The 142,700-nt window shown below is 49.0% G+C and overlaps 3 protein-coding genes, 1 long non-coding RNA gene and 1 pseudogene across 8 annotated transcripts; all 5 read right to left on the bottom strand.

The window, feature by feature from the left end:
• Nucleotides 1-13,732: 13,732 nt before the first annotated feature.
• PNMA8A (PNMA family member 8A) lies at nt 13,733-17,537 on the bottom strand. The gene is made up of 3 exons (XM_036885911.2): nt 17,405-17,537; nt 15,901-17,264; nt 13,733-15,408 (listed from the first exon to the last, which is right to left on the bottom strand). The coding sequence occupies exons 2-3, from the start codon at nt 17,180-17,182 to the stop codon at nt 15,392-15,394; spliced, it is 1,299 nt and encodes a 432-aa protein (XP_036741806.2). The 5' UTR covers nt 17,183-17,264; nt 17,405-17,537; the 3' UTR covers nt 13,733-15,391.
• Nucleotides 17,538-46,790: 29,253 nt separating this feature from the next.
• Nucleotides 46,791-69,071, bottom strand: PPP5C (protein phosphatase 5 catalytic subunit). Its single transcript, XM_036885602.2, has 13 exons — nt 68,861-69,071; nt 62,754-62,995; nt 55,484-55,631; nt 54,603-54,724; nt 52,551-52,616; nt 52,131-52,229; nt 51,209-51,314; nt 49,696-49,838; nt 49,489-49,576; nt 48,562-48,602; nt 48,289-48,467; nt 47,510-47,591; nt 46,791-47,310 (listed from the first exon to the last, which is right to left on the bottom strand). The coding sequence occupies exons 1-13, from the start codon at nt 68,979-68,981 to the stop codon at nt 47,248-47,250; spliced, it is 1,500 nt and encodes a 499-aa protein (XP_036741497.1). The 5' UTR covers nt 68,982-69,071; the 3' UTR covers nt 46,791-47,247.
• Nucleotides 69,072-70,747: 1,676 nt separating this feature from the next.
• Nucleotides 70,748-98,765, bottom strand: HIF3A (hypoxia inducible factor 3 subunit alpha). Of its 5 annotated transcripts, none has more exons than XM_036885383.2 (15): nt 98,665-98,765; nt 93,471-93,661; nt 92,387-92,532; nt 90,665-90,749; nt 90,300-90,412; nt 89,610-89,818; nt 88,249-88,355; nt 87,829-87,976; nt 84,751-84,869; nt 83,563-83,753; nt 82,517-82,621; nt 78,845-79,116; nt 77,755-77,872; nt 76,167-76,248; nt 70,748-73,461 (listed from the first exon to the last, which is right to left on the bottom strand). In XM_036885383.2, exons 1-15 carry the CDS (start codon nt 98,688-98,690, stop codon nt 73,364-73,366), a joined length of 2,010 nt encoding a protein of 669 aa, XP_036741278.1. In that variant the 5' UTR covers nt 98,691-98,765; the 3' UTR covers nt 70,748-73,363. The 5 variants fall into 5 exon arrangements, with proteins under 5 accessions (XP_036741278.1, XP_057349268.1, XP_057349267.1 ...); XM_057493285.1 differs by lacking the exon at nt 98,665-98,765 and adding an exon at nt 97,233-98,177 and having other exon boundaries at nt 92,387-92,527; XM_057493284.1 differs by lacking the exon at nt 98,665-98,765 and adding an exon at nt 97,233-98,177.
• A 20,851-nt stretch (nt 98,766-119,616) lies between these two features.
• On the bottom strand, nt 119,617-121,860 carry LOC118935882 (uncharacterized). Its single transcript, XR_005034028.2, has 3 exons — nt 121,770-121,860; nt 120,902-121,348; nt 119,617-120,246 (listed from the first exon to the last, which is right to left on the bottom strand). It is a non-coding gene; the product is annotated as an uncharacterized LOC118935882 (long non-coding RNA).
• A 17,756-nt stretch (nt 121,861-139,616) lies between these two features.
• LOC118912398 (zinc finger protein 541-like) overlaps nt 139,617-142,700 on the bottom strand; it is a 9,745-nt pseudogene continuing 6,661 nt past the window's right edge.

The following is a 142,700-nucleotide window of genomic DNA, read 5'->3' on the forward strand; positions in this document are numbered from 1 at the left end:
ATCTGTGTGACCAAGATTAGACCAGCAGCTGTTCAAAAACTGTTACCAGGCCACACGAGCCAGGACATTGTTGAAAAGAAAGGAGACCAGTGCATTTAATAACCATTAAAATGTTCAAGAAAAATGCAAGCACCGAAAGCTTTCAGGAAGAGATGAAAAAAAAAAAGAGAACACAGCGACTGAATGATGTCAAATACAAGCATTCTCAGTTTGTCCGTTTTTTAAACTTTATGATCCTTCAGTCACATACAAACTTTAACATTCAAGTGCGTTACTCCTCACAGCTTCTGAGTTTTGTTTTTCTGCTTAGAAAAATATCTCCTCCACTTCTAAGAGTATATATTAAATCACCAACTTTTCCTGATCTTGTGATGGCTTCACGGTGTGCATTTCAATTTTTGATCCATCTGGAATTTATTTTGATGACAGGAACATAGGCACCCAGCTCCCCCTCCCTCATTCTCCAAAGCAAGCTCTGGCCACTTGATCCCGCCTTGCCTGCAGAGTCTCAACACTGCCTTCAGCAAAACCGGAAAAATCTTGTCTTTGACAGCACCAAACTGTCAGGAGGATTGTATGTTTAGAATGCATTTTACAGCCCGTGGGGCTCACTCGTGCCCCAACCAGGCTTTACACTTCTTTTCCAGAATTTTCTTGGTAAAATGTTTCAACAGCTTGTAGGCCCGTGGGTTAATCTCTAGGAACTGGACCAAGAGGTAGGGGGAATTTTCATTTTGTAGTTAAGTTGTGAAGACTGTTGCCAACTGTTCACACTGTGTAACCTGAATGTCAAAAAGTCATGGGGAGGCAGCCAGCCCGCATCCCCCTCGACACATGACCGTACCCCCTGTTGTTACACATTAGCTTGCTTTTCTAGAACTATCTGGCAGGGAATTGGAGTTCTTCCATGGCAGCCAAGTCCAAGGTTTACTTGTCTTTGAGTTGAGCTTGACAAGGTATGTGCTTTGCAGAAATACTTGGTAGAGCTCTCAGGCTTGGACATGCCCATACCGACAATTTTTAAAAACTAATCAGCATCCACAGAGATCCACCTTCCAAAACAAAGACGCTTTGGAAGAAGTGCAAGTATTTGTTCAGTGATGGCAGGAAACGCTTTCAAGAACTACAGAAAAATCTGGTTAACTTAGCAATATCCGTGAATGTGCTTTGGGGTAATTTAACTTTTTTGGGAAGTACGGTGTCATTTTGCAATACAAAGAGAGGAATGAAATTCAGAGAAAATGAAGAATGCCCCACTATCTCGCCATGTCGGTGTTCTAAAAAATAACGTGTTAACAAATGTGAGAGTTACAAATAGGGACAGTAATAAAGCCCCCTGCCCCGCAACCCTAGTTTCTCAATTTAGAAGTAATCAGTTCTCATGGCTTGTTGTTTTTCCTTCTAGGAACAAAAAAGAATTGATGCGTATACTACCATTTGTAACCTATGACATTTTTTCATTGTACAAAAATGATCAACCCCATGTGCCCCACTGCACTTGGCATTTTTCACCTAAAATATTTTCCAAGTTATTCCCCATCAGCAAGAGACACTGAAACCTTTCTTTTTAAAAAAAACAATTTTACTGAAATATGGTTGACATGATACTATGTTAGTTTCAGGCGTACAACATAGTGATTTGACATTTATATACATGACAAAATGCTCACCACTGTAAGTGTAGTAACCATCTGTTATTACAATGGAATTGACTATATTTCCTATCCTGTACTTTCATCCTAGTGACTTACTTTACAATTGGAAGTTTCTACCTCTTGATTCCCTTTACCTGTTTTGCCCACCCCTCAACCCCCACTCCTCTGGCAACCACTAGTGTGTTCTTCTGTCTTTCTGAGTCTGTTTCTGTTTTTTGGATTTTTTTCCTGTGGACACTTTTTTTTTTTAGTGGCTTTAGAGCATTCCATCCTCCCATGGATGTAACCACCGTTCATTTAATCAGTTCCATATAGATGGACCCTTAGATCGCTTTCAATCTTCTAACAAACACTCCCCTTTAGCATTTCTCTAACATGTACCCCTGAGAGTATAGAGTCAGAGCAATGTACTAGCAGCAGGTTCCCTGGAACCAAAAACTAAAGTCATTTTGAAAATGTGACAGCAATGGCCAAATTGCGCTCGGACCACTTCACACTCCCAAAAGCAGTGAGGTTGTTTCATTATCCCCTTACCAGCGCTGATGTTGAGACAGGGATGGTGGGATTAGGCAGAGTAAGGTGAGGGCCTCCAGAGAAAAAGCAGAGCAAGATAATTACAGTCAGAACAATGTAGCAATGTGCAAAAAAGTCCCTATTGAAACTCTGTGATAAGCATTAAGCAAAGTCAGAGTCACACTAATTCTCTAGGGTAAAGATACCAAACTAGGAATATAGACATCTTCAGTGAGATCACTTAAAGCTCAAAAGGCCAGCAGCGACTTGGCCTGGAATGTTTGAGTGTTCTGCAGATAAAGAAAAAGTGTCTCAGCATTACCCATGACTTCACTGTATCAATTTAAATCATGACACTGTAAAATTTACCTTAGCCTGCTAAAAGGCCCAGCTTTTTTTAACCGTACCTACGTGCTCTATTTCCTTCTCTGATCCTAACCACGTAATTTGCAACCTAGGAAAAAGACTAATTTACTGAGCAAGTCCAACTATAAACAGCCCAAGAAGTTAAGAAGTAAGATTCTTAACTTACTTCAGCAAACAGGCAACAACCCAGCCCACCTTGGGGGCCAGGTAGGCAGTCTTAATTTGACATGCTCCCAGAGGGAAACTGCTATCTTGAGAAAGAATCAGAGCAGAACATTTCTTCTATTATTCATCAAAAATGAGCATCCTGGGACCACTCAACAAATCTGCACCCCTACCCCTTTACCCTCATTCCTGAAAATCCTCAACTGCGCGTAAAACCCCTAGACAATGAGCCAACCACGGACTCTCTTGTCCCCTCCTGGCGTGAACCGGGAGCTCTGTCCTCTCACTTTCTCTCTAAACAAAAGCCTGTACCTTGCTCTGTACCTTGACTGTGAAGTTCATTCTTTGGCTCCATGAACAAGAACCCTGGCATCAATATTACACAGCTTTTAGAATTTTTGTCAGTTAAGAGATGGGGAAAACAGTATCTCCTGAGTTGTTTTCTAGAATCTCAACTCTATTCCATGGATCTGTATCTCATGACTGCTTTTGCTGTGCATTTCTTTTAAGTGTGGGGATGAGTATCTTTTTTCGTGTGCACTGGCCTTTGCTATTTGTTTTCCTGTAAACTTCCCATCCGTGTTCCTTAACCATTTTTCTCAGGACTTGTTCTTCTTTCCCTTGATCACTTTCACGAACTCTTTAGAAAGGAAGGTAGAAAACCTCGGTCTATTTTCCCCCCCATTTGCGCTATCTCTTGGCTTTATATTTTTTCATATTAAAAATGTGACTAAGAATTTAACTTTTCTCTGGTCACAGGAGCTAAGCAGCCAGTTTTCTTGGGTGCTTTCGGTTACGGAAGACTGGAACTCCCCAGCTGGTCCCAGCTCTGACCCACCGTTGTGTGGAGGTGACCACACACGCCTTTGCACGCCTCAAGTCCACTCAGCTTTGAAAAGCTTCCGCCCTCCAAGATGATCGGTTGTCCACCCACCGTTCCCTCTGCAACTGATGACTTCATTTTATACATTTTTGCTCTCCCTAGAATTTATTTTAACATAAGGAGTGACTTCTGTTTCCCCAAATAGTTAGCTAGGCTGCTGTCCCAACACCATTTTCTGAATAATTCATCTTTCCCACGCTGATTTGAGACCCCCACCTGTGTCATAAATGCAGCTCTGTTTCTAAACTCAATATCCTCCCATTTTTCTGTCTGTATTTAAACTCTTTCAATGGTAGTAGGTTCAAAATGCATTTCAGTATTTATCGGAGCAAATCCCCCTGTGCTACGGACATGCCTCTCTTTTCTGGTTGTTTATTTCAGCTTTTTTCCTCCCTATTCTCACATGTTGACCATTTTTAGGGCAGCTCATCTTCTTGCACTCAGCAAATGCTTCAGTTAAGCATGTACAGAATTTAAAAAGAGCAGAGGTAGGAAATTTTTCGTTCAGAGTTTTGATCTTGAACGTTCATTAAGTGCTGTTGCTCATCTAAGTGTGAAAGTCATGGGAGAAACACACAGAACATGCCTGAGAATGCAAGTGGACTATAATTGTGGACATTAGGTACAGATTTCCTGCTGTTCCAGAACATTCCCACAGTTTTGCTTTACTTGAGTGACCAGACTTAGACGATTTGCAAGTCTACTTGCTTTTCCAGTTTTGCAAGAATGGGTGAGCCCAGGCTGGGATTTTAAATCCCAGAAAACTTTCCTACCCAAAAACATGGTGATTAGAAACCTCAAATACATCTAAAAGTGACAGGAAGAACTTTCTTCTAAGATCTGCAGCAGAACTAATTACCTAGCAGAGAGACATAATGTGGTTTCTGCATCTAACACATGTGTTTGGCTTGGTAGCTTTTTTAATGTAAGAAAAATATAAGGAATCCCTTCTCTGCTCCCCTCAGAACAGGTCCATGATCCAGCTGCCAGATTTTTCCTACTACTTTCGAAAAATTTGAATTGAATTTCAGGTAACATAAAATTGACCATTCTGAAGTGCACAGTTCAGTGGCATTTAGTACATTCACAATCTGGGGCAACTACCACTTCTACCTAGTTCCAGAACGTGTTCATCACCCCAAAGGGAAGCCACTCCCCATGCTCCCCTCTCCCCCAGCCCCTGGCAACCACTCATCTACTTTCTGTCTCTATAGATTTCCCGTTTCTGGCCAGTTCAGATAAATAGAATTCAAGCACGTGTCGCCTTTGTGCATGGCTTCTTATACTTAGCTTGGTGTTTTTGAGATTCACCCCCATCATAGCGTGTATCAGTACTGCATTCCTTTTTATGGCTGAATATTTACTACTTAAAACAACAACAATAGGAGTGCCTGGTTAGAAATTGACAAAGTATAGGAAACCAAAATAAACCCTGAAGGCACCCCTTGTACCTTTCCTCTTGCCCTCTCCTCCCCCCCCCCCACTTCAAGAGCAATCACTGTAAACAAGTACCTGTACCTTCCTGAAAGGAATATATCTGTATGCATTTATTAACAGGTGTCATGTATGCTGTTCCTTTTAAAGCTATTCAACAAAGAGATTATAATGCATCTCATCTGCAATGTGATCTATTCACTAAAAGGTACAGCTTAGAACTTGGCCCTCCCTGCAGGATCTGGCAGTGGTGGGACGGGACGTGGGAGGGAATAGAGGTTGGCAAAGGAGGGTCAGGGGTGCTCTGATTCTTCATCCGGGTTGATTACACAGGTGTGTTTTGTTAATGAAAATGCATCCAATTGAACATTTAGGGTATGTTTATGGCCTGGAAATCAGCACAGATCGGTTTCATTCTGACAACTGCATGGTATATCTAGTGTCCCACAAATCATTTAACCAGATTGTCCCCCATTTCTTCCTCCCTTTTACAAAAATGCTTTAACGAGCATCTCAACCCATTTGAGTGTATTTCAAACCGTGATGGAAGCCCCACATTGCCCCCGGAAGGATGTACTGATTCTCTTGTCTACTAAGAACAGCCCGGTGTCTGAGTTTCCAGACCCCACCTAGCCGCAGGTGTCCCTAAAGTTTTCCACTTTTGCCACGTTGATATGTAAATAATGACATCTCATGGTTGTTTGGCTTTGCACTCATTTTAATCGTGAGAGAGGTGGGAAAGTAGTGTGGCAGCCTGGTTAAGAGCCTAGTTTGCAGCCAGGGGGTCCAAATCTGGCCTCTACCATTTGCCAACAGAGTGACCTTGATCTTATTGACCTCTTAGGGCAATGAGTTTAAGATGAGTTTCATCATCTATAAAAATGAGGAGCAAAATAGCGTCTCCCTTCCCATATTATTTTAGGCTTAAAAGTAGATATTAAAAGTGTGCTTGGCACATCATATTCCATAATGTTACATAATAAATAAGTAAACCCTTTGTCAACTTTTTTTGTTCACTGTATTTGTTGGTGCATTCCCTATTGAGATCCTTTCCAGACTATTCTTTTTTCTTTGACATGGAGGAGCTCTTTGTAAATCAAGAAAACTCATCTTGACTCGCTATACTTGAAAATGTGTTCCCCAGTTTGTCATGTATCTTTTGACCTTGAGGACTTTTTTTTTTTCCTGAGGATTTAAATGTTTATTTTACTCAGGTCGATTAATCTTTTCCTTTCTGACTTCTGGGCTTTTTGGGTCCTTCTCAGAAATGCCTTCTGCAGTGAGGCAAATTAAATACTTTTTAGTAAATACCTTTTAAGTATTTTTGATTAAGGTATAATAGACATAAACATGTTGATTGCAGGAGTACAGTTTGTGTACACTGCAGTATGATCATCACAAAAAGTCTAGCTACCATCCACCACCACACACAGTTGCATTTTTTTTTCTCGTGATGAGGACTCCGGAGATTTACTCTCTTAGAATTTTCAAATATGCAATACAGTATTTTTAATTACAGTCCGCCAGGCTGTACTGACACTCCTGTTTTTATGTAAATGTATGTTTCTTGATGTCGTTTTTACATTTTTGTCTTTGATCCCCCCGAGAAAGTATTTGGGAATACAAAGGAGGAGGTGGAGAGCCCATTTTCAGTCCTTTTTCCCAAATGGATGATCAGTTTTCTAAGTACCAGCTGTTTAGAAAACCCCTTTTCTTCCCTACTAATTTGAAATGAATCGCACCATAGTCGGAGTCTAAATTCCCAGGTGTATGAAGTTCTACTTCTGGCCTCAAGTCCCTGCCCCACTGTTTTGCTGGCCCATTTCTCTATTACGACGGTGACGCTGCAGCTTCATAATCCACGTCACTACCCACGAGGACTAACCCGCTCTGTTCACTTCTCTTGTCCTGAGCGTTCTGGCCATTCTCAGAGGGTAGCAGATTCTAAATAGCTTGCTTTATGTGTCAAGATCGGTTCAGTTAAACCAATCCAGATGTTTGCAAGTCAAATATGGAGGGTTTGATTCACTTGAATCATTAACATCCTCTAGTAACCAAGCACCTTCCCCTCAGAAAGGTCAAAATCACAGGTTGCAACATGAAAACCCTCTCCGGTAGCTCCCCTGGGGTGGAGATCTGTTACACCCTCACCATGGACCAAGCATTCTCCCCGCTAATACTGAGCCCCTGACCTTGAACTGAATGTGACATCCACACATTTGATGTGAATTACATGCACAGTTTTCCAAGAATGGACAGCTCAGGCCTGAACCTTAAACACAGACTTCAACAATCTTCATCCACAATTGCTGAGCTGCAACAATTTTCATCCACAGCACGTTGCATCAGAAGCGTCAGTTTACTGCAAGATCTGTGATTGCGCACAAAATGCATCCAGCCTGCCACACCAGTGATGCGGCTTTCGTGTTCAACATAGTACGGTTTGGACTGTTAATTATTCAGTGCACAGAACTCCAAAGATGAACATAAACCTGCCCCTTGGTTACTTTTTAAAAAATTAAGGTATCATTGATATACAATCTTATGAAGGTTTTACATGAGCAACATTCTGGTTACTACATTCACCCATACCCTTGGTTACTTTTAAAAATTGTTTTTATTGGGGTATAAGTTATGTGCAGAGAAATGCACATGTCCTAAGTGCATAATTCCAAGAGTCTGGACAGAAGCGACCACCTGTGCAGTCACCATCCCAGACACAGGATGTATGCAAGTCATGTATGGAGGGTCTGATTCACTTGAATCATTAACATCCTCTAATAACCAAGCACCTTCCCCTCAGAAAGGTCAAAGTCACAGGTTGCAAAAGGAACCACCACTCCATGAAGTCCCCTTGTGCCCCCTCGCAGCCAATCCTGTCCGTCCCACAGAAGTAAGCACAGTTCTGATTTTTTTCACTATAGTTTTCCTGTTGTAAAACTTCTTATAAATGGAATCCCAGTAGTGTTATGGGTTGAATGTTTGTGCCCTGCTCCCCAAAAACGCTTAATTCCTAACCCTCAACGTGCTGACAGCAGGAGGTGGGGGCCTCTGGGAGGTGGTTAGTTAGGTCATGAGGGCGGGGCTCTCCCGAATACGATTAGTGCCCTGATAAAAGAGACCCCAGAGAGCTCCCTAGCTTTTTACATCACGTGAGGATACAAAAAGAAGTCACTACCTGCAACCTGAGAGAGGACCTTCCCCAGAACCGGGCTGTCACCCTGATCACACAACTTCCAGCCCGCAAAACTGTGAGAAACAATTTTCTGCTGTTTACAAGCCACCAGTCTATGTTATTTCCTATCACCACCTAAGACAAGTGTGTATGTGTATTTTGTGCCTGGTTTCTTCCCCTTAGCATAAAGCCTTTGAGATTCGTCCATATTGTTGTAGGTATTCCTTTTTCTTATTGAGAAATAGTCCATTAAACGGATGTACCCGTCTTAGGCATCTACCCAAAGGGACGTGAGAATCAGCATCCACGTGCACGTGAGCATTCAATGCAGCATTATTCCTTAGAGCCCCTAAGTGGAGACAACTCTCACTTGTCCATCAACTGGTGGCTGGATAAACAAAAGGTGGCACAACATTTGGGTTATTTTCAGATTTGGGATCTTCTGAGCAAGGATGCTGCTAGGAACATTCATGTGCATGTCTTTGGTGAACATGTTTTCACTTCTCTTGGGTGATCATTTAGGTGCGGAATGCTCAGATCATATGGCAGAGGTGTGTCTTAACTTTAAAGAAACTTCCAAATGGTTCTCCAACGTGGTTACTAACCCTGGTTAGTTTTCATTAATCAGTTGTTCCCAGATGGAATAGTCAAAGAGTATTTAAAGGCACAACAGGAAGACTGAGACTCTCCTTATCAACACACCCCCATAGTCTCTCTCCCCAAAATAACAACAGTGACAGTTTATTCTTGTTTACTTTTTACTTCAGAGAAAATAGATCATTTTTAGACCAGCATTTCTATATACACTTTTTCATCTTTAAATGTGATCTTAACATGCATTTTTCTCTATTTCTTCTTAATGAGATAGCTTAGAAATCCTTTCACATCTGCATGTGGTAATTCATCATAAGGATGTCCAATAATTGATTTACCAAGTCCTGAAATCACAGGCATTTAAATAATTTCTAGATTGGACAAATTCATCTTTTTCCCAATAGCAGATGAGATTGCCCACTTCTCCACAGCCTCACCAGCAGTGGGGTGTCACTTAACTTTAAGATTTCTGATTGATGAGAAACTATAATTCATTGCTTTAGATTTTAATTCTTAAATTAGGAATGGGGTTCAGCATCATTCTTTTCACACACTTACTATCCATTTTTCTTTCTCTAAACTGCCTATTCGTGGCCTTTGTATATATTTTCTGCCAGGCTTTTTTCTTATTTTGTATTAGCTTTTGGTAAATTAAAGAATTTGCCCATGTCTGTTTTATATGCTGTTAATATCTTTCCCAGGTTGCAGCTTATCTTTTTTTCCCACTTTCAGTGGCTAGAAGCACAAACTCTATACCTCTAAATGAATTAAAATATGTAAAGTATATTTACCTTTTTATGTGTGTGTGCATTTTGGGAGGATTATGCAGTAACCCCTACCCGGTACATTTTTTTTCCAGAAATTTCCTTATCTTCTCATATGGTAACAATTTTTTCCACAGTTCGCTGTGCAAACCCAGGAGGTACATCCACGACATGGAGCCAGAGGCTTGAAAGTGAAGTCGCAGGAAATGTGGTCTTACAATGAAACCATTGTCTAAAGTTTATCTAACCACCCTTTACTTTCCTTATCAAAATTGCAGACGTCACAGAGAAACGCCCAATCTTAACAGCGAACACTAGGATGATGGATACCATGTTGCCAGGCTGAGACCTGCCCCGGATTCTCTTGCTACTGCAAGGCCACTAGGCCTGGACAAGAGCGGGGACTCAACGCATCTGCAAGCTGTGCCTCACGTTCAACTGAGCAGGGCAACCCGGGACTCCTGGGGGCAATTCCACAGGCCTAGACATGCCTGTGGTGAGCTTCAGTACAGTCAGTCTCTGATCTTCCCCATCACCCCTTCTCTGTCCCCTTCTTTCGCAAAGTGCACACCTAAAAGCAGAGATGGAGAGAAAAATCACTGCATTATCGGTGGGGGGATGAGTTAACCCAACCACACCGGCTAATGTTTGGATGACAGCATGCATTTGTTTGGGTGCTTATAAATGTCTGCTGTGTTGTGTTTTCTTCACGTGGGGAAATATAAAAAAGGAAATCAAAAAAATATGTGGCTCACAAGTCCACCACCAAATTGATATTTTGTAAAAAGGATACAGGCTCACCAGTGTTCTTTGAAACTAGTAGTTGTAATTATCAAACACCAATGGAAATTCCAGAAGGCTGACATCAATTTAAGCGAATCCGAAGCTGCCTTTTCCTGATACTTGTACCAGCAGGGAGGCTGTACAATGTAAAAAGATTTGCCCACCAGGTGCCAAATGCTATCTTGTTCTGATCTGCTCTGCAGTAGGAGGGCGGTAAGCTTGCTTTTCACATGATTTCTCAGTCATTGGTGCTATTTTTGTCCCCAGCAAATTGTCTATTCGGAATACTCCACCCACTTCTCTGTTACCTTGTTCATCATTTGCTTATTAATTTGAATCATCTCTTAAAGTTAAAATATTGCTCTTCGCTATGATGTGTCTTAGAAATGTTTTGCAAGCATATTATTTGTCTTTTTAGTTAAAGTAATTGCCGCATGGTCGTTCTTAATTTTTATGTTTACAAATGAATCAATTTCTTCCTTGGGTTGGCCCCTTGATTTTGTATCCTGTGTAGGAAGGCCTTTCTCACATGAGAATGATGGATGAATTCACCTGTACTTTTTTCTAAAATTTAGGATTATATTTTTATACTGTGTCTTTGGTCTATCTGGAATTAATCTTTCACAAGAAAAACTAGTCCCTCATTACCTAACTGCCACAGCATGATCTGTTCAATAATTTTTTTTCCAGTGATTTGCAAAATCCCCAAATGAAATTCTCCAAATCTACGTGCCTATTTCCAGATTTGCTCTTCTGTTCTGCTGTTATTATGGATTCAAACTTTTGTAATGGTTTGTAATAACCCACAAGGCCCATCCCTCTTCTTGTCTCTTGTACATGTAAGAAAGTTAAACCATTCGCCCTGCAGTCACAGGAATTAAACAGTCACAGGCTCCAATTAAAATGATCCTAATGTTTGGAAAAACAGTGGTAGATTTTTGTTTCAGCACTGAATTTTTAACACTAACAACTGCTCACATTCTTTCCCACAAAGAGGTGTTAAGAGAACACCCCAACTTACAATAAGCACAAAAGTTATCTACCACATGCCAGATTATGCCGGCAAAATTTCTTGCAGGTTCAGTCTTTTATGACAGTGAAACCGGAGCGGACGGGCGGCAGATGGGCTGGGGAAGTTTCTGCCATGGGGTCGAGCTCCCCTGCCTCTACAGTTTTGCATTGCGGAGAGAACACTCCGGGCTGGGATTTTAATCAAGGCAGTGTGATGAAAAACCAGTATGGCATTTCCTCAAAAAGTTAAGGAGTACCCAGCAATTCCCTACCTGGGTATATACCCAAAAGAACTGAGAGCAGAGACTCAGAGAGTTACAAAGGCGCACCCGTGTTCATAGCACCACTACTTGAAATAGCCGAAAAGTGAAAGCAACCCAAACGCCCATCGCTGGACGGATGGAGGAACGAAACGTAGTGTATTTCTATACAATGGGATGTTATTCAACCTTAAAAAGGAAAGGGGTCCCGACACATGCTGCACAGAAGAACCTTGAAGACAGTATCTGAGTGAAACAAGCCAGTCCCCAGAAGACAATCAATGTATGATCGCAGTTATAGGAGGTCCCTGGGGTAGTCAGGTTGACAGAGAGCAGGATGGTGGCTGCCGGGGGCTGGGAGGAACGGAGAGGGAAGTTACTGTTATTGTTTACTAGTTTCAGTTTTACAAGATGAGGAACTCTGTGGATAGATGGTGGTGACGGTTGCACAACAATGTGAATGTACTTATCATACCACTGAATTGTACACCTAGAAATGGTTAAAATGATATATTTTATGTGTATTTTATACCACAGTTCTTAAAAAAATCAAGGTAGAACAAAGATACCCATTTATTGTGTTAATTCATGGCATTTAACACAATACGTGACATGTGGTGCAAGGAAGATGAGCAGCCTTCTCTGGGACTGGGGACCATCAGAAAGCCCACCCGTGTTGGCATCCTCTTGCCTCCCTTTGCCTGGAATGCGGCTCCACCAGCCCCCTGCTTGTCTGTCCCTAGTCTGCGTCAGGTCTGTGCACAGGTCACCTCCGCAGAGAGGCCCTCCCTGGCCGCTATGTAACGCAGCCCACTCTCCCCCACACACTCACTCACCTGGCCCCTCTCCCGCTTGGTATTTCACCTCTGCACTCCCACCCCTTACACAGACTCTCAGATCTCACTAGAATGTCAGCCTCAGGAGGGCAGGGATCTGTCTCGTGCCTGGCTGCCACACGCAGCTGCTCAATGAACCCGGGCTGAGTGAAAGCAGGGATGAATGGGGGGCTTTACCTTCAGGCCCTCCCGGAGGGGCACACGGTTGCTGCTCAGCATCACCCCCGGCTCCCAGAGGCACCTCTGGCCGGTCTCACTCCTAGGCCCAGCCCTGAACAGCAGGCTGCCACCGTCCTAGAGGTGGTCTCCGCGGAGGCTTGGCTGGACACCGCCGACTCCCCGCGCCCCACCTAGCCCCAGCCCTGATCTCCGCCCCCTCCATCACGGGCCATGTGAGCCTTTCAGACTTTAACGATGGACCAGAGGGTAACCAGAGAGGTCGCATCCTGGGAGGCACTTAAGAGTCTCGGTTAAACACGGCTTCTCGCCAGAGGGGGCAGGGGAAGGGCCCTTTCAGCAGGGTCTTTATGCACATGTAACCCAGGGCCTCATTTGCTCCCATCCCCAAAGTTCATCTTCCCCTTCCTTCCCTCCCTGACAATCTCCATTCACCTTTCACAAAGCCCAACCTTGGCCCCCGAGGGCCCTAGGTCCCTTTCCTCGAGGGTGGACCATCCCATCTAGAGCTGTCCCAACTACACGTGCCTTAGCATTCTCCAGAGAAATGTTTAAGACACAGATTCCCAGTACAGACACAAACCCCAAGGATGCAACCCACCAACTCAGCAGGTGGGGCCAAGAAATGGCCTTTCTCATTAAGACCCTAGGCGACGCTGATGCAGGGCCCACCGTGGTTCAGGAGTCCCTGGCAGCGGAGGGGCTTGGGCAGGAGAAAACTCAGACTTTCAGCTGAAAGACCTCAGCTTCAGTCTGAGGGGAGGGAAGGCAAGGAAACGGTTTCACCTTCCAGCTTTTAAAAATAAACGCATTTTCACCTTTCCAGCTGCTTTTAAAAATAAACTAGCATTTTCAGATAGATCACATCACCAGTTGGTACCTGTTCTAGAGGACTCCTAGAAACCCCAAGATCAGTGGGAGATCCTTTCACACTGGTGGAAGGCCATATATGAATGGCAAAGAGGACAGACGTCTAATAGCTTCTTCTCTCATGGAAAACTGATAACAGCTCCCGCCACGCTGGGAGTCTAGGACGGTGTGGACTGTCCATCAAGGGAACCCTCCTCTCAAGTTAAATAGTCCATGCCATCACCACCTGTAAGACTCAACAGATACTGAGTTTGCTAAGCTTTATTTGGTAACACATACATTTACATTTACTGATCCTGGTGTCCATCTGTTAACACAACAAAGCCCTAATGGATCTGATTTTGAAATCAGGTTTCAGAGCGTTGCAGGCTCGAGGATCCAGTTCATTCCTGCATTTTGTTTTGCACACATTCTGGGAAAACCTTGATGCACACAGATGAATAGATGCAAAAGGAAACCTTTTTATGTTTTTTTCTCCTGCATCTTCAGTTAGACTCATCTGGGACTTTGAACTGAAGTGTCACAAGAAATTTGTTTTCAAAGTTGAATCTAACAACAGTGCACATTTTTTTTTTTATCACAAAAACTGAAGTCGTAAGAGACCCTAAAAATGTAAAGGGCTAAAACTCGGACAGAATATTATCACTGTGTGCCACGTTAATATATTTATTTACTTGCTGTCACACGCCTGAAAATCACAGCCTATCAAGAGCCTGTGAATTACAAACAGAGGGAAACGGCTTTCAGAGTGTTGTATTACAGGGCATGCGCAGGAAGGGATTCTCCCACTTGTCACCCTTCTCGTCAGTCACATTTATAAGAAATTCAATTATATGCACATACACGGCAGAAACAGCTCCTGGAGACCTGTACAAAAACAAGCTAACTAATGAACACAAGGTAATGTTTTGATAGTCTCCTCTGCGACTGGTTTGGCCGACAGTGTATTCAAGTAGACATTTTTCACAGTTTTTTTCCTTAAAACACATGAAAAACAGACTCAGACTGCAGCTTTGAGCACGCCCTGGGCCTCCCTGGGCTGGGCTGGCAGGCACTGATCTTCAGGCACCCTGCCCCCACCTACACACACAGGAGGCATGGTATTCTGGTCTACTCAGAGCACAGAATTAACAACCAATTCTTTTCAGATTTTTTTTTTCCCCTTTCTTACTACAATGTGAGAAAGGTCTTCATTGTCAGCCTCAACGATGTTCAAAGTGAAGGTTTGGTGGCACTGGAGGGGATGACCGCATCATTCCCCGCCAATCATCCCCCTTTCCTGCAGGCTTTCCGAGAGGCCTTTACCCCAGGTGGGAATCCAACCTAAATGTCAAATACTTCAAGGTCTAAGTGGGCATTCTTTTCCCCCCAAACTAACTCTTGGGACCCTTCCACCCTCTAGTTAGACAGCTGGAGGGGCAAGGAAGCTCGGTCTGCATCAAAGATCTGGGCTTAACTTAGCCGGGGGTCGAAGCACAGAGAGGGTGGGAGGGGAAAACCGCCGCCCTGCTCTTCAGCACACAGGCCCTGCCGAGGTCAGCTGACCATCCAGGAGAGGGAGCAAGGGATGGGCAAGAAGGGCTCAACAGTGGCCCTGGCCCATGTGTAAAGGTAAAAGTTCCAGAATTCTCCCAATCTGCTTAGTGACCCCCAACCTCTGAAGGTGAATCTACGAGGAGGTGAAAAACAGGCCTGGCAGAAAAGAAACATAGAGATACACCTGTCTCCCTCAACCCCACCCACCTCAGATCTCACACAATTTACCTCTGAGAGCCCCATCTCCACAAACTGGGTCCCCCAAAGACTCAAAAGTCTTGGTTCAATCAAGGACAAGAGAAAACGTTGTCCCCCACTTGGAGCTTCTTCCTGCACCTTCGACTCCGCAGGTATGGGGGGTCCTCCAAATCAAAGCTTCCTGGCTTCTGTGGATAAATCAGAACAGCTCAAGAGGGGAAGCAGGGGGACGCAGCGTTTGGAAATTTTCTTGACTTCCTTGGACTGTGTGAACATTTCTATCCCCCAACCAGGCCTCCTCAAAGCTCCCTCTCCTGACAAACACAGTAACCCCAAACCATTCAATTCTTTCTGGGCGAGCAGGGTCAGACGGAGTGACAGAAGGCCTTGGGGATGCCACAGCGACACTCATCAACAAAGCGCAGGCCAGTGGGTCTGCTTTCCTGCCTCCTGCCCCACGTGCCCCCATGATTGGCCTTCAGGGGCTCCTAGGGGGCTGGGGCTCTCACCCTCTAAAACCTCTCCGTGTGTCATATGCCCCCTCCACTGCCCTGAAGTCCTTCTCATCAACCATTTGACAAGCTACACCCTGGGCTCCTTTGCGCCCCCACCTGCCACTCCTGCTCCTCCCCCCATCCACCCGCTGACATGACCCGGATGACCTCTTTTCTCACTCTCACCTTTGGAGGCATGAGGAGAGCCTTCTGGCTTGGCCTTGGGACCCCGTGACGTTGACGCTGGCGACCCCATGCACTGTGGGCCTCGAAGCGCCTTCTGAAGTGGTGCATCCCTTCTCGCGCCTGGCCCTTTCCTTAGGATCGTCTTCCTGGAATCTTCTGCATCAACAAGGACGTAAGACACAGGGCCCAAGCTCACTTTCTTTTTCTTCCTCAGCGGGGCAGGGCTCCTTGCCAAGGCCCAGCCCACGGCCTTCTTCGTTGGCGGGCCCTCCTGAGCACCATCTTGGTCTGACCCAGAAGCAACCCCAGGGCTCTGAGCTGCTGACTGGGCATCGAGGGATGGGCTGCTGGGAGGTGTCCAGGCACATTCTGCCCTGGGCTTCTGCAAAGCGGGCTCCTCCTGCTTCACACGGGTCTTTCTGTTTCCCCTGATATATTCTGAGATTTCCGTATTTTCAGCATCTTCTGCCTCAGGATCTTCCAAGGAGGCCAAGGTGTCAGAAAGGTGGCCTTTGGGTTTCTTCCGGGCCACTGGCTCCTGCTTGGAGTTTTTCCTCTGCTTCTTTCTCCTACAGCGAGTTGTAGCTCCGGCCTTGTGAACCAAAGGTTTGGGGGGCTCCCCCTCGTCTTCCGTGGCATCCCAGCTGTCAGAATTCTCCATCTTCAAGACAGAGCCCCCGTCTGCGGCCTGCCCTGGCCCCTCCCTGACCTTCCTCCCTGAGGCTGAGGCTGCTACCGCCTGGGCCTCAGCAGCGTCCTGAGCCCTCGCTTCCTCCCGGCCGCGGATTTCTGCATCCACGTGGAAGATGATTTGCACCACTGCCCCCAGGAGCACCCCAAAAGCTTCTGCCCAGTTCTCTCGGGACCGAGTCTGGTTCCGGGGCTGTGGGGAGTGGTTGAGCTGCAGCAGGCGGACCACGTCCTCCCAGGTGCGCCCCTCAGCATCCAGGAATTCATTCAGATTTTTTAAAAATTCTGCATCCTGGGTGGGGTCTCTACAGACCACTCTCCAAATGCCCCCCTTTCCTGGGAATTCCTGGGGTATGGCCCTCAGATTCACACCCTCGCCAACCTCAGTGAGCACAGCTTTGGCATTCTCTTCCCTCAAAAAAATCTTGTTAAGCACGAGGTATGGGCCCAGCGGGGCGAGGACCCCATTCAAGGTCTCCTCAATTTCCGCTTGGCCACAATCCTCCGGGATGCCCGTGACCAACAGGGACCTGTGGATGTCCACGTCCATCCCCCGACACCAGTCCTCCAGAAGGTTAATCGCCATAGTCATGGACACCTGGTGGCGCTAATCTCTTGTGTGGTGAATAGTCTACGAGGTGGCCGAGGGCTGCAGTGGTCCCCAGATACTAATCCTGTAAGGTGACAGGAGAGGGTGGTCAGACTCCCCGGAAGACGGCCAAGGTCAGAGCCTTTAGCGGTCCCCTCTGCGGCCGGCCAGGAGGCCCGGCGCTCTCCCAGGCCCCTCCTCCCCAAGCCGGCCCCGGGCGCTCACACGTGTCCTGGAACAGCCGACGACCGCTCTCCGCCCCTGCCGGGGTCTGGCTGGCCGCCCGGCCGGCAGGGATCTGACAACCCCGCCCCCGACCGCCCCAGCCAGGCCGAGCAGAGGCCGCCGGGGTGCCGCGGCGCTGGCTTGCAGCCCCTGGCGCGGCTGCTCGGACGGAAAGGCTCCAGGAGGCGGCCGGGCACCCCCGCGGCGGCCCGGGCGGGTGGAGCGGCGCCTCGCCTCGATCCTGCCGGCTGCGCGGAGCCGAGGCCGGCGTCGCAGCGCGCGCTTGCGCATTCGCTCCCTCCGCGCCCCGCCTCGCCGCGCCCGCGGTCTCCATGGCAACGGGCCCTGGCTTGCTAGCGGGTGGGCCGGGGAAGTCGGCGTGCCGTTGTTCACCAGGCAAGGGGTCTGCGATTCTTCGACGCCCCTCCAGACCCGCTCCATCTCCCCTTCTCTACTCAACGTGGGCCTCGGGGACGAGGGTGGCGTGCCCTGACTTCTATGGCTGCGCCACTGGCGCCTCCCTCCATCATCTGCCTTTTTGTTGGGTTCGACCAACAGAACTCCTGGGAGACACCAGAAGTCTAAGGACGAAAGAAAAGAGCAATTTTAATCCCTCTGGGTTTCTCTAACAACGCCACTGTCGGGAGCCTTCTCCTTCAGCTGCACTTCCCTGGTTCCAAAAATTTCCAGAAGCTTCTAAAAACTTCCTCCCGAACTGCAGCTCTCCAAGCCCCAGTTTAGTTTTTTCCTTGCTGGTTTCCTCAGCTTGCTGCCCAAGGCAACTCACTCCCCAAGCGTTCACGTCTTCCCCGTTGAGGCCCAGCCATAGCGTAGCAAAAACCATTGCTGCCCTACGCTGTGTGAATTCCTGATCCCTTGAATCAATGAGTACAACAGAGATGGGTAAGGTTCTACGCCACTGAGTTTTAGGGTGGCTTTTCATGCGGCAATAGATAACTGGAAGATACTGCAAAGGGAGAATGCCACAAGGATTGATGATTGACAGAGCATTACTGCCAGAGAAAACTGAGACCGACAACCTTCCATCTACCCTGGAAAGTATTCCCCAAAGCGGCTTTTCCAAGCAGCGCACAAAGTTTCAGTTCCTGCGATTGTTTCCATGAGAGAGCATCATTACCATCAATCAGACCCTCCAGCTTGTGAGGTGAAGAGGAGACAAATCTTGTGCTTTAGTCAATTACTTTCAGTGAGGAAGGAAAGCTTGATATGCCGCCATCAGCAGAGTTGGTCAAAAAATGTGTTGGTCCTTCATCAGCCGTTTAGTATCATATACGGGCAGTGGGGTCGCCGAGGAGCAAGCTTGTAGCTGATTGCGCTATGAAATTTTCCCAGCTACCCAAGTTTTTAACAATAAAATTGTGATACACATCTAAAGGTTTTGATAGAATTTCAGGCTTATTTTTATATTCCCTGAAGTTCGTTCTATGATGGTGATTTTGCCTATGACCAAATACTCACCCATTTGAAGATGTGTCAAAATGTATATTGGGTTCTGACGCATTGTCAGCTGTTATTATTATTTCAGAGGCAAGAGGGCCTTCCCACTGCTGAGCAGCATTCCGCTTTTTACCATCTTCCCAGTGACCTGGAGTTTGTCCTGGAATGGTTGAACCATTGGGCTGCTGAAAGTAACAAGAGGGTATGGCATAACTGCTACCAAATTGGATGTTCCCGGTAGAAGATTCTGACAATTTGTATTCAACTCGAGTGTGAGCACAGGATGCTATTGTAAATTTGCTGATTGAGAATGGATAAAATGAAAAAGTAAAAAGGAACACCAGGGGTTGATGAAAAGAGCAAATAGAACTCTCATACATGCACACGACTGGTGGCACTGTAAATTAGTACCACCATCTTGGAAAAGTCTGGCTGTATCTACTACAGCAAAACATACAATCCCTACCACTTAGGAACTCCACTCCTGGATAAATAGCCCTAACAGAAACGTGTTCACTAAAAGCCACAGGCAAGAATATTCATTGCAGCACTATTCACAATAGCCCAAATCTAGAAGCTACCCAAATCCACTCAGCAGAAGAGAGAATAGATTTTGGTATGTTCACACAATAAAAAATGAAACAATTAGAATGATGTACAACCACACACGATAGAGATGAATCTTGTAACTATAATGTTAAGCAAAAGAAACCAGACACAAGCATATGTATGGTGTGATCCCATTTATATGAAGTATGAAAACAGGCAAAATTAATCTATGCTGTTGGGAATGGGGACAGTGGGGTCCCATGGAATGTCTAGGGCCTTGAAGCCTGGGACATCCAGTGGGTGGGAGAGCTGGTAAAGTTTTTCTTGTGGGTGTTGGCTACACGTGTGTTGAGTTTATGAAAACTCAGCATGCTTTATGCCCATGATATGTGCACTTTTCTGTAAATATTTCATACTGCAATAATAGGCTTTACTGTTTTGCTGAGGAATTGAATGTGAGGTGCAAGGGAATTGAAGCAAGTGTGACTCCTGGATTTCTAGAATGAACAACTAGAAGGAGGGTGATGCCACTTATTTTTACATGCGGAAGGTTTGATGAGAACAGATCTGGGGAGGAGAGAGAGGGGACGAATCAGAAGTTTAGTTTGGGCCATACTGAGTTTAAAAGATGCTGTGTTGAGATTCCCAGGACCGTCCTCAGGTTCAGTGACTTCCCAGAAGGATTCATGGACCTCAGAAAAACTAGTGTACTCACAGTTGTAATTTATTACTCAAAAGGATACAGATTAAAAATCAGCCAAGGAAAAAAAGTGCAAAGGACAGAGTCCAGGAGAGACCAAGTATAAACTTCCAGTTGTCTCTGCTGGTGGAGTCATATGGACAGCACGTACTTCTCCCAGCAGCAGTGTGTGACAACACAGACAGAGCACTGCCAGCCAGGGAAGCTCACCTGAGCCTTGGTGTGCAGGAATTTTATTCTGGGTCAGTCATGTAGGCATGGAGCACCTGCGCAGCTGACCAGCCCCTCCAGAGGCCACAGTGATACTGTGTGGGCCCAAAGCCCCCTCCATAAATGCATTTTTAGTATAGGATATTCCAAGGGCTTAGAGGTAATCTAGGATCCAGATGAGGGTCAGTCATTTCTTGGGAATATGCAGGATTTGGACAACCCAGGCCTGTTTTTACTGCACAGATGCTCATGACCATATCAGTCAGATTGTTGAGTTAATTAAGCAACCCCAAATACTTAAGAGATAAGCAGATATTCAAAAGAGATAAAAATTTTCTTATTTATATATATGTATATATATAAAATAAGGCATATATAAATATATATTTATTAATGTACAATTACCTGTGTATATGTACATCTATATGCATGTGCGTATATATGTGTGTGTGTGTGTGCGTGTGTGTGTGTGCATTTGTGTGTGTGTGTGTGTGTGTTAAGCGGAGTCAGCTGCCTGCTCCTTCTCCTATCAGGGACCACACTGCTCACCACTGGATCTAAAAATAGTTTTGATGCACCCTGGATGGGATTGCTGCGCTGGTTGCCATGACAACACTTCAGCACCAGGGTTTCCATGACAACCCTTCTCTGCTGCCTCAACCCTTCCATCCATCTCTGCACTTTTGGGTCTGGGGTTACCTTTCCACCCTTTTCCTCTCTGTTTCACCTTTGGGTTTTTATTTTGTCTTCCTGTGTTTTTTGAGAACCCACAGTCTCTCCATAAAAACTAAACACGAAGACCATCCAGGGGGCTCTGGGCTCCCACCTAAGACCCCCTCCTCAGTAAGTTGTAATAATGCGCCATGGTCCTGTGTGGGTCACCTGGTTGTTCTATCTGGTTTGTGCTGTGGGAACCCCTTCTCACTCTGGAGTTTCTTAAGTTTGTACTTCTCCCTCCCCCTCACTCCCCAATTACACCTCTTTCCCCCACTTCTAATCCCCAGGTTGCCAGCCTCAGCATCTGGTATGAGTTGACACATACATCTCCCCATCTCATAGAATATAAAAAAATACATAGACTACTTTCAAGTAGTCATAATTTCTCTCTCTCTCTCTTTTTTTTTTTAATTTTAATAAAATGACTGTTAAACTACTCCAGAGTTAAAAAGAAGGTAGCAGGGATAGATGAAGCAACATTGGCCTTGAGTTGATCATTGTTTTAGCTGGAGGCTCATTAGACTATTCCCTCTACTATTGTATACATTTTTTAACTTTGCATAATTAAAATTTTTAAAAAGGAGAGGAAGAAAATGCGTTTTGTCTTTGGCATTTTATTTTATTTTTTTTGCTAGCATGGTTTACAGGAAGAGACAAATGCATCCCTACAGGATTTTATTGTTCTCATAAAATGTATCCCATTCTATAACTTTTTAAAGGTAAAATGCACACCATTAACTGGGAAGAAAGAGGCATCCAATCCCTCTTTATTTTAATTATTTATTTTTGTTTTTTTAAATTTTTTATTAAGATATGATTGATATACACTCTTATGATGGTTTCACATGAAAAAACAATGTGGTTACTGCATTCACCCACATTATCAAGTCCCCACCCATACCCCAGTGCAGTCACTGTCCATCAGTGCAGCAAGATGCAACAGATCCTCTATGTACCTTCTCTGTGCTACACTGTTCTCCCCGTGACCCCCCACACCATGTGTACTAAACATAATACCCTCAGTCCCCTTCTCCCTCCCTCCCCACCCGCCCTCCCTCACCCCTCCCCTTTGGTAACCACTAGTTCATTCTTGGAGTCTCTGAGTCTGCTGCCATTTTGTTCCTTCAGTTTTGCTTCATAATCCCTCTTTATTTTATTGAAATTTATCCAAATGAGTATGTACTATATTCTTGATTTAAGTAATTACTCTCATAAGTTTTGAAAACTGTCATCATTAAATATGTAGACATAGGAACAAAGGTATAAAGAATAATGGAATGAGCACCTTCGTGCCAGTCTGCCCATCCCTCTCCCTCCCTCCCCCACGCTTAAGAAGTGAAACATTTCCATGCTCATTTAGGTCTTTCTCAGCCGTGCCCTTCCAGGATTCTTACCTTAGGATGTTTGCGTTTGCTGTTCTCTGTGCCCCTCATGTGGTTCCTCCTTGTCATTCAGGCCTTGGTCCAAACGTCACCTCCCCTAAGAAGTTGTACCCAACTCCATCTATCTAAAGTAGTTTTTCCCTCCCACACACTTACAAAAATCACTATCACATCACATTGGTTTATTATTGTACCAGTTGGCATTCACTGCATAACAAACAACCCTCAAAGGGGTTTAAAGATAGGACTTCCACTATCTCAAACTGTGTTCCCTGTGACAGCGTAAGTCCCCAAGCGCAGGCACCTTCTCTGTCTTGTTCACCATCATATCCCCAGAACCTAGACGGTGTTCCCCACAGAGAGACATTTAGTAATTATTTGTTAATACTTGAATAAGTGAACGTGTGCATTGACTGTCCTGGGTTGGAAATGGAGCCCGCCACTTGGACAGCCACTGTAACTCTAATGAAAGCCAGAGAGTGCGACTCTTTCTAAAAAAAAAATAAGAAGAAGGGAGAAAGAAGGTTGCATCAGTCTGCAGTGCTGGGAAGGAAGTGAGAACAAAGAAGTCTTATTCACCAGTGTAGACAGGTAAATAGTAAACTCCGGAGGAGAGAATCCTGCCCTCGCCAGGTCTTGGAGGGAGGTTTCTCCCAGTGATAATCAATGAGGCCAGTCACTCCTGGTGCCCATAAATTCTGTGGGTTCCCACTTTTGGGAAGCTTTCCAACCTGACCTCTCTCTGCTTTCTCTCTCGAAGTTTGGGCCCCTCATCAAATCAAGACTACAGTATTCCCAGCTCAAATCCTCTTCATACCACCCCCTCACACATACGTTTTCAAAAAAGCTCCCTTGCTTGCATCAGGCCTTTTAGCCTGGTGAGCTTTCCCAGCAGATTTCTTGAATTTCCTCTCTGTAATCCAGCTAAAATACTCACCAGATTCTAAGAGCCTATGAGAACCATCTTCTCGGATAACCCACGTTGGCCCAGGGGCGGTGCATGCTGGGATCCAGAGAAAGGGAGGGCCAGAGTTAGGGGGTGACCTCAGGGCTGGGGCTGAGTGCTTGAATGTGCCTCCAGGCTCTTGTAATAATTATAATAATCATTATCATCATCATCCTTATGATATTAGTATATTAATATAATGTAACAAAAAATCACTATTGTTATTATTAAGCATGGTTCTAGCACTGTGGATACAGCAGTGAGCAAAACAGAAAAAATCCATGACCTGTAGGGGAGAAGACAAACAGTGAACAAATAAATAGAACACGACGTTGGGAATAAGAGGTTGCCAGGCAGGAAGATGAGGCAGGGGAGAGGGACAAGAGAGCATTTTCCATAGAGGGGTCAGAAAAAACTGCTCTGAGGAGGTGACGATTAAGTAAGGACCTGAATGAAGTGAGGCACCGGGCCTTGCAGATGTGTAAAGGCTTTCCAGATGGGGAAACAGCCTGTGCAAAGGCCCTGAGGCCAGAGATTATGAGATGTTTGAGGTACATCGAGGAGCCCTGCGTGGCTAGAGCAGTCGGGTAGGAGATGTGGTCAGAGAGGGAACAGAGATGGATTTTGCAGGCTGTGGGAGTGCTTGGCTTTTTCTCAGAACACGGGAGCCACTGTGGGGTTATGAGCAGTGGTGATGTCACAGAACGCTCACAGCAGGCATGTGGAATAGGGACGATCAATCCATTCTACAGATGAGGACACTGAAGCTCAGAGACCATCCAGGTAGGGGAGCCAGGATCTGAACCTGCACCTGCCTGGCTTCCTGTGTCCCTGGCTGGGGACAAGGACCCAGGGAAGAGGACAAGGCCAGCCTGGTGACCTTGGCCTGGAGCAGAGCGGAGTAGAGCAGGGAGGACTAAGATCTGCAGAGCTCCCCGAGCAGGACTGGGCCTGGTAAAGACTGACAGCTGCTCTCACCAGAAACCCTCCTCTGCTCCATCACCCACCACCCTGTGACCAATCCTCACGGCCAGTCTGAAATAGCTGAGTATCTGATAGCAGCTCTGGAGAGGATCTGGAATTTACCTTTATTGTTTAGCCTGGATACCTCCAGTCAGTAAGGTTTTCTGGACTTTCTTAGCCCCTTGGGCTTCTCTCTGAAAACTTGGCCACTCTAAGCATGTATCACACCTCCTCAGTATTCAGATTTTAGCTTATTTGCCTCCTCCTCCAGGGAGCCCTCCCTGACCCCCCAAGCTGGGTCCAGTGCCCCCTCTAGGTCCCACTTCTGCCCACTCTGGGTCATCACTGTTTGGAGATGTGTCTGTCTCCCCCACCATCACTGGTCACCCCCTGTGTCCCCAACACAGGTCAGACACTGAGAAAGGGCTTGGGGAATATTTTTATTGGATAAAATTGCCAAAAATTCTCCAAAGACACTAATGCAAGAGGGGAGGAGGTTTAAGGTGATGGTTAAGACAATGTGGGTCATGCTCAGAGGTTCATGTCCAGGGCTGCGGAGCTGTGAAAACTTCATTGAGCACATGACCCCATCTCTCTGAGCCTCAGTTCCTCTGCCTGTAAAGTGGAGGGTTGGGGGGTTTCTGGAGATGATGCACATGGATCATGGGGTCTGGCACGTGAAACACGCTCAGCTCACATCAGTTTTTATTGTTACTATCCACGATGGGGAAGTGAATGACACAAGTGATTTTCCCAGCAAGCACTTATTTTTGTCTTTTCCTGATTTTTGGGGGGGCAATAGGCATGAATAAGTATTTTTATCTGATTATGGAATACCGAGAAAAGAGCAACCTATACCTATTATGAAGAGTTGAGAAAATACTGAAAAGAGGAAGATAAAATTCCTCCACAAATTCATGTTGCAAAGAAAACATTGTTACTGCCTTTTTAAACATAAAACCATGACTCTTATATAACTATAAAATGGACACACATCAAGTATTTTATTTAACTCATTAAATATCTTGGTCAGACAATACAATCAGTTCTTAAAAAATACCAGTGGCAGACACATATGTAGGCATTCATTTAGGAGTGTTAAAATGAATTGCTTTAGTATAGAGAAAACTGTCTTTTTCCCCCAGTACAAGAGAAATCCACTGAATCTCCATCAGACAAAATTTGTGTCCGTTACTGTGGACAAGGGTCATTTACGTTGCTTTATCTACAGCTTACAAAGATTTGTAAAGGGCTCAAAGACTCCGAGGCCCCAGAGAATCAGAAAACCCAGAAATGTGTGCTGGACAATGTGTGATCTTCCAGCAAAGACACCAGCCATCTTTTCGGTATATTTCAAGACTTTTCACAGTTTTATCTAAAGTATCAACAGAATATAAAATATCTGAATTCATCTCGCATATGTTTTATCAACCTTTAGTTTTGTGTGTGTGTGTGTGTCCTAGGTCACAGTAAAATGTCTTAACATGGATCACGGTCAATAATGTGAGAGCCACTTGTCGTGGGTTCCATTAGCTGTTCCTCTGTGGATGGGTATGTGGGTTGTTGATGATTTTTTGCTCTTTCCAATGAAAGAGCTGAGAATTGTTGGTGGGTGGTGCCCTAGAGATTTCTATATTAGTTGGATCCAGATGTTACTTCTCACCTTGTTTGAAATGATGATGATTTTTTTTTGAGAGGGCATCTCATATTTATTGATCAAATGGTTGTTAACAACAATAAAATTCTGTATAGGGGACTCAATGCACAATCATTAATCAACCCCAAGCCTATTTCTCAACAGTCTCCAATCTTCTGACGCATAACGAACAAGTTCTTACATGGTGAACAAGTTCTTACATAGTGAATAAGTTCTTACATGGTGAACAGTGCAAGGGCAGTCATATCACAGAAACTTTCGGTTTTGATCACGCAGAAATGATGATGATTTTTTAAAGATATAGTGTCTGGTTTGTATATTTTCCTTGCACAGGCGTCTAAAATACAGCGTCATGTTTCAATGCCATATGGCAACTCTATCCCCTCGCAAGGCCATTTTGAGCTCCTTCTCTCTCCCTCTCTGGAAATAAGCGACAAAAGCTTGGGATGATGTGGAGGGAGAAAGACGTGTTCTCATCCGAGCTGGGGCTCAGGTTACAGCCGCCAGCTGCAGCCCTGAATTTCCTCCTGCCAGAAAATGCAGCAGCTGTCTCTACTCTGCATCCAGGGAACAGGCTCCAAATGAGGAATCGTGGCCAGGAAAGTGAGAGGCCCCACGTTCTTTTCCTTTGCATAAATCTCTTTTTCCTAAAAAATAGCCAGGCAGCAAAATAACTTATATGGGACGATTGCACTAATATAACATTCAAGAGGAATCAAATCCACAGTGTTGACAGTTACAAAGTTTGGTAACAAACATGCATATCTATAGAAAAGCAGGGAAGTGTTTATCACAAAACAGGTTATTTACTCTGGAGGAGAGAGGAGTCTGTGATGGGCGGGACAGTGAGGGGCTTCCGGGCCAACTATTTCTTGATGGGTCGTACATAGTACCAAGGAGTTCACGCTATACTTATTTGTTATGCCGTGTGTTTGTGTTGGGGGCACATCTCTCTGTGTGTGTTACCTATTCCATGATTATTTTAAATGTTTTCAAAATACGGTCACACGGTCAGGGTACAGCAGTGAAATAAATGTTATACCTATTTTCTAGGGTGTTCTGCAGATGAAAAGCTGAACCCAGCAGTCCACGTGCGCGCTTTTAAAAGGTTCCCAAATGAAATGCACAGAACAGTCAGGTGAAGCTTCTCTAGTTTATGTTAAGGAAGCCGATCGTATTTCTTCCAGGTGGCTGGAAAATGCCATGGGGTCAGGACAGTCTTGAGTGGTGACTAATCCCGCTTTTGGTCTGAAGCCCTTAACCAAGGAGAAAAGAAAGGAGAATGAACTCTTTTATTTATTTTTTTTAAAAGAACACGTGTGTTACAGTTTTGAATCCTAGATGTGTATTTACGTGAGGTTGGCAATATGGCAGAAAACAATTGGTAGACCAAATGTAATAAATATAATGAAGAGCGGTCTCTCTGCCATTTGTTTAGAGGGGAGCTCATATTCTCTTGGGTGCCTGGAAGATGTCGTGTAGGCGGAAAAAATATCATATATTTAAGCCCTAAATATAAGGAAATGCATATGCAGGACGTTAGGACAGAGAATCATCCTAGTGAGGAACGTGCATATGACCCAGGAGCAGAGGATTTTATTCCAACGGAAATAAGATTTATTTAGAAATAAGGCTTCCCTCCGGGCCACCCACTCACACACCAGGAAGGTTTTTAGCTTAGAGGTTGAAGGGAAGAATGAATCATTTGTACTTTTTTTTTTTCCTGGCGAGAGCTAGTGTCTCCATTAAAATGCTCCATGTCTCTCCCACCCTCGTCAGTGTGTGTGGTTTTGTTTTCTTCCTCAAGTGCCATTTATATAGACATTCTTTATCTGACTTTAAAAATAGTGTGTGATTACTACAGAAAACCTTGGCAAAACTGGAAAACTCCCCCCTCATTTTGCCACACATACACAGCTCACATTTTACCATAGAACATTTTGCTTCTTAAAGTTAGACTATTGGTTTTAACTCAAAAATTATGGAAGCCTTTAAAGTAAGCCATATCAGCCCTCCATGACGTATGGTAGTAAAAATAACACCACGGCCCAGGGCCACCATATGTATTGGAAAAGAAGTTTTGAATGGGGTCAAGACCACTTGGGTCTAGTCGCACTCTGTCACCAACTTGCCCTGTGACCTTAGCAAGTCCCTTCCCCAAACTGCCTTCAGCTTCTTGCCTACGGAATGGGAGGATTGGTGTAGAAGGGACTTGCCACTTACGATGCCTATGCTTCAAACTCTGAAGGTGTGGTCAGGGCACCCCAATTTTTTAAATGCTCCCCAGGGGATTCAGATACATAGCCACCATCCTTTTCTGGGGCTGTGAGTCAGTAGCTTCTGGGGAAGGGGTCCCAGTCTGATAGGGCTGCTCCCTTCGCTGCTGTGACTTCCTATAAGTTCAAGAGTGTCCCGTTAATACAAACAAGACCGGATTCCTAGAAGAGGAATTAGGAATGATGCATTTTTAGTGGTGAGGTATTTTGTGTGGGTGGATCAACTGCTCACCGAAAACCGGTTGGGATGTCAAGACTGATGAGACCGTACGCCAAGAGGCTAGCAAAAGGTTTATTACTCACATGCTAGGATTTTCCTGGATGAGGGCAGGTACAACCTAGTTTCAGTGGCTGAAACAAAATCAGAGGGAAGGGTTGGGGGTCTTTATAGAGCCTGGGGGCTGAGCCTGGAGGCTTGTAAGGCCTGACTTTCACACCAAGGGTGGGAGCACGCACGCTTTTCTATCAGCTTTTCCAGACGCAGGGCGGGTGATCTAAAAGCTGTCAATGTCCAAGCCTCAAAAAGCCAGCCAGCCTCTTTATTACAGAGGCTTTACTTTCCGGAGTACCATCTACACATGACTATAAAATTAAATGGCACAAGGAATGCGGAGCTGCATTTATGCCGACCTCGCTGTATGCTTGCTACTAAGTTCTTGATACCTCACCGAAACCTCCAGCATGGCCCCATTTCCAGACGTGCAAGAAACTGAGGTCCACAGAGCCAGCGAGGCGCCTGAGGTCCCACAGCCAGGAGTGGGGGGAGGTTAGGGCTTGAACCCAGGTCAGGCCTCCAGAGATTAGATTCTTGGCAGCATGCCTTTCTCTCTTCCTGTAAGAACAGTTTTGTTCCTAGACACATATATTTCCTTTTTTGGTAACTCAAACGGTAATGGGCTTCCAAATTACCTAGGCACCTTGTTAATATGCAGAACCTGACACAGTAGGTCTAGGGTGGCACCTGAGAGTCAGCTGGTTAACCAGCTCCTGGGCGATGCATATCCCATTGTTGTAAAGGGTTACAGCATAATATGCTGTTCTTTGCAATTAATAACATATTTTGTTCTATCATCTGTCCATGTGTCCATCTGTATATTTTAAGGTGGTGCAGCATAGTAATTAAGAGTATCATCTCTACCGTTAGAGTCCCTGGACATCAGCGCTTCCTGGATGGGTGATTTTGTACAAGTAATTAACTTCTCTGTGCCTCAGTTTCCTCATCTGTAAAATACGAATTATAAGACAAGTACCCAGCTCATAGGTAGTGAGGATTAGAAGAGTTAATCAAGTAAAGCTCTTAGAAAGGTCCAATGTAAGTGCTCAATAAATGTGCACTACAATTATTCACATAAGGAGAGTCTAACAGTGAAATGAGTGAATTGATATGAAGTGCTAGAACAGTCCCCTATAGAACGGGACACCTTGTTGGTTCTCTGTAAAGGTAGCTATTTAAATTGTTAAGGAAAATGTTTTGATTTGGGGATGCAAGAGCCTCCCATTGTTTTCTTTATTTTTTATAATTAAGAACTAAGGCGAGATTAAAAATGTATCTATTCATTCAAAGCACATGAAAAGATCCTCAACATTATTCATCACCAGGGAAATGAACACTAAAACCATGAGGACATGTCAGCCCACTGGCCTCCTCCCTTTTCTTAAAGCACACCGAACTCATTCCTGCCTCAGGGCCTTTGTGCTTGCTGTCCCTTCTGCCCAGAGTTCTCTTCCCCAGGAATCCACTCTCTCTGCTCAAGTGTTATCTCCTCAGCCAGGCCCTCACTGACTGTCTCACGTAGCTCCAGTATGCTCTGTTCTCTCAGCCTGCTGTGCTCTTCTTAGCACTTTATTTTATAGGATGTGTCTGTTCATTGACTGGACACTTGCAACAGGAAGAGCAGCTCCCCAGGGCAGGGGTGTCCGTCTGCTTGTCACTCCTGTCTTCCCAGGGCTTATCCCATCTCCTAGGACAGGGCTGTGGCATGTGGAATAATGTTCCCCTCCATGTCCACCCAGAGCCTTGGTTAAGATGGACCAGAGTGGACCCTAATTTCAAGGCTGTGTGCTGATAAGAGGAGCGACACAGGCGCACAAGGCGGAAGGCCGTGCGATGACAGGCAGAGACGGGACTGCTGCAGCTGTGAACTAAGGAGCTTAGCCATGAGCTGGTAGCTGGCCAGCGCTGGAAGCTCAAAGAGGCAAGGAAGGATCTCCTCTGGAGCCCTCCTCGAGAGCATGGCCCTGCCGGCACCTTGATTGCAGGCTTCCAGCCTCCAAACTGAGAAAATACATTTCGGTTGTTCCAAGCCACCCAGTTTTGACAGGTGGCCAGAGTCCTTTCCTGTGATTGGCTGAGACCAGCTTGTCAGCTTCTGGTGGCCCCAGGCGTTCCAGGCTTGGGGCCATCTCGCCAACCCCTGCCCCCTGCCTGCATCCTCACGGGCCTCTCCTCCCTGTGCCTCCCTGAGCCCAAACCTCCTCTCCTTTCTTTACCCAGACACAGTCATATTGGGGTTCGGGCCCAGCCTAACCGGCGATGATTTCCCCTGGAGATTCATAACAAATTACATCGCAAACACCCTGTTTCCAAACAGCCTCCTACTCTGAGGTCCCAGTAGACGTGAAGCTCTGAAGGATACTATTCAACCCACTGTTCTGCCTTAAGCAGAAAAGGCCCAGAGAGACTCTGGTGGCTTGAAAACAAGATGCTCAGCTTACAATTTTCCTTATAAAATGTATTTGTACTTAGTTTCTTTCTCCAGACAACAACTTCACGTGATTGGTTACACACAATCACGTAGGTAGAGATCTCCTGGGGTCTTGGGGGTTGGGATCCACCCCACACCCACACCCCTTTATCACCCCCTCTCCCTACATAACCAGGTTAAGTACACATACCTTGTACGTACTGAGCACTTACTGTGTGCCAGGACTGTAAGAAGCCTTTTACGTATATCCCAGTCACCCTGCCAGGCAGATACTATTATCCCCATTTTACAGATGAGGGAACTGAGGCCCAGGGAGCTCACCCGGGGGCACGCAGCTCAAAGTGACACAGCCAAGATCTGGCCAAGCTCCTAATCTCACCTCTCTAGCCCAACACAGCCCTCCACGATTTCTCTGTGCTCAGTCAAGTCTAATACAGACACATACAGACAGAGGTTATCTGAGCTATTTCATTTATTTATTTATTTTTACCAAAAAGGGAAATAATGTTACATACAGCCTCTCTTACCTTTCATTGTGTTTACTACAAAGGACCCCGTGGAAACCCTCCAGTCTGCCTGATCATGGCTGCATGAGCCCCCCCAGTGCTGTGCCTCTCTGGTCGTTGGGCATTTACAGTGTCTCTGAGTCCCCGCCCACTTGCTGATGCCCGCAACCTGAGGCGGGGCCAGCCTGCGGTGCACTAGAAATCCTTACCCTCTTCCCAGCCCACTGATTGTCTCTTGCACAGCCGTGGCTGTGTTACTATGTGTTGTGTATACTCCAGCCTTCATTTGTTGAACGTTAACTGATCACATTATACCACCTCCGAGTGGTGGGTTTGCAATGTTTTGACTTCTCTTCATTTTTTAATGATCTAGGAGACTTTTTAAAAAAGAGTAAGTGATTGTGACTTTTCTAGGGGGTTAAGAGGGAGGCTGGCAAGTTCTCCCAAGCCTGGGTGTCCAGGTAAAAACTACTGCGAGTCGGTCACAAGGCCATGGAGCGCCTGTGGGGCTGACCTTGTTACTCAGTCTACTCAGTGTTCAGCCCCTCTGGACGTCAAACTGCTTGGCCCAGAGCCCCCAGGGGAACAGAACACAGGTGCTCAACTCAAAATCACACTGTTAGTGCAGCTGAAGGCCCCAGGTAAACAAAGACACTCTTACCAGGCAGGACATTCCCAGGCCTTAGAGGTTACCTCCCAGGAGGCCAGTCTTATTTTTGGGGGGAACATGCAGGGGCCCAAGCCCACCTAGTTAACCCTTTACTGCCCAGGGGACATCTCTGGAGCTGTCTGCAGTGGTGGCTTCGGTGCCAGGATGGGTAGTGAGGCGCTGGCCACAGCCTAAGGGGGCCTCACCTCTTTAGGAATCTGCAAGGTGTGAGGATGAGGGAGAAGCAGGGATCCTGAGAGACACTGGGAGGAGTTCGGAGAGCGGGGACGGGACCCCCCTGGGGCTCAGTGAGGGGTTTAAACTGTTCTCATAGAGGAGACTGTTCACTGTCTCCCTCATTCACACACACATTATGGCAACATACCCACAATCACACAGTCATATGCACCAACACACAGACTCATTTACAAACTCACACACTGTTAACCTACATTTTAAACACCATGCACCAACACACGCACACGTGCTGACATATAAACACAGATCAGTACCTACACCCACATGATAACTGTGGGCAGGTACGCACACAGTCATATAGACACACACACAGCATACACCTAATGGCTGAGACACAAACGTGCACCTGCACACATATTAGGGCACATGTACACATACAGTCACCGACCACCACCATGTGCTAACACACACATACATGCAAAGAAACACTTGTCAACTCACACACAGGACTTCTACTCTCACAACCTCTCTGAGTCACCGAGACTTTGGACAAATTTGTCCTCTACTGACTCTCAGTCTGTCCCTCCTGTCCCCAGAGTCCCGGGCGTGAGCATCCAGCACGGCCCAGGAGGCGGGAGGCCCCTGGGACAATCTGAGATGGCACAAGACTTCCAGTATTCTGTTCAGTCCAAGAGGGTTTCCGAGGGGGCTTGCAGGGCCCAGTCCTCAAGTGCAGCCATTGGTGTCTCTGCACTGTGATTTCAAGCATGCCAGGGTTTTCAGGGAGGAAGCCCAGAAAAACCCGACTTTTGTCTCCAAAGCAGCCTTTGTCTGGACAGGCCCAGCTGCCCCTAACTGTCACCAAGGAAAAACAGTGGAACACAGACTTAGAAGGGCCACAATGCAACCGGTGGGGACTTTCTGGGTCCACCATCCCAGGCCCCATGGTGGTGTGACAGGAAGAGGAGGCTCTTAGGGGAACAAGGTGAGGAGGTATTTGGAGTTGGGTAGCCTGGCTCACCCCAGCACCACCTCTCTTACTCCTTACATATCCGAGGAGGCCAACCCTTTAAAAGACATCTCAGCCCCGATGGGGACCCTAGGGCAGCAGTTCCCAATCCTGGCTGCCGGGTGGAATGCCCTGGGAGTTCTCACGCGCCCGTGCCCAGCCTGCGCTCTCAGATTCTCATGGATCCACAGCCCTGAAATTCCGAGGGGGTTCCAGGGTGTACCCAGGGCTGAGAACCGCCACCCCAGAGCTCCAGGAGGTGGTTCAGGCCCTACAGGAGGAGTTTTTAAACTGGTGGTGCATTAGAATCATTTGGGGGCCTTTCAAAACAGATCTCTGCGTCCCCAAGCCACCCACCCCCGCCCCCAAATGATTCCCTAGGTCTGGGGTAGGCCAAGAATATGCATTTCTATCACGGTCCCAGGGGATAATAATGCTGCTGATCCCAGGACCTCACTGGACTAACCGCTGCCCTGCAGGAAGGTCCAGTTGCGGCAGCCTGGCTTCAAGGGCAGGTGGAGCTTCGGCGTCTGGGGGCGCTGGGCCAGGTTCTGTGCGCCCTGAGCTCTAGGGAAGAGCCGGTCGCTACCGGTCTTTCACGCGCGGTCCTGGGCGCCCCCTGGTGGGCACCGTGGGCGCCGCAGCGCCTGCGAGCTTTCTCCCAGCTGCTGAGTGGTGGGTGGCAGCCCTGCGAGCCTTGGATCTTCCTTCCCCCGGTAGTTCCAGGACCTGACCACACTCCCAGGAGTCTCTGAACCTGAGCCAGCCGAGGGGCTGGGGGTGGGCGGAGAGATCGGGTTCACCTTGACCTCGTGCACCAGAAAGTTAGCGGTTATGCGGAGGCGGCCTGCAGGAGGACAAATACGGGTTGGGGCTCCTTCCTCGCCTCTCTGAGCCTCAGTTTCCTCCCCTAAACTTAATCCAACCTCAAAACCACGTAGAGACACACAATCAACCCAAATCTATTCACCACAGAGTCACCAACAGCCCCGAAGCCTGCAGCCTGGCACTGGAGGGGTCCGTGACGACCCGTGAAAAAGCCCCGTCCTCACGCCCCTGCCTCCGGGCCTTTGCAGCGCCTCAGGCACCCGCCTGCCTCACCCCTCCCCTCCTCCGGGTCTTTGTTCAAATGTCACCTCAGTGGGGCTTCCAGAACGACCTGAAATAGGGGGTGGTGGCCGAGCGGTCAGCACTGTTGAAGGCAGTGTCTGGGGCTTTCCTGGGGAGCCTGGCGCCTGTCTCCCCCAGCGAAACCCCGGAAGGTCTGCACTTGTCCGTCCTGCTCCTGCCGCAGCGCCTGGCTACGTGTCCTTCGCGGCCCTCACGGCCCCTCCCGCCGCCTCCAGGACGCCCCTTCGTCCCCCAGGAGCCGCGCTCCGGCCGCCCCCTCGGCTCCTCCCGCCTGGCGCCCTTCCAGTGCCTTCCTCTCCGGGCGCACCCGGGGCCCAGTTCTCCAGGCCCGCGTGGTCCATTCCGCCCGTCAGTCATCCGACAACCAGAAGCTGAGCAGCCACCGCCGCGGGCCGTGCAGGCGCGGGGGACGCGACGGGGTTGCGGGGCGGGAAGGGCTCTGCCGGCGGCCACCCCGCGCTCACCCGCCCGCGGCCGCGTGGGACCCCGGCCTCAGCCACTGCCGGTCCCCTGCCCGCTGCGCTGCCGGCCCGCGGGCCCTGGCGGCAGGCGGCAAGTGGGAGAAGGGGGCGCATCTGGGGGCTGCTCAGGCTGCGGTGGCGGCAGCAGCGACGGGAGCCAAGGGCTCGGGAACTCGGCTCCGCTGGTGGAACCGCTTCGGCGCGGCGACCCGGGCTCTGGGCGGCAGTGTTCCCCGGAGCGGGAGCAGCTGGTGGCATTTCTGATCCTGGGCACCTGGCCTCCCCTTTTTGCCCTTTGCCTGAGTACCCGTCCCACCAACGCCCTCTATTAACCCCCCTGACAAATACAGCCTTGTGTTATTTAGAAACATAGACGTGTGGCAGGTGGACATCAGACCTCAGACTTAAAGGGGGCACATGGGGAAGGGTCACAACTGAACAGGGTGTTCGCGGAAGCTCTCAGGGGAGAGCCAGGTTTGAAGGAGACCCCCAGGAAGTGAGGCACAGGCCCAAGCAGATATCAAGGGAAAAGGCACTCCAGGCAGGGGCGATGGCAAGTGCAAAGGCCCTGAGGCAGGAATGTGGCCCCAGGGTTCCCTGCACAGCAGGGAGACCTGGGTGGCTGAATCCACCTGAGAATGGGGGGGAAGGGAGACAAGGGGAGGCGAGGACAGACGAGCAGAGCAGTGCTGTCCCAGGGGACTCTGCCGTGGTGGAACTGTCCTGCATGCACTGGTTTGGCAGCCACTGGCCACATGTGGCTCTTGAGCACCTTGCACTGTGGCTGGTATGGCTGTGCAAATGGATGTTCAGCCTTATTTAACTTTAATTGCGTTTAAACTTACATTGTCCTTATTGGCCAATGGTTACCCCTCTTGGACAGAGCGGGTCTAAACCTTTCCTGACACAGGAAGTCATTAGAGGGTTTGGGTAAGGAGGTGATTGGCTGGGACTGGACTTCTTGGTCAAACCAAGTCATAAGGCCAGCCCAGATTCAAGAGGAGGGGAGGCCTGCTCCCCCTCTTGGTGAAGTACCAGAAGGGCGGGAAGGATTGACAGCGGCCCTTCCGGAGACCCTGTGCCACGGTGCATCCTCTGGCGGCGCTGGCAGACCAGACCGCCAGTCAGTGTGTCCTGCTGTGGGGCAGGACACAACCGTCTCTGTCCTCCCAAATCAGCGTGAGCAACTGCCCCGGGTTCAGGTGTACAGCAGACACGTTGGTGACTAGGGGATGGCAGCAAGAATGTTCATTATTTTTACGGCAAGGAAGGTTTCAGGGGTGCCTGCGGGGCTCAGTCTGGAAATTCAGCCTGTGGGTGCCTTTGGGGTTGTGGCTTCAGACTCAGGCAGAATTTTCAAGATAGTAGCCCCAGGAAACAAGGGTTTTGACTCTAAACCAGCATTTATCTGGACTGTCCCGGTTGCCCTTTGCTGTTACCAAAGAGAACAAGGACAGAAGGCAGAGGTGGAGAGGACAGAGCCTTCCTGGACTACAGGGAGGGAGAGAGATGGGGACAGTCCCCCACATTTTTGTGGGGAGGTGGGGTGAGGGGTGCAGGGAGCGACTGGGAAACTGCAGGGGGCTGTCTGAGCTCACTCCCCCTCTCCCCTCATCCTCACTGCCCTGGGCTGGTTACTTACTTCTCAACGCTTCCGTTTATGCTCTTGAAAATGGGAATCGTGTTCTTTTAGGGTCCAGGAAGATGGAAGAGGCTCTGAGGTGCTGGTGCTTGAAGCAGGGCCCAACCCCTCCCCTCCCTATGCGGCCCTCAGCCAGTATGATAAACACTGATCATCAGTCACTAGTCACTTCCAGCCCACCTGCCATCTGACCGTGACCATCACAGTGTGTGTGTAGAGAACCCTGTGAGCCCCAAGGCGGTGCACCATTCTCTGCCCGGTGACCTAGGCCCCAGCTCACTCCTGGCAGCTCCCCTCTGCCCCACCTTCCTCCTGCCGGGGGTTTGGGGGACTGCAGGGTGGAAGGTGTGTCTACCTGCAGACTCTGGAGTCATACAAAATGTGGTTTGAGTCAAGCCCGACCGCCCGGGGTTCAGATTCCAGGGTTGTGTGACTGTGGGCAAGTCATCTGCCTGGAGCCTGTTTCCTCATCTCTAAAATGTGAACAGTAATAAGAGCTTAAACTTGTGTTAAAACAATCTGAGCAGAATAGCTAAACATGGAAGCAACCCAAGTGTGCATCCGCCTATGAGCAGATCAGCAAAATGTTGATAGCCATAAGGTGGAATATTACTCAGCCTTAAAAAGGAAGTTAATTCTGAAATATGCTATGACGTGGCTGAACTTTGAGGATGTCAGGCTAAGGGAGATAAGCCAGTCACAGAGAGAAATATTCTTTATTCCACTTCCAGGAAGTACTTAGTATCATAAAAGCAAAGTATAGTGGTGGTTCCCCGGGGCTGGGGAAGGGAAGAATGGAGACTTATTACTGAATCGTATGGTCTAGCGTTTCAGCGTCACAAGATGGAATGAGTTACGAGGCTGGGGTGGTGATGGTTGCACAACCACGTGGATGTACTTAGAAACACTGAACAATACACTTAAAAATGGCTAAGGTGGTAAATTTTATGTTGTGCATATTTTTAAAAAGTAAATTAGAAAACAGTCCAAATGCTTCAAACAATGCTTGGAATATAGTAAGAACCATAAAAAGTAGTTATTGATATTTTTGTAGTTAGTGTTGAATCCCACCGTCCTACTTCAAAGCTGAAGCGAGGCGGCTCCGCTCTGGGACCAGCGGTCCTGGAGCGCCCCATGACGGGAGCTTGCACGGGCTAACGTCCGGGCTCTGGTCTTGCCAGCCAGGGGTGGCGGTGCGGGGGTCGCCTTCTGTCACCGGAATCTTCATGTCATGCACTGGGCAGGGTCGGAGCGCCGCTTTCCTTGCCTGGGTGGGAAGAGGGGCCAGGGGAGGTCAGCTTTAGGAGGCAGTGTGGTGGGGGGCAGCGCGGGGGCACCGGGGACCTCACCCTCGGGGATCCGGTCTGCCCCGCCCGCAGGACTAGGGGGCGGTGATGAGGGGGCCCTGGGGTCAGAGCCGGCCTGGAGCTCTTCTTCCCCGCCACTCTGAACCTCACTTAAGTCATCTGAGAAATGGGGATGAAAATGTGTCTCTGTCCCATTCCAGTGTCAACCCCAGAAACGTGCCCGGCCTGGCTTCCACCGGTTGGTGGGCACGTGGAAAAAGGCGAGAGGAGCTAACTTAGGAAGTAAGGTTTAAATAAACCCAACTGTATTTCATTTAAAATAATAATTTTAGTCTGAGAGCATCTCCCACCCACTCTGGCTTTGTGGTTTCCTTTCTTCACATGGGTTTCATTTTTATGTTTGCTTTTATTTGTTTTAGGCCACATGAGAAGTTAGTGACCCCATGTTTGGGAGTCCCCAGTATGCAGGGATTACCCTGAGGGTGACATCTAACTTTTGGGAGCCTGTTCAGGACCGGCAAACTCCCGGAGGCCGCTGCCCTGGAGACGTGGGGAAATTTGGCAGTTCAGGGTGTGGAATAGGCTCGAGCCAGCCTGTGTCACAACTACATTAATGCACACTAACCCACACACACCCAGACACACAGAGAAATCGACACACAAAATACATGCTGGAACATAGTCACAATCACACATTCTAACATACAGCTGGGCACACTCACACGATCTCACACACCCACTCAAACATCCACCAACCCGCCCAGACACACACACTCACTCCCACCTTTGCACATTCATACACTCACACCTGGGGAGTGGGTGGGGCCTTCCCTTTGTGTGGAGCCCTGACCCTCCCCTGCCCTCAGGCCCACACCTGCCCTGGTGCCTCCTTCCTCCCCATCTCCACCTCCCTGCTCCTTTCTGGCCCCCTCTCCAGTTCTCCCTGTTTCCCACCCACCTTCCCACATTAAGAACACAAACCTGCCCCTGCCACTCCCCTGCCCAGTACCTACCATGGTTCCCAGGTGCCCTCAGGAAGAGGCCAGCTCCTCACCATAGCCCAGGAGGTTTGGAAAGATCTGCCCTGTCCTCCCAGGTCTCAGTCCAGCCTAAAATGCCTGGACTGGGGCGGGTTACCTACCGCCTCTGGGCTGTCACTGACGCCTCCCCCCACTGAACTGTAAGCCCACGAAGGCAGGTCCAGGACTGTCATGGGCATCGATGGGTCCTCAGCGCCACGCAGCATGGAGAAGGGCTACAAGAAAGCTGGCTGAACGAGGAAATGAATGAATGATTTCTTGGTTTAATCTTTGGCTGCGTACTCCTTTTCCGCGAGCTGTGGCTTCTTGTCGCCCATAGAGGGCGCTCCGATGTAACAAATATTCAGTTCAGCGCCGCTGGCATTGAGGAAGGATTCAAGGGCTGATTCCAGCCCTACTGCGTTTCAGGCCTGGGCTAAGTGCTCCACACACCTGATCTCTACATCGACCACTATATGAGACTTAATCAGGATGAGTGGGTAAAGCAAGGCATAGAAAGGTTGTTTAATTTTCCAAAGTCACAGAGCATCTAAAGCTGCAGGTAAGCTTCTAATCCCAGCCTCTGTTCACAGCTCTTTGCTCTGTTCTTTGCCAAGATCCCCAAAAGAGATGGTGGTGGCCAGGTACTAGTCCTCTTCATGAGGATGGGGGCGGTGCTTGGAAAGGGGGCCTCCAGCCAGGCAGCCCTTCCCCCACCACATCCCCCAATAGGGCATGTGTGCAATAAAGCAAATTCTTAGCTATTCTCACAGCATCCCAGTAATGCGGGTTCTACTATCATCCTCATTAATCAGATGAGGAAACTGAGGCTCAGGGAAGTCCAGGGTCACAGGGTATGGAGATGGTAGAGCTGTGATTTACTCTGCAGGAGACCTTAGCCAGGGCAGGAAATAGGGGTTTCAAATACCAGGCCAAGGAATTGGAGCTCCACCCTGAGAAGACAAGGAAGTACGTAAAGGGTGACGTCTGAGGAGAGGAGAGCCTACTTTAGGGTGACAAGGAAGTACGTAAAGGGTGACGTCTGAGGAGAGGAGAGCCTACTTTAGGGTGAGGAAAGGGCAGTCCTTTGTAGGTCTGCACCAAAGGTTGGAGGGAGCTGGGGAGCATGGGGCCAGCCTGGAAAAGTGTCCAGGTAATATGAAGTGAAGAAAAAAAGCCCACTGGTACGAAAATCACTGTAGAATGGTTCCATTGTGGTGAGTTAAAGAAATAATTTCTTAAAGGTGACATTTATTACTTGCTAACAACATGCCAGGGATTAAGAATTTAACATGAGTTTTTATCTGTACTCTTCACAACTCTTATCATTCCCATTTGCCAAGGAAATTGCATGCAGCCCAAGCCTAGCAAAGTGAAGTTGCAAACCCAGGTCTTCAGCCTGCAGCCCCAAACCTGCTCTGTGCACGGGCTAAGGTTTCAGTCACCTTTCCATGGCGCCCCAAATTATATAGTTTCATCTATTATCTAGTTAGGTCCAAACAACCTGATACATATTTATGTCCTTAGTAGTAGCCATTTGAAAAAAATACGTAGATAGAAAGACATATATATTTAAAATGTAAAAATAAATTGAAAGAAACAATATCTTTATTTCGTTCTTGAATAAGCATAGTTATTTCTTAATGGATGTGTGGGCCTGTTGGCCGCTGCACATCTCAAACCTTAGGATCAGACTGAATGCCGCCACCCTCATTTTCTGTTCCGCCCTTGTTTTCGCAGATTTGCTTTTTTATCTTTGCAACCAAGGAAAACGCAGCTTTTCCTAGATATGACGTCACCGGAAGGCCAGCAGGTGCGGGCTAAAGTGCAAGCTGGGATCACCTGAGCTGGTAGTTCACTGAGTGTCCGACAGATGTCGCTGCGTGTCCCTCAACTATTTTAACTATCTGTAGGCTCAGCTTGGGAACCACGGTGCTGGCTGCTTTTACACATACAAACGGGTAACTGTCAGAGGTTTATGTTTGAAAAGTGCAGGTAGTTTTTGTTCCCCCCATGATAATTGCCATTTATTCCCAAAGTTGCCAAAGTCATCACCAAGGGGTGCATAAGGGGGAAAGAAGAGCTGAGTAAATAAATATATGCATAAAATGAAAATTGAATCCCTAATTCTGCATACAAAGATGGTATCTAGATATCCAAGCAAATTCAGAAGACTAGGATTCGGGGAACCATCTTGATGAGCTTGGGGATGTGGGGTAAGGAAGAAGTACATCTTGAAACTTAAAAAATAAAACCCATCAGGCAAAACCCAGGTGGGTTTGATTTTATGAAAATTAAGGGTTCCTAAGAGAGAGCAGATCGTTCTTAGAAGTTCTCACCAGATGCAAAAAGTAAATAGATGGTAACTATGTGAGGGGAAGGATGTATTAACAAACCTTACTGTGGTAATCATTTTGCAATACATGTGTGTACTTCAAATCACATTGTACACCTTAAATTTACATGGTGTCATGTCAATTATATCTCAATGAAACAGGAACATTTTTTTTAAAGATTAAAGGTTTCTGTTAATTATCGCCATAGGCAAGGTAAAGACAGAATAGAAGACTTGCAAAATTCTTGATGGTGGGAATATGTTAATGGTGGGAGAAAAAAATATACAGGGTACTCATGCAAGTCAAGGAGAAAAGTCAAACACAAGAAAAAAATGGGCAAAAACTGAAAAGGCAGTTTAAAAAGGGACACACCAAAGGCTCATGGAGAGATGCTCAAAATCATTCAAATTAGAGATACACAAAATAAGTAATGAGTTATGGAATCACATCTGTGAGACTGGAGAAATGAGACAGCTGGAGCATACTCTTAATATGCCCATTGTCCAGGTGAGAAAACTGAGGCTCAATGGGGGAGCAGAGCAGGGGATCTTGCCAAGCCCATAAAGCAGGGAAGTGGCAGATCGGGGAGTGAACACAGGTTCTCTCAGACCTCAAGCCCCAAACTTTCAACTGGCGTGCCAGGCAACCATACCTGCCATTCATCCTCGTAGTCATTCATTCACTCATTCCTACATGAGTCCATCCAGCCATCAAATGGAGCATCACTTGATGGATACAGTGGCGATCCATATAGGTCCAGTTGACAGGGTAGCTGACAATGTTAATCACAAACTGCTGTTTACAGCTCTACAAGTACTAACTGTTCCTACGGACTGTTACGTGACTATTCAAAAGCATGTGCTGGGCCCCAAGGACTGACCTGGCAAACAGGAAAAAACAAGTTATGAGGGAACACGTCTGTGGATAAAATGAGAGTTCCTGTGGCCAGGATTCTCACCTGGCCATGGTTGACTAGCCCACTGCACACCTGTGGGCAATACATGGCTGTTGACTCTATATAAAGAGCTCCACTCACTGCTCTGCGCATGACACGGTGGCAGGGCTACAAGGCTGCAGGAGAGCAGAACCGAGGACAGAGGCCCAGAGGAAGGCTGTGCAGGATGGCTGTGAGGGCAGAGACCGGCTTGCTGCATGCAGACTTGCTCTGAGTGAATGGGATTCTAGTGACTGACCTGCCACCTGAAAATAAAGTTGGGTATAACCCTTTCATCCCGAGAACGTTTTGCTGTCATTTCTTTGGTCACATTGAATCCATAGCGAACTTGCCCAGGGCTGAAACCCATTGGCAAGACACCATCATGTTCTACACATCTTGCTGCTCCTTGTATTTCTTCCTTAACAGCACATCTTACTTCTTATCAGGACATTGAGAGATGTGTCTTGGCCTCAGGTAACTTTTTTTTTTTCTTTTTCCTCTTCTCTTCTCCTCCTTCCTTTTAATTTTTTGAGTAACGGTTTTATTGAGATATAATTCACATACCATAAAATTCACCCACTTACAGTGTACAGTTCAATGGCTTTGAGTATATTCACAGTTGTACATAATCATCACAATCTTTTAACATTTTCCCAACCCCAAAGAGAAACCCTATGCCCGTTAGCTGTCGATCTCATTGCCCACCCCCGCCCCCCATCTCTGACAACTACTCATTTGTTTGGTCTCTATCTGCATATCTATTCTGGACATTTCATATAAACGAAATCACATAATATGTGGTCTTTTGTGACTGGCTTCTTTCATTTAACATGTTTTCAAGATCCACCCATGGTGCGGCCTGTCACTGCCTCACTTTTTAGGGTCAGCAATGCTCTATTGTCTGGATACACCATTGTCTAGCCAGTTGCCAGCTTATGTACATTTGGGTTGTTTCTGCCTTCTGACTGTTATGAACAATGCTGCTGTGAACACTCACGTCGTTTGCATGTAGACAGATACTTTCATTTCTCTTGGGCACATACCTAGGAGCGGGGCAACTGGGTAACGTGATGTATTAGCTTACTAGGGTCGCCACAGCAGAGTGCCACAGATCGGGGGGCTTCACATCAGAAATTCACTTCCTCACAATTCTAGAGGCTGGAAGTCTGAGATCAAGGGCTTGGCAGGGTTGGTTTCTTCTCAGGCCGTTCTCCTTGCCTTGAAGATGACCACCTTCCCGTGTTCCCACGTGGTCTCCCCCTAAGCCCTGTCCTGATCTCTTACGAGGACACCAGTCATATTGCATCAGGGCCCACCCTCACAACACCATTTCCCCCTAACCATCCCTTCTCTCCACAGTCAGTCACGTTCTGAGGTACTGGGGTTTAGGATTTTAACATATGAATTCAGGGTAGACACAATTCTGCCTATAACATACAATAGTAATTCAACCTCTTGAGGAAATGCTAGGCTGTTTTTCACAGCGGCGTTTTAATTTAAGCTTGGCTTTGTTTTCTCTAATCTCATCCTGCCCTATCGAGAATTCTTGTGAATTGAGACAAAGCAAACCTCCAAACTGTTTTCCAATGGAAAGGCATGTAGGAATGTTCAATGGTTACTTACTCAACTTGACATTGTTAGACCTTTCACAAAGTGTTAGCTAATTTTGATTTTGCTTCTTCTGTAGTTTAGAACTAATACTATTATTTATTGGTTCAAACATTTTTGGGGAGGTACTCAAAAAATGATTGCTTCTGCCAGCCGATGCCTGGGGCCTTGTAGACAAAGTATTAAAGTGACTCGGCACAAACGTGCTAAGTTTGCGAATTTGGGTCTTGATTTTCACAGCTATGAAATCTCAGTGTAGCTCTTGGTGGTTAAGAAGTGATCTTCACCATAGCTTCTCTTCCTGCTGCAGCTGAACTATTAATAAAGTCATTTTGGACACTTTCCCTGAGACATAAATGTAATGCCAAGATGTTTATTTGTGGATTCCACGTAGTCCTGTTGCCACATACATCACAAATACAGGGCCCTTCAGTACAGCTCTTACATCCTGTTCCAGCTGGAGGTCCACAACCAGAACGTAAGCACAAAGAAACATCAGAGGAACCCCAGATAAGCCCTCTTTACAAAGGGATGGCTGGGGAAGGATCACACTCCTCACCAATGTCAATGTCATAAAAGACGAAGAAGCTAAGGAAATGTTCCTGATGAAAGGAGCCAAAGACACAGGACAACTAAATGTGAGGTCAACTGATGTAACTGGGGCACGCAGTGGGTAGGTTTAAATACAAATGCCCTATCAATGTGCAATTGACCAGCGGGCAGGTGTAGTGTGGTTATGCGGGTGCCCTTATTCTTAGGAAAAACACCCCAAAGAATGTAAGGGTATGTCTGCTACACAACTCATCTCAAATGGCTCAGGAAAAAAGGTATGCACACAGAATGATATGCAAAATGAAGCAAAATGTTTTGTTATAGGTAAAGGGTGTACAGATTTTTTTTGTTCCTTTCTTGAAACTTTTTTGTTCAGTTTGAAGTTTGTTTCCAAATAAAAAGTTAAGAAAGAATAAAGAAATCCATCAGGGTTGTGTGGGGAATGCCATATGCATTATGCAGTATGCAATCCAGAACTGAGTCATCCTTAACAAAGCCAACCAGGTGGTAAATTAAATGCCAGCTAGGGGCCTCTTTCTGTAGGAAAAACTGCATCTCTGGGCTTAAATATAATTCCAAGCATCTTGGGCTCAGCCAGTACATTTACTTTTAATCAGAAATTTAAGTAAATTAGTAATGTTCTCTGAGAGGGTCGTCAACACGGGTCTTGGTGGGTGTACACGGGCAGGCGGTGCTGATGGCTGCCGGAGAGTCTCCCATCAAGAGGGCCTATTCTCTCACCTCCTCGAGTCTGGGTTGGCCTAGTGACTTGCTCAACAGACAGAATGTGGTGGAAGTGATGTACTGGGGCTTCCCAAGACCAAGCCAGGAATTCTCGGGGCTTCCACTGGGGCATCTAGGATGCTCCCTTGTGGGACCAGCTCCCGCACAGAGAGAAGCCCAGGTCACAAGGGGGCCTGTGTGGGCGACAGCTCCCAGCCAGCAGCCGGCACCCACTGCCAGGCATAGGAAGGGGCCATCTTGGATGTCCAGCACCTGACCAAAAACGCCTAAGACCTTAACTGAGAACTGCATAGCCAAGCTCCTGTCAAACCATGGAACTGAGAAATGTACATAAACGTTTAAAGCCTAAGTTTTAGGGTTGCTTGTTGCACAGCTGTGCAGTAAAGGATTCACCCTGCCCAGCTCCTGGGAGGGGACCTCTAAGCCCTGGGAGCGTCTTCCCTTCCTTACCTGGGGCCTTGGGCTGCTCCAGGTGGCCCCCAGGTCCCTGGGATTCATGCTGGGGACCCTGGGCCACATGGCACAGCTAGGCTCTCTGTGGGCTGAGCACGCAACACAACCAACCCGAGTAATGACCTGGAAACCAAGCTTGGGGAGTGTCTCTAGTGGGCGTGCGTGGTCGCGTGTCTCTGGGGGACAAGGCCGTGCTGCCTGCGCGACCCCGGGAGACAACTGGGAACTGGTGTCCGGTCTCCCTGGACTCCCCCCTCTGCCTCTTCTCTTTGCTGATTTTAATCTCTCTTTTGGCTTTAATAAACCATAGCCACAAGTACGACAGCTTTTCTGAGTTCTGTGAGTCCTCTGGCAAATACTGAGCCTGGGCCTGGGGGCTCCCGAGCAGCAGCAACGAAAGATACCCCCCACCCCCCACTGGGAAGCCAGGGATGCCAGGGATGCACAGCCTTTCGCCGGGCTGACTCCAGGGGAAATAAATGGAATTGCAGATTAGGATTCATGTCTGTTTTCCTCGGCGCACATCCCCAGGAAGGTGGTCTGTGCGTGCTGCGACGCTGACTTGCTTTCGGGAAGGGAAACTTATTGGGAGGCTCTGAACCAGGCCTGCGCTCGACTGGGACTGCCTTACAGAGGCGATCGAGGGGGTCAAAGTACTCATGGGGCTCCCCCGCCTGGTGTCATGGGCCCATAGACAATACCCAGGTCTTCGTCTCCCCAGAAAAAGGTGGATCCAGAAGCACTCAGGCTTGAAAAGAGCTCTCTCTCCATAGGGCCAAGGCCACGCGGAGCAGCTCGAATGGGACTCAGTATTAACCTCTGTGGGGAACCGAAGTCAGGGGGCAGAGGGGACCTCCGGCCTCCCTTGGCAGCTGGCAGTCTCTTCACTGTGTGACGCCGGAACCAAAGGGTGACGGGCTTCCTGGGAGGCGCCTGCCCTGGCACCCTGCGGGCAGCCAGGGCCCGCACAGCTTCAGGAAATACTTGCTGATGACTCCACAGGGGAAGGGATGAACTGCTTCCTGCTGCGCACCCCCACCCCGCCTACCCCACTGAGGGCGGACCTCCATCGCCGATGGCAGGGCCCTCCCCCAAGTGCTTGCCCTGGAAGGCAGCCGGGCTGCTTGGCTGGACGGCCGGTCCAGCTCCAGGAAACCCCAGGAAGAGGGGAGATGACGGAGTGGAACTTTGGGGCTTCACCACCCCTCCGGATCTAGTGGAACGGTCACCCCAATCCCAGCAGCTCTGGTGGTTCCACCATCGAGACAAGCTGACTTACAATGATGACTTTATTTTAACATATTTAATTACAGACATAAAATAGCTGGGGAAGGGGGTGAACCCCAGCCCAGTCCCGCCTCGGGGCTGCCAGGATGGCGGATGCAGGCGAGGCCTCCCTGATGACCCTCCTTCCAGGGGGTCTTCCTGTGGTGGGGCCCTATTGCTTTAGCGGGGGAGGGGCCATGCAAATGAGGGGGCGGGGAGGCCTCTGGCCCCCGCCCACCTCGCAGTGCGTCAGCCTCCTTCCAAAATGCCCAGACGGGTGCCCCAACCCTGCCTCTCCACCTCCTTCCTTTTTGTCCAGGGAGCAGACCCTCTGGCCAGTCCCCCACCCCTCTGCAAACCTAAAGGGGAATAAATACAAACTTTACAAAGTAAAAGGGGGTCCAACGTTGCCCTGGGCCAGGCCTGGGGTTGCTTGCTGGGGGCAGACCCTGGGATGGGGCCTCACATCACCCCTAACTGCAGCAGCGAGCTGGCGTAGGCCATGGGCTTGACATCAGGATGAGGCTGGGGAACCAGACACACAGGAGAGGGGAGACATTAACGGGGCAGCTTCAGGGGAGGTCTCCCAGTACCAGGTGCAGAATTCCACCAGCCCTACCCCTGCCCCTCCACCCCAGGCTGTCTGCCCACACACTAGGCCTCCCAGCCCCAAGCGCCCTGGGCCCAGGCGGTGGGAAAGCAGGGGACCACGGGGCTGACTCACCACTGCTGTGAACTGGTGGAACTGGGGCCGTAAGTCGGAGCCCTGGAGGTGGATGTAGGAGGCTTTGTTCCCCATCTGGTCGCTGTGGGGACAGAGGCAGAGTGACCAGTCAGGCGTGGGGAGGGGACAGAGGCTGAGGCAGGCACTGACAGAAACGGAAACAGAGATGGCGTCAAGGACTGAGGGACAGAGAGACACAGGAACAGAAAAGGTCCATCTGGGGAAGAGAGGGGAATCCCGACTGGGCAGGAGAGCGGGGCAGGAGGGGGTGCAGGTGAATGATGCGGGGAAGGCGCAGGGGCCGGGGGCCGGGCAGACAGGGCCTGCAGAGGGCCTTCCTGACAAGATGGGCAGGGGGCACGTGAGCCCCACACAGGCAAGGCTCTTGCCAAAGCCTCGACTCCAATTTGACCACGCCCTGACTCTAACCACGAGGAAACACGGTGACCGGTGTCCTGAGGATGTGACAGGTCTAGTCCAGGGCACAGGCAGCTCTGCAGAACAAGGGAAACGGCAAGGGGCAGCGGACTCAATGATAAGGAGACTGAAAATGTGGCCCTTTTTTGTGTCCTGTTAGAAGAGATCAACTGAAAAAAGACACTTATGAGGGACATGGGGAAATGGGACTCTGGCTGGGTTCAGGTGACCTTCTGTACAGCTGCGGCAGTGGTACTGTGGTTACATAGAGAAAGAAAAGTTCTTTCTTTCAGAAACACACTGGGGTATAAGGAGAAAGGATGATGTCTGGGATTAGGATGGATGGGAAAGGGGGGACGCACCAGTAGTTGGGGGCGGAGAAGACAGTGACACAGCGGCCACCGTGTGCCACCTCATAACCCTCGGCCTTGACTTCGTGGCTGCGGATGATGTAATCCAGGTGGTTCTCCTCCAGGAAGGCTTTGGTGACATCGGGCCCAAACTGGCAGCTCACGCCCCGCTTGCTGACTGAGCGCCCGTTCTGGGGAGACAGGGAGCTCAGGGTGCCTGTCCACCCCGCCCAGCCGCCTGCCCACAGCCCACACCCACCAGCCACAGGGCCCAAGCAGACTGACCTGTGGCTGCGGGTCGGACCAGAGCAGGTCGCACATGGGGCCTAGAAGGGAAGGGGGGATCATCAGGGACTGTCCTACCTCCCTGGGTGTGTGCTCAAGGCCCACCCCAGTCCAGGGAGGGGCTGGGCAGGGGACACGCCCTGTGGAGGAGGCAAGGCATCCATGAGATGGGATTCTGAGCCGGCAGCAGGCCTCCCATCTGGGTGGCACCCCGGCCTCCCTGATGGCCTCCCCTCCGGGACCCCATCCAATCCATCGGAGCCCCAAAGCTGGAGGAACCTTTAACAGCACAACTCAGATCAGGTCCCCTTCTGCTGAAAGCCCCCACGGCTCCCACTGCACTAGGGACGGGGCCAAGCTGCTCGCACAGGCTGGGGGGCTCCACAGAGCCTGCCCTCATCCAACTCTTCTAAGCCCACTCCTGCTCACCCCAAAACCCCTGGCTTCTCAGCTGTTCCTCCCCCGGCCTCAGGACGCCCCTGTGCTTGCCTGAATACTCCTCAGCACGGCAGGTGTCACCTCCCCCTTCCGTGTCTACTACGGCGTCCCCAAGGAGGCCCTCCTGACTGCCCGTCACACCACCCTACTCTCTCCCTCCCACAGCCATGAGTGTGAACATTCTGCTGTCTGTCCCCATCACTAGAATGGAAACCCTAGTAACATCATCCAGGGTCAGCAGCTGAACTCCGAGTGTGACCAGCATGTGCTCCACGCTGGGGACACTAAGGCTGCCTTGGGGCACAGCCCCACTGGGAGGTGCACTGACTCAAACTACAGGTGAGGAAACTGAGGCTCGCCTCACTGTCCCTTGCCAAGAGCACAAAGCCCATCAGGGGCAGGGCCATGGTTGCAACTGCAATGTGCTGCCCACTGGAGACACCTAGACCCCAGGAGGGAAGGGGCTGCCACCCAAATCGCCCCAGGTACCTGAATCTGGGGGCTGCCGATTCCTCTCGATCTTCCTGATATCATCCAGGGTCACACCATCTTCACTGAACAGGCCCCCATGCATGATCTGGGATGGGGGGTGGGGACAGTCGTGAGACTCGCTGCGCCAGCACACCTGTCCTAGAGGGCCCCCTGTGGGGTGCAGGTGGGGGAAGGAGCCCACGGGGTCCTGGCTGCAGGCCTCACCAGCACTTTGCCATTGATGCACTGGGCCAGCGGGAGCCACTCGAACACCTCGCTGAAGAGCTCATACATCTGAGCTGTGTACTTGGCCTTCACCTCACCCTCGAAGCCATAGATCTGGTTCATGTTGTCCGTCTCGTGGTTGCCTGGCCAATAGCAGAACAAAGAGGAACCTCAGCACTCCGTGCCCAGATGCCCTCAGGTCAGGGGGCCCAGGAGGACTGCCTGGCAGCCCCAAGCCAGTAACATTCACGCATCTGTTTGCTGGCCCCTCAAACCTGATGAGGTATAGACACTGTTCTCAGTCCATTTTCTGGAGGCACAAACCAGCTGAGAGGCACACATGGGCGTGTGGCCACAAGGCCCAGGCCCCAGCCCTGAGGGACCAGGGGCATGCCCCCTGCCCCTATGCACCCCAGGCTCCCTCCAGAGGCTTGCCTTGCCTTCTAGCAAGTAGCAAGTTGGGGTAGCCCAGGCCAAAGAATGGGGCCACCGCAGAGCACCTACTGTGCCCACCCTCCCACACATAACCTCACTCTTGCTCCGCGGCTTCTGGGGCCTGGAGGAGGCAAGGACGCGGCCCGCACACCTCCCTGTTCTGCACTGTGCAGCATCCCTGCTGGATGTAGCCTGTGCGACCGCCCACAAGGCCCACAGCAGGCGTGGGCCATGGGGTCAAGTCCTGCAGCGTGAACTCCTGGAAGCCGGCCATGAACCCGGCCAGCGTTGACACTCAGGACCCCAGGAACCCCCAGCCCAATCTCCTGCTGGTTCTTCTCCCTCGCTTGGCCCCTCTTCCTGCTCAGCTCCCCACTTCACAGGACAGCCCTGCCCCAGCCCCCCAGCAGCCCGCACTCCCTTGTGAGCCCATCCTGCCAGGACCACACGGAGGGATCCACACTTCACGGTCCCCTGGGAGCCCTGCGGGCGTCTCCTGTCAGCCCCATGTGGAGCAGGAGCCCCTCATCTCCCCCCATGCCTTGCTCCTCCTGCCTCTCCTGCCAGCAGCAGCCACCGCCCTCCCGATGCTCCAGCCAAAACCCCGGAGGACCCCCTTTGGCCCCTTCTTTCTCTCACACCTGCAACCAGCCCTCCGGCAAACACTCAGGCTCTGTCTTGAAAAGGGCCCAAATCCAACCACTGCTCCAAGCCGGGTCCAGCTGCCACTACCCTCTTCCTGCTCCCCGCCTCGGCCCTCGGTCTGTCCCCCACACAGAGCCCCCAGGGGACACTGTTAACACCTCAGTCAGACCCTGACCCTCCTCTGCTCAGAGCTTTCCTATGAGCAAAGTCCTTATCAAGGCCACAGAGCTCGTGTGATACCACTGTGCACTGCGCAACCTGCCCGACCTCCCAGCACAGCCCTGGGCATGAGCTCAGTGAGTGCACAAAACAAACACAGCTGCAACCAGTATCCTTGCTTTACAGGTAAGAAACTGGAGGCTCACCGAGGATAAAGCAAGTGCCCTGCCCGGGGTCCCACACTGACCCTGGATCCTGCTGCCCCCCAGCTCACCTCGAAGTAGGTGAAAGTGATCTGGGTACAGGAGCTTAAAGCCAAAGAGCGTGAGGATCACTTCTACAGAGAAAGAGCCGCGGTCCACAAAGTCACCATTAAATATCTGCCCTGCTAAGGAAAATAAGGAGGGGGGCTGCTCCTTCCCCAGTGTCCCCACACACCCCCAAATCCAGCCAGTACCCCGCAGCAGGGCTTGAGGGGTCTGGGCTTGTCTTTGCTGTGTGGCTCTGGCCCAGCAGCGTGAACTGAGTACCGAGGTCCCCAACCTTGGCTGTCCCTGAGGGAAGCTGTGTGGGGGGGGACCCCAGGTGATCAGCCTGCTTCAGCTCTCCCCCAGTACAGGCCCAAAACCACAGGGGAAATGGGACATGGACCCACTCACCCAACACTGCACAGTGGGTGGCCCACCCAGTGGCCATTTACTGAGCTACTGTATCGGCACATGCTTATATAGCCCGGCCGTGGGCAACCTGCCACTTCTCATGCATTGTTCACTTGCCCCTCAATGACCCAACGAGGCAGACCCTATTATCACCCCCATTTTGCAAATGAGGAGCCGAGGCACAAGGGGTGAAGGAACCCCTTACACTCACATCACAGGGCAATGGCAGAGCCAAAAGGAAACCCCGGTGCGGGCTGTGCCAGGGGCTGTGTGTATGACCTTGTGGCAGCCCCATTTCAAGATGCAGAGAAGCCATGGCCCAGAGACTGAGCCACGTGCCCAGGTCACAGCATGTGGGGACTGGCCCTGGCCTCCTGGAGCACAAGGTCGGCCTGCTGCTGCAGCGCACATCTTGGTGTCCCCATAACCCCTCAGGTTTCTCCTTTTACAAGGTCTCGCCTTTCCCTCTGGCAGGGGTTCCTCCCCCAAATCCAGGTGGAGGGGTGGGGAGGGGTCTGCTTTTCTGAGGAAGGATACATAGGGGTTGGTCTCCGAAGGTAAACCGTTGAGCTCAAATATGTTGAGGAGGTCATAGAACTGGCCATGGGTGTCCCCGCACACCGTAATCTTCTCTGTCTGGAAGAAAAGAGGCCACCGGAGAGGGAGGGGCCCAGAGAGAGACGTGGGGAGGGGGCAGAGGTGAGGGGAGGGGCAAGAGGTCATGGCAGACCAAGAAGAAGCATGCAAAAGACACAGGCAGGGACACAGAAATGAAGAGGACAGGACTGAGACCAAGAAGCCAGAAAAGGAGAGGGACACCCAGCGAGAGACACAGGACGGGGGAGGAGGGAAGGCAGACCAAGCCCGGTGGGTCTGTGAGTTTCTGAGCTCCATGGCCCTGCCCCAGCCAGGGAGCCACCACCCCTGCCCACCCACATACCACCCCACAGCGCGCACCTCTTTGAGCGTGGTCTCCACGAGCGTGCTCAGCTTGGAGAGGACCTCTTTGACCTGGACCAGAATCTGGAAGGCAGGGCAGGCCGTAAAGGCGGCTGGCTAGAGGGCCTGCGGCAGCCCCAAGCACCTGGACAGCCTGGACTGACCAGGAGACGCTGCTGGGCAGAGGGCGTGGGAAGGGGAGGAATGGGCAGGGACGCCCGAACAAGTGGGCGCTGGCCCCCAAACTGTGACCCAAGTAGCCTCTGTGGCATTTAAACATCAGAATTATTTCACATGAAAACCGAGATTCTTGGTTTCTCTTAAAATAATCAGTATCGTAAAGAACAGATGAATCCAGATATGGAACATTGTATAAAATAACTGGTCTGGATGCACCTAAATGTCAGTGTCATGAAAGAGTCTCCCCAAAAAGACATCAGATCCTTCCGGATGAAAAGAAGTAAAAAGGCAGGTCAAAAGCAGGATCTGACCCTTCAATGGATTCTGGGTTTCACAAAAACAACTAGAAAGCATGTTTTGGGGGAAACTAAAATACTCTTCTGGAAATGTAGATAATATTAGCTTTTATAAATTGAAGATTGAGGATGACCTTGAGACTGTTATGTATATTTGAGAATGTTTCCAGATTTTATGGACAGTCTGTGGGCTGTTTGCAGTAGTCAGTATTGTATCAATGCTAAATTTCTAAGGGGCGACCACCCCACTATGGTCCTGCAGGAGAATGGCCTGTTTTCAGGCAATACAGGTAATCTTCAAGTGGCTCAGAAAAAAAGAAGTGTGTGTGTGTGTATATACACATGCATGTGTGTGCAGAAAGACAAGAGAAAGCAAGTGGGTCAAGATGTTAACAACTGGAGAATCTGAAGGCTGAATGGATGGTAATTGCACCGTTTTTTTTACTTTTCTGTAGGTTTGACAATTGTCAAAGTAAATATTGGGAAAAAAGTGTTAAAAAAGGAGATGCCCACTTCTGGTCAGTGTAGACAGTTACAGAAGTCACTCTTGCCCTAATGACAACAGCCAAAAACCCAACAAAATCAAATTTCAAAAAACCATCTGAGAGCCCCGGGTGCAAAGAAACCTAAATTAAACACGGGGAAGAGACCACAACTGCTTCCATCCAGGCAGCGAGGCCACAGGGCAAGGTCCCAAGGCTGCGGGTGCGGGGAAGGTGGCAGAACGCTCGCGCCGAGAGCCCCACAGAGCCCCCGCCACGGAACGCCCCTGCCCTCACCTGCCCACTCTCCCACACGGCAGGCCAGCACAGGAGGCGAGGGCAGCCTCCCGAGGCACAGAGGTGGGGGCGAGACTGCAGAGCAGAGACTCCCCGGCAGCCCCACTCTGGCGGCCGGGCTGAAAGTCAGAGAGCTCTCTCACAGTTCCAAAAGCTGGAGACTTTCCCAGCACACAGACATCCCCGGGATTATGCCAGGGCTGAGGTCCCAAACCCTGCTGAAGGGATTGTCCCGATTCCTTTAAGTGACTCTGAACACATTTAAAGCCAGGGGGGAACTAACTGCAACAAAGGCCGCCCTAACCTGCAGGCCGCGTCGGCAACCCTCACACGAGCAGCCCGACGGGACAAAGTCCTGCCACTTTCTGCAGAAAACTTCTGTTTATCTCAGTGTCTCTGTTCTTCTACACAAAATGTCTGGCATATAATAAAAAATTGTGAGACACATGAAGAACAGATAACAGCAGCAGACCCAGAAACAATCCAATGGTGGAATTACCAGAGACTTTAGAATAACCACAATCAATGCCTTAAAGGCTCTAGTGGAAAAGGGAGACAACATGCATGAACATATGGGGCAGAGAGGAAAACTATAAAAAAATAAGCAAATGGAAACGCTATAAATAAAAAAAATACATACCAAAATTAAAGAACTCGTTTGCACTGTGCCCAGCACACCACCCACTCAGCAAGTGTTAGCTACCATCACCACCCTTCTCCTTGAGCTGCCCTCTGCAGAGCTCAGGCTCTGCCAGGGCCACGACGCTCTCTATCCTGGGGTCACAGGTGTGTGCAGCCCCTGACCGGTGAGTTACCTGGTAGGCGCATTTCCGGTGCAGTTTTTTCTGGTCCTTGTACCACTGCATGAGCTCCTTCATGAAAGTGATTGTCACTTTGCCATCCTCAAGCTTAGGCCCACTGTACTCATCCTCGATGGCTGGTGTGTGAACAGGGGGAGGAGAGTCAGTGGCCACAGCCATCGGTGAGGGCGGGAAAGGGGGCCTGGTTCCCAGGCACAGGGCAGACTCGGCTCTGGACACACAGGTGGAGAGGGAGATGGAGGGAGAGACAAGGCCGGCCCCCTCCATTTGGGTTGGCTCCGAGGCCTCCCCGAAGCCCTGCTAATGTGCTCCTTCTGCCAGCACCGCCTGTCCCCCCTGCCTACTTGATTTTACAGCGCTGAACACCATCAATTCATTTGTTGGCTAGTTAATCACCTCCCTCCCCACTGGGAAGTCAGCTCCATGAGGGCAGGAACTGTTTTATTCACAGCTATCCCCCAGTGCCGAGAACAGTGTGTGGCACATAGCAGGCGCTCAGTGACTATCTATGAAATGAGTGACTGGGTCATCTGAGCACCCAGAGGACCCAGAGACAAACCAGACATGCGAGGCCCCTGAGGAGCGGGTGCGCTGCCGGGGGCCGGGGTGAGTGGTGGAGAAGCAGGCAGGGAGCCAGGCCTGGGCGAGGGGAGGAGCAGCTCACTCACCTCACCTCAACTGGGGAATCAAGCCCCAGCTTTAGACAGTGCAGTTCCCAGGAATGCAGGCAAAGGAGCAACAGAGAGTGGCCTGGGGACAGGGACCAGAGGCTGCCCGAGCCCCATCCCCTAGTCCCCCGGAGGGAATGGACAGGGCCCACGCAAGGACGTGGAATGTTCTGGGCCGGGCATGGCGGGCACCCAGGCCTGACTCACTCATGCTCTCAATGTCCAGCGAGTCCACGACGGAGCGTTTGTGCTCGTCGCCCGCAATGGCCCGCTCGAAGGCCTTCTGCTTCACAATCTTGTTGCACTCCTGGTATTTCATTTTGGCATCCTTGTCGTGGGGCTTCACCTTTACGACCTGGGTGGTCAGGCAGGCAAAGGGAAGGAAGGGAAGAGGTTATCGGTGCTCAGGCCAAAGTGGGGGGACCATCCCACCTAGGGCAGAGAAGAGGCTGGGGGGGGCACCAAGGCTGCCCTTGGTCTGCCCTGCTGGGGGCTCCAAGAACACTGAGGCGAGACCACCTGGGCAGCTGGGGCCGCCATGCACTAAAGGCAGAACCCTGGACTCGTGTCACCTCCAGACATTGGTTTCTATATCCAAAAAAAAGGGCATAACACAGCTGCCTACACAGGGCTGCCCATGAGGGGCAACCCATTTGGGTGCTAAAAAATCTGAGCTCTGACTATTGTTAAAATAAAACTGCCCTGTCTGAGGAGCCTCGGCTTCAGGTTCCTTGTCAGAACCCCACAGGCTGAGGTCCACTTGACTGATATTGCCACGGACAATGCCAAGGCGGGTGGGGCTGAGAGGAGAGGGTGGGCTGGGCCTAAAGACACAGGGAACAGCCCGGACTCACCCAAGAGCCAACCACTTGGAGGGTAATCTGGGCTCCCCGAGCCTCTTTTCTCATCTATAAAACCAAGGGCGATGAGAAGCGCCACCTGCTGGGGCTGCTGGGCAGAATAAGTAACAAATACAGGGCCTGGGTCCAGCAGGGGCTCGGCAGGCGGCAGGCAGCACTTAGTGGTGTCGCATCCCTTTGCTCAACCTTGGGCTTTCAGGGACACCCAGGACAAATGAGATCTGTTCCCTCCTCTGAGGAAGGTGGAGCCTCTGGGCCACACATGCAGGCCTCCTGGGCTCAAATCCCAGCTCCGGCAATCACCAGCTGGGCACCGTGGGCAAGCGAGTCTGCCTCTCGGGAAGGTGAGATGCCGACAATGTCTCTCTCGGCCCCGCCGGGAGGACTAAGTGAATGTAGTGTGTGTGGCGGGCCAGGAAACAGTAAGCCCACGTAAGCGGCAGTAGCCCTTTGTGTCCCCCTGTTTCTTGGGCTGCTGTGCTGAGATCACATGCAAAAAGCACCGGGCATGTGACTTTTGGGACACAGTAAATTCTCAGTAAAAGGAGCCCACCCCCTGCCCTCCCTCTACCTTCTATCTCACTTCCTGCAAACTCTGAACCTCCACGTGCAGAAGCAAACAGGGCTGGATTCAATCCCAGCTCTGCCACTTCCTTGCTGTGCGACCTTGGCAAAGTGACTTCATTCTTCGGAGCCTCAGTTTACTTATCTGTAATAGCCACTGTAATTGTTATTAGTGGACCCTTTCTGACCTGCCCACCCTGCCAGCCTCCCCAGAGGTGGGCCCCCACAGCTCCTTTGCCACAGGCAGAGGGGGAGGTGCCAGGGCTGGCCCTCAAGCATGGAGGAGATGCCTGCTGGTGGGAAGTCTGGCTGGGTCAAAAGCCTGAGCAAAGGCCCCTGCTAACCCCTGAGGATCAGTGTGGCTCATCCACCCAGGGAATGGGTGTGCAGACCCAGCAGGGTGCCAGGAAGCTGGGTGGTGGCGGGTGAGAGCTTCCTCCCTGTCTGGGCAGGCTCAGGGGAGGGCAGCCTGCCAGGCGGCTCCACCTGGGGTGTGGGTGTGGTGCAAGGCCTGGGAGGGAGGCAGCACCAGACACCCCCTGGAGTCCTTCCCAGCGGGGAGGTTATGAGTCCACACCCCGGGATAAAGTCCAAACCACGCTTGGCCTGGCCACAGAGCCCGCCCACCTTCTGCTTTCTCTGTGAGCCAGACCAAACTCACCAGTCCCCAAGGGTGCCAGCTCCCTCTCTCCTCCAAGCCTTGTACAGGCTGTTCCCCAGCCCAGAACACCTCATTTCTACCTCCAGCTCCTTTCTGGTCCCTCCTCCAGGAACCACGCCTCCCTGGATCCCACAGGCCCCCAGGCTCATCTGCCCCCACTAAGCACTGCTGGAGCTGGGAAGGCGGAGGCCCCCTCCCAGCAGTGAATAAACACCCCCAGCCCTGCCTCCCTCCTCCAACCCCCATGCCCACCCGCTGACGGATGAAGCACCAAGCATTTCCTCGGAGCCAGTGCCTTCCTAGAGACGCCAGGCTGGGGCAGAGGCTGGGGACACACACTGACGCCTCAGGGAGGAGGGCAGTAAGCAGCAGCGGTAACACCTGGCTCCCTTCTGAGTGCCTACATGCCTGACGTTGGTGTAAGCTATTAACTTGCTCATTTTAATCTCAAAGCAACTCTAAACTGTGTTATTACCATCCCCGTTTGATGGGGATGAGGAAACTGAGGCCCACAGAGGGGACGTCACAGACCCTAGGAGCCAGGATTGCCACCTCTCCCTGTGCAGGATCCCGACTTCCACCATGCTGGGCGCGCCCCCCTCCCTGTCTGCTGTGGGTGCCACAGGGCCCTCCACGGAGACCGGGGGTGGGGTGAGGGGAGTGGTCTTCAGCACCCACTCTGGGGCCAGTCCCTGGGGTCTGAATCTAGGCCTTCCAGGGCAAGCAGCCCCACTTCTCGAGCCTCCCTTTGCTGAGAAAGTAGGGAGCCTCCATGGGACAGCACCCCTGAGGTGGGCCGGGGTGAGAATGCAACATCAGGCCCATCACAGGGTCTAGCGCGGTGAGTGCCTGTGGCTGCTGCCTCTGTGACTCACTGACCCGCTGGGAAAGGGGAGGAGGCTCTGCCCGGCTCCCACTCCTGGCGGAGGCTGTCTGCTCCTGACTGCAGGGGCCTGGCAGGGCCCCCAGGAAACTAGACGCTTCTTGAAAAAGTGGCATCTGGATTGTGTCAGTGTCAGTATCCTGACCGCGGCATTTATGTAGCTATGCCAGATGTGTCACTGGGGGAACCTGGGAGAACAGGATCTGTGTGTCACTTCTTACAACTGCATGTGAAGCTACCATGCTCTCAAACAAAAAGCTGTTTTTAAAAAGTGGAATCTTCAGCTGGGAGCGCTCACGGGCAGGAACTACAGTGCCTGAACTGATAAGTGCTCACACGGGTTTCGCAGTCCCTATGGGAGCCATGGGGGCGGCGTGAGCTTGGGAACTGGGGATTTCTCGGTCTTCAGAAAGGCGACACAGCGCACATGCTGTAGGGTACACGACACCAGCCGACCGAGCAGCACCTGTAATCACACACCCTCCTGTTTCTACAGCAAGACCTCCAATCGCACCCCACAGAAGCAATCAAGACCAACAAGTTCAGGGCAGATTTTGTCACCAAATGACCTGCCTGAACTTAACTGGAACAAGTGTTTTTTTTTAGAATGGCTTAGGCGGGAACTGAGGATAAGGGACTGGAGCCCAGCAAGAGCCAGGATCCATGCGGAACATCCTGACCTCGGGGACCCACGTGACCGTGTGTGGCAGGGCACCGTGATCACCTGCAGCGTCCAGATGGACAGTCCGGCCCAGAGAGGGGCCATGCCCGCCCGAGACACACAGCCAGCCAGAGCAGGGCCGGGTTCCTAGGGCGGGCAGGCAGCGCAGAGTGACAATCTTCAGCGCAAAGCCAGAGTTTTCATCCCCCGAGGTTGAGACCCTGTGGTCAATAAATTTAGTCAATCAAACCCAACATCCCTTATGTAAGAAAGCAGAGAGACCACTGGAGCACACTGGCTGTGCTAAGACCTGTACTAGGCCCCCCAAAATTTTTGTGTGTTTTGACCAGTGGTCAGGAGCCTGACTCTGGTACCAGGTTGTCCCTTCCTGGCTCTGGAGCCTCAGGGCAGCAGCCCGCTCTCTGGGCCTCAGCTTCCTCGTCTGTCCCCTCTCTGCTGGGTCGCTGTGAAGACTACATGAGTTATCACAGCAGGACGGTCACAACAGTGCCTGGCCCCCAGTGGGTGCTGTACTAGCTCTTAGCCACGACTACTCCCGTCCCCGTGGCATGTCCATACCTCAGGTGCACAGGCGCTTGCGCAGGCTGGCAAAGGCAGAACACATTTCTAACAGACTGTGCGGGACTATGCTGTAAGAAACCCAAATGCAAACCACATCACAAACCAAACCAGAAAGATCCCAGAAAGGGGTGGGGGGTGCAGGAGTCCCCCAGATCTGGCTTGGGCCCGCATGATCCCTGAGTTCTAATCAGAGACAAGAAAGAACACAGGGGGAGTCTTCCAAGAAGGGGACCCAATTAAGCGGTGGGGAATCCTGGAGAAAGGGTCCTTCTGAAAGGATTAACTTGGAGATAAGGGGAGTGGGTTGGGGGGGTGCAACATGTACCTACGGAAAAGGCAGATGAGCTCCTGCTGAAGGTCTGAGGCTTGGTTCTGGAGGGAGAGCAGAATGGAGACCCCTATGGAGGTCCTGGCCCCTGCACACCGCCCTTCCTGTGGGCCACAGGCTCTTTCTCTGGACACCCCCAGGATAATCGCACCAAGTGCTAAACGGGGGCAGGCCCTACTCCCAATGTCCCAACCTCCTGAGTCCTTGCGAGGCCTCTCTGAGGCAGGCCCGCTGTCCTTCCCCTTCCACAGAGGCGGACACTGAGGCTGCAGAGCCAAGGCACTTGGAGCTGCCCAGACCACAGCCGGAGTCCTGACCGCACAGCTGGTGCTCCCAGCCCTGCACAGAGGCCTTTAGGCCATGGCCCACATTACACCTCCAACAAGCACGTATAGTCATGTAAATGATAAAATATTTTTTCACAAATATATACACACTTCCTTCAAACAATGGAGTCTTTTTTTTCCCTCTTCTATTTGATGAAGACAGAACTACTGGTCTGTAACCATTAAACTGACTCCATGGCCCACCAACAGTTACAAGCATGGACTCTGGGTTTAAGTCCCAGCTTTGCCACTTCTCCGCTGGGCAGCCCTGGAGCGGGGCTTCCCCTGTCCAGGCCTCAGTTTCCTTCCTCCAACACAGATTGGATTCATGCCCATAAAGAGCTCACAACACGGCTAGGCCGACAGGGAGTGTGCAGATAAAGAAACTGAGGCTGAGAAGGGTCAGGCCCATCACTTGAGGGCTCAGGTTGCTAAGAGGCAGAGACTCAGGATCATTTCTTCAACCAAGGTCATGTCTTGGCTGTACCTCCAAGGATGCCATCCATGATCTAGGAGGGAATCTGGGCACTGCCTCCGTGAACTCTAGCATGTCACCCAAAGGCTCTGCAGGGCAGGAGAGAGACCCTGGAGGGGAGCCACCCCAGAGCCCAGCCCCTCTGCTCTGCACCAACAGAGCCTGCAGGCATGTGGGGGACCAAGACAGGCAAGGATCTCAGGCTTATGCGGGGACTCCCCAGTGCTGCCGGCAGAGCCCCACAGGGATAAGGGTAATGACACTTTAAATGCTAGGGGTGGCCCCACCTCAGGTGTGTCCAAAAGAGGCTGTGGATCCTCTGCCAGGTCTCCACAGCACGCACAAGGCCTGAGAGAAAGCTCGGATGTGGCACATCCACAAGACGGCTGGAACGGACCACCTCAGCCTCATGGAATAGGCAGGGTCAGGTCCCAGTTAGGGTCAGAGCCCTGAGAGAATGCCCTACTCCTTACCCTGGGGCAAGGATTTCCTGCCTTGCTGGGTGAGGTGAAGACTGCACAGACCTGTGCTCAGGGCTTCGGCAGCCAGCAGCAGCCAGGGGCTCCTCCGGGCCCCTCCCACAGGGCGCCCAGCAGGGCAGCCCTGCCCCCACCCACTCCAGATCCCCGCTTACTCACTCATTACTGGGCCCTCCTGCCTTGCTGACCTCTAGTCACAACACTGCACCAGACCCCACAGCCTCCCTGGAAGCAGCCACTCCTCTCGTCACCAAGAGACAACAGGGAGAGGCCAGACTGAGGACTAGCCTGGGAGCTGAAGCTCCTGAAGACCACGCTACTGCTCCTTGCCCCGTGCTCCCAGGTTTCACCCCAGCTCCTCCTTCATTGTGTACCCCAGTCTCTAAATACCTGCTCCTCCATGCCTCAGACCCAACCCGGACACAGGTGTCCCCCGGCCCAGGGCTTGGCTCGAGCCTTCACTTGGTCTAAAACCCATCCCCCACCCCAGGCTGGGGGCCAGTGGCCGGCCGCAGCCTAACCTGGCTCCTCCAAATGCAGCCTGTGGCTCTCAGCCCCCTGGCCACCCCTCCTACACAACAGAAGCTGCTCAGAGTGCGGGATCAATGAAATGGAAGGAGGGAGTGACAGGCTGTATTTGCACAGAGGAGCAGAGCAGTAATTCACTTAACAAACACTGACCGAGCCCTTGCTGGGCACCACACACTGCCTCAATGAACAAAATAAAACACAAATAAAACCCTCTACTCTCGGGGAGCTAACCCTCTGGGCAGGGGAGACTCAGGGCTGGAGGGCTGGGCTGCTGGGGTTCAAATCCCAGCTGTGCCACTTGCCAGCTGCATGTTGATGGGCAGGTGACTTAACCCCTCTGGGCCTCAGTCTCCTCCTCTCTACAATGGGGGTAACCACAGTTCCCACCTCACAGGGCTGCCACACGATTCACTCAGCGCGCAGAGCATGCCTGGCATGAAGGAGCGCGCTGTTAAATCCTTACCACCAATGCTGCTCTTATCCAAGCAAAATTGCAGTGCCACCAATAGCTGATGAGCAAGTGAGCCAGTGGACTCCTGCTGTGCTCTTGTCCCCTCATCACCTCATTACAACACACCCATTTGCCGTCCTCCTAGAGCATAGTGCCCTATTCTATTTTCTTCCAAGCACGGATCTTCATCTGCAATGATTTTGTTTACCTATTCAATGACATGGGTTTGTTTTTTCCTTTCTCTGAATTACAAGCTCCAACAGAAGAAGGGCTGAGTAGCGCTTGTTCACCAACAATAATCATAATGGTTAATTGTTACAAAACACTAGGTGCCAGATGCTGTTCTAAATGCCTGAGGAGCAGAAACTCATTTATTTCTCATGGCAACCCTCAGAGGCAGATGTGGAAAAGAAGGCAGAGAGAGGATAAGTAACTTGTCCAGGGTCATCAAGTGAGTGACGGCAGAGCCAGGATGTGAACCCAGAAATCTGTTCCAGGCCAAGGAGCCTCATGGGCATTTGCTGGACGGGAGAGGGGGAGTAAATGCACAAAAGGCCCCTCACACCTGCCCCCTCCAGCCCTGCAGGCTGAGGCCTTCCCCCCACCCCCATTTGGCCTTCGGCAGCCACCTGGCTCAGGTGCCGGGAGCAGGCCCACTCCCTGAGGCCCAGCTCACCGTCTCGTAGTCGCGCAGTGCAGCACGGAACTTGCCCAGCGCCATGTTGCTGGCAGCCCGGCGGTAGTAGCCCTTAATGTACTTCTTGTCGATCTCAATGGACCGCGTGGCGTCAGCCAGTGCGTAGCCATAGCACTCCGTGCGCAGGTAGGCCAGGCTGCGGTTGCCGTAGTAGATGGCATTGCTGGAGTTCAGCTCGATGGCCTGGCTGTAGAACTTGATCGCGTTCTCGTAGTCCTTGGCTGTGGAAATGGAGGAGGTGCTGGCATGAGGCAGGGCAGCCGCCATCCAGCAAGAGCAGGCCCTGGGCTGGGTATTGGCCCAGGCTCCCTATTTACAGATGCGGAAACTGAGGTCCACGGCTGAGTTCAGAAATGGCTCTTCAACCTGCTCCCTCTCTGTCCTACCCTAGCACAGGCCTTGTTTCCTCAGGTCCAAATCCCAGGACGCAAAGTCACTTTCACACATCCAGCCACTCAACCATCACCCCTCAAGACCTCAAGCTGGGCAATACTTCTTCCAGGACTTAGGAGGGCCTCACGAGTCCTCCCCATGGCCTAGACAAGATACGTTACTAGGGCCACAGCGGAGACACAAACAGCAAACACGAACCTGCCTTGAGCCCTGGGTTGCCCAAACCCCCCAAGTAAGTAAACAAGCCCGAAAAGTGGGCCTAGTAGAAGAATAGGACATGGGGACGGAGAAGGAGCCTTCCTAAGTCTCAAGGAGCGGGACATACAGCAGAGACCCAAAGCAACAATCCAAACTGGAGGAAAAGTGTTCCTAACGGAAGGGACAGCAGGTGCAAAAGCCCTGGGGGTGGGGGGACATGCACCCTCTGTTCTAGGACCAGGGTGAGACTAGTGTGGTGGGGGTGAGTGAGCTGGGGGAGGGTGGGAGATGAGGTTGGCAGGACAGTTCCCAAAGGCCACAGCAGGGTATGGACGCTGATGTTCTAAGTGTGGAGTGACAGGATGTGACATCCGGCTGAGGAGAAAGGTGGATTTTATTGGAAGTGAGCTATAGCTGTGCCCGGCACTTTACGTCTCGACACATCTCCGTGGCATGTGCACCATCTGGTGCTCACTCTACAGATGAGCCATGGAGGTCAACCCCCTAGTCTGTATCTGCAGTACCAGCCTTGGACTCCCCTCCCACATGCCCAGGCCCAAACTGGGGGACCATAATGTGCCAGGTACTGCACTGGGTACTTGGTACAAGAGTCCCTTCACTGAATCCTTACAACAACCCTAAGGACAGTTGCATTAGCCCCATTTTCTAGATGAGGGGACTGAGGCTCAGAGAAAGCAAGCCCATGTTTACAGGGATTCTGAGCCAGGCCAAGACTCAAATGCTCCCACTCTCACCCTCCACGCCAGGTGGCCTCCAGGTAGGAGGCTGGCCAGGCAGCCTAGGGCCAACCCCTGCCTCCCTGGGTGTCCTTGGGCAATGTATGTAGACCCTTTGGACTTGAGTTTCAGAGTCCTTCTCCTGAATCTCAGCCTAAAATTCCTACCCTAATTCCCACTTTATTTTTCTCCACAGCCAGCTCATAAACCATGACTGTCCTTTGTTCTGTTTCCTTGCTTATAATCCATCTCCCCAGTTTGAACCTAAGCCCGTGAGGGCAGGGACCCTGTTTATCTTACTTCTCTAAGCCCCCACCCTGTCTGAGGAAAAGCACCCCACTAAACCTGTCCTCCTGGGCTCACAGTTCACACACAACAGACGCACAGCCATCTCCACACAGTGATGACCCAGCGTGTTTACAGTTGGGGCAGCCCAGGAGTTATGCTGGAGCTGAGACCTGGAGGATGAGAAAGAGTGAGTCAGGTGAAGACAATGGAAGAAGAGGATTCTGGGAACCATGAATGGTTCCTGAATGAATGAAAAAAGGAAGGAAGACAGAAACAGAGAGACAGACACACTAACACTAGAGAAAGGAGAAGCCAGGTCCTGGGAGATGGCTAGGAACAACGTAACAATTCCTTTTGCCAAAATCATCTGGCAATCTTTCAAATGGCTGGGATATCCCCTCCTTCAGGAAGCCCTCCCTGACCCCCAAGCTGGGTCAGGTACCCCTCCAGGCTGCCTCATCCCCCGGGCTCTGTCTTAGCCCTGACCACTCTGGGTTGTCACCACTGGGTGACAGGCATATCCTTCCCCAGGACTGGGAGCCCTGGAGGGCAGGCCCGGGAGTTCCCAGAAACATGCAAGGACAGAACCAAGCTGCCCAACCAAATCTGACAACAGCGCCTGACTGACGCTCCCTGGAGTGCTAGCACCTTCGAGGACTCCTTCCGACCTCCTGACTGTGTTCCAGAGTCTAGCTGGCTAGTTCTCTTGGCAGGTGAGGTGTTACTCAAGAGGCCATTTGGCATAGGGCAGGGAGTCTGGTGTCTCGGAGGCTGACCAAGAGACCTGAAGCTAACAGCCTCCCCACCCTGAGCCTCAGCCTGCTCACCTGAAATGTGGGAATCACAACCAGCCCTGCCTCAGCTCAGCCGGTGGTTGTGAGGGTTAAAAGAACTAATATATGAAACGTGGCTACAGCACAGAAAAACAATCAGCAGATACTTGTAAATGAAGTGAATAAATGACTATATGAAGAGAAGACGAGAAGGGAGCAGAGGAAATGGAAAGGGCCTGTACATCTATCCAGTGACACTGTCCATATCCCGGCTCTGTTCTGTGTTTTACAAATACGAGACATTCTCCATTTTAGAGATGAGGAACCTGAGGAACAGAGAGGTTGAGTCACTGGTGTGGTGGTCACACAGCAGGTTATGAGAAACAAAATTTGAACCCAGGCAGCCTGAACTCTTAACCATGTCTACAAACTCATAGACTCCTAAGCCTCCTTGGGAGTTAAATACGACCCCTCCCATTTTACAAAAGGGAGATGAGGCCTAGAGAGGGGGGAAGAGAGCTGAGCAACATCTGGCTCTGCCCTCCCAGGCCTCCGGAGTAAGCCTGAGCTCACAGAGGTGATCCGGCCAAGCTGGCAGGGGCTATAGGCAGTGGGGGCAGGGGGTTCCTTTGAGAGCCTGGGGGCCCCTCTTTTCCCCACTGGGCCAAGATGACTATGGCTACGGTAAGGACTCTGCACGCGGGAGCCAAGCGCGAGGTGAGGAAGAGGGATATCCGGCTCTGCTGCGCACACTCTGACCTTGGGCAAGCAGTTTCGCTTCTCAGAGCCTCGGCTTCCTCTATAAAACAAACGGGGCTGTTCCCACCCACCTCCTAGGGCCCCTGGGGGCATTAAACACAGTGCTGTACCTGGCCACCACAGGGGCTCAATTAAGGTGAGCAGTAATTACTCTTTTTATTGTTATTCCCACAGCCCCAGAGGCTGGGGCTCTGTGCCTGCCGGGGCCTGCCAGCCAGCCAGGGGCCTGGACCAGGAGGGGTGTTGTCTGTGCCAGCTCAATGCCAGAACCTCTGGCTGCCTTCCCATCCCCGGGGTTCCTGAGAGCTGGGACCGCAGGTCCTGGGAGGCAAGGGACCCCTCCCAGTGGCTTACTGTTTCCCAGAATTCTTACCTCACCTCAGCACTGACCCCCATCCTTGCTGCTCCCCCCAAGCCCCATTTCAGGGTCAACCTCTGTCCTCCAGCTGAAGACATCCTCCTCCTGATCCCTCAACCTCCAAAGCATGGCAGGCACCAGGTTCCGTCAAGCCAACCTCTGGGCCATCTCACATTTACTCATTCACTCACCCTTACAGCCCCACCCTGGCCTGGCCTTCATCCTCTCCTGCCCAGGTGCCTGCCACTGCCTCCTCCCCAGTCTCCCAGCCTCCAGTCCTGGCCCTCCGGAGGGGTCTTACTAAAGCACAAACCTGACCCTGTCCTTCCCCTCCTCAGAACAATACAGGTTCCCCAGAGTCCTCAAGCAGAAGGCTCGGGGTCCTCTTTGCAGCCTCACCATAAACTCATGCCTCTTACCCTGCAGCCCCACTCAGTCCTTGGGGCCAGGCTCCACTCACCTTTGCCATCCTGTTCTTTCTGCCTGCAGTTCCCACCTCCCTCTCTCCAGAGGCTGCTCTCATTTCCTCTCTGAAACGTGTCCTGAGTCAGTTTCCACCTTTCCAGCCTGGCTGGCAGCACCACCACCTCTCACCTGTCCACCTTTCTAGTCTCCTTCCTGGTCTCCAGCCCACCCCTGTGTCCAGTGAGGGTGGGGGAGGTCTTTTCCAAATGCTAATCAGTCCATGTTCCTCCTCTCTTAAAACCTCCCGCAGCTCCCTGCCATCCTCAGGGGGACAACACACTCCCGGACCCGGCCTCCAAGGCCCCACCTCCAGCCTCGTCTCTCACCAGGCGTACCTCCTCCTTGTGGCCCCAACCTGCCCAGACCTTCCACTCTTTGAAGCCATTTGTGCTCCCACTGAACACCAACTATCCGCTAAAGCTCTAGATCCCTTCTACCCTCGACCCCTTCCCCAGGGATTTGCCGCTGTAAGTTCCCCTCCCTCTATCCCCAGGAGGGCCAAGTCACGTACTTAGTCACTTCCATCATCAGAAAAAAGCAGCTCCCCTCCCCAATTTCTCCACTCCCTTTAGAATCAAAATACTCTAAACACTTGTCAGCATTTGCTGTCTCCATTTCCACCCTTATCGTTCACCCTTCCATACCCTCCTAGCTGCCTACCCCTACCCCCCATTCCCCAGAAACTACTCTTGTCAAGGCTACCAACCACAACAGCCGTGGAGCCAAATCCATTGGTCAGTGCCCACCCTGGCGGCAACTAGGGCATGGCCTCCTCCTGGAAGTGCCCTCATCTCTCATCTTTCCTTGCACTTCATTGACCATTCCTGCTCAGCCTCTTCCTCTTCTGTTCTAAACATCAGAATTCCTCCAGGTTCCATCCCAGGCCCCTTCTCTTCCCAGATGACCTCATTCATTCCGAGGGTGCTCTATTCAACCCATAGGCTGGTCAGGCCCAAATTCCTCTTCTTGGAGCTCCAGTCTGGCCCATGTAGCTACTCAACGTCTCCTCTTGGACAGATGAATAAAACCCAAACAAATCTGCAGTAACTTACGACCTCACCCCTGTTTTGCACTCATCTTGTACTAGTCTCCCTGCTAATGCTCGTGCGCTGAAGTTCCCGCAGGGACAGAGTTTCTTTCATTTCCTACCTCAGGGGATCTGCACATGCAGCTCCACCCCTGGAACACTCCTTCCCAATTCTCCTCAAATTAAATGCCGTCTCCTCAGTAAGGCCTTCCCTGACCATCCTCTCTAAAGTAGCCTCCAACCCTTATTCTCCACTTCACACACCCTGTTGGGGTTCTTTCAAAACAGTCATCACAACTTTCAAGTATTTTATTATTTGTTTGTGTGTTTACTTAGTCTGACACTCTTGTTAAATTACAAGCTATATGAAGGCAGGGTTGCATCTGTCTCATTTGCTGCTATATCCCCAGAGTCTACCACAGTCCTTAGCACATAGCAAATACTCAATAAACACGTTGAATTAATGAATGAATGGGTGCCCCCACAGCTTACTCTTTCCCAAGATCTTAAGCCATACTATTCTCGGGATTCCTCCACCTCTACTCCCGGGGCCTCCCACACATCCCTTTTCCTCGCGTAACCCCAAACCTCCTCATTCCATGCTCTCCCACTTGATCATCTATTCCCCTCCCCAAGATTCCTACTCTATTGGGACAGTCCTTCCACCCCTTATTTGATGCCACCCACCCCAGGTCTCCCCAATTGGTAGAGCCATCACTCCCCCGCCCGCTGTCACTACTTGGTAGCGCCCTCTTCAGGTCTCACCATGAGCTAGCTCCTCTCGGGGTTTCACATTTGGTAGTACTCTCATTCCTATCCCCCTCCCGCCTCACGCTTGGTAGCGCCCTTCTCAGTCTCTCCGTTAGGAGCACCCGCTCCGTTCGCCACTTCGAGGTATCCCTCCTCCTCCCTGCCCCCTCTGTCGCCCCTCGGTAGCGCCATCCTGGGCCTCCCCACGCCTGGTCACCCGGTCGTGCCGGCCCCGCGCCCAGGCTGCCGCTCCGCGTTGCCATGGTTCCGCGCGGGCCCGGCACCCTTGACCTGGGCAGTTCTCTACCCTCCCTCGCCCCCCTCCGGGTCGGGCGCACCTTTGAAGTAGTCGTTGGCCTGCGTCTTGAGCTCCTCTGCCCGCTTCAGAGCGCCATCAGCCGGGGGCTCGTCCCGGGGGCGCTCAGCACACTCAGCCCGCTCGCCCTCCGCCATCGCCATGCCGCAAAGCGACCCCGACCCTGGCAACCGCCGCCAGCGGCGCCCGGCCGAAGCGTCGCGAAGGAGTGCCGAGTTGCCGCTGCCGTTGCTGCACAAGTGTCGTAAAGCGCGGGACCCGAAGGCGTCCTTCGTGCGCCTGCGCAGGGCTCATTCGCCTTAGAGCGCGCGGAGGACAAGGTGACCAGAGGACCGCTAGGCAGCGCCCTTTAAAGAATGAGCGAATGGGGAAGGCGAAGGGTGCGCGCGGGGTTAAGAAAAAAAAAAAAAAGATGTGACCCCTGCACCCAGAGCTACCACCTTCCAAGCCCGCAGAAGTTTCTTGGGGTCGTGAAGTGGGATTTCCCTGCCATTTCTCGGGTTGATGGGTTGCAAATGCTGCTGGTGGGTGTGGCTGTTCTGCAGGGCAGCTCCGAACCCGACGCGGAGCCCTGACTGGGACTCCCTTACTGTCAGTTACTGTGTGACCTTGAACACATCCCATCCCCAAATGTTCCTGTTCTGATAGTGTGGTCCCCACCACCTCCAACAATCACGCAAGAAGGGAAATACTATCATTTTTCCATTTTATAGATGAGGACGTCGAGATTTATAGAGGTCAAACATACTCGCCTAAACTAAGTTCATACAATGAGAAAATGGCAGAACCAGGACATGGACCTATCCCAGTTAATTCCTGTGCCTCTTAATTCTTACTCTACTGTCTGTATGCTCCAGGGCCCACTTTATGGGTGAGAATTTTCAGATTTTTTGGTGTGAGGGGGAAGGCTGCTACAATGGATTTGAATCGTGGGTTCAAGTCCGGATCAGCCCTTCTCTGCTGTATGACCTTGGGCAAGTGATGATCCTTTCTGAACCTCAGTTTAATCCTCTGTAAAATGGAGATAATAATAGTGCCTATTGTATAGGACTAGAAGTGAGTTTAATTAGATCACATAAGTACAGTGTTTGGCAGAGGGCCTAACTCGGAGTTAAGTGCTATCCACTCCATTATAAATACTCAGGAGTGGAACAATACCTAGAGCTGTGATGGGGGTGCTCTCAGGAGGCTGTGGGAGGACCTCACCCAGCTGGCAGGCAGAGAAGACTTCCTGGGGGAGGACACATTTGATCCAAGATCTGAAATATAAGTAAAAGACAACCAAGAGAGGAGAGAAGGGAAGAGGAAAAGGCATTTAAGACAGAGGGCACAGCAAGTGCCAAGGCCTGGAACTAGTTTTCTTCTTTGTAAATATTCCACGGAACATAGCAGAGGGGTAACAAGGGTGACATACAGGCATGTGACAGAACAGGCCCACCCACCCACCCACACGTCTGTGGATACACAGTCTCTTGCACACACACTCAACTACAGAGAATCCTGTCACATGGACATCAGTACAGATTTATAGTGTCAACAGTCCCATACATGTATACAGAATTGAAACACCACAGAGACCAAAAAAAAAAACCACAATACCTCCCATACTCAGGAACACAGGAACCCAAAATAACAAGAAACACACACGTGGCAGAATTTCACCCAGATACTAACATACACATGTAGAAGGAATTACCCGTCACACAGAGCTTACAGAATTATGTCACAAAAATACACTTTATACATATACACAGAATGACATCACCAGACATGCAGTGTTGCAAAGACCCACATAGGAACACAGAGTACCATGTGCACACACACAGAATCACAAAGTGCCATGACATCCAGTCACCCAGGGCACCCTCACCCCCTGAAGGGACCCCACAGATGAGTCAACACACAGAGCTCTGGTGCCTACCAAGGCGAAGTCTTTATGGTGGTATAGAGATCAGTGGGTTTCAGAGCCAGCAGGGCTGGTCCAGCCCCTTCCCCTCCCCCAGCCCAGGACTGTGCCCTCCACTGAGGGCCCAGGGTACCCCTTGAGGGAGGAAGAGGTCAGACCCTTCCCTCACAATAGCACCAATCTGGACAGGCCATCCCCTAACAAAACAGAGTGAGAAGTGCCTTCCAAACGGGGTGAATCGGGCTGAGAGAGGGAGGCCTTTACCTGTGGGACACCAAGAGTAGCACCATCGTAGAAAGGAGGCTGGGGTAAGAGGGACACATAGGTGGTTGTGGGGCACTGAGGACTCTTGGTCTCTGTCCCCACCCTGCGATATGTAGATAGGGCTGTGCGTGTGCCTATGCGGCTGGGGGTCTCTTGGATTGTGAGGGATAAAGTACCCTCACATACCTGGGGTAAAGTAAAGTTGAGGGCATATCTGGAGGGCTGAGATGGGGCAGGCAGAGCGTTTAGGACACAGAAATTTTAGGGATATAAGATTGAGAGTGGAGAGGCTTCAGCATGAAGTCTGTTAGTGGAGGGATCTGGAGGGGAGGGATCTGGAATGGGAAGACTTAAGACAGAGAGTAGGAATTGAGCAAGTTGAGTGGGGTGGGAAGCCCAGAATAGGGTTAAGAAGATGAGATCTGGAATCAGGGGGTAGGAAGTCGTAAGATTCTGAAACAGAGCAATCTAGAAGGCGAGGTTCAGATTCTAGGATCAGAAGCATTTGGAGGGTAATTTAGAACCAAAAGAATATGGATCTGAAATCGAAGGCAGTTGGAGGCTTTGAGGCATACAGCCAGAGGAACTTATAGAATAAGGACTAGAATTTGAAAAGAGTCTGAAGACTGAGTTCTAAAACCAGAGGGATTTTCAGAGTCATAAGATCTAGAACCAGGAGTTGGGAGTTGGAAGGTCTGGAACCAGAGAAATCAAGAAGGCAAGGTCTATAATCAGAAGATGTTTGAAGGCTGAGTTCTAGACCCAGGTTAATTTGGACTTGCAAGATCTGGAGTGAGGAAGAACTAGGGATTGTGAGGTCTAGAACAAGGGAATTTATAGGATGAGGTCTGGAATCAGAAGACATTGGAGACCAAGTTCTAGAACCAGAGTAAAGGGAGAAAATCAGATTTGGAATCACAGGGTGCTACAAATTGCAAGGTCTAAAGGTTGGGTAGTCTAGAACCAGTGAATGGTAGAGGTCATGAGGTCTACAGCAAAAGAGAACTGAAGTGTGGTGCCTGGGTCTGGAAATACTGGTTATAGCCTCAAGACATAAAACTCATTTTACTACTTTTGATGGGAAAAGCAAGTCTTGAGTGTAGACAGTTGAAAAGAAATAAGCTGGGCATCATGAGGTTTAGAACCAAAACGTTTTTGAAATTAGGAAGTCTGGATTTGAAACAAACTGTATTACAGATCAGAAAGACTAGAACCAATACAAAGCTTGGGGCTGTGGGCCCAGAATCAGAGGAGATCATTGGTTGTAAGATCTGGAAATAGGGGGAGTGTGTGCATGTAACATATAGAACAAGGGGGGTTTATAGAGAAGAGGTCTAGAATCAGAGTATGTCGGGGGGAGTTCTAGAACCAGAGGACTCTGGTGGTCATAGGCTCTGGAGCCCGAGGGAATTGGAAGATGTGGGGCCTAGAACCAGACAATTTTGGAGACCATGAAGTACGAGAACATAGAGTTGGAGGTTGTGAGGTCTGGAACCAGAAAGAGCTGAAGATTTTAAGGGTGGACTCGAGGGGGTTTGGAGGATGTGAGGTCTAAACTGGACCATGTCGGGGGTTGTACAGTCTAGAATCTGAGAATGTCAGAGGTTGTGCACTCTAGAACCAGGGAAGATTGAACGTTGTATGATCTGGAAGCAGAGGACTTCGGAAGCTGTACCTGGAATAGGAAGCCCATGAATGAGTCTGTGCCCAGGCGAGGCTGGGGCAGCAAAAGTCCTGAGTGGAGGGGTCAGGCAGAGCTGGATGGCCTCTTGGAAGGCTAAGGGCTTAATCAGAAGTAGCTGGGAGTAAGGTCTGGCCCAGAATCCCCACCGCCATTGACCCCTGATGTTGGGGCAGAGATCAGAGTCCCGCATTCTTATGGACCCCGGGGAATTCATAGCGAGTAAAGACGTATCATGAAAACAATGAAAACAAAAATAATAATAAAAGAAAGATGAATGGAAAAAAAATGGGATTATGGTTGTCAATACTCCCCAGAGCCCAGAAATACAGATCTGAACCCCAACCTTCCCCACCCCTAATTATCCAAAAGCCAAAAGCGTTGGAGGAAGGGGCGAGGTAACCAGTATTGAGAATCCCAAGGGAAGTCCTGAGAGGAGGAGGAGGGGGCCACGGACCCCCTCCCAGAGGTCACTGAGCTGAGACCACCCCAGAGAGCTCCCAGACACCGGGGGCAGAGGGGTGGGGGCTGAGGTAGGCCCGAGGAGGGTGGGGCCGCTGAGAGGAGACAGGGAAGCCCTCTCCCAGTGCCCCATCCTCTGCGTTGGCTGCCGGCATGGAGTGTGGTTGAGGTCCTTTCTGGGGAGGAGAAGGCAAACGGGAAGAGGGGCTGGCTCAGTTGGCCTGGGCCAGGCCTGCTGCTGGCTGGAAGTGGCTCCTGGGCTGCGCTGCGTCCTCATCCGGGTAGAGAGAGAGCAGTGAGGGGCCCAGGCCTGCGGGGAGAGTTGGAAAGTAAGCCAGTGGAGAATTACCACCCAATCCGTCTTCCCTTCCCGACAGTTTGAGTGTGTGCAGTGCAGCAGGCATGCTCGGATTCAAAGCACAGTAAAATCTTGGGCAAATTCTGCTCTCTGGACCTCAGGTGTCCAGGACATTTAGGGCAGTAGTTAAGAATCCTAGAGTCAGATGCTGCCAAGTGTAAATCCAGGCTCTGCTATTTTCTTGCTGTGTGACCTGGGGCAGGTGACTTCACCTCTCTGGGCCTGGGCTACTTCATCCGTAAAATGAGCTGATACCCATACCTCTTTCCCAGGGCTGTTCTGAGGAGGAGTAAATGAGTGAAACCATGTAAAGTGCTTTGAACAATAACTAGTACTGGTGAGTGCGCAGTAAGCAAGCTGTTGATACCTGGAAAACTGGAATGCTTATATCTGCCTCATTTATGAAAATTCACTCATTTTAGAAATATTTATTGAGCACCTATTGTGCACCAGGCACCGGGCACACAGCAGTAAATAGGAAGGATGAGCCCCTGCCCCTGTGGGGCTGACATGCCAGTGAGAGTCACACACATAACAGATTTAGCGCAAAGCTTGGCACAGAGTGCATGCTAGATAAATGTTTGCTCTTTATTTACAAACATGTACTGAGGAGGTACTCTGTGCCCAGCCACTGCCCAGCCTTGCACACATAGTAGAGTACAGCAGTGACCAAGACAAGCCTGGCCCCTGCCCTCACAGGGCTCATATCTGCAGCAAGAAGGCAGCTGATCATCAAATAATGACACAAACGTCTATGTAAATATGAACTGCAACGGGTGTTATGAGTATGCGCTTAGGAAGTTAGGGAGGGCTTCATGGAAGGAATCATATTTGATTTGAGATCTAAAGGATGCAGTAATTGGGCAAAGAATGGAGGGAAAAGCATTCAAGGCAGAGGGATCAGCATATGCAAAGTCCCTGAGGCAGCACCTCAAGCAAGATGACTCCAAAATCATCATCAGAGAAGCCCTATGCAACCTGCTGTAATATAACGAATCATAAGAAATACTTATTTGGTCATCCATATGACCAAATACAAATTTCCCAGGTATATTTGGTCTTCACCCACAGTTTCTGAAAACACTGCAGTCTTAAAGGTAACACCGTGGGTCTTGTAACTGGTGTCTGGAGTTGGGGCGGGAGGGCAGTCTCACAGGAAGGAGCCCCTCACCTGGGGAATCTGGTGCTGTCTCCGGGCAGATAGCATCAGAATTGAGTTGAGTTCTCTGACACCCTGCTGGTGTTAAAGACTCACTTGGTGTGGTGTTACGTGTGGGAAGACCCTCCCCCACACACTTACACACATTGGAATGGGGTCCAGGAACCCAAATGCAGTTATACTACTATTACTGCTGTGTGTAATACTATTATTGTCATTGCATATGAAAGAACACAGTCGCACCTGCCTTTACCTCTCTCCCCCCTTTTCTCTGCTTCAGCTACACTGGCCTTGTGTTTTCCTCAAAGAAGATGATATGCTCCCATCTCTGGACTTTTGCATACTCGGTTCCCTCTGCTTGGAATGCTCTTCCTGTAGAAACTGTCACGGTTCACTCCCTCACCTCCTTCAGGTCTTTGCTCAAAGCTCACCTTCTCAGGGAAACCACCGCTAATCATACCATTTAAAATTGAGGTCCACCTCCCATGCTCTGCAAGAACTCCTTCACCTTTGCACGCATTATTTTCCCCAGGAACGCTTCTTTTCTTCCCTTGTGCTCTTTATATTTGCTTCTTTGTTCTGGACTGTCTCCTGCACTAGAATGTCAGCTCTATGAGAGCAGAGAGTTCTGTGTTTTGCTCACAGGTGTGTCTCCAGCTGCTAGGACAGTGCCTGGCATTTACTGTGTGTTCAATAAACACTTGTTGCATGTATGAAGGAAAGAATGAATCAAAAGACAGTGACTGTGGCTGAAACACAGGACGTGAAGCAGAGTGTGGTTTGAGATGAGGGCAGTGGTCAGACTCTGCAGAGACTGGGGTCCAAGGTGAGGAGCTTGATGTTTCTCTGAAAGGCACTAGAGAGCCATGAAGAGTCTTGAGCAGAGGAAGGCCAGGGTCAGGTTTGGGAAGATCCCTCTGGCCGATGCCTCGAGGTTTCAGGTGGAGCTATGGCTATTTTTAATTGTGCTGGAAGATGATGATAACACAAACAAGGCAGCTGGTCTCACCCTCTGCGCAGGGGTGTGGATCCAGCATTGCCCAACGGCAGACATTTCTTGAGCATTTACTACAAACAGGTTTTGTGCTAAGCTCTTCCTGTGCAGCATCTCCTCGAGTCCTCAGAACAGCTACTTGATGTAAGAACTATTACAACAGGCCCTACTTGACAGAGGTGGGGCAGCTGAGGCTCCAAAAGCAGAAACTATTCCTAAAGCCACACACCTGGGAACGACCAGGGCGGGAATCAACCCTAAAGCACAATCAGGCGCTCAGCTTCCAAGGGGCAGCTTTGGCAAGCCCCGCCACCCTCAGGGCCTCTCTTTGCCCCCCAGTGCCCCTGGGGCCAAGGGGTGCTGTCTATTTCTACCAAGGTCATGTCTGGGCACTAACAGCCCCCCACCACCTTCAGGATCATCTCATCCCTCTCTCAACCATTTGGGGCACCTCCCATAGGAGAGAGGGACCCAGGGCCTCTGGATGCCCAGATTGCTACTCACCCAGGGGCTCACTCAGTGCCAGGAGGTGCGTGCTAGGATCCTGCTGGCTCCCCGGGGCTGGTCCTCCCGTCAGAAGGAAGCTCTGCAGGAGACAGACAAAGCCATGGTCATCAGTATCCGAGGGGGCAGGGTGGTGCAGCCGTTCAGGGCACTGTGGGGTTTGGCGCACTGGCTGTATGACTTTGGTCACTGGCCGGTAAGTCACTGCCCCCTGCATGTCCCTCCACAGCCTCACTCTGGCCTTCTGTGACCCCCACAGGCTGACCTGTGCGTGGACTCCATCCACATGCAGTCTTGCCCTCTGTGTTCCTACCAGCAGCACGTAATAGGGGATACCAGCTGGCGGGAGGAGGAAAAGGAGAAATACTCATCTTCTAGCGGCTTGCTTCCCGGCTGGGTCATCGCGGGTTGGCTATGTACGTCCGTTCACAGAAGGTTTCCAGCCCTACAGGGTGGACCCTACTCTCTCAGGATCCCGTGACCCCCCTGCCCTGTGCCTTCAGGCTAGGGATGGTGCCAACTCTCCACATTGCTACCTCCAAGGCGCTGCGTCAGCCCTTGGCGATCCCCTACGTGATGCTCACACCTTTGCCAACAGTCCCTGTTACTAAATTCTCCTCGACACCCCATCTGAGCATGTTGTTCTCTGCCCGGGTTCCAAGTTGCCTAACCTCTTGTGTGTAAATGTGACTGATAATAATAATATTTCAGGAGTGGTCATGGGGACTAAACGACTTAACCACGCAAGGCAGTGTCATCAGCACCTGGGATACGGCAGGCACTCAGTACATTGAGGCTGCTCATCTTATCAACCACATCCTTCAGGTTCAAGCAGCCCTGTTCAGAGTGAGGAGCTACAGAGCACTTCTGTAGGCAGTAGGGAGCCATGGGAGGTCCCGGAGGGAGACCTTGTGAAGGTGACGTGGTCTAGGCTGGCTTATAGAAAGGGTGTCCTGCTTCCTGTTGTTCAGAATGGACAGTGGGGATGAGACTAGAGGCGAGGAGACAGTGGGGTGAGGGTGCAACTTTTGCTTGTTTTTTTTTGTGACTATCAACAACCTGCAAAGGCTCAGCTAAAGGCCTGGTTTCATTTGCTTCTCAAGGTATCCTGTGAGATGTAATTATCCCATTTTCCAGGTGAGGACACTGAGGCTCAGAGTGGTGACATCACCTGCCCAAGGTCTCACAATTATTAGGTGGCAGACCTTGGACCTGAACTCCAGTAATCTGACTCTAGTATCTGTGCTCTTACTGCTACGCCAATAATCCATGGCCAAGACCTGTTCTAGGTTTGGGAGGGGGGCCCACGGCAGCAGAGAAGGATCCTACAGAGAGGAACCCTTGTCATTTCTCCCTTTGCCCTGCATCATGTTTCTTCTTAGAACTTATGACCAACTTAAGTAAATTTGCAAAGCCCTTTCATACCCATTACCTGAACCAGCAGATCAAGCTCCTAGCCTCCACTGGGCTAATGACCTTCCTTTTGACCTTCAGCCAGCCCCTGTCCTTCTCTGGTTTTTCCATCCATAAAACAGGTTTAGGCCTATTAGCTTCTGAGGGCCAGAGTCCCATGAATCCCCCAACATACCAGGCTGAGGGGAGGCAACAGGAAGGTCTCGGGTTCCGGGCTGGGGGACCTTTTGGGGGGTCTCACTCCCAGCAGCTCCACCCCCTCGGGCTCGTCCCCTGAGCTCTGGGCCAGGGTCCTGGAGGAAGACAGGCAAGAATCTCAGAACACGGCAAACCGGGGCAGGCGTGAGCACCAGTTGAGCCAGCGATGAGCATTCATTCACTCCCCCAAACATCCATTTATTGCTTTACTCATACAGCCACCCATCCACCAGCCCCTGTTCCCATTCACCTATCCAGTGGCCCATCAACCACCCACCCTCCCACGTAACCGCCATCCACCCATCCTTCCAATCATCCACCTGCCTATCCACCTCCCACCCACTCACCATCCATCCATTAGCTGTCCCTCCAGCCACCTACTGTATTCATTAATTTCCTTCCTCCCTCCCTCTCTTAATCAGTCTTTATTAGGCACCCACTGGATATCCAGCACCAAGCTGGGAGCCTTGGGAAACACTGAGATGTATCCAAAAAGGCCTCATGAGGATAGTAAAGAGGCCACGACCACTCTGGAGACTAAGTGGGCACACGCCTGCAATACGGAGAACAGAAACTTGAGTATTAGTGATCTAATGCCTTTGGGGTGACATGGACCCTCTGAAATTATATGCAATTGTGTTTCTGTGTGTGTGTGTGTGTGTGTGTCTGTATGTGTAAATTCTCTTGGGAAAGGGACTTTTCAACAGATTCTCTAAGTTGTTAGGAAACTTCTGATACTGTGGCAATGTCCTTTTAACTGTGACAAAATTGTCGCCAGGCCAGATATGAATATCTTCCAAAGGGGAGGGCCCTGGCAGGCTGGTGGGACTTACATAGACAGTAAGAACAGTGGAGGGCACTCCTGAAAGAGGGCATGGCCCAGGCAGAGACACAGAGATTAGAACACACGTGGCATGTGCTGGGGACCCTGACGGCCCGGCTGGAGTAGAGGTCGGGACAGGGAGGACGATGAGGGGTGAGGCTGAAGTTGCAGGCAGGAGCAAGATGGGGTGGGGGGCAGGGGCCTTCTCTACACTCCCTTTATACCCTCCTCCCCCGTGGCTCACCTCTTCCGAGCCCCAGCCATGGGGGAGGACACTGCGGGGTCCCGTCTGGAAGGGCTGGGGCAGCTCAGCCGGGGGTCACTCCCCCAGCGGGGCAGCAGGGAAGGCTCAGGGGTTGGGGGTGGCAGGCCGTGGAAGCTCCGAGCGCGAGGCCGGGGGACAGCCCCTGGAGGTCTGTGGTAGGCCCTGGGTGGCTGCTCGCTGGAGTTCAGTTGGAAGTCATCATCCATGGAAATGTAGGGGGCCAGCATCTCCAGATCCAGAGAATCAACATCCTGCAGGGGGGCAGGAGGCAATCAAGAGCTTGAGCCTTGGCCTGGGGTGGGCCTGGACTGGAGTCGCCACAATGTCCCCCAAGGACCCTCACCTCTTGGTGTTCATGCCTTAGTGGGGTCCCCTACCACGGTGACTGGGGTTAACTTGATAACAATAGGATATGAGGAGACTATGGTGTGTGATTTCCAACACTAGGTTATAAACATACTGTGACTTCTGTTTTTGCTGCGTCCTCTCTTGGGTCACTTGCTCTGGGGGACACCATATGAAGAGACCCACATGGCAAGACATTGAGACCTCTTGTCAACAGGCAAGTGAGTGATCTTGGATATTGGAAGTGGACCCTGTAGTCCAGTCAAGACTTTAGATGACTGCAACCCTGGATGACATCTTGAATGCAGCCTCCTGAGAGACCCTGAGCAAAAGCCATCCAGCAAAGTGGCTCCCGGACCCCTGGCCATGGGAGGTAAAACATGCTTGTTGTTTTAATCTTCTAAGTATCTAGAAGTAGATAACAAATAAGATTTGATCCAGAGGTGGGGTGGGGTGCTGCCATAAAAACCTAAAATATGGAAATGGCTTTGGCACCAGGCCTGGACGGGGCTGGAAGGACTTAGAGAAAGCCTACATTGCCTTGAACAGACCGTCAGTGAAAATCTGAACCATGTGGAGCCTGCCAGTAAGGACTTAAAGGGAAGAGAGGAACATGTTGTTGGAAACTAGAGGAAAGAGGATTTGTAGTGTGTACTGGCTGACACAGCAACACTGTCACCTGCAGTTTTGTAAAGAAGAAATCATAACTAGTGAACTGGGTGATGTAGCAGAGATTTCCGACCAGAGTGTTGAAGGGGTTGCCTATTTCTCCTTGGTACTTGGAGTAAAAGGTAAGTGAGAGAGAAGCTAAAGGAAAAATGTTACACATGAAGGAGCCGGACTTGAATGTCATAAAAATTTTTAACCTCCTTGTGTACTGAATAATTAACTTTACCCAAAAAGAGATTGAGCTTTTGTCCTGACTCCTGGGAAATCCTTGGGGTTTCCTGAGTGATAAGTGTGTCTGCTACTTGCGGTGGGCCCCTTGGACCACAGGTGACAGTTTATGCTAACAAGATGACCCAGGATGGGAGCTGGCCGTGCCCGAAAGGCCAACCATGTGACGAGAGGGTTGGGCTGTGGTCTAGGTGAAATCAGCCAGACCCCCAAGGAAAGTGTGTGTGTTGGGGGAGGTAAATAACTCAACCAATCATGCCTACATGAAGAAGTCTCCATGGAAACCTTGGACACCAAAGCTTAGGTGCGCTTCCTGAACTGGCAATACTTCACTGCGCTACCAGACATCAATGCCAGAAGGATAACACGTCCCTGGGGACACCTAAGTTTTGCATTTGAGACTCTCCCAGTCCGACAGTCCATCTTATGCATCTCTTCCTTGGCTATAATAGTCTTTTCTATAATAAAACTGTAATTATAACTATAGTATAGCTTTCCTAAGTTCTACGACTAGTTCTACTAAATTAGTGAACCTGAGGGTATCTGTGGGAATCTCTGAACTGCAGGTAGCTGGTCTGAAGTAAGGGTGTCCCTGGGACCCCAAAACTTGTGGCTGATGTCAGAAGTCTTAGGCAGACTTATCAATCTGCAGGACTTCACCCTTCAACTTGGGTTTGGCTGACTCTAGGAACTCCCCACATGGCAAATGGGAAATTAAAAAATGGTTTCTGGGCAAAGAAGGGTACTCTCAAGAAAGCATGGTCTAAAGATGAAGACAGGGTGTGACTATAAAATTCCCTGTAAGACTTCAGAAATATCAAAGGTGGTACCTAGAATATCCTTCAGTCAGGCAAAAGGCACTCTAGAGATAAGGATGGGCCTCATAGATCTTCTCAAACAACAGTGCTTCTAGGAAACTTCCGGCCACTGTCACTCAGCCATCTCAGCAGAAGCCCAAGGTGGGGAAGGGTTTATCTCAGAAAGATCTGTGCGGGTGACTTTTGTCTAAAGGAGTGAACTCCAAAGAGATTCAGGTAAGACCCACAAGGATTTTTTTAAAGAGAATTATATAAACAGAAACATTGCCAGTTGGACTGAAAGGGATAGAGATGATACAAAACGAAAAGACCTTTGGATCACCCAAGTTCTTTAAGCAGGAGGCAGGTTGTGAAAACCAAATATCTGCAAATACACATTACATTTTATGGAAAAAGGAAGGGTGACTCAGAGTGAGAAGTCAAGAGTCCAGAGGGTAGAGCCACGAACCATGGAGAAAATCCCCTGGGATGGAGTAGGAAGGAGTTCTGAGCAAAGCACTTGCAATATTTGCCCAACTGGATTTCAAAACTGCTGTGGGCCACTGACACCCGTATGCTCTCCTTTACCCCTTTTTGCACAGGGTATATATGGCCTTTCCCACTATTGTAAGTATGTCGGGGGCAGAGAACCTATCTCTTTAGTTCACAGGCCGGTCAACAGATTGAGAGTAACTGTACTCAAGGAGCTTCGTCACACCCAGACCTGATTTAGGTGATGAGATTCTTTATTTCAAGATGATGCTGTAAAGGAACAAGACTTTTTGGGGCCTTGCGAGAGAGTGAATGTATTTTGCATGAGAGAGAGATATGCCTTTTGGTGTTCATACTGGTACTTGGCTGCCTTCCACACTGCACTAGGGCTGGTTTGAATGACTAATATAGTAGAGCAGAAGTGATGGTGTGTCACTTATGAAATTAGGTTATAAAAAACTACATCTTCTGTATTGGGCCTACTCTCTCTGTTTCTTGGATTACTTGGCTTGAGGGAAACCAGCCACCATGTTGTGAGGACACTGAGGCAGCCTGCGTAGTGAAGAATTGAGGCCTCCAGGCAAAGCCAGTAAGGGACTGAGGCCAGCCAATAACCATGTGCATGGAAGTGGATCCTCTAGCCCCAGATGACTGTAGCCTTGACTGAGAGCTTGACTTCGGCCTCACGAAAGACTCAGCAGAAACCATCCATCTAAGCTGCTCCCAGATTCCTGATTCTCAGAAACTATGTAATGTAATAAATGTTAGTTTTTTAAGGTGCTGCGTGTTGGAGTAATTTGTTACACAACAAAAGATAACCATTACATCATGCCACTGTCATGTATCTATCCATTCAGTCAATCATCCAAATATTATCCATCGAATGAACCAATCGTCTATCTAACTACCCACTCAGACATCCACTGTCCATCCATCCAAATCTCTGTCTAAACATCACCCATCTATCTATCCAGCGTCATCCACCTAATGAATAGAATGGCTTGTCTACCCATACATCCACTCATCCCCTTAACTATTCCACCACCCCTTCTCCAAAGCTCAGATGTGTCAGCCCAGAGAGCACCGAGGTGAAGACGGTTCCTTCCACGCCAGCCCTTACCTGAGCTATATCTAAATCTGTCTCCACTGCCTCAAGGTCTTTCCCAGAGGCAAAGAGTTTGTGTGCATTCTCCACGTCCACAAGTAGTTCCTCTGGGAGATCAGCCTGTGGAGAGAGAGAGTAGAGACTTAAGGACATCTTGTGCCTGGGCAATGTCAACAGTAAGACAGTCTGGACATTTTAGCTCAGGGATAGCAATGAGGGTCAAATGTCACTCAGCTGGGACACCAAGGGGTCAAAAAGCAAATGCAATGGGCTGACTGTGGGTGTTCAAAAGTCAGAGTGCCTGAGTATAGATGGATGGCCAGGGCAAACATCAAAGAGTCAAAAAAACCAAAGTTTGAGGCCAAAATATTCAGGCCATCTGGGGGTAAAAGGTCGTGGAGTCTAGAGTCTGAGCAAAGTGATGCAAAGGGTAAGGTCAAAATCAGTCTATTTGTTGGGTGGAGAGAAGATATTTTGGGAGAGGCACAGGGTGGGGACGAGGAAAGTCAACACCCAATTATATGAATCCCTGAGTCAGAGGTCAGACTATCTAGGCTCTTAAGTAAAAAATAGTAACTGCTATGGTCTACTGTGCACCTACCGGGGTCCAGGTCCTTGCTAAGTGCTTCTCATGAATTAACTCACTGAAGCCTCACAATAACCAATGAGGTGGCTGCTTGCTATTGTCCTAATTTTACAGGTGAAGAAACTGAGGCCCCACTTGCCCAGGGTAACACAGCTGGTAAGTGGCAGATTCAGGGTTGGCATACAGGTTTGGGTAAGACATTAGACATCTGTGATTCTTTGAAGGCAAAATTCGAGAGCCTAGATGCTTGATCACAAGCAAACAGGGGCAACTCTGCCAGTCGCGAACAGCCCAGGTTTGGGTTCAGATTTAACAGCTGAAGAATCAGGAATCTAGGTCTTAAAGAAACCCCAGACCCCATCTCATCTCAACCTTCCAACTACAGATGGGGCAACTGAGGTCCAGCGAACAGCAAGGTCAAGACAAAAGCCAAAGCAACCTGGATCTGAGGGCTCAAGCGGGAAGGACTGCTTACTGGAAGTGGACTTTGGGGGCGCCGGGAAGCCGGGGGTGCACTGGGGGTGGCGGCTACTGAAGTCCCATCCAGGATAGGTGCCAGGAGGTGACGAAGGTCAGGGCTACAGAAACGGCGGGGGTCAGCAGCCAGGGTGGCCTCGCTCAGGGAAGGGGGGTGCAGGAAAGCCAGGATCCGGGGACCAGAGGCATCTGCAGGAAATATTGGGATGGGGAACACACAGGATGGCCATCCAGGGCTGAGGGGCAGAGCCCTCCACCCAGACCCCAGGGGGCATGGTTGACATCGTCAACAATTGGGGTGGACACTGTTGACAGTGCTGGGGAGCTGAGTCCTGGAGAACCCCTCTGGGCCAAGTGCTATCCCTTCAGTCGGCAGACTGTGGAGGGTCCTTGGGGAGGGGAGGGACCAGCTCGGGGTGGAGAGGACTCAGTCGGCTTGGGGGTGGGGGGTTAGCAATTGCACAGTGGTGGAGAAATGCTTTAATATTTGAAGTCTGACACCAGTTGGACCAGGGCACACGACTGACCCGGTTCTCCAGTGGCACAGAATAGCATTCGCCCATTCGGCTCTGGGGGCTTGCATGTTGGGAGGAAAGACTGGCCCAAGGCCCCCAAGGAGGTTCTAAGGTCCCTGGAAGTCAGGACGTGGCCCCGAGCCAGTTGTGAGCCAGAAAAAGAAGGGACACTGGTGATCCCACACCACCCCCAGGAGCCTGGGCTGCCGGCAGCAGCTTAAAGAGGGTGAAGGCCTGAAGAACAAGCAGGGAGAGCGGGATCAAGTGGGGGAGAAGGAAGATGTAGAAAGGAGCCAGACTTGGGAGGGTCAAGATGACTGGAAGCCAAAGAGCAGTGAGGTGGGAGCAGGGAACAAGTTCAAGTGCGGGGACAGTGGGGGCCACAGCGGGATTCAGAGCAGAGAGCAATCACCCCAGGGACACAGGGAAGCTGGAAGGCCTGAAGAGAGAAGAGCATTCTGGGCAGGGAGCTGCATGTGCAAAGGCCCTGGGGCATGAAAGAGTCTGGTGTGTTTCAACAGCACTAAGGAAGCTGGTGTAGTTCAGGGCGAGAAGGAGAGGGAGGCAGAAGACAAGTCACCCAGGGCCAGGTAAGCCACTTTAAGGCACTTGGGCTTTCTCCCAAGCATCCTGGGGTCACAACCCCTCTCAGCCCCAGCCCTGCCTCATACCAAGGCTGTCCCCAGGATTAGGGGTATCCTTCTGAGAGTGGGTGCCCCGCCGGCCAGGTCTGCGTGAGTGTCGCTCCGTTTGCTCCAGGGACAGCACCACTCCGGTCTGTTCCACCCGGCTGGGGTACAGGGCAGAAAGAGGAGGGGCAGTCAGGGCAGGCCCTCAGCCCCAGCCCAGGCGGCCCCCTCAGATGGTGTCCCGTCACAGGAGGCAGTCTCATGCAGGGGCAGGAGGGCAGTGTGCAGAAGAGAATTGGCCACCTTTACTTGTTTCTTTTAAGGATTTAACTTTTGTTGAGTGCTTTTTATTATAACAGCCTTTAAAAGAAAGTTAAGTGTGTCTTCCCAAGCTCCCTCTGTGGAAGGAAAGACAGAAAAAAGAGTTGGTATTCAACACAACCTGGGTGGAGAGGGGAGACCTGAGGGTGGGGGGTAACAGAGAGAGGGGGTGAGCAAAAGGCATAGGAGCGAAATATTCTCTTTATAGGTATTTGCTTCTGAACTCATTCTTATAAATGTATTAACGAAGAACATATATTTAACATTCTTATGTTACCAAATCTGAAGAAGTCAGAGGGATATATTTTAGTGAATACGATTTTATTTATGAAGCTTCTATTCATAGGCATTTTTTATATTCAACAGAACAGACTTATAAATACATCCTCCTTATGTCCCCTGCACCTCCCATCCCCCGAGGTCTCTAGCTGCAAAGATAACCCAAATGTTCCCAGGGCAGGCTGGCTTGCAGAATTGGTCTGGGGCTGAGAACCAGTCCCTTCATCTGTATCACATTTGCATAACAATATCCAGGATGGAATTTGGGTGATCCTCCCACCGGCTCCCTGAGCAGCTCTTTCCTTCCTCACCCTCACCAAACCCCTTCTGGGCTGGAAGCATCCCAACTGAGGAGACCAAAGCCACCCCATCCCCTTTGAAAACCACAGGCACACACAGTCCTGCATGTACACACAGGAACCCTCAGATATGCCCAAGCGTACACAGGGAGAGATGCGTGGGGTCTATACCCCGCACACTCAGGCTTGAGCGTGTGCACACATGCCTCGCGGAATTCACTCAGTCATTCATTCCACGAACGCTGTCAGTACTGCTTAGGGGTTAAGAGCAAGGGCTCTGCAGCCAGCAACCTAGGTTCAAATCACATATCTGCCACTTATGAGCTGTGTGACCTTGAGCATATGGCGGACCCTCTCTGGGCCTCATTTTCCTCCTCTATAAAAGAGGGAATAATAATAGTAGCACCTCCTCAGGTTGTTATGAGGCTTAAATGAATTAATATGCATAAAATGCTTAGCACTATGCCTGGCACGTGGTGAGCTGTATGTATGTTATTTTCTACTATTGTTCACCGAGCAACTACTGGGTGCCAGGCACTGTTCTAGGCACTGGAGATGCAGCAGTGCCCCAAATAAGTGAGTTTTACATTTATGAAGCAATTGCTCATTGCAATGGAGGAAGACTCATGTGTGGAAGGTGAGGGGTTTTTAATACCACAAAGAATAAGCCCCAAGCACCCACAAATAGCCACACAGCTGCATGCCACATGATATGTACACAGCCCTAAGGATGATTGATACCAGATGCTCCTTATTTCACTGCTACTAACTAAACCCCTAGTCATTCCTCACCCATTTTCTGGCAGTAAAACTGAACCCTCCAAACCTGCTCTTTGCTTAGAGTGCAAAAGATTGAAATCCCAGGGTCTGGCCATAAAAAGGCAAATCTTCAAAATGAATAAAAGGAATTTCCAGAAGGGATGGGCACAGGGCCTTTGCAATGACAATGGAGAGACCTCTGTCCAGGTCTACAACTTATTCCAAGATTGTGATTTGAAAAGATTAAAGTGAGAACATGCCAAAGATGATCAGTCTTGTTTAGCAAGCTATGCAGCATGAACTCATGTATGAAAACTCCTGGTCCCAACTTCTGCTTTTAATAGAAATCTGTCCTTGGCCAGAGACCTGGGAAAACTACAGCATTAGAAATTGATGCCATGTCCTAAAAGATACTCTTCAAAGAAAAGCTGTAATTCTATCTTGTGTGATAATTTGCTGCCCTCATCACAATGCTGTCATGGTGAAACACGTCTAAGATGCGTGGAGGCCTAAGATTTTGCATTATACATCCATTAGGATGTTTAAATTAAAATAGGACAAAAGGAGACAATATTAAGTGTTGGCCAGGATGCAGAGGTACTGAAGCTCATTGCTGATGGGAACGCAAAATGGTACAGCCACTCTGGAAAGAAGGTTTGGTAGTTCTTATGAAGTTAAATACCCCCTGCCCATATGACCCATCCCTTCTACTCCTAGGTGTTTACCCCAGAGATATGAAAACGCGATGTCCCGAAATCCTGTGTGAGAATGTTCCCTAATGACCCAAAACAGGACAGCCCACATGTCCTCCAACTGCTGAATGGATAAATGAACTGTGGTCCATCCATACTCATACTGTAGGACACTACTCAGTGTGAAAAAGCAACTATTGATACACACCGCAATGCAGATACATTTTAAATGCAGTGTGCTAAGGGACAGAAGCCAGACTCCAATATGTAGAATCCCAAGGGCATCACATACTGGAAAAGGCCAAGTGCTAGGGTCAGAGAACAGATCAGTGGTTGCCAGGGACTGGGGGGTGGAGTTCACTATTAGAGAATTTTGGGGGGATGATGAAAAATATTCTACAGTGGGTAGTGGGTACACAATTTCGTGCATTTGTCAAAACTCAAAAAACTATATACCAAAAAGATGGGATGCTCTATATGTAAATTACACCTCAATTTTTTTTAAAAGGGGAAAGTGCCCCCACAGTTCTGCTGGATCTCTGATTTTAACTTGAACATAGAGTCCTTTTCATTGAAATTAACAGCGCACATACCCATGCGTATTCTTGCATACGTGCGTGCCTTCAGTCACCCGTTCTACATACATGTACGTGCATACACTCCCTCCCACACAGGTGCACACGCGTGCTTGTGCACACACACACACACACACACCTGTCCACGCACAGACAGATCCACACACACAGCCACCCCATCCCCCTTCCGCTTACCTGATCAGGAAATGGACGCAGACGATACTCTCAGACTGGGGGCCCCGGCCCCCTGACACCACTGTGGCCTGGGTCTGGGTCCACAGGTAGCCACCACTCCGGGCCAGGAAGCGATACTGCCCCGTTACTGCCTGGCCCTTGCTCAGAACTGGGAAGGCGAGATGGGGAGGGGTGAGGACCACAGAAAGAGAGAAGGCTCTGGGGGCAGGGAGTTGGGTACGAAGGACCAGGGAAGAGAAGGTTCTTTGAGGCTTGGGGAGCTGGTGTCAGGGTGGGGAGGGAAAAGACTCCCTGGCACGTGTGGAGCTGAGGATCTGGTTTCAGAGTACTAGGGGACACTTCCGGGAATTCGGGGGCTGGTGTTGGCTGGGGGCATGCAGTGCTGGCTCCAGGTTAGGGAAAGGGAACCCGGACACGTACGGGTGTGGATGCTCTGGCCAACTGCGTCCGAGTCCAACGCGTGGATGTACTCGTAGGCAGAACAGCCAATCAGATCATCGGGGCTATAGCCGGCAACCTCTGCGATCCTGGGGTGGGTGCAGTGGGGCCTGGTCAGTCCAACAGGCTGAAACGGAGGGTGGGTGGAGGGGAGGAGCAGGGGCGAGCAGGGCCAACGCCAGCAAGTCAGAGACAGAGTCGTGACAGAGAGAAAGGGAGAGCAAGAAACAGGAAGGGGTGTGGTGGGTTGCCCGATGGCCCCCGAAGGTGCTCTTATTCTAATTCCCAGAGCCTGTACGTTCCTTTCCACGGCAAAAGAGACTTGGCAGGTGTGACCAAGGTAAGGATCTTGAGATGGGGAGATGATCCTGGACCATCGGGGTGGGCCCGATGAAATCACAGGGGTCCTTGTAAGAGGGAGGCAGGTGGTCAGAGAGAGAACAGAAGATACAAGGACGGAGGTAGAGTGGGGCAATGTACTTTGGCAAAGGAGGAGCCGCAAAACAAGGGCAGCAGGAAGTCTCCAGAAGCTTCTAAGGTAAGGAAATGGATTCTTCCCTGGAGGCCCCAGAGGGAATGCAGCCCTCATTCAGACTGCTGACCTCCAGAACTGTGAGGTAGTGGATGTGTGTTGTTTTTAGCCACTATGTTTGTGGGAATAAGTGAAATAAATAGAAGGTGGAAGAGAAAAGAAAATCACTGAAAGGAAGATAAGAGAGAATGAATAGAAATAAAAGGTAATAATAATGATAATGGTTAACAATTTACACTTCCAGAGTGCTCTGCATCAGGCAACTCAGGGCGCTCTGAACAACCCCAACTCTGCTCTGTTCTCACTCCACAGGGCAGTGGAGGAAAGCGTGGCCCAGAGAGGTGAAGTCACTGGGCCAAGGGCACACAGCCAGGTTGTGAACCCGTAGAGCCTGAGCCCAGAGTCACATTCCTAACACGACTCCAGGGTGAGGGAAAAAGGGAAGATGCAGAAAAATGACGGGGGGGAGGAAGAGAGACAAGGGCAGCCCGGACAGAGGGAGAGAAAGAGAGAAAGGGAAGGACAGAGGGAGAATCAGTAATCAGCTTGCTGGGCCCCATACAAAGTGCTGTACATGAACTGACTCGCTTAGGGAAAGGTCAGGAGGGAGAAGCTAAGAGAGAGACTTGGAGAGAGACAGGGTCAGCAAAAAGACCCACAAAAAATTGAGAGACAGACATGCACACAGAGACAGAGATAGACAGAGTCCGGGAAAGACAGACACAGACCAGAGAGAACTGGAGACAGAGAGGGAAGTGGGCAGAAAGGAAGAAGGCAGCTGGTCCAGTGGGTGGACTGGGCTCCTGCACACCTCTCATCGCAGTAGGTGAATTTCATGTCCAGGCTGTGGCGGCTGAGGAAGGCCCCCCGGCCCAGTGGGGGCTCCAGGCTGCCCGGGTGGGGGATAGCTTCACAAATGAGCACCAGGCATTGCAGGGGGGGCTCCAAATTGGGGCTCCCAGATGGGGAGGTCTGTGCAGGGGGCTTGTAGGCCCTCATGTGTCCAGAGCAGTGCAGCACCTGGTGGGTGGGGGTAAGGCAGTGATGCCCCTGGGCCTAGGGCCACATGTGGGGCTGGGAGGCATGTCTCTGTGGCCCCACAAGGGGCTGGGAGGAAAACCCTGGGGACTCCAGCAACTCAGCTCAGAGAGCCGAGGACCTCTAGATCCTAACCCCATAGAGGCCCAACCTAAGGAGGTTCTGAAGATTTCCAGGTTCTAAGATCACGACCCCCGATTCCAACACCACAGAGTCTCCGGGCCCAGAAGGCTGAGGACCCCCAGCCCCAGGCCCACAGGAATCCAGACTAAGAAAGGATACAAGGAACCCCGGACCCCCAACCTCCTAGACCCAAAGGACCCACTAGACGCAGTCTGAGAGCCCATAGGATCCCCAGTATGGGAGACCCCCGGACTCCAACCCGCTGTAAGAATTTTAGGGTCAGGCCCGCCCCCGGCAGGCCCCCAGGACCTCACCCTCCTCCAGACCAGGCCCTGCCCACCTTCCAGGTGGCCGCCTTGAGGTTGAGGGTGCGCCCGCGGCTGGTGAGGGTGCTCTTCATGCGCAAGGAGAAGCACCGCTCGGTGGGAGCTTCTGGCTTCTTTCTCGACAAGCCTGGGGAGGGGGAGGGGAGAAGCGGGCCACGCGGCAGCTGCGGCCAGGGCCTAGTTCTCCCAGCACCCTGGTTAGAAAGGCTCCCCAGCCTCACCCCTGACATTGAGACCTGGAACCAGAGAAGGTCTCCCGGGGTAGAATACAGTCCTTCAGACCATGCTCCCTCAGGGCCCCAGGACAGGCCCGCGTCCCCTCAGACCCCAGGGCAGAACATGCCCCTCTTGGGGGGACGGAGGCCTCCAGGGAACTCACTCTGCCGCGGGGTCAGGGCATCCTGAAGCTCCTCTTGGTCACAGGGGTGGATGAAATCGAAGACGCTGTGTCCAATGAGCTCAAGCTGCAGGAGGGGAGCATGGGGTGTCTTGGTGGAAAAGCACTTGTACCCGGGCCTCTGACCCACCTCCTCCTCCACATCCTCATCAGCCCTGCCCCAACTCACAGGCCTGAATTACTTCACCAGTCTCTCTACTCATTCATTCATTCATTCACTTATGGAGCAATCATTTCTTTAGCACCTACTATTTGCCAGGCCCTTCTATACAGCGAGGGTACCTCAGTGACCACAGACTAAGTCCCTGCCTCTCAGAGCTTACTGGCTACTGGGGGGATAGCCAGCAAACAAACAGAAACAACATGTATATAAAACAACGTAATAAGGAACAACAAAACCAAAAGAGGGTAAGGTGATGACATGATGGGATGCTATCTTAGAGGTGGCAGTCAGGGACAGTTCCTTGAGGAGGTGACATTTAAGCAAATTGCTGAGCAAAGCCACAAGGTGGTCTCGTGGCTCTCTGGAGTACAGTGTTCTGGGAAAAGGGAATAGGAAGTGCAAACGATTTGAGGTGAGACCCCATTCAAATCCTGCCTGTTTCACCAGCCAAAGACCCAGCTCATCGTCGTTTCTATTCAGGAAATGAACCTGGTCCTGGCTTGGGGGGCGCCTTGGGTGACAGGGAACCCACACAGCTCACAGTCAGTGGTGATGCTCAACAGAGGCTGAGCCAGATCTCCTTCCTCTGACAGTACCTCTTGAAGCTGGCTTCAGATCCTTGCTCTGCCACTTCCTAGCTTTAGGACTGGGGGACATTCGCCTCTCTGAGCACCAAACCTCAAGCTAACAGAGAAATCGGTACCAGGAGTGGGATAATGAGGCAGGAAAAAGGAACGGATGGGTGCCAACTCTGGAGCTCATTTATGCGAAATAGGAAAAAGAAAGGTAACTCTCGTGGGGCTTGCCGTATGGATGAGCTGAAATTATTTCTCCTTCCTAAGTGTCTCTTCTTTGTAGTCCCATCCCATCCCCTCCTACGCCTCTTCTCCCACCAGACGCCCTGCATCCACTCAGCCCCTAGTCCCACTCCCTCCAATTCTATCTCTGTGCAGCACCTGGTAGGATCTGTAAAAAAGGTAAATCTGATTCTACCTCTCTGACACAACCTCCTCTCTGCTTAAAATCCTCCCACAGCTCCCCTGTGCCTTGGCTATAAGCCTTCTAATTTGGCCCTAAATTATCTAACCCCTGCTGACCTCTCTCGACATTTTTCTCTCACCTTTCTCCCTGTACGCGTCACCTCACCAGGATAAATGTCTTCAATTCCCCCAAATTCTGTTTTACCTCACCTCTGGGTCTTTGCATATTCTGTTCCCTCATTCCAGTCTTCACTGCTTCCATCCACTCCCCATATCTTTTAACTGATTAAATCCTTCAGGTTTCAACTCATATGTCTTCTCCTCCAGAAAGCCCTGTTACCCCCCCAGGCTGGGGCAGGTACCTCCTCCCAACCCCAGGGCTTGCACACCCCCGAGGCTGTCCCATCCTGGCCCTGACCACTCTAATTCTTCCTGTCTGGTGACACTTCTCCCACTCTGGACGGTGAGCCCTGTAAAGGCAGCACTAAGGCAGTCCTGGTCACCTCTGCAACCCAGCACCCCCCGTGCAGGGCCAGGCACCAGGCAGGCAGTTCCTCTCACCTGACTGAGGCCCAGGTGCTTGCTGACATTCTCCGACAGGTAAGCCATGTCTCCCTCAGCTGTGAGCACCATGACGAAGCCCTCCAGGGCCTTCAGGTAGCAGGCATCCAGTTGTTCTCCCCCTGCTCCCACCTGGTTCCACTGCCCTGATATTGGGGCCAGGGTGGATGGGGCAACTGCGGTCAGCCAGGGGCCCAGCCTGGCTAGCCTCCCTCTGCGTTTCCTCACTCCGAGCAACTTAAAGGTACCCCCTGGGTGAGTGAGGCACATCTCAGTGGCTTGGAGTCCCAAGGACGAGGGCACGGCCACCAAGGACTGGAATTCTAAGGGACCAGGGCCTAGGGAGAGTCAGAATTATAAGTGGGGCCAAGCTTCCCAGGGATTTGGAATCCTTGGGACAGGACCTACCAGACAGGCAGAACGTTAAAGAGGCAGGGACTCCCAGGTGAGAGACTTCTAAGGGGACCGAGTCTCCCAAAGAAATAAAATTCCACAGGGCAGGGAAGTCTAATGGGCTGAGCCTGCTGGAGGATGACTCCACTTTCCCTATAATAAAGTCTCTGCAGAGCAGAATTCTGACTAGGTGAGAATTCAAAGGGACGGCTAGTAAGGGAACAAGTGACAGAGCCAAGGGAGCTGAGGAGGGAAAGGTCTCCCGGTAGCTTCTCAGGGATATTTATTACAAGGGACGAGGCCTAGCCGAGAAGATCACCCAAGGGACCAAATCCTAGGGGCTGAGGCACCTTAGGGAGTTAGGTGGCCTCCTATTCCTTAGAGCGCCAACCCTAACGAGGTGCAGGTTCCCAAGAGCGCTTCCCAAGAGACGGGGCCTCACAAGTGATCGAGTGATAGACTTCTAAGGGGGCGGGACTTCTTAGAGAACTAGGCTCCAACTGGCCCAGAACTCGGAGGGGGAGGGGCCAGGCCAGGGTAGCGGAGTTCCCGGGGAGTGGGCTTCCGCTGAGAAGATGTCAGGGCGCGGGAGCCTACCGGGATAAGGCTTCCCGGAGGAGGGGCCTCCCGGGGATGCATTTCCCAGGGGCGGGGCCTTGCCGAGGGGGACACTCCCGGGGGCGGGGCTCACCTGCGGCGCAGAGGCGGTGCATGCGCAGGTAGCTGATGGTGAGGCGCATGATGGAGGCCTTGTCCAGGTGTGCGCTGACGCCGCGCGCGAAGGGCAGCGTGTGAGCTAGCTGGTACAGCACCTCGGTCTCCTGGCTGCGCCGGCTGCGGGCCGCATCCCGGGACTTCTCCTTGCGCAGCTCTGTGCTCGACCTGTGGGCACCGGCATCATTCGCCGGCGGCGCCCCCGGAAGGGACAGAGTTGGATGGGCCAAGAACGTGGAGTGATGCCACATGGAGCCCGGGCTCATAGAGGGCAGGGCCGCTACTGCACAGACGCTGTGTGGCCCGGGCTTGCTCCCGGAGCTCTCTGGACCTGGGAGGTTTATACTCGAGAGGCGCTCCTAGCCTCGAGTTTTATCTGTGCCTGCGCCAGCCCACGCTGCCCCCCGGCGCCTCGCTCCTCTCCAAGGCGTGCCCAGGGCCGCTGTCCCCTCCCTGACTTATCTGCTGTTTATTCCCCGGGCTTGGGACGCCTGGGGGACAGGGAGGCCTCCTGCTGGGAGGGGGCTGGCCGAGTTGGCCCGGAGCCAGGGGAGGGAGAAGATGCGTGCAGCCTTTAGGGCCCCTGCCTCCCAGAACCCCCTCTCTTGCCCTTTCCCCTCCAGCTGGGCTGAGTCCTCAGAATCTTGGAGCACCGATCTCAAAGTCCAACGGCTCACCAACAGGGGCCCTGCCAGGGTGACAGAGCAAACCAACCCCAGGTTCTGTCCAGCCAACAGCTAACCACTCACCCCTACCCTTTAATCCAGTTCAGTGCCTGAGTTCGGTGGGTTGGGGGTACAAGGGTGAGTATCATTTTGTCAGAAGTACCTGCCACTTATCCAGCTTTTCCTATTTTGTCAGTCCCTGTGCCTTGTGTGTAACTTACATTAACCCACTTAGAGCTCAGACCACCCTAGAAGGAAGGTAGTAACATTATCCCATCGAACAGATGAAAAAAACAAGGCAAAAGGTGCGGTGCTTGCCCGTAAGGAGTGAAGCCAGGGTCGGAATACCGCTCTGCCTTGAAGTCTTCAACTTGCTCTGTTCAATGGCCCTGGATTTGGCTCCAGGTTTTAGTGCTGTTTTTGCCACTGTCTAAAAAGTTGAACTCCAGATCTGTCTGAATCCACACTCTATACTTCTTTAAAAAAGAGAGTATATCACATAGTATAGTATATATAATCTTATCTATATTTATATCGATAAAACCATTAATAACTTGCTAAGCATTCCTGTGTCTGGCACTGTGCTGAGTACTTGCCTGAGTGTACTCACTCAACCCCAGGGGCCCTTAGGTGGCGAACACTTTAGACCTCCATTTCACAAAGGGGAAACTGAGGCTCTGAAAAGTGAAGTCCTTTGCCTAAAAAGTCACAAAACCAGTAACTGCCAGAACTGGGATTTGCACCTAGGCAGTGAGGTTCTGAAGCCTGCCTTCTCTAATTCCTTCCTTGGGACTCACCCTATGGAAGCCGACTCCAGAAGGGGAGGCCATCCCTTCCTAAAAGCCAGAGGCCACTTCTGGGGTGACATCAACCTCACCCCCAGCAGGAGACCTGCTGCTTCACCCAAGGGCACGAAGGGGAGAGGGGAGGGGAGGGGACTGTCCCAGCTGGCTGTGGTGGGGAGAACACTCCTCCGTGCAAGGGTGTAGGAGGCACAGAAGGGGGCAGGCTGGGTGGAGAGGTGAAGGAAGCCAGCAATCACCCCCATCCCCTCCCTCCTGGTTGGTGGGGGGCAGGGGCCTCCAGTCCTGCTCTGCCCAGAGGACATTCCGTCCTGTCCTGTTCTGTTCCAGCCCTGTTTGTCTTCCTGCCCAGAGGGTGGGGGTGGGCGGGCCTCACTCAGCTAGGGGCCCCGGACAGAGGGAACAGGGAGTGGGAACAGGAGGCTTGGGCCGCCCCCCACCTCCCAGGCAGCTGGGCTCTGTAATCCTCTCTGTGGCAGACTTCTCTGTCCGTAGAAGGAGCCAGCTGGTGGCTGCAACGGGACCCTCCTTCCAGCTCCCAGCCTGTTCTCCGGATGTTCTTTTGACAGGAAGTGTGGGCCTCTCACTGGCTGCACAGATGCCTGGGTCTCTGGCCTTTCTGTTAAATAGACTAGAGGCTGGTTCCTCTAGTTCTGGGTTCCAATCTCAATGCATTACTTACTAGCTGCGTGACTTTGGACAAGCTGCAGAGCCTCCCTGAGCAGAATAACACAACCTTGTAGGCTTGTTTTGAAGATAAGTGAGTTAATATATGTCAAGGGTTTAGAACAGGGCCTGGCAATTGGTTAATGCTATATAGATGTCAAACTTTTCATTATTCCACCTTTGTCTGCGTCAGGGATGGAAGGCTTAGGAGCCTCGTGGACACTGGAGAAACCCATGGGCCTTTGTTGTAACCCCGTGGTGTGGTGTGTGTGCACAATTACATACCTGACTTCTACATAAACTCTTTGGGAAGAAAACCAAGTAACAGTGATAGGAACAGTAGTGATGGCTTTAGCATACTGAACACTCACTGAGCTAGAGACCCCACTAAATCCTTCCAACAACCCAGGGAACTAGGAAGAGTGAGCTCCCTTTTACAAAGCCAGAGCTGCAGCTCTGGGCAATGGCCTCACCAGCCCATGTAACCCAGCTGGTAATCTCAGGCCCACCACCACTCCATTCAACACATCTCAGTTGGTCTGACCACATATGCCCCTTTTGCCTAGAACTCTGTCTGACTTGCACAGTTTATTGCACACCTATGTGGATCCTGCCCCCAAGATCGGTTCCCTCATTCCTCCTCATCTTGATCTGCTCCAGGGAGCGGGGCAGGTATGATCCCCATTTTCCAGGATATGAAAGTTAGGCTCAGAGAGGCAGGCACTGGCACAAGGCCACACAGCCAGGAAGCAGGTGAGCTATGTCTGAACCCTGACTTTGGGGCCTGTGCTCTTAAACGCCATGCCTTGGTGGGTGTGTCCATCCAAGGGACCCCTGCCCCACCCCTCCTTTGCCCAGTGGTCTCAGTGCCTTCCCCTCGTCCCACCCCTGCTGCCTCCGGATTTCCCCAGCTGGCCAATCTCCCCAGCTGGCCCCCTGCCCAGCCCTGGTCCAGCCCCCTGGCACTCTGCCCAGCTTGGGACGTGCAGCTGGAACCCTGCCACCCTTCCGCTGTGTTCCAGCAGAGAACAGGGGGCGGGCCCAGGGCCTGGAGGCCCCAGGGTGAGGCCTGGGAACGGGGGCTGGGGCCTGGTGCCCCGCCTCCCACCAAGAGAGGGAGAAGGGCCACCTGAAGACCTTGCCACCTGTGAGCAAAGCAAAGGCCCAGAGAGCAGCGGGCCCCTGCCCCACATTCAGGGCCCATCCTGGGCCTCTCTCCTGACACTCAGCTGGGTACTGGGGGTCTTGCCAGAAGTACAGAGGATTTGGGGGACCTTAGGTTGTATCTGGGCAGGGATCCCTCTTGGTACTGCCCAGAGGTGGCGTAAGAGGCCAGAGGCAGGGTCTGGGTTTGAGAACAGCCCTGGGGTGGGTGTTGGGGAGAGTTTCCCTGCCCCTGACTCTGCTCATTCCTAAGGACATGATAGTCCAGCAGGGTGCCTGAACCCAAAGTCCTATCTTCTCTGGAAACCCTCTGATTTGGGGGGCACCCAGAGTCCCATTAGGGTCTTCCCAAGAACATTCCTGCCCAGACTGGGGTGGCAGTAAGCCCGAGCTGGAAGAAGAAAAGGGGGTGAGGGAGTACGGGGCGGGGGACCCACTCACCATCACCCAGCCTCTCTTTGGCCCAAGTGTCATCCTTAGGGGCGCAGGAGGGGACGGAGCGTGGCTGGGGTCCGGGTGCGAGTTACGAGTGAGTGGTGAGCAGCACCGGGATGACACCACAGGAAAGGGCTGGGCTTGGGTGGGGAGGGAGCACCCCAGCTCAGCCCAGGAGGGGCCCCCCCACCCAGCCAGGAGGGGGCACAGGGAGGGGCGGGGCTGGGGATGGCCCAGAAGGGGTGGGATGGATTTCCCTGGCAGGCCCAGAGCCAGAGCCTGGAATAGAATGGGAGGGCGGGAGTTGGGGGGTGGTGAATGGCTTGGGGAGGTAAGAAACATGGGGGCTGTGTGGATGGATCCAATCAGACCCACGAAGCCAGGGAGGAGGGAAGGGGGTGAGGCTTCCTGGAGGCCTCAGATTGGACAGGGGAGGCTAAGGGTCTGGAACATTTTCCCAGGTCCCATGAAAACATGGCCAGATAGGACCCCTCCCTGGCAGTGGACCCAGGACACAGGCTCCCTGCTGCCCCTGCAGAACAGCACCTGCCGGGAGGCGAACTCAGAAAAACCTCCTCTGCCCAGGGTGACCCGCGGGGCACTGCGGCAGGGCGGGCTGCCAGCGCAGCTTGCACGGAACCAGCAGCGCGCCCTCCACGGGGGGCTTCACAAAATAAGGCTTGGGTGGGTCCCCCTCTCCGTCCCAGGGTCACAGGGACTGAGTGAGATGAGGGGCTAGACTTTGGGAAGTGGTCCGGCTGTTTCCCTGGTGTTAAAGGGGGCAACTCTACTTTCCAAAAAGATACAGAAAGGTCCCTGGGAAGGATCCCAAGTAGCCTCTGAAAAGGGGAACTCCCCCAGCCTATTTCTTGGGAACCCAAGGTTCGGGAGCCTGTGCTGGGAAGGGTCCAGTTAAAAAGGATCTCCCTTCTCTTGAATTCAGGAGCTGGCTCCCCATTCCAAGGGACTTACATCTGGGAAGGCTCAGTTTGGGGGTACCCCATATCCCCTAGGATCCCAGGAGTCTGTGGCAAGGAACGACCTCAATTCCGGGGGTTCGGAGGACAGAGGAGTCTGTGTGGAGGGAGAATGCCCCCCGCAAAAGCATCCCGGCAACTGCTGAAAGGCAACCAGCTTCAATTCCGTGAGGACCCCGAGTTTCACCGCCCCCACCAGGAGGGGAAATGACCCCGAAGCAGTAGGAAATTGGGGGATCGCTACCCTGAAGTCGCTCCTGGCTAGAGGGGCGGAGCGGCGGGAGACTTGGGGCCACCCCCACCCCAACATCCCCCAGGGTAGAGGGTGCGGCGGGGACGTGCCTCCAGCCGCGCGTCCGGGGGCGTCCCTGGTTTGCACCCACGCATCCCCGACGCGTCTCAGGGGTCCCTGGAAGGTGAGCCCCCCGACTCCCATCATCCCTGGCCCCCAACCACAGTACCTCGAGCGCTGCAGCCCCAGCGCCATGGCTCGCCGTCGCCGCCGGGACGCCCTCGGAGGCCCCGAGCCCCCTCCCCGGGCCCTGCGAGCCCCCTCCCCAGCTCCTCCCCCGCCGCCTCGTTGGCCGCGCCGAGCCCGGCCCGCGGCTCCGGTTGGGCGACCGGTCCGCCACTTCTCAGAAAGAGGCGGGACCAGGAGCGAAGACTTGGAAGGCCCGAGGAGTGGGGGTACCGTGGAGAACGCCCCCAGCCACACCCCTCGCCGCGGACTCCCTCGGCCGAGTGGCCAGCGGCGGCTGCGGGCCCCGCCTTCGGGCCCGGGGTCTCCCGCGAAGTCTCGGCACCAGCGCCCTGCCGAACCCAGCCGGTCCGCTCTGCCCCTTAGAGCCAGCGCCACTCTCCGACCGCCACCGCGGCGCGTCCCTCCAGCCTCCAGTCCCACAGCCTCCAAGTCGCCCAGCTCTGCCTCCACGACGTCCTCTTCCTTCCCACTGAGTCCCCCACTTCTCCTCGCCACCCACCAACTCCCCACCCCACCCCAGTTCTACAACCCCTGCCCCTCTGTCCCTCACCATCCCCGCTCGGTCCCCAGCCCTCCACCCGGTGCCGCCCGCCTCGTCCCCACGCCCGCAGGCTGGCACCCTCTGTATTCTAGCCGCACCTCACTGCCTCTAACTCCCTTTGCAGAGGGTCTCACTGTTGAATAGTTAAGTTTACGTTAAATAAATATGAAAACCCAATCACACCCCCTTTCTAAAAGAGCAGAGAAGTGTATCTTTCCACCAGCAAAGTAAGGAGAGGTACAAGGTCACCAAGGAGTGGTAAAAGTATTACACTGGGACAAGAAACAGACTGTGTCTTGGCAGAAAGGGGGTGCTAATCCACAGTGGAACAATATTCTGGATGGAGCTTCACGCCGGCAAGAGGCAAGGGAAACAAAATAAAAAATGAACAAGTGGAACTACATCAAGCTAAAAAGCTTCTGTACAGCAAAGGAAACCATCAGTATGGGAGAATATATTCATAAATGACATATCTGACAAGGGGTTAACATCCAAAATATGTAAAGAACTCACATGCCTCAACACCCAAAAAGCAAATGACCTGATTAAAAGATGGACGGAGGATATGAACAGATACTTCTCCAAAGAAGAAATTCAGATGGCCAACAGGCACATGAAAAGATGCTCCACATTGCTAATTATCAGGCAAATGCAAATTAAAACCACAATGAGATATCACCTCACACCAGTTAGGATGGCCAACATCAAAAAGACTAGAAACAACAAATGCTGGAGAGGATGAGGAGAAAGGGGAACCCTCCTAAACTGCTGGTGGGAATGTAAATTAGCTCAACCATGGTGGAAAGCAATATGTAGGTTCCTCAAAAAACTAAAAATAGAAATACCATTTGACCTAGGAATTCCACTCCTAGGAATTTATCCAAAGAAAACAAGGTGTCAGATTCAAAAAGAATTATTCACCCCTGTGTTTATCACAGCACTATTTACAACAGCCAAGATATGGAAGCAACCTAAGTGTCCATCAGTAGATGAATGGATAAAGAAGAGGTGGTACATATATACAATGGAATATTATTCAGCCATAGGAGAAGAGAAGTCCTACCATTTGCAACAACATGGAAGGAGCTAGAGGGTATTATGCTCAGTGAAATACACCATCAGAGAAAGACACACTGACTCCTCTGTCCTCCGAACACCCAGAAATGAAATGATTTCCCTAATTTGTGGAGTATAACAATGAAGCAAAGCTGAAGGAACAAAATAGCAGTGGACTCAGAGACTCCAAGAAGGGACTAGCAGTTACCAAAAAGACGGGGTGAGGGAGGGGGAGTGGGGAGAGAGGGAGAGAGGATTGAGGGGTATTATGATTGGTACACATGGTGTATGGAGGGGGGTCACGAGGAAGACAGTGTAGCACAGAGAAGACAAGTAGTGACTCTGTGGCATCTTACTACACTGATGGACAGTGACTTCAATGGGATGTAAGGGGGACCTGATAATATAGCTGAATATAGTAACCGGAACGTTTTTCATGTGAAACCTTCATACGAGTGTATATCAATGATATATTAATAAATAAATTAATTAAATTAAAAAAAAAACAGGGCTGGCCATAACCCTCCCCTCACCAGCTCCAGGGACAAAAGATCCACACTTAGCCAATCAGTTTATTCTGTTTCCCTGATCACAATGATTGGTTCAGGGAGGCCATGTGACCTAACCTAGCCCAGAGAGAACTAACCCCAGGACATTTGCTGAAACTATCAAGAAAGAGGGTCTCTATTTCTGCAGGAGTTGCCAAGTTGGTGAGCTCCGGGCCTGGAGCAGATGGGGCTCACCCTGTCACCAAGAATGGAGAGGCTTTATGAAATGAAAGTCAATTCAAGGAAAGCAGAAATAAGTTTGTGACAGTCTTGACACCAGCGCTTGTGTGCCTGGATCCAGCCATACCTGAACTTCACTTAATCTTGGAACCATTATGGATTTTTTGGTTTTTGCTATTATTGTTAAATATTGCTTTATTCATTTGCTCTGTGCTCACATTAGTTTGGGTTGATTTCAGCTGCTTACACCCAAAAAAGAATCTTGGTAACAAAAAATATCTCCCAAGCCTCAGTTTGGAGGCCCGTGGTGTATGAGAGCTAGAAATGGTTGCAGGGGAAGCAGTGTTCTATCTGAGGAAGCAGAGGCTATCCAAGTCATGGAAAATTGGCACTTGTTAAACAAACACTAAAACTTATATATACAGATGCAGCAGGCATCTATGATCTGGGTGAGTATTAAGCTTCACTTGGTAGTTGCTGGCAGTAGGGCCATAGAGGAAATGTGTTTGTTGAAATGGTTTCTAAGTTTTGCTAAAAGGATATGTTCTTGTCTGTCTGGAGAGACAGGTTTTGTTTCTAGAACTGAAGTGTAGAGGAGATCTTTTTTGTTTTATTAAATCATAGCGTGGTCCGAGCCACCAGGGACTGTGGGAATTCGGTGAAAGTCTCTCACCCAGACTTGGAAGACACATCTGAAAGGAGACTTAAAGGATGAGTAGGAGTGAGGAAGGTAAATAGAAGGCCAGGGAAAAGTATACTGGGCACAGGGAAGAGAATGCGATGGCTTGGAGACAAAAGAGAGCTTGAGGGACCTGAAATGTAGACTCTTAACAACAAAGCAAAATGGAAGGAACAAAACAGCAGCAGACTCACAGAGTCCAAGAAGGGACCAGTGGTTACCAAAGGGGAGGCGTGGGGGATGGCTGCAACCCAGAGTGTAAAGAGAGGAGGTGGGAGATGATGGTGCAGGCAGGAGAGATCAAATCAGGTCTGAAAGCCATTCAAGAGGAAAGGGCAATCTCCTGGGAGCACTGGGGAGCCATGGCAGAGTTTTGAGTGGGACAGGAACCCAGTGTGTGCCTTATAAAGACTCCATGGGTCGCTATGTGGACGGTGAATGACAGCAGTGAGACTGGAGGTCAGAGCAGGATGAAGGTTGGGGTACAGACCTGGGAGTGAAGAAGAGATGCCTGGGCCAAGGAAGAGGCCATGGCTGTGAAGAATGAGACAGACTGAAGAGATAATAAAGTTCACCAACATATCAGTATATCAGTATGGACAAACTGTGGCACATCTCCTCAATGAATACTTCTCAGCAAGAAAAAGGAATGAAAGAAGCCAGACATAAAAGATATCCTATATGATTTCAATTATATAAAGTTCCAGAATGCGCAAGACTAATCCCTGGGTGAAAAAAAAAATCAGGACAGTGGCTCTTTATGTCGATGGGGTTTGGGTTATATGGGCATATGATATGCATCTGCCAAAACTCAGTGAATGGTACTATTCAGATCTGTGCACCTTGTTGTATGTAAATTCTACCTCCAAAATAGAAAATAGGAGAAGTAAACAAATCTTGATAGACAGGCTGAAAGACTTAGGGGACAGTGGCCTGATGGCCGCAACTGCCATTGAAGCACATCAAAAAATAAACTGGAGTGATGGGTGGAAATATAATAAAGTAAATATAGCAAAATGTTAATGGCAGAAGCTAAGTGGCATGGTGTATGTTCACTGTAAAGTCTTTCCGGTTTTCTGGGTATTTGAAAATACCCATAATGAAATATTGGAAGAAACAAGAAATATTGAGGAGGCAAGAGGGACAGGGTTTGGAGATTAAGTGGTTGTGGGAATGAGAGAGTTTTTTGTTTTTTTTTTAAAGTATATTCTGCCTTGAGTTAAGGGAAGCCTTTGTGTTTTCAAGGTGAGTTGAGATCTTTTCCTGTCCTCTACCTCTTTCTTCTCCTCTGGATCTCTATATATCCTACAATATACTCATCCAAAGAAGCATCCATTAATTCAATTAATCCACCAAGTATTCACAGAGTGACAGGCATATGCAAAGCCCTGGGGACACAAGACAAGTAAATATCCCTGACTTGCCCTCATGGAACTTAAACTCTAGTTAGGCAGACAGACTGTACCCCAGAAATGTAAGTGAAATATATAGTATATTAGACTGTGATAAGTTTTGTGGAGAGATAGAGCCCAGAGGATGGGGGAGCAGCTGTAATTTTCAGTGGTTTGACCATAGAAGAGCTTAATGAGAAGGTGACATTTGAGCAAAGACTTGAAGGTAAGGGGGGGGGCTATGGGTTTCTTGGAGAAGAGCTTCCTAAGCTAAGAGTACAATAAGTGCAAAGGCCCTGTGGTTGGACTTGACTGGTGAGTTCAGGGATCAACAAGGAGGCCAGTGTGTCTAGAGCAGAGGGACAGATGGGGGAGTGGGAGATGAGGTCAGAGAATGTGATGTGGGGTGATGTGGGGGGTGCGGGGTTGACAGTGATGTCAGGAGATCATGTAGGAAGGGTTTTCAGGTTATGTGTAGACGTCTTTCATTCTGAGGGAGATGGGAGCATGGGAAGGCTTTGGAGCAGGAGAGTGACATCTCAGGTTTGAATGAAGTCCTCTTTTCTCTTGAAAGAACTGGAAGCTCTCTAGTTTATAATACAAGCCTCCCAGTGAGAAGATTCTGTTTGCTCGTGAACCTGCTATCTGGGCAGGGCTCAGTGGGGACAGCTCATCTCTGCTCCACCGACATCGGTTCCAGCAGCTTAAAGGCTGCGGACTGGAATAATCAGAAGCTTCCTCACTCACTCGCCTGGAGGGTGATGCTGCCTGTCACCTGGGACCTCATCTGGGGGCTGTGGCTGGAACATCTCCATGTGACCTTTCCATGGGGCTGCTTGGGCTTCCTCTCATCATGGCAGCTGGGTCCCAGAGGAGAGGGAGGGTGAGCAAGGAGACAGGCAGCAGCCTTGGAAGCCATCCAGTCACTTCCAATTTATTCCTTTCATCAAGATAGTTACGAATTTTGTCCGGCTTCAAGGGAACAGAAATAGACTCCATTGCTTGGTGGGAGGGGGCGAGCGTCCACCAGGAAGAGCGTGTAGGACTGGAAATATTACTGTGGCCATTTGGGGAAAATGCCTGCCACACTTTTCATAGGATGACAACTTGGAGCTCTGCCTATGAGCAGCACCGTGGAGGTGGAGTCTGAGGCCTTGGGGTGCTGGAGAAGAAGCACTTGCCTGATGGACAGGGAAACAGAGTTCAGCCACAAAACTCCAGAACTGCACACACGACTAACTGTGGTAAGTCAGCATCTCTGGCCACCGTCTCCTGCACATTGGCTCAGACAGTTTACCTGCTGATGCTCGCCTCCGTATGACTCACGTTCCCTACCCAAGGCTGGGGAGAGTTGTTTCCAACCTCTCTATAGCCACCTTTTGTGATCTGATTTTATCTCCACTCTCCCTTCCCCTGAGTCTGACTCCTAATAAGACGGGTTTATAAAGGCCAATTGGCATTCCGGGAAACACTACTAAGGGCAGAAAATCCCTCCAAACCAAGCCAAGGCTAACCTGAAATCAGGTGATGAAAGTACATCTTCATCTTCAAGTACAAGTCCTAAGCATTATTCACAGATCCTGTGCCAAGCACAGTCCGAAGCCCTTTGCATTCCTGCTCTTACTGGAACACCACGACAGGCCCTTTGGGGGAGCTTCATTATTTTCCTGTGGTGTAGCAGTTACAATCCAGGGGTCTCTGGAGCCAGCCTGCCTGGGTTCAAATCTTGGCTCTATCACTTGCCAGCTATATGACCTCGGGCAAGTTACTTAACTTCCCTGTGACTCAGAGAGTCATTTCTGAAAAATGCACTTGAGAAAAAATAGTGTCAGTAGTGGTAGATTGGATTACTGTTTCCAAATCTGTGCTCCCTCCTCGCTGCAGAACTGTACAACCATTATTTTATCATGTGACTTTGGAGGTCCTCCTGAGCGAGTCAAATACATTCCCTGACCCGCTGATGTTGGGCTGGGTCATGTGGCTTCCTTTTGCCAATGGGATGGCAAAGATGCTGTCTTCTCTCTCACACACACACACACACACACACACAAAAGAGACAACGGAACTTGATGTGCCTACTGGTAGAAGGACACAGCAACCTTTGAAATGTTTTCACCAAACTGACCCTGAATCTGATTAAGCCTGCAGATGTAGCTACTAGTTGATAGGAAAGACATGGACAGAGGAGCATGTTAAACAACACCATGAAAACACAACCAGCCGCATATGGACTGTGCAAATTAGACCAGCATTGTTCAGCAGAACTTTCTGTGATGGAAATGTTCTATATTTGTGCTTTCCAGTATGGCAGCCACTGGCTGCATGTGGCTATTGAGCACTTGAAATGTGCTGAATATGACTGAGGAACTGAATTTTTTAGGACAGCTCTTTACTTTTCTTTCTTTTTTTATTGAGGTGAAATTCACATCACATAAAATCTTAACATGTATCATTCAGTGATACTAATACATTCATTCATCATGCTTTGCAACCACCATCTGTACCTAGTTCCAAAACATTTTCATTATGCCCCAAAAGTAAACCCCAGTTACTCCCTACCCCTGCCCCTTCTAGTCCCTGGCAGCCACCAACCTCCTTCTCATCTCTGGGGATTTAACTATTTTAGATAATTCCATATAAATGGAATCATACAATATGTCGCTTTTTGGGTTTGGCTTCTTACACTTAGCATAATGTTTGCAAGTTTCATGCAGTAAGGCATAGCATTTACCAGTACTTCATTTCTTTCTGTGGGTGACTATTATTCCGTCGTATGGCTATATCACATTTTGTTTATCCTCTCATCAGCTGATAGATACTTGAATTGTTTCCATCTTTTGATTATTGTGAATGATGCTGCTATGGGCATTTTGTACAAGTATTTGTTTGAACATTGAACATCTGTTTTCAATTATTTCGGGTATATGCCTAGGAGGTGGGCTTGCTGGATCACGTGATAATTCTGTTTAACCTTTTTGAGGTAACGCCAAACTGTTTTCCACAGCAGCTGCACCACTTTACATTCCCACTAGCAGTGAATCAGAGTTTCCACACCTCCACATCCTCATGAACAGGAGGGCTGTGGATCCACCATGGAGGAGGAGGGAGAAGGACCCTCCCTCCCAACACACACCTCTTCTGCCCTAGAGTTAATTGCCTGCTGAAGAAACCCCTTCACAGGGCCAGGCATTTCCACCTTATACAGAACTTCTGACCCTCATCGGGATTAAAGTGTGTCTACCTCTTTTTTCCTCTTTGAATTGATAAGAGGCTGCCTTCTGTTCTTTAGCTTGCTGAATGCCTGCCCTGGAAGTATGGGAATATGTCTTAGGAACTATGGGAGGGGATTGTCCTATCCCAGTTGGGATGGGCCAGGGGTTAAGAACACTTGTTTTGGAGTTTAGGAGACCTGGGTCAAATTCAGGGTCTGCCATTTACATGATGTATGATATTGGGAAAGTCACATAGTGTCTTGATGATTCACTTTTTCTCCTCTGGATAGGGGGGAATCACAAGACTCCTTACATCTGAGAGACCGGGATGGATTTAATTAGATCAGGCACGTACGTGCTTGGCTCAGTGCCTGAGTCCTGGTGAGTTCACAATATTGGTTGTCATTCACTCATTCATTCATTTGCTCATTCATTCAAACATTCATGATGCATCTATTCTCTGCCCAGGGGTGGAGAGAGAGAATTTTGTCAGAACTGCCCCTTCCAGCTAAAGGGCTCCAACCTGGAGTGTGGACGGAAAACACTCAGGGTGGCACTTTCACTGCCCACAGGTCCGCATACGTACACGTACACGTGCACATAGATGTTTCATACACGGATATTGCATAACAGCCTGCCATTAATACATGTCAGTATAAACCCATGTGGATTCTGACAGATTCACGTGTCAGTTTGAGATAAGCTTAGCTTAGGCACGCCTTGACATTAGCATGCTCGCTGATATTGGCACGTGGCTACATGTTGGTGCAAGCACTGATAGGGACTATAAATAAAGGCACTTGACATGCATATAACATGAGGAGAGCTCACACTTGTGTCTGTGGTCAGACGCATGCAGGTCATAATTCCCTGTGCAGATGCTGACATATATGGCGGTGCTGGTGCGGGCAGCTGCTTGGACAGCAGTGTGATGGACCCTGTGGCCCAAGTCTCCTGCTCGGGGCTTCAGCTCCCTGGCATCCCCTACAGGAGGATATCTCACTCAACTCCGGGACGCCAGGGTCCCCTCTCAGCCCTCTGAGCCCTTCAACACCAGTGGCACAGACCTCACAGAGCTTGGTGAGTGGCTTCAGCAGCCAGGACCATCCCAGGACGTGTACGCAAATCTGTGGGGCTCCTGGCAATTGGTGGCCGGGGCCAGGGACTCCAAGTCTCTTGTGACACACTGCTCAGCCCTGACGAGGGGGTGTTCACTGGGTCCGCCCCAGTCCGCCTGTGCAGGAAAAATCTGTTAGCCATCACCAGAGGCTTCAGCCACTCCCATTTTACATATAAACAGCAAGAAACTTGCACTACTTTAATGTACTCTGAATTTTCCAGGAAAGCAGCTACGTGTGAATCGAGGGAAGATCAAACCCAGTTTGGGGAAGAAGTTGGTATTGGGAATGTTCAGCATTTCAGAGCGTCTCCCGTCCTCACTGTATTTGAATCTCCCATGATCCAGCTGGCCACCCTGCTTGGCTTCCCCTGTAATCCACATAGACATATGAATGTTCCTATTTAGCCCTTATTTCAAAATGTCAACTATAACAGACATTCGACCAACTCTTGTCTTATTCACCTTAAATCTAAACTTACCATTCATCAAAGGCAGGACCATCTGGTCCTGTTATGTCTGTGAGCATCGATCTAATGGAGTATCTCATATTTATTATAAAGCGCATCAGTCATCCACAATTCCAAGATCCAAATGACTGAAAAGGGAAGATTGTTGTCTAACTTACTCGATGGCAAACATGCCCCAACCCAGGCTATTTTTGGCAGCCTGTATTTATCCCACTTTGGTGTGAATAGCCCACATTTCACTGCAGAAATACCGGTGGGTTTGGTTCCAGGAGGCAACCTGAGTCCAGCTGGGCTGTTACACCAACTGTGCCACATACGTGTGCCTCCTTCCTAAAATCCCAGCATCTCCTCAATGCCTAAACACATGCACCAGGTACAGGACTGTAGACTGCATTTTTCTTTTGTTTCTTCCGTATACTACACGTAAGGTATTGCAACGATTTTTAACTCTGTGTACGTAAGTTACGCTGTGTATGAATTTCATTTCATGATAATAAAGGGATATTATAAAATATCTATTTTTTTTTAAAACAGGAGGGAACTGGATTGAATAGAGTCAAGCCAGTGGCTCCCAAAGAATGCCTGCAGCCCCCCTGGGGGTCTCTGAGATCCTTTCATGAGCTCCACAAGGGCAAAACTACAAAAATACTAAGATGTTCTTTGCCTTACTTTTCTCCCCAGGTGTAAGGTGAAGTTTTCCGGAGGCCATGTGATGTGGGCTGATGTCATTGCCCTGTGTATATGTTATAAAGCCTTATGTATGTTATGTGCCTTACGGAACACGTCAGGGATTTATTATTGCTGTTTTTAAATGAACAAATAAGTCTTTCAAAAATCTCTCCGGTTTAAATGAATACAAGGTAAATATGGGTAGCTATCCAGTGGTGTGCTAGACAGCCCCTACTGGAGCAAGAGAGCCGAGTGTTAAATTTTCAGGATTATGTGAACCAGTTGTTCAAGCTTTGGGAGCTTGAAATGGGCCGTGGTGGGAGTAGTTACACCACGGAAGCATTTCATCTGGGAGTTATTTTTCCTTCAAGACAGCCAGTTACCGATACACCATATTGTATATAATCTGTGTAAATAAAAATGCTTGGGTTGGGAGGGTCCTCAATCATTTTTAAGAGTATGAGGGAGTTCTGGGAACACTGGGAGCCCTTGGTTTAAAAAACCAGTCAAGTCCTAATCAAAACCTGACGCGCCCTCTGGTGGTAGATTTCAGGGTAGACGTGACATACACACTCAAACACGCGCATGTTCCCCATTCCCTTTCATCCCCAGCTCCTGGCAGCTGCCCATCTGCCTTCTGTCTTCATGGGCTTACTTTTTATTTTGCATACTTAATATAAATGAAATAAATCATACGATCTGTGCCCTTTTACGGTACTTTCATCATTCACTTTGCATAATATTTTTGAGGTTCATCCACACTGTAGACTATCAGGCAATACTTGATTCCTTTTTATAGCTGAGTAACATTCCATGGTGTGTATGTACCACCATTTTTTAAATCTATTCACTATCTGGGATGTTCCCGTCTTTGGGCTATTGGGAACAGTGTTGTTATGAACATGGACATACATGTCTTTGTTTGAGTTCCTGTGGTCAATTCTTTGGGGTATGTACCGAGAAGTGAATTTGCTGCATCATACGGTAGTTCTGTGTTTAATTCCACAGAGGCTAAACCATTTTACATTCCTATCAGCAACGTATGAGGGTTCAGATTTCTCCACATCCTCTCCAACTCTCATTATTTTCCATTTTTCTTCTTATTATAGTCATTCTAGTCGGTGCAAAGCCCTATCCTGTTGTCGTTTTAGTTTGCTTTCCCTTAACACATAATGATGTCGAACATCTTTTCACGTGCTTATTGGCCATTTGTATATTCTTTTTGGAAAAATGTCTATCCAGATACTTTTTCCTCTTTTAAATTGGTTATTTGACTTTTTATTATTGAGTTGTAAGAGTTTTAAAATATATTCTGATACTCATCCCTTTTCATATATATGATTTGCAAATATTTTCTCCCATTATGTGGATTGAATTTCACTTCCTCTATACTACTGTTAGCAGCACATAGGTTTTTAATTTTGATAAGGTCTATTTTTTCTTTGTTGTCTGTATTTTTGATGTCTTATCTGAGACAAAAATTGCCTAAACCACAGTCATCAAAATGTATCCCATTATTTTCTGCTGAAGAGTTTTGTAGCTTTGGCTCTTATGTCCATGGTCAGTTTTGAGTCAATCTTTTTGTGCGGTATGTGGATGGGTCCCTCTTGGTTTTTTTCTTCCTCTTCTATTTGTGCATCTCCTTGTCCTTCTCTTTTTGCTTCTGCACATCCAGTTTTTCTGGCACCACTTGTTGAAAAGATTAGTCTCTTCCCTACTTGTCTTAGCATTGTTGTTGAAATTTAATTAGGGTTAGTTTAACATAGTTTAATTAACACAAGGGTTTTCTTTTGGATTGTTAATTCTGTCCACTGATCTGTCTGTCCATCCTCAGGCCAGTACCACTCTGTCTTGACTACTGTAGCTTTGTAGTGAGCTTTGAATCCCGGAGTCAGTCCAACAACGTTGTTCTTGTTCAGAATTGTTTTGGCTATTCTGGGTCCCTCACATTTCAATATGAATTTTAAGATCAGCTTGTTAATTTCTGCAAAGAAACCAGCTGGAATTTTGATAGGGATTGCCCTGAATTTATAGATCAAATTGGGAACGTTGGCATCTTAACAATATTAAGTCTGCCAAGTAATGAATGTGGATACATTTCAATTTATTCATAGATTCCTTAATTTCTTTCAACAATGCTTTATTGTTTTCAGTGTACAAATTTTGTACTACTTCTGTCAAATCTATTCATGAAATGTTTTATTATTTTCGGTACTATCGTAAGTAGAATCGTTTTCTTGATTTCATTTGCAGATGGGTCTTTGCTAGCGAAAACAATCAGTTTTTATATGTTGATCTTTGTATCTTGCACCCATGTGAATTTGTCTGTTAGTTCTACGGTGGTCTCAGAATTAGAAGCTTTCTTAGAACTAATATACAAGATCATGTCATTTGCAAATACAAATAGTTTTACTTCTTTTCCAGTCTGAATGTCTTTTATTTCCTTCTTGCCTAATTTCTCTGGCTTGAACTTCCAGTGCTATGTTGAATAGAACGGTGAGAGTGGATGTACTCATCCGGTGCCTGATTTCGAGGAAGAACATTCAGTCTTTCACCATTGACTGTGATAAGCTGTAGGTCTCCTTGCAGATGCTCTAGATTGAGCTGAGAAAGTTCTCTTCCATTCCTCGCTTGTTCTTTGTTATTATTGTTGTTCTATCATGGAAGAGTGTAGATTTGGTCAAATGCTTCTTCTGTGTCATTTGAGAGAATCATATATTTCCTCTCTATAGTCTACTAGCAAGGTATATTGCATTGATTGATTTTCATGTTGAATCAACCTTGCATTACTGGGATAAATCACAGTTGGTCATGGTGCATAATTCCTTATATAAGCTACTGGATTTTGTTCATTAATAATTTTTAAAAAAATTTAGTTCATATTCATGAAAGATGTTGGCCTATAGTTTTCTTTTCTTAAAATGTCTTTGGTTTGGGTATTGGTAAGACTGGCCTCACAGAGTGAATTGGAAAGTTCTCTTGTTTTGTTTGGTTTTAAGCTTGTGAATGATTGGCATTAATTTAAGTATTCATTTTTCTTGACCATTTTCGCTAAAGTTTTTCAATTTTATTGATCCTCTCAAAGAATAAAGTTTTAATTTCTATGATTCTGTTTTATTTTTTCTATTCTCTTTTCATTTACTTCTACTGGAATCTTCATTGTTTCCTTGCTCTGCTCCTCTGGGTTTGTTTGCTCTTATTTTTCCAAACAGAAGATTGAGTGATTGCTTTGAGATCTTTCTTCTTTTATAACATAAGAGTTTATGTAGGGACTTGATAACAAGGGGAGTCTAGTAACCATAATATTGCTCATGTAATTGTACATTAATGATACCAAAATAAAATAAAATACAAGTTTATGGCCATAAATGTCTCTGTATTCACCACTGTGGCTGCATGCCTTATATTCTGATATGTTGTTTTCATTTTCATTTATCTCAAACTATTTTTGAATTTTTTTTCCTTGACCCATTGGTTGTTTTATTTAGGAATTTGTTTTTAAAGGTTCACATATTTGTGTGCTTCCCAAATTTCCTTCTGTTACTAATTTCCCATTTAATTCCATTGTGACAAGACTTTTACATGGATCAAGGTATTTTTAATGGCCTAGCCTATGGTAGATCCTGGAAAATGTTACATGTGTATTTGCGAAGAATGTGTATTTTGCTGTCTTTGAAGCATTTTATAGATGTCTGTGAGGTTTCGTTGGTTTATAGTGATGTTCACATATTCTATATTTTTGATGACCATATGCTTTGTTGCTCTTACTGAAAGTGGGGTATTAAAGTCTCCAGCTATTATTGCTCATTTGTTCATCTTTTGTTTGTTTGTTTAGAACTCAGACCTTTATTTGTGCTGTGAAGGGGAAGAACAATGATTAAGCACCATGTACATGATGCAACAGGGCTCATTTTTAGCGTACGGGCAACATACAAGTCCTTTAACCACCTAGCGTTACAGTTTCAGTTTCACAGCCGCACACCGAACATATCTCCCCATATGTGCATGACTCTTGGAATGCCAGTGACAGTGATTGTATCATGCCCACATCACTGGTTAGGAACCGGACTCTCATACCAACCTATTTTTACACATTAAAAAAAAAAGGAACCCAGGATACAGAAAAAACCCAAGAGTTTTACTTTACTTAAGTGCAGATTTAATTTATTAAAGTGAACTTTAAGGGGAAGAGGGGCATGATAAAAAGCCATTGCTCTCGCTTTCCCAATTCACTAGATGCATCTCAGATACAGCTATTATCAAAAAGAGTTCTCGGATCCTTCCCTGAATGTTGACAAACAGACCACATCTAGTAAAGCTTCTCCAGTTGTGCTCTTATTCTCCAAAACTGATTTTGGCTGATGGTGTCCCTTATGGTGCTGGAGCATTTCAAAAACACCTCAGGCAAACAAGCTGATAGGTGGGGCCCATCAGGAGTGACCAGATTCTTGATCATCTCAAGCTCTGGACAGGAGGGGCGCTAAGAATGAAGCTGCCTCTCTGAGGCCACTGACATTGGCAGGATGGTGATGAATCAGTGCTCCTCCACAAGCTGTGACAACAGCGGGACAGGGCAGGTCAGATCAGTCGTCATCACCGAGGGCTGGTTCCCTTACTGCCGAGCCCTGCAGGAGCCGGCACCTTCCTCGAAGGCGTCCCTAGGCCCTGTGTTTCCCTCCACCCGGGCTGCACACTCAAGCTCTGCACCATGGACCACCTGCCACTGACTATCAGGATCTGTCCTCTAGAACCACATGCTCTTTGGACCCTCCCAACAACCCCATGAAACGAATTGCAGCTGTGCCTCTCCTCCTGTTCCTTTTTCTCGAGTTTACGGAGTCTCTGAACTTCTTCTAGAGTATATGACACTGAGGATGATTCCAATTAGCTGTCCAGAGGGTAAACGAAGTGGTTTAGGGCAGGTTCTCTCAAAGCTTCTAAGGATAAGGTCCCTAGGAAATATACAAATGGCAGGAGTTTTGTAGGTGGGCAGGGGCAGTTAGCTTAAAATACATGGAGAAAGTCACCCTCTCTGGTTTGCACATCGACGACTCTCAGTAGCGCTGAAGGCCAGCAGCACCCTAGAACCACAGCAAGGAGGAGGACTCAGAGCTGAATGCACTCTGATACGGAGGAGCCCAGGAGGGGAGTAAGATTATGGAGTAATGGGGACGTTTTCCATTTGCAAGTGCAGAAGATGAAACCATACTCTTGCCTCCTGTTGAATTCGTACTTCTCCATTGTTACCTGCCTCGACGTGCTTGCAAAATAAGGACAGCTGTGGAAGATGAGAACTTGGTGAATCACAGGATTCTGTTGCTAAAATAAAATGTTTTTCAGAATTTACTTATCCAGGGATTTTTCCAGCGCGTGTGAGACATACATGTGCTTCTCTACGGCCTTCTACTTTAAGAGATATGATAGATGCCAGCAGGCCTTGCTGGGCAACAAGTTGCTCAGCTCATTTTGCCTCAAGCCACTCATGACATACAGGAAAGCGTCCTCAAGGACAGAGCGTATAGGTCTCGTAAGGCTCACAGCCTTCATGTTTAGCGATGATGATACCCAAGAGAGCTCTCTAAACTGTCCTGTGTCCACAGGGGAAGAGGCTTTCTGGTTGCCTTAGGTCAACTGTAAGCATAACGGAAGTGTCATCTAAATGGTGAAATAGAAGTTTTCTACCTTTGTCCCCCAAAAAGAACACTGATTTTGACAATCACCCACTGTCAAGAGTTTAGCTACGCTACACCAGTACCAATGTCATAGTACTGTTGCCAAGCAGCTCACAGGGGCCTTAAAGAGACCCTAGCTTCCCCCTGCCCACGTAAGTGCATGCCCTTGAAAACAGCCCATAGAGACAGGCACAAGCGAATCTAAGTTCTGGACTTCCCCAACAGTTGTTGTGATCAATAGTCTTCTTCACCCCTCAGGGCCTTCCTCTTGTGTGTCCCTAAGATAAGACCCCCATGAAGCCTACCAAATTCCTGTTCTTTTGAATTTAAATGGACTGATTTGGCCTTAGCCCAGGAACGCCAAAGCATTCCACTCCTGTTGCACTCTGTTTCCGCCTGCACCCTGCCTTGACCTCCCCTTTGACGCATGCCATGGACTTCCTCCAGGTCCTGTGTGTAAATAAACTCTATTTCAATTTCTCCTGCGGTCTTCTATTGAACTATGGCTCACCATCTGGCACCCCATGCTCTCCTTAATAAATATTAATGTAAGAAAGTCATAACATCTGCAGACAAGAGTATCTTCTTGGAACTCTGGGAGTCCAGCAGAGAAATTCCAGTACACCACTGGACCATACATATATACGTACATAAACCCATCTGAGATTGGATGCATTGAAGAAGAGGAACTTTATTCAGGTCACCCCTTCCCCAAGGTGACACAGCTGAGTGCCACGAGAGATCTTCTCAGCCTATGACTCCTCCCACAGGAAAAGTTAGAGCATAGGGTAAGCACCTAGATTCTCCAGCTGCGTCTGATGGTGACTGGGGAATGGGGAGTGGCTGGGAAAACAGAAGCCTGGGTTCCTGGAGGGCATCAGGGCACTGCAAATCCTACTAATCACTTTGCACACACCATCAGGAACACTAAGGATGCCTCATCTGCAGATCCCCCCACGTTCCACAGGCACCCCCAGTGCTCTGCACACCTCACCCACCTGCAACCCATTCCATGGCCAGCTTGCTGTGCATGCCCCCAAGGTCAGCTAGTGTGAGTGAGTTTTTGCATGCAGCTAGGGAGCACATGCAGAAAGCTGACCCAACTCTGCGGGATTGGTGGAAAGCACACAAACTTGAGCAACCAGTGCCGCCTTAGGGAAAGCAGATGGGAAGCTCAGTGTCTGGCCTGACTTTGCAGTATCAGACAAGGCATACAATTTTAAGAATTCCCCCCAAAGAGGGAACAAGGAGTTTGGAGCAGGAGCATCCATAGAAAAGGTCTGAGGGAGCCTCAGAGCCCCTAACAGGGCTGGTGAAAAGTATTTATCCCCCAAACCCAGTCAGTAAAGATAAAAGGAGATGACTTCTTCAAATGCAAAGACAGAAATGCAAGAATTCAAGGAACATGAAAAATCAAGGAAACATGATACCACCAAAGGAACACAGTAACTTCCCAATAACTGACCCCAAAGAGATGGAGATTTGTAATTTACCTGAGGAAGAACTCAAAATAGTTGTTTTCAGGAAGTTCAGTTAACTACAAGAAAACAGAGAAACACAAATCAGTGAAATCAGGAAAATAATACCCAAAGGGAGAAGTATGACAGAGAGAAATGATGAAAAGAACAAATTCTATAGCTGAAGAAGTAAATGAATGAAATTTTCTACAGTAGAGGGCGTCAGCAGCAGACCTGAAGCAGAAGAAAGAATCTGTCAAGTAGAAAGAAGACAGGTAAATTGAAATTGTCCCATCAGAGGAGAACAAAGGAAAAAGAACAAAAAAGAGTGAAGGGCTATATGAACTACAGAATGCCATTAAAACAAAACAAAAGTATGTATTATTGGAATCTCAGAAGGAGAGGAGAGGGAGAAAGGGGCAGAATGCTTATTTAACAAAATAATGGCTGAGAATTTCTCACATCTGGGAAGGGATTCGAACATCCAAGTTCATAAAACACTAAGTCTTCTAAAGGTGTCAACCCAAAGAACTTTCCTCAAAGACACATTATAATAAAGCTGTCTAAAATCAAAGATGAAGAGGGAATGTTTAAAGTTGTCGGTCCCCTCCCTGCCTCTAAGCCGCAGACAAGGGAGGAGACTCGATGAGTCGCTGAAGACCCGAAAGGACCAGCCGGGGGGCTCAAGAGCAATGCCGAGAAGGCATTTCTCGTATTTATTGAATAAGTGAACTTACAATGAACTCAAACATCATTATCTGGCCTTGAGTCTAGCCCAAGGTCATGACGCTTCTCAAGGATACCAAACTGTGTGAAGGTGGCTCTGAGCCATGAGAACTGCTTTGGTTCCCATCACTCAGTCCGTGATTACACATCACAGAGTGTGGGAAAAACAGTCAAGTCATGTGTGCTCATACATTTGATTTCTACCTTACTTGAATTATGTATCAACCCCATCAACCCCACATATCCCCCTTTTCTTTTAAGTAATACAAAGATATAGGAGTATAATAAGTGGGCCAGTTCTAACAGAAGGTTTTTTGACATAGTATAGTTCTTTACATTCTACAGTATAAAAGTCCATGTTTTGAACTTATGTAAAGAAGAGTAAAGATAGAATATAGATGTAGTGCAATTAGAGGGTAGGTGCAGGTGAGCAGGTCTGTGCCTATAGACTGCGTTTTGGTCTGAGCTGGGCAAGGGCAACAAAACATCCATGGGTGCAGAAGATTTCTCTCAAAACTGGGGGGGGTGAGGTTCTAGGCCTCACCTCTGTTGGCCCCCCAATCTCTTACCTGATGGCCCCCCTGCGACTGTGCCTGTCATAGGTTGTTCCTCCCTTGAGGAATCTTACCCGTCTCTGGCTAACCAGCCGTCTTCCGGGGCCATACAGGGAAATGTAAAGTTGGTGAGAGAGAAGTAATATTCTTTGAAGAGGTTAGTTTTCCACTTCTTTACAGATTTATGCCCCGTGGCTTATGTCCAGCACTTGCTTTAAGACATCTTTGCCAGTGAAAAGGATTATGATGCACAGCAATTTTAAGTATAAGGCACGAATTCTAGTAAAGAGCTGTAGCAGATGGAAGAGAATATGAGAGGATTATTTCTTTGACATGATTTCCTATAGAGTAACGTAAGCATGTATAGGTTTTAACAAACTACTAATTAAATTGCGTACACACATTAACAAGACAGGAATACAGATACACAGTAAAAGCAGACCTACAATTACTGGCCATATCCAACGAAACCAAGAAAACCAGTCAGGTGACCCAGGCATTTGTGAAAACTTATTGACAATATGATGGATATCATCTAATTGATTTTGAATAGTTTGAGAAGAATCAGACAAATTGAGACAACACATTCTTGGAAACTGTTCACATCCTACGTGCTCTTTTAACAGCAGACGGTCCATAGCAGCGCGATCCTGAGGCTCTGCAGCTCGCACTTCTCCCAGTTCTTGGTTGAGTTCCGATAATACAGAAGCAGTCAAATTTGTTGTTTTGCTAGATGCACAGGCCAGCGTAGAGATCTCTTTCTGCATTCCTACGACAAGTCCAGGAACCGGCAGGAGGAACGCAGCTGCAACTGCAACAGCGGCAGGATCTCCAAGTTCCAAGTTTTCATCACAATCTGACGGCAGAGCTCGGAGACGTCTCTTACGCTTATATCCAGATGGTCTATTAGATCAGGAAGAATGCGTTCCACCCCACAAACACCTCAATAGTGTGAAGAAAGGGCTTGATATGTTTTGCCATTACACAAAAATACCCAACCATTTGGAAGTCTATATCCAGAAGACCATTTTACATTGATTGTAGAATTACAGTGAGAGGGCACATGAGTACAGTTAATACACACACAGCCAGTGATCATAGCCGTGCTAACAGGTGAATGTAACTGGGCATCAGGAGTGAGCGTCTCGGGGGGAAGCGCGGCATTTCTGTGACATGAAACACTCAGTAATAAAGTTTGGCATTATTCCCTTTGACAGGGCTTTCCAGGTAAATATATACCGGGTAAATAAGCCAAATTAGTCAAATATTTTCCTTGATGAGGAGAAGAAATTCCTCTGATATGTTCCAGGGGCCCTCTGGAACATATCAGAGTTAATTAGAGGTAAAAACACTTTTTAAAATTTGGTCTTGGGAAGTTGTCAAAAGTTTTTAAGGCACTTGCCTAAATAGAATTATAGTTATTAAATAACACTTACTATTTAACCAGAATGATAATAAGAAAGTTTAAAAGCAAATGCAGAAGGTTACACAGTTAACAACTTAGCTTAGTCTTTTTAATATTAAGATCTCATTTTCTTAAATACTCAGACAATTCATTGAGACTTTAAGCATAAGAAACTGTTTTAATAATCAGAAAACTTTACAATCTTTCAACATTGACGGTAGAGTAAGAAACTTTTGTTCTTTTAACAAACAAAAATTCTAGTCTTGCTGTGTACTTGATATCAAGATTAATTTGCTTTAATTTCACATAGCATGACTATAATTTTTTAATAAACTTTTTACAACTTTTACATTCAGTCTTCACTGTCTTTGAACAAACAGCTCTACTTTTGAATAGTTATCTTCTTTTACTTTCAATACAATGCATTTCTATTCCTTATACCTTCTCTTATTAAAATATACATCCTTTAGCATCCAGAAATGTTTTCCTTATTATATTAAGTAGTTTTCATTAGAACTTAAAACCATTTGTTACCTTAACCTTCAGTGAACACTGAAAAACAGGCCACTGTAAACTGTTACACCAGCATTCTTCAGATTGATACATCTATGAACGTATTTTATCATTTTTGGAAATGTGCCTTACAGCACAATTTCTCATTAAGCACAAAATATGTCTATATAACTTAGCAAACTTTTGGTTGCCACAAAAATTCTAACTTTTTGCAGATATATACACTGTTATACATTAATACAGTATTATTATTAAGATGTTTATTTGCTACACTTGTTTACTTATTTTTAGCAACCATGCCAGATTACTTATAAAACTTTTACCAAACATCAAAGTCAAGCTTTTCTTTAAGCATCTTCTTGAAATATTTAACAGGTAACATCAACTTAAATGACTTTAAGTAAACTTTGGCAGCTGTTAACTATAAGGACATGTCCGTTTCATGTAAACCTAAATTAGCATTAATGCTTAATATTTTTTATTAGATTTTCTGGAAGTTTTAGAATGCTCAATGTTCACAAGCGCTTAATACCATCTGGAGGTAGGAAATATTTTTCATTTACACGCTTAGACACACAAACATACAGACTGAGACATAATGACTACAGTTAGCAACACTTTTCATACAAAAACATATACACAGACAAACTGATATAAAGATTTGAGTTACTAATATTCAATTGCCTTCTTTCTTTTTAGCTTACTTGATTACTTCAGTTTTCAAGAATACACTCTAAGGGCGAGCAGTTTACGTAACCTGGTTAAGGTTTAGATGGTCCCAGACTAACAGGGCCGATGAAAGCTCTGAACTGATACGGACTGTGTGTGTCCAGGGGGCTGGAAATGAAATGCAAGTACAATTGTAGCAGCAGTCATTTAAAGCCAGGCTGTGTTATAAAATATAAATCTCTTCTATCTCAGGGAGTCTAGTTTAAGACTTCCCAATTTTCAAAGATAATGATGAACCAGTAAGTAGACTAGATTTTCACTAAAAGAATTTAGAAAACTAGTTCCATATTATAGTAGTTCATGGGACTTTTGACTATTTTCCTTGTGGCAAAATATATTTAGCTGCATAACATTATATCACATACTTCAGGGGCCAAGCCTCTCTAATCAGTGTTTGTATTGAGGCCAGGTTTGTGTGCAGAAGATAAGACACTTCTTTCTTAGAGTGTAGGGATTGAATTACTCTCAGTTTTCCTAGTTTCCTCTGCCTGAGCTTTAGTCCTTCCTCGAGAGGCCCCTGCCTGTCTGGTAAGTGCAGGGACTGTGTGACTTTTCGCTGCTAGAGTCTTGATCTGAGTCACAGGCTTGTTTCGCTTCCCTGGGGCTGCAGACAAGGAAATGCTTAGCTCCAGGACGACTGCCTCTAGGGAAAGGAGTTAACAGAATAGAGCTATTTACTTGTTGGTTTGACCTTTCAGCTTGATGGCTTTACAGACACCATTTACATTACATTACACAGGAAAAAGTGGCGCAGGCCTAAAAGGACTGCTTTGAAAGGGAGCAGAGGAACCCTTGCAAAGGGAGAGATAAAATTCAGAGACTGTTACGGACATTTATGGTGGGGTTTATACCCTTAAACACCAGTTTCTCTCACTGCTTGGGAATTATCCTGCTAATCACCTACTGTAAGAAATCTGATCTGTGAGATAAGAGGTCGGGGATCATCTGCATCTTTCGCATAGGCAGCAGCCTAGCTGGAGGTTCACTCAGCGCCATAGGATCAAAAATCAGCCGGAGCTGAGATCTAAGGACCACGGTCTACTGATCCAGTCAGCCCTCGGAGTCCGCAGATTAGGATAGGATAGTAGGAAATCGGCTCAGCCACTCCCCGACATTCCCGTCGGTCCAGAGGCGGGGGATCAAGGAGCGGCAGACACCGGGAAACCTTTCACCCGAGACTTAAGACTGGCAGCCGCCACTAATCGTCTTTTAAGTGGCTAACGGGTGCCCAGACACATTTTATGAGATAAAGAGTGCAGCAGTAAGTCAGGAATAAGAGCGAAGCATGGGTCTCCTACCTTGTGGGCGTGAGCATCAGGTTCCGTGAGATTGATGAAGTTAGAAGGGAGTTAGGGACACCCCCTGCCTCACTCAGAGGCCAGGGCAGGCTGAAGCAGGCTGGAAGTCAGAGACAGAGAGAGAGAGGCGCTCCTCACGGATACCCAGTCGGGCTGTCGGGGTCTGATTCCAGACACGCGGGCCTTTCAGAAGCCGCTGGAGTGTAGCCTCAGCCTAGAGTCTCGCAGTTGCCCACGGCCTTGCTCGGTCCCTCGCATCCAAGGAGAGGCCTCTGAAAGGGAATCCTGGCCTCCGCTCAGCTGACTTTCCCGGCTCCCAAGGGAGATGGGGGATCCACTGAGGGAGACGCAGGGGAAACTGTCGCTCGAGACTTTGACATCAGCAGCCAGGCTCGTCCCATTTAAGTGGCTGACGAGCGCCCGATGTGTGCCACAGACAGCTTCCTTCTATAAGGACAGTGAAAGAAAAGGCAGGCTTGGATGCTGATACTCACCTCTGAGGTTATCCCGGGCGAGCCCCTAAAAAGGGGGAGTTTGTAAAGGTTGCAAAGCGAGAGTGATCAAGTTACATAAAGACTAGATAGGCAAAGGAATAGCATCGCCCTGTCCATGAGCTTTCTTAAGATCTCGCATAACATTAGCCCAATTAGTTTGAGGGTTCCCTGCGGTGGCAACCAATAACAATATTTTTTAATGTATTTATGCAATTGGGCAAAATCCTTCTCAGAAGTTTTCACTCCTGATGTTTTTAGGAGGGCACAGAGTAATTTTAAATAGTCCTCTGGTTAGCTGCTTTGGTCTGTTTGGCCCATTATAGTGTCCTGACGTCTCGATCCTGTCCCTATGCACGATTTCTCGGGAGTCTTACCGGATCGACGATCTTCGGAGCTGCCCGCTCTGCTTGTCAAGAGTCGTCCGAGCGGAGCTTCCCTGCTCTGAGTTTCAATGGTCCCTGTTCGGGTGCCACTTGCCCATCCCCTCCCTGCCTCTAAGCCGCAGACAAGAGAGGAGACGGGATGAGTTGTTGAAGACCTGAAAGGGTCAGCCAGGGGGCTCAAGGCGTAAAAGCTCAAGAGCAATGCTGAGAAGACACTCCTCATGTTTACTGAGCAAATGAACTTACAATGAACTCAAACATCATTATCCGGCCTTGAGTCTAGCCCAAGGTCACGATGCTTCTCAAGGATACCAAACTGTGTGAAGGTGGCTCCGAGCCATGAGAACTGCTTTGGTTCCCATCACTCAGTCCTTGATTACACATCAACAGAGTGTGTGGGAAAAACAGTCAAGTCATGTGTGCTCATACATTCGATTTCTACCTTACTTGAATTATGTATCAACCCCATCAATCCCACAGGGGGGAACCTAGTAACCACAATATTGCTCATGTGATTGTATATTAATACCAAAATAATAAAAAAGGTGGAGCACAACTCCTTCCTCCTTAAGTGACTTCCTGTACAGTATGGGGAGGAAGACTGAGTTGAGGGTGGAAAAACCTGACAAGCGTCGCCAGCCCCGTGGCTGAGGCTCACACCAGCAGGGATGAATCACCACATTGACACATGCACCCTTGATAACATGTGATGACAGTGACCCTTCACCTCTGTGGTCTTCCAGTTTAATCATGAGAAAAACACACAATTCCAACTGAGGCACAATCTCCAAAATACCTGACCAGGATGTCTCAAAGCCGTCAAGGCATCCGAAACAAGGAAAGCCCGAGACACTGTCACAGCTGTCAGAAAACAGCATAAAACCTAAATGTGATTTACTCCCACCAGGAGGTTTAAAGCATTTTCACAGCGAGGTATTAACAAAGGGCCACGCGGTGGAAGCTGCTCAGGCTGAGAGTCGGGTGGGAACTGATAAGGGCCTGGCGCTACCTGGTCGAGGTTTTTAAATGTACCAATAGGAAAGATGCAACTGGCTTAGGCGACGTCGGGGAAAGAATGTGAACCCTGCAGTACTCAGCCAACGAGGAACCAGGGCAGGGACTCGCGCACTAGGAGGTAAATCACTGGGGCCAAACTCCCCAGGGGTGCCTGCCCACCAGACTCCCAATCCTGCAAGACCGACATTAAAGCCTCGCTCCACTGTCCTCTTTTTCTCCCTGTCCACTTACTGAGTTTGGACCAGTGAGTGGGTTTCTCACAGCGTGACCCATCAGTAAGTCTGAGTCTCCTGAGGCGCATCCCTAATCCCTGAGTTTCTGTCCCTCTTTACGGCTACCCAGCCCAGGCCACCGTCGTCTCTGAGAGCCTCTGTCACCTCTCCAGGCTTGCCGTCTTGCCTCCTGCAACCTCGGCACAGCAGCCACAGAGCTTTTAACCCTCCGCTAGTTCCCGTGGCAGAGTCAGCACTTGCCATGCCGGGGCCTGGAATCCAGACCGTGGCCTCGGCAGCCTCCTCCGGGTGGCCTGCCCTGGCCGTCCCCCTAACGCCATCGGCCACACCCTGGTCACTCTTTAGGATTTGAGCCCCTGCCTTATTTTCCTCCTGTCACCTTGTGGTGGACGCAAGGGCTGCCGACCCAGTAGCCACTCATGCTTCCTCTTCTTTTCCTGGCAGAAAGAATTTCCGCTTTGGTCAGGTGGCAGGAAACCTGAGCGAAGATGCTGGTTTCCCCTGGTCCTGAGGAGACCTTGGATATCGGGATGACTGCGGCCATATCGCTTCCTACTGCCAGGGATCAGTTTAGAAAAAGCGTGGGCCCCAGTCCTGACCAATGGACCCAGAGGCATTCTTCTGGAGACCGTTACAAGCTCTCCCCGCTCTTAAAAAGGGACACGAGGAAGGATGGAGGAACGTGCTCTTTCCTGTGCCCTCTGGTTTGGACCTCGGGGCAGGAGGGGGTGATCCTCGTCCCTGCTGCGATCCGCATGCTGAGCTGGCTGCTGCTGGGAGACCCTTTCACCCCGGACACACTGGAACCCCTGTCATGTCCTGACTTCTGGTCACTACGCTGCTGCTCTTCTGTCCTTATGGCACAAAGCAATAGCTAAAATCACCTCTTTGCTTATTTATTCCTGCTGCTCTCCTGCTCCTAAAATGTGAGCTCCCTGAGGGGAGCACCTGGGTCCCTCCTGTGTCGCTGTGTGCCCGCTGCATGGACTGGGCGCTGACACACACTGCAGTGGGCACCTGGCGGTGCTGGCGAGTGGCAGGAGCCCTAAAGCCTTTGTTGGCTCAACAGGCCAGAGAAGCCAGAAGATAGCTGCTTAAGAACACAATTTAATAAGATTAACAATTGACTTGTACAAAAAAACTTAATGTACAAAGTCATTGCCATACTAGGGGCTAAATGAAGAGGGCACAGTCTCCTGATGAGGAGTCTGACATGTTGGGCGATCCAGAAGTATTTTTCCACTGGTTGCCCACGCCTCGGCCTTCTCTAACAGATGTAACCAAACCCCAAAATCGAGGCAAAGACTGGTTAGGGCTCAGATCAAACCTGTTTCCCCACACAAGGCTCCCTGCTCTGGAGAATAGAAGGGGAGAGACTATTGACCTAAGGAGAACGGAGCCTCTGGCACCAGCTGGCAAGGATGTCACAGTGTCCGACAATGGCGGCGCTCTGCCTGTTGATGGCCAATGCCCGCTGTGTGTGCAAGCTGGGCTGGTCAGTGGGGGGCAGGGGGGTGGGGGTGGAGGCAAAGGGATGCCCTGAACACCTCAGGGAGGCTGAAGGGAGAGGTGACAGGGCCTGAGGTCCTCATCCTGATGATGTGCTGCCTGGCCCTGGCTCACAGCCCAAATCACCCCTGCAAGGGGCCCATGTCAACCCCCATCTCCCCTTCCTCCTCCTCCTCCTCCTCCTCCTCCTCCTTTTTCAGCTGGAAGGCCTTCGCTGGCCTCTCCTCCCCGTCAGTTGTTTCCACGGGGTCCTGAAGCCGGTGCTGCTTCATGTGGGCATTTCGACTCTTTATCTTGTTAAACACCCTGCAGAGTCAGCAGAAGACACGGGTCAGAGCAGGGGGAAGGTGGGCTGAGGGCCATGGGGACAGAGGGCAAGCTGTGTGGGTGCATCCGGGGACAGGGCTGGTGCCCACCTCTCACATTCTCTGCAGGGAAAAGTGCCTCAGCCTTGTACACTCCCCAGAGGCTCAGGGGTCCGCTTGGGACCAGCATTTGGGCTGGCGTTGACCATGGATTCTCTCCTGCAACTCTTGGTCTCTGTCTTCAACTCAGGGGTTGGACGGCATTTGGGTCTCTCCTTAGGGCTGCAAGTGGCCTGCACGAGGGGCAGAAATGACATCAGGGTGCCGACTTTCCACCCTTCTGAGGGAGATGATTTCCTCTGTAGGGGCCCCCTTCCCCACCCCAACCTGGGTGATCAGTAGCTATCCAGACAAGCACTGAACTCCAGTGAGATCCCCTTTGCCCCAGAATCCCCTACCTTTGTTTCTGTTGGGCCTGCCTCATCCAGCTTTCTTTTGACCCCCTTTTCCAGGCCTGGGGCCCGAACATAGCCAACCTGGTCTTTTTTTGAACGTGCAGTAATACTCAACACACTGGGCTACGGTCTTTTCTGGACCTGGTGAAAGAAAACAGCAGCGGGCTTTGGGCACTGCCTCACACGCCCCCTCGCCGTGGGGCTAGGCACTTCCTGAAAGCTCTCCTGGAATGTCTCTCCCCTTGGGCTTGGCACGCCCCTGGGCTACAAGGAGCACAGAAGCACAGAGTCCTGCTGGTGATGAGGGGCTCAGGGTGAAGCCGCCGTAGCCAGCACCGTCCAAGCTCTGCACGCTCTCTGAGCCCCAAGTCAATCCCGGGAGGCCTTCCCTATGGGAAGATGTACACGAGGGCTCCCTACACAGGCGCTCACTGTGACGTCAGGCCTAATGGCTATGCATTTACCAGCTGGGACTCCCTGCAGCAGGACGCCCTCATCAGCAGGTACCACACAGCCTTTGCAACAGCCAGGCAGCGCCCTGCAGTGCAGAGGTAGGCGGTCCACGAGAGGAGGAGGGGGTTTTGAGGGCACAGTCGGATACTTGGGCATTCAGACCCCACCATGTGCTCTCCCCCCACTAAGAATGGACCCCATTAATAATAACTTCTGTAAAAACAAAGCAGAACAGGAAAGTTTAATTGCTCTAGGAAAGCTATTTCTCAGGAAAATTAAATTGGCCATTTAAGATGTGGGGCTCACTTCAGAAAATCCTTTCTCCATGTGAAATTTTTTCAGCTCTGTATATCTTCAAAGACTAGGAGCCAGAGTAGTAAATCCTCTGCCTAAGAAATATCACTACGTTAGAAGAAAAAAAAAGAACTTGGACTTCTGCTTCCAAACAAGATGGAGCAGCAGGAGCTACACTGACCTTCCCACTGAAAACAATGAGAAGAAACGGTCAAAATGTCTGAAATGATGTTTGGTGAGACGTTAGGCAAGCCAAGAACAAGTCTTTCTGAGAGACAGAAAATAAGCCCCCACTGTCCCTACACACTACACCCTGAGAGAGTTTCCAGGCCATGGCCTGGGGAGAGGGGTCCGGGCAGAGCCCGGTGGGCTTCCTGAGCTGAGATGGGAGGGGGGTCCTGGGAGAACAAGGCGGTGAGAGTTCACAGGACAAGGCAGGACAGGGAAGAGCTGCTCAGAGGAAACTTCCACAGATCTGGGGGGCGCTCCCCTCCAGCATTCAGCAGCGTGCTGACCAGCATGGGCATATGAGGTGGCCCAAAACTGGGTAAAGAACCGCCTGGAAGAAGTAGACGAAAAGGCACCTCACACAGGGCCAGGAATAGCACCTGCTTTCCACCTGCTGGGGTGGGAAAAAACTCATAATTCATGGGACATTGATAGAGAAATGAGGAGGGTTTTGCCTCCGTAATGAGGAATAATTAGCTCTAGACAAAAATGTTCCAATTTAAACAAATCCGAAACCAGTACCCAAAAGGAACAAGCTGTTTTCAAGTAACCATGTATCAGAACAAAGTTTAAGAATACTTACTAAGAATACAAAAATATTCAGCACTCAACAAGCTATAATTCACAATGCCAGGAATCCACTGAAAAATTACCAGGCATAGAAAGCAGGAAAATATGACATATAATGGAAATCAACCCAGAATGGACACAGATGTTAGAATTAGCAGGAAATAGCACTAAAAGTCATTATAATTGTACATTGTATGTTGAAAAAGTTAATTAGAGACATGGGACACAAATGAGACCCAAAAAGAACTCCTAGAGATTAAAATTACAATGTCTGGATGAAAACTACACTGCAGGTTAGATACTGCAGAAGAAAGGATTACTGAACTTAGAAATATAGCAATAAAAGTCATCCAAAATGAAACACACAGAGAAAAAGAGACTCAGTCGAAATGAAAAGAGCATCAGTGACTCCCGGACAGCTGCAGGAAGCCCAGCACCCACTAAGTGGAGCCCCCAAAGGAGAAGGGGGAATGCAAGAAATGTTTGAAGAAACAACACTGAATTTCCCCAAATGTAAGGAAAACTATAAACCCACAGATACAAGAAGCTCAACAAACTGCAAGCACAAGAAAGAAAAATGAAGAAAGCACACCAAAGCCCATCATAATAAAATTGCTCAAAGCCAGTGATAAAGAGAAATTCTGACAAATAGCCCGCCAGAAAAAAAAAAGATATGTTATATGCAGAGGACCAAAGAAAAGGAAATCTGGAGATTTATTGTGAAAAATAAGAAAAACCAGAAGAAAGTAAATTACCTCTTTGAATTACAGGGAAAAGACCTGTCAAGCTAGAATTCCACACTTAACAAAGATATCTTTCAGAAATGAAGGCCAAATAAAGGTTCTTTTTTAGCTATACAAAAGCTGGAAGAATTCATTATTGGCAAATCTGCACTTTAAGAAATGTTAAATGACTTACATTTATTTACTTCTGGAAAATGATACCAGATGGAAATATGCATCTACATAAAGGAATGCGGAGCAATGAAAATGTAAGTACATGAGTAACTATATAAGACATCTTATTATTTAAAGCTCTCTAAAAATAATTGCCAATTTAACAAAAATATCAACAATGCATAGTGGGGTTTACAACATATGTAAAATAGAATGCATAGCAACGATTGTATAAAGGCCAGGAAGAGAAATGTAAGTACACTACTATAAGGTTTTCATTGTGCACATGAAATGTTATGAAATCACTTGAAGGGAGACTGTGGTAAGTTAATGATGCATACTATTAACCCTAAAGCAACCACCAAAATAATAAAATACAGTTATAGCCAATAAACTGACAAAGGAGACCCAGAATCCTACAATTTACATTAATTTTTTCTGCCAAAAGAAGGCAGAAAAAGTGGAAAGGGGAAACAAACAACAGATGGGACAAATAGAAAACAAATAGCAAGATGATGGAGTTAAACCTAACCATTCAATAACAACATTAAATGTGAATGTTCTAAACACCCTAATTTAAAAGGCTGAATATTTAATAGGAAATAAAAAAGCAACACCGAACACATGTTATTTACAAGAACACACTTTAGCTATAAAGGCTAAATAGTTTAAAAGTGAAATGATGAAAAACGATATAGCATGCTAGCACCCATTTTAAGAAAGCCAGAGAGGTTGGATATACTAATATCAGAAAAAAGTAGATTTCAGAGCAAACAGTACTTCCAGAGATAAAGTAAATAATTTCATAATGATAAAAGGGGCAATTAATCAAGAAGACACAAGAATCCTAAAAGTTCATGTCTATATCAGGGCTTCAAAATATATGAAGCAAAAAATTATAGAACTTTGGGGAAAAATAGACCCACAATTAGAGGAAAACATTTTAATATCCCATTCTCAACAATTGCTTTGAACAATTAGACAGTAAAGGAGTGGACGACCTAAACCACACTCTGAGCCACAACGAACTCTCATTTATAGAGCTCCACTCACGCACAGCAGGTACACCTCCTTCAAGTGCACGAAGAACATTTACCAAGATGTAAACTACGTTCTGGACTATAAAAAAGGGTCAATAAATTTAAAAGGATTCAAGTCATGCAAAGTATTTCTCTGGTCACAATGGCATTAACTGAAAAATCAGTTAACTGAAGAACTATGCAAAATCCTCAAATATGTGGAGACTAACACACTTCTAAATATTCATAGTTCAAAAAAGACATCAAAAGGGAGATGAAAAAGTATTTTGAATTGAATAAAAATGAAAACCCAAAATAAGGAAACTTATCAAAGAAGTACTTTGAGGGAAACTTACAGCACTACAAACCCATGTTTGGGAGGAAGAAAGGTCTGAAATCAATGAGCTCAGCTTCCATTTTCAGAAACTAGTAAAAGAAGAGCAATTTAAACACAAAGCAAACAGAAGAAACTGCAGAATAAATAAACCAAATAGAGAAAAAGCAGGAAGCCAAAACTGTTTTTTTGAGAAAATCAGTAAAATTGATAAGTCTTTAGTCAGATCAGAATAAAAAGACATATTACCGATACCAGGAATGAGAGGGGGGCTATCACTATAGTCTATAAATTCAAAAAGGAGAATATAAGAATATAATAAACAACTTTATGCCAATACATCAGACAACTTAAAGAAATGTACAAAAGTCGTTGAAAGAAAAAAACTACCAAGGTTCACTGAAAAGGCCATTGATAACCTGAGTAGCCATATATCTATTAAATAAGTTGAATTTGTACTTCAAAACCTCCCCACAAAGAAAGCTGCAGGCCCAAATATTTAAGGAAGGACGAAGTAAACTAATTCTAAACAAACTCTTCCCCCCAAAAAAATGAAGTGGAGGGAACACTTCTGAACTCATTCTACAAGGTCAGCGCTACCCCCATCCCAAAGCCAGACAAACGCACCACAGGAGAGACAGCTAAAGACCAGTACCCACCATGGACACGGGGGAAATTCCAGAGACAGTTTTAACAAATAGAATCCAACAATACATATAAAAAGAACCCATACATACACAGCCAACTGCTATCTGACACGGTACAAAGGCAGCTGAGTGGAGAAAATATGGCCTCTTCAACAAAAGGCACTGGAACAACTAAATATCCACAGGAAAAGATGGAACTGCAATCCATACCATGCCCTACATACAAAAACTAACCCAGAATGGACCATACGTCTAAATGTAAAGCCTAAAACTATAAAGCTTCTAGAAGAAGACATAGAGGAAAAGCTCTGTGACTTTGGGTTAGGCAAAGATTTCTTAGATACAACACCAAAATCACGGTCCGTGAAAAAAAAATTAATCAATAGAATTTAATTAAAATTTAAAACTTTTCTTCAAAAGATACTGTTAAAAGACTAAAAAGCTATAGATTGGGTGAAAATACTTGCAAAGCATATATCTGGATGAAAGACTTGTGCCCAGAACAAATAATGAACTCCTACAACTCAATAAAAATACAAACATCCCAGTGAAAACAAAGGCAAAGAAGCAGACACCAAAGAAGGCTCACAGACAGCAAACAAGCACATGAAAAGTTGTTCAGCAACATTAGTCAGGGGGAAATGCAGTGAGATACCTCTGCATACTCATTAGAATGGCTACAATTAAAAAAACTGACCATTATCAAGTGCTGGAGATGTTGTGGAGCAACTGGAACTCTTGTACCTGCCAGTGGGAATGTGAAATAGTACAACCCCTTTGCATAAGTTTGGCACTTTCTTGAAAAGTTAAATGTACACCTACCATGTGAGCCACTCATTCCTTTCCTAAGTATTTGCCACCCTCCCCCCCACCAACACTACTTGGTCATGTAGAGATTTGAATGTGAATGTTCACAGCAGCTTTATTTATAATTGCAGATAACTTGGAAACCACACAGATGTCCATCAATAGGTGAATGATTAAATGAACTGTGTTATGTCCACACAATGGAATACTCCTTAGCAAGAAAAAGGGTCCACACAGTAACATGGATGGACCTCAAAATAATGATGCTGAGTGTAAGCCACACAAGGCAGACAAGCAGTGCACATGCTGCAGGACAGATAGAAAACTCTGGAAAATGCAAACTAATTTAGAGTGACAGAAAGAAGATAAGGGGGTGATTAGGGAGGGACAGGGGTGGTAGGAAAAAGGGATTTACCAAGGAGACAGGAGGAAACTTTTGGGGGTGATGAATGTGTTTCTTATCTTGACCATGGTGATGGTTTTGCAGGTATAAATATGTCAAAACATGAAATAGTACATTTTTGTTACGTGCAGTTTTGTGTATATCAAGTTAAAAGAACAAAAAACATCAGCAGACATTAAGTGTAGTATGATCGCATCCTTTTCTAAATACATGTGTATATGCACGTAAGATCTGTACGGGCAAATGCCTGAGGTGCCCAACCAAAGTCAGAGGTCATCATTCAGAAGTAGGACGACGGGGATGGGTGTGGAGGGCTTTGAGCACGTGATGGCATTTCTGTACTGTCTGCAGTTGTTCACATCAGTGGCTTTATAAACTACAAGCAGTTTACAGTGTGAACAGCGTGTCACCCCGATAGGCCCTCCAGCTCTAGCTCGGCTCAGTGGTGTGAGATGAGGCCTTGTCTACACCAGCCCACCCACGTACACCTTACCATCTTGTGTATCAAGTAAAAGTTCTTCTTGTGAGCACAGAATGCTCTATTAAAGAGGATCTTCTCCTCGGAGGTCCAGACGTCTGAACCTATCGAAGAAACAGGAGGGAAAAGGACAGTTCTGCGGCCGCAGCCATGGCGGAAATGCAGCCTGCCCTTTTTAAAGCTGCCATGACTTGAGTACCAAGTATGTGCCAAGAATTCTGTTTTATCTCATACAATCCTTAGAAAAACCTCAGCAGGTTGGGACCAATACTATCCCCACTTTACAGATGCAATAACAAGGCTTCCATTGGTTAACAGACTTGCCAACGGGAGGCAGGGACCCCCAGTTGCCTGACTCCCAGGCTGGGGTGCTCAGCCACTGCATCTGAGCCCGCCTTCATCTCTCCCTGGCCAGGGGATCCCTTTCCTGGCTGGGCACAGACGGTGAGGGAACCCCTGGAAGGGGGAAGGGAGGACCCAGCCAGGAGAGAGAGGCACCCCCTGAGGTCCCCTGGAGAGGAAAGGCCCTTCTGGAAAGGCAGGAGAAGGAGGGCCCCAAGAGCACGCCCAGGGGCACAAGCAGAGCCTGCCCCCGAGACCGACTGGCTGCCGGGTACTAGCCGGGCACACCCACCCCCGCAGCCTCGCTCCAGTACCTGCGTAGCAATAGTTGGCAAGAGGGTGAGTCGGCGGCTTCTGGGGTCCGCTGAGTAAGAGGGTCTCTAGGGCCACCTGGAGCAGGAAGGAAAGCAGGCTACTTTCTGAGGGAGGGAAGGTGAGCTTGGAGGCCTGCCTTCATCCTTTCATTCATTTGAAAAGCACTGACAGGCCCCCCTAAAGCCTCTGTCACTCCAGGGCTACTCAGCGCGTGGTGGGGCCGTGGACTGGCCACGGCCTGTGAACTGCATGGGGACGTACTGGCTCCGTCACTACGCATACTGCTGAGTGCAGCTGGGGTTTTTCTCATAGTAGGGTTTTCTTGATGAAGGAAGCAGGTGTGGATTTATTCTCATACCAGCTCCTTCCTTCGTCAAGGACTGGCATTTGTAAGAGCACTGCCTGTGCCAAGCCCCAGTTTATTTTTTTCATAGCACTATAGCACCAATCACTAACAACTTTTAAAAAGAGATTTCCCTTTTGACTGTCCTAAAATTAAAATGCAAGCCCCACGGAGAAGGATTTTGTCTCGCTCACCAGTGTAAATCCGATCAGGACTGGCCACGGAACTTGCAGGGCCCAGCACAGAATGAAAATGCAGGCCCCTTTTAGAAAATTTGTTAATTTCAAAAATGGTGGAGGCAGAGCATTAGACTGAGTGGGGCCCCAAAGCCAGCCGTGCCCCAGGGCCACGACACTCATGAGGGCCAACACACATGTGCTGGTTACTCTGCTGAGCACCTACTATGTGCCAGCCACTGCATTGCAACTTGAGGAAAAGTACAGTTGCCAACAGTGACTACTGGGGCCCTAACTTGGGTGACATGACCCCCCTTCCCACTACTCAGAGTTGTACTTTTTATTTTCTAAACTTCAGGATGGTCAAGCGGGTCCTTGGAGGAAGCAGATATTTTTGTTGCATCAGGGGTTTTCGTACATGGGTTTTTAATAAAAAAGATAAAGCTCCATCAATAAACCAGATTAATGCAGGACCTGAGTCAGTCTACTCGGCTCCACTCCCCGTGCCCCTGCGATCTCGGAGGAACCTGGTGCTCTGCTGCTGCTCCAGGTAAGTAACTGACTAACTGAGCCCCATCTGCACACTTGCCCTACAACTGACAAGGACATCAACCCCACAGCCACTGGGGAAAAGGATGGGTGGCCTTTCACAGTTTTCATGAGCCGCAAAGCCTGCAGATGGCACGTTACATGAACCAGATCCCCAGCCTCAGCAGGGCAGGGGCTTCCCAGGTACCCGCCAAGCCCGCCCCTGCCTCCAGCTCACCGGGACATCACCCTGGGCCTCGTGCAGGCAGTGCAGAGCGAGCTCCAGGTTGGTGCCCCCTCCTGGCATCGCGCTGGAGCAGGCCACGTTGCAGAGCTCAGTCACTGTTCCCAGCAAACGTCCCCAGCAGAGCATGAGAGACGGGAGACACAGCGAGTCAGTGAATGCCGGGGAGGAGACGTCCCCAAAAGCACAGAGAGGGGCTCCTTGTCCCTGTCTCCCTCACAGCTCCCTGAAAAGCAGGCGAAGGGAAGGACAGGGAGGAAGGGCAGAAACCCTGCTCCTGGCACCTGCTCAGGATGGCCTGGCTGGTTAGTGCATGAGGAGAATGGGGGGCGGGAGAAGTCCTGGTCCCACAGCCTGCTACCCCACCCAGGGATACTGCTTCTTGGTCCAGGTGAGAACTGGGAGGCGGAACTCCTTGGAGATGAGGGAAGGAGGGGTACCCTTGGGAATTTGGCCCCCATGTCTCAGCCACCTCTATCCTGTGTTTCTGGATTGCTCATCACATCGTCCCATGGCTTCCAGACCAGAGTAGCTCCATGTTCACTGGTCTCGGCCGGAGGGCGCTCCTGGAGCTCCAGGATCTCGGCCTGAAACTTGTTTCCTATCCTGATGTGTCTGAAATGAGGCCACACACGAAACATACACATGTGACTAAGATGGGAAATAGGATGGAGATGTGTGACGTGCCCTGCTCTCAGGCCACAACCCTGCTCTGTGGAAAGCTCTGTCATCTCCCAGATGCATCTGCTGAGTATTCGTCACCCCGGACAGACATGGACAAGTGTTCTAGATACCGTCCAGCTCCACTCCCTTCCTCCAATTTTCTTTATCACCAGGCTTCTCCCTCAGGTGCCCCTCTTGGGTCCAGGACAGGGGAGGTGTATGCTGATGCCTGGCATGATTCTACACCCATGGCCACATCCATCTAGTCACATTCCATGGATACTCAAGTCTCAAATGTGCCATCACCAATTCTACCTAGAACCCCAGGGTCCTGGGCACTTGTCCCAGTGGGCCCAACTATGGGATGCCCAGATAGAAGGAATATTGGAGGAACTTCCCACATACACCCAGAGAAATCTACCACTTCTCTCCCAGAGAGAAGCTAACACCCCTGTGAGGAAGGAGCTCTGGGGGAACACAAGGAGGGTAAAAATATCCCCACTTTGGAAGGACCCCCAGGTTCTAAGTCTGTTTCAACTCATGGTCTAATGCTGGGCTTGGTGTCATCCTCGATTGCACAGATGCCAAAAGAGTCATTCATTTGATCTAGAAAATAAGCAACAGAAAACTTCAAGAACACTGACTGGAAGTGATGCAGGGGCCCCTTCTGCCGGCCTTTGTAGAGCAGCTGAAAGCAGGGTTTCCAAGATTGCAAGGTCGGGAGCTCCTTCAGAACACTAACAATAGAACTACCGTATGATCCAGCAACCCCACTACTGGGTATTGACCCAAAAGGACTGAAATCAGGCTCGCAAAGAGACACCTGCACTCCCATGGTCACTGCAACGTGATTCACAATAGTTAAGATGTGGAAACAACCAAGATGCCCATCGACATATGAATGGGTAAAGATTATGTGATTTATATGTACAATGGAATCCTATTTAGCCTTAAAAAGAAATTTTGCAATATGCAACAACATGGATGAAGCCCTTGAGGACATTAAATGAAATAAGCCAGTCACAGAAAGAGAAATACTGCATGAATGCACTTAACATGTAGTATCTAGAACAGTCAAATTCATATAACCAAAGGGTGGAATGGTGGTGTCCAGGGTTAGGGTTGTGGGAAATGGGGAGTTACTAACCAAGGAATGTAAAGTCTCAGTTAAGCAAGATGAATAAAGTCTAGAGATCTGCTGTACGGCACTGCCAGCAATACTATATTGAACACTTAAAACATTTGTTAAGAGGGTAGGTCTTATGTTAACTCTTCTTGTAACAATAAAAGTTTTTAAAAAGATCATGTGGAAGAGGACAAGGACTTCTGATAAGACAGTAAAAAAACGCAGTAAAACAACAAATTATCTGGTAAAAATTATTTTTAAAAGCAGTTAAAGTCTCTAGAAGTTATCCTAAAGGTATACAGCATTTTAAGAAATATTCATTCAGGACAACTGAGTAAATGTCGGTAAGAATAGTGAGTTTGTGGCACCTGAGCCATGACTTGCTCCCTTACCTACCAACCCCATGCACTGTGTATCAGAACCTCTACTTGGAGGGCGCTACTCCAGGGAGGGGCAGCCAGGGACACAGGGGGTCCCTCTCCTCCCAGCTCTCATGCCTAAAGAGCTAAAGGAAGGTACAACGAAAAATCCTCATCAAAGAGAGAATACTATTAAGAGGTAGAAATTGTTTTAAAAAAAAAGAGAACCAAATGGAAATTTTGGAGTTAAGAAAGGACAATAAGCAAAATGTAGATTTGAGCTGGCAGAGGAAACCAGCAGCCAACTTAAAGTGAGATCCATGGAGATTATGGATTTTGAAAAACAGAGAGAAAAATGAATGAAGGAAAATGAAAAGCCACAGAGAAATGTGGGGCATCAATAAGTGCAGCAACACATGTAATGGGAATACAAGGAGAAGTGGAGAAAGAAACAGGAAAATACTTAATTTGGACATTTTGGCAGAAAATGTTCAAAATGTAATGAAAAAACAATACATACATCCAAGAAACTGTATAAACTCCAAGTAGGATAAACACAAAGAGCTCTACATCTGGGCACATCATAGGCAAAATACTGAAAGCCAAAGAGAAAGACCTTGAAAGCAAAAAGAGAAAAATAATGTGATATAGATGTACACCCCAGTAAGATTAACAGCTGAGTTCTTATCAGAAATGACAGCAGTTGGAAGGCAGTGGGACAACAAGATCTCACTGCTGGAAGTAAAAACTTTCAACCAAGAATCTTATAACCAGCAAATTACCTTTCAAAAATGAAGGTGAAAGTAGACATCCTTAGGTCAAGAAAAACCGAGGAAACTTGTTGCTAGCAGACCTGTCTTGTAAGGAACATTAAAGGTAGATAATTATTCAGCCATGAAAAGAAATGAAGTTCTGATACACACAACAACATGGGTGAAACCCTAAGTTTTCATGCTAACTGAAAGAAGACACAGAGAAGCACACATCGTATTATTTCCACTTATATGAAATGTCCAGAAGAGCCAAGCCAACAGGATAGAAAGTAGATTAGTGCTTACCTATGGTTGGGGACAGGGTCAGGAGGGGAGGGATAAGAGTGACTGCTGAGTACAGGGCTTCTTTGGGACATGATGAAAATATCTGGAAATTGATGGTAGCAATGGTAGCACAGCTCCGAGAATACATCAACCACCACTGTATTGTATACTTTAAAGGGATGAATTATATGACATGTGAATTACACATCCACAATGAAAATAAATACTATAGGAAGTTCTTCAGACTGAAAGAAAAAAAAGACGTCAGATAGTAACCTGAATCCAAACAGACACAAAACACTGGTAAATCTACTTATGTAGGTAATTATAAAAGTCAGTATAATTGCATATTTTTTTCTTGACTTAAAAAGTAAGTGCATGAAACACTAGTGTTATAGGCCTGTAATTTATAAACATATATATGACGACAACAGCACAACAGAGGGGAGATGCATTGGAGTAGAGGAATAACACTCCATACAGTAACTCAAATCCACAGGAATAAATAAATGAAGAGATGAGAAACGGTAACTAAAAATGTTACATAACAAATTGTATAAATAATGCTTGCATTCCTTTATTCTCTCAGTTTTTGTTACATAATACAAAATAGTATAATGTAAGAAGTAAACAATGTATTGCTGGATTTATATATATATATATACACACACACATACAGAAAATGAAATATATATATAAAGTACTTATATAAATAATAAGAGAAAAAGGGTCAGGAGAAATAGAGCTATATAGGAGTAATGTTTCTATATTTCACTCTAAGTTATTATACATCTAAACAGATTCTGATAATATTAAGATGTAGTTTTAAGTCCTAGAGGAACCACTAAGAAATGACTAAGAAAAAAATGAAAAACTAAAGGAATTAAAATGTTACAATTAAAAACACTTAATACAAAAGAAAGCCAGAATAGAGGAACAGAAGGAGAAAAAGGCAAGGTACATACAATCAGAAGCATAATGGCAAATGTAAACCTCCCTATAACAATGTAACATTAAATGACACTGGATTAAATAAACCAATCAAAATGCAGTTTGTCAGATTAGATTAAAAATGTATGATCCAACTAATATTATCTATAGGAGACATGGTTTATTTTAAAAAACACAAGCAGTCTGAAAATACAAGATCAGAAAAAATATACCAAGTAAACAACCATAAAAGAGGTAGAATGGTACTAATGTTAGGCTAATTAGGCTTTAAAAAAAAAAACTAGAGATAATGATAAAATTATTGCAGTGATGATAAAGAACATTGTAGTCACTTCATGAAAAAAACAATCACACCATCAGAAAGATATGACAATTATAAGCATATATGCACCTAAAAACATAGTCCAAAAATACATGAAGCAGAAACTGACACAATTAAGTATGAAATAAACAATTCAAAACAATAGTTGGAGATTTCAGTACTTGCAGTAATGGATAGGACAACCACACAGAATAAAACGAGACAGAAACATTTTTGGTGCGTTCCACCCAACATCAGTAGAATATATTCTTAAGCGCACATGGGATATTCTTCAGGACAGAACATATTCTAGCTCATAAAACATGTCTCAATAAATTTAAAAGGACCAACTTAATACAAAGCATGTTCTCTGACTACATTAGAATTATATTAGAAATCAATAAATGGAGACAATTTGGAAAATTCACAAATATGTGGAAATAAAACAACACACTCCTCAATAATCAATGTATTTAAGAAGAAATCAAAAGAGAAACTAGGAAATACTTTGAGATAAATGGAAAGAAGAACATAACATACTTAAACTTATGGAATGTGGCTAAAGCAATGCTCTGAGGGAACTTACAGTTATAACTGTCTGTATTAAAAAATAAGAAAAATCTAAAATCACTATGGTCAGTTGATTTTCCACAAAGGTGCCACACCAGCTCAATGGGGGAAAGAATAATCTCTTTAACAAATGGTGCTGGAACAACTGATATCCACACGCAAAGGAATGAATTTAGACTCCAACCTCACATAATATATAAAAGTTAACTTAAAATCGGTCAAAGACCTAAATGTAAGAGTTAAAATATAAAACACTTTGAAGAGAAAGGAGTAAAAGTCAGCATAATTACATATTTCTTCTTTTCTTAACTGACTTAAAAATAGCAATTGTGATTTTTAGTCAGGCAAAACTGCAGATACAACACCAAAAGCACAAGTGACAAAAAATAAAAACTCTTGTACCGCAAATACCATAAATAAAATGAAAAGACAAGACATGAAACAGGAGAGAATTCCCAAATCATATATCTAATAAGGGGCTTGCATCCACAATATATAAGGAGCTCTTACAACTCAGTAATACAAAGATAATAAGTCAATTTAAAAAAGGGGCAAAGGATCTGAATAGACATTTCTTCTGAGAAAATACACAAATGGACAATAAGCACATTGAAAGATATCAACATCATTAGCCATTGGAGAAATGCACATCAAAACCACAATGAGATAACATCTTATGCCCACTAGGAGAGTTATAATTTAAAAAGGTAAGAATCACTGACAAGGATGTGGAAAATTGGAACTTGCGTGCAATGTGCATGGAAATTTATTACCATGGCTCAGCCATTTTGGAAAACAGTCTGGCATTAAACCATTAAACATAGTTACCCTATGATCCAGCAATTCCACTCGTAGGCATAAGCTCAAGAGAAATGAAAGCCTTTGTCCAACAAAAACTTGTATGTGAATGTTCATAACCGTATTATTCATGATAATTAAAAGATGGAAACAGCCCAAATACTCATCGGGTATAAATGGATAAAATTTTGTGTATCCACACGATGGAATATTATTCAGCCATAAAAAGGATTGAAACACTGTATATGCTGTAACATGGATGAACTTTGAAAACATTATGCTAAATGAACAAACTAAACGCCAAATGTCACATACTGTATGATTCCAATTACATGCAATGTCCAGAGTAGATGCGTCCATGATGATTAGAGATGATCAGTGGTTGCCCAGGGCTGGGGAGATGGGGGCTGTGGGGTCTGTGTGACTGCTAATGCACAAGTCTATGAATTTACTAAAAAACACTGTATATTTTAAATGGGTGATTCATATGGCATGTGAATTATGTATGAATAAAGCTGCTAACAAAATTATTCAAGAGGACAGGCAGAAGGGTGGTCAGGCTAAATGGCCTCTATATTTTCCTTCTGCCTGTAAAATTCTCAGCACCTAGAAGGCTGCTGGTTCCACATCGTCCTGGGATACCTCTGAGCAGCCATGGGACCCCCAGACCAGACACAGCCGAAGGTCAGAGAGAACCCCTGGATCAAATGCTACATGCCGAGTTGCATCTGGCCCATAGCAGGCCTGCCGTGTGATGGTCAGAGATGACAGGCCTGAGCCTCACTCACCAAGCTTGCTGCCGATGACTTTGTCAGAATCATCCTGAGTGGACATGGAACAGTGTTTAAATACAGCCCAGACCCCTCCCGGATGGGGCTCAGCACCGGGGGCGGCGTATCAGGAGATAACTGGAACAATCCCTGCAGGGAGTGGTCCACCAGGAGCACCGGAGACAGCAGGCAGCTCTGGTGGCCTCCTTCGGGGCCCGGCTCCACAAAGGCAGAAGGAGCAGGAGGCAGGAACGATGCCTTGGGCCGCAGGCACTTTCTCCGCTTTCTGGGCTGGCTGCTCTCCTCGCTGTCTCTCTCCTCCCCGTCTCTGTCTTGTCCCTGGAGAAGAGAATTCAAAGCCACAGGGGGTGACTTGAGGCCACGTGTGCACAGTTCAGTCTTCAAGGGGGCACGCGTATAGGCAAGGGCACTGCCCACAGAGCCAGAGGGAAACATAACACCCAACACCACTGTCCGAGCCGGCCTCAGCAAGGGAGCTGAGCGGGGCCACCATGCCTGAGCCAGACCCCAGACTCTCGGCCTGGATGATGCCGGAAGCTTCCTCATGTGCCCACCCCCACAGGGAGAGGCCCTGATACAAAGGGTTTTGGAGATGTATGAGGCCAGCATCAACTTGTTAAAATGACTAGCACTTAGAGATGGGGCCGGAGATGCAGTGCAACAGCACCACAAGATGAAAAATGACCATAGCTCCATGATATGGACAAGGGGATCTATGAACCCTGTCGCCCGGCCTGGAGGGGGCTTCTCCAGGTGGGGCCCTCCAGTCCAGGCTGCAATGGCTGATCCCTTGAACTTACATCTCTTACCCACCTCCACACAATCTCCCCTCTTTCTACCAGTCTTACTGCTCATCCTCCAGGTCTCAGCTCTGACCCCCTCCAGGAAGTCCTTCTTGACCTCTTCAGGCGGGGTCTCTGGGGTCCCCTCAGTCCCTCTGCTCCCCCTCCCAGCCCAGCCCAGTCTGAGTCCTGTCTGGCATGGATCCATCTACTTGCCTGGACTGGCAGCCCCAGGATGCCAGGCTGGGGCCGTCCCTGTTACCATGGTGTCCTCAGCACTGCCCCCACAGGGCCGGCACGGAAGGTGAATGAATGAACGCGCAAGTCAAGCTGTTCTGGAGAGATTTTTTGAGGCGCTTGGTTTGGGCTTTGCCAATAGCTTCCACTGGCAGGTTGTGCAGGAAGCAGTGGGAAGGAAGTGGACCGACCAGTACCCACCTTGGCTGTGCTCCCCGGGGTCTGGCTCACTGGGCCCACAGACTCCGACGCAGGCATCATCAGAGGAGCTGTGCTCATGCCGTCGAGGGTTTCCTGGCTCCTGGGGGACTCTGTGCCTCCACCTCTGGCCTCAGCGCCTGTCATAGAGGCTTGAAAAACTCCATGCTGGACACCCAAACACCGACAGAGAAGAGATGGCAGCCTACAAGGAACCGTAGGCAGGCGGCAGAGGGGACGCTCCAGGCTCAAGCGCGGGCCTGCCGCCCGGAGCAGCACAGCTGGACTCCTGGTCCCTGCCCAGGCTTCCCCAGGAGGACGCCTCCATCCTGAGACAATGACACCCAGCCACTCACTCCCTCCCCCAAAGCCTGTGAGCGCCCTGCGAGCACAGAACCTACTGCACACGCACCTTCACCTGTTGGTCCTGCTTCCTTCGAGGTGACAGCCACTGGTCGTTGGGCAAACACATATAGCTGGTCAGCCCTTCCTCTGTATAAAACATCTGGCTGCAATTCTTGCAGACATACGTGCTCCTTGGCTCTGCCCAGTCTGCAGGGCCTCCATTTTGCTGGTTACTGTGGACAGACACAGCAGGAGGGAAGAATGGCAGAAGGGGACTCAACCTGTTTTTTTCTTTTTTTTCTTTTAAGTCTGATCCACTGACAACTCTCAATGAATCCCCAGAAATGGAGATGATACCCCTTTCCTTCGTGGCCTGGCGGGCACCTCTTCAGTGCTGAAGCATCCAGAGCTCACTCGCCCAAGGCCAGCACATAAAAGCCCCCAGAGGACTCCCGAGGGGTTGAGCCCCCAGGCCCGGCAGGGAGAGGCTTCTGAACTTACTATCCGCCTGACATGCTCTCCTCCTTCACTGGATCGGGGAGCCGGTAGGTATTTCCACTCTGAGGATGAAAATACATCTGAGCCGACATATCAAAAATGAGGCATATGCAAGGACTAAAACTACAAGGTGCCGAGAAGAAAACACAGGTGTGGCTCCGTGACCTTGGATTAGGCCATGCTTTCTTGGATGACACAGAAAGAGAACAAACTGGACTTATCAAAACTTAAAACTTCCCTGCATCAAGGGACACCATCAAGAAAGTAAGATCCCACAGAATGGGAGAAAGTCATTACACGTTATACATCTCATAAGGGCCTTGTATTTACAATACATAAAGAACTCTTACAGCCTAACAGAAGTCAAATAACCCAGTTCAAAAATGGGCAAAGAATATGAACAGACACCAAACCGAAGAAGACATATGAATGGCCGATAAGCACATGAAAAGATGCTCAGCACCATCAGCCGTTAGAGCCTCGTGAGTCAGACCATGATGAGGCAGCACCTCACACCCACTAGAATGGCTGTGGTAAAAAAAAAATTGGATAATAGCAAGTGCTGATGAGGCTGTGAGGAAATTGGAGCTCTTGGCCCCTGAGGATGGGGATGTGAAATGGCGCAACTGCTTTGGAAAAGCCTGGCAGCTTCTCAGATGGTTAAGCACAG

This window comes from Manis pentadactyla, chromosome 15 (genome assembly GCF_030020395.1).
Source record: "Manis pentadactyla isolate mManPen7 chromosome 15, mManPen7.hap1, whole genome shotgun sequence".
Taxonomy (NCBI): Eukaryota; Metazoa; Chordata; class Mammalia; order Pholidota; family Manidae; genus Manis; species Manis pentadactyla.

What these genes read in the sequence shown, in the direction of transcription:
- PPP5C (XM_036885602.2), bottom strand. Translation starts at nt 68,981, where the DNA reads ATGGCGATGGCGGAGGGCGAGCGGGCTGAGTGTGCTGAGCGCCCCCGG. An exon ending in TGGAGACCACGCTCAAAGAG is followed by an intron (nt 52,230 to 52,550) that starts GTGCGCGCTGTG and finishes CTTTTCTTCCAG; the next exon opens with ACAGAGAAGATTACGGTGTG. An exon ending in TCCACCAGTTCACAGCAGTG is followed by an intron (nt 47,311 to 47,509) that starts GTGAGTCAGCCC and finishes CTGGTTCCCCAG; the next exon opens with CCTCATCCTGATGTCAAGCC.
- PNMA8A (XM_036885911.2), bottom strand. Translation starts at nt 17,182, where the DNA reads ATGACTATGGCGATTAACCTTCTGGAGGACTGGTGTCGGGGGATGGAC.
- HIF3A (XM_036885382.2), bottom strand. Translation starts at nt 93,759, where the DNA reads ATGAGCCCGGGCTCCATGTGGCATCACTCCACGTTCTTGGCCCATCCA. An exon ending in TGCGTCCATTTCCTGATCAG is followed by an intron (nt 84,870 to 87,828) that starts GTAAGCGGAAGG and finishes CCTGTACCCCAG; the next exon opens with CCGGGTGGAACAGACCGGAG. An exon ending in GGCACTGAGTGAGCCCCTGG is followed by an intron (nt 73,462 to 76,166) that starts GTGAGTAGCAAT and finishes CTCTCCCCGCAG; the next exon opens with GCCTGGGCCCCTCACTGCTC.